The sequence below is a fragment of the Molothrus aeneus genome, chromosome 18 (assembly GCF_037042795.1).
Source record: "Molothrus aeneus isolate 106 chromosome 18, BPBGC_Maene_1.0, whole genome shotgun sequence".
NCBI classification, from domain to species: Eukaryota; Metazoa; Chordata; class Aves; order Passeriformes; family Icteridae; genus Molothrus; species Molothrus aeneus.
The window spans coordinates 4,066,554-4,188,449 of record NC_089663.1 but is presented as its reverse complement, the minus strand read 5'-3'; the positions used below and the strand labels follow the sequence as shown (position 1 = coordinate 4,188,449).

At 51.7% G+C, this 121,896-nt stretch overlaps 3 protein-coding genes and 2 long non-coding RNA genes across 9 annotated transcripts; all 5 read left to right on the top strand.

Annotated features, from left to right (window-relative positions):
- The first annotated feature begins 979 nt into the window (after positions 1-979).
- On the top strand, positions 980-19,703 carry SUDS3 (SDS3 homolog, SIN3A corepressor complex component). The gene is made up of 12 exons (XM_066562338.1): positions 980-1,166; positions 2,608-2,677; positions 3,577-3,632; positions 3,925-3,996; positions 5,536-5,555; positions 6,102-6,258; positions 8,451-8,546; positions 10,266-10,327; positions 11,213-11,234; positions 11,876-11,981; positions 16,125-16,209; positions 17,826-19,703. The coding sequence occupies exons 1-12, from the start codon at positions 1,007-1,009 to the stop codon at positions 17,922-17,924; spliced, it is 1,005 nt and encodes a 334-aa protein (XP_066418435.1). The 5' UTR covers positions 980-1,006; the 3' UTR covers positions 17,925-19,703.
- Positions 19,704-30,903: 11,200 nt separating this feature from the next.
- LOC136564493 (uncharacterized) lies at positions 30,904-33,433 on the top strand. The gene is made up of 3 exons (XR_010784722.1): positions 30,904-31,580; positions 32,288-32,399; positions 33,330-33,433. It is a non-coding gene; the product is annotated as an uncharacterized lncRNA (long non-coding RNA).
- A 140-nt stretch (positions 33,434-33,573) lies between these two features.
- LOC136564492 (uncharacterized) lies at positions 33,574-56,503 on the top strand. 4 transcript variants are annotated; one of them, XR_010784719.1, is made up of 5 exons: positions 33,574-33,706; positions 54,257-54,424; positions 54,988-55,146; positions 55,296-55,639; positions 55,856-56,503. It is a non-coding gene; the product is annotated as an uncharacterized lncRNA (long non-coding RNA). The 4 variants fall into 4 exon arrangements; XR_010784720.1 differs by adding an exon at positions 54,772-54,854 and having other exon boundaries at positions 55,296-56,503; XR_010784718.1 differs by having other exon boundaries at positions 55,296-56,503.
- Positions 56,504-68,123: 11,620 nt separating this feature from the next.
- Positions 68,124-114,464, top strand: SRRM4 (serine/arginine repetitive matrix 4). Of its 2 annotated transcripts, none has more exons than XM_066561991.1 (13): positions 68,124-68,296; positions 86,993-87,136; positions 89,397-89,477; positions 90,483-90,554; positions 91,869-91,895; positions 92,362-92,412; positions 95,021-95,113; positions 96,106-96,262; positions 104,529-104,866; positions 106,385-106,591; positions 106,825-106,935; positions 107,959-108,105; positions 108,689-114,464. In XM_066561991.1, exons 1-13 carry the CDS (start codon positions 68,166-68,168, stop codon positions 108,927-108,929), a joined length of 1,800 nt encoding a protein of 599 aa, XP_066418088.1. In that variant the 5' UTR covers positions 68,124-68,165; the 3' UTR covers positions 108,930-114,464. The 2 variants fall into 2 exon arrangements, with proteins under 2 accessions (XP_066418088.1, XP_066418087.1); XM_066561990.1 differs by having other exon boundaries at positions 96,100-96,262.
- A 2,386-nt stretch (positions 114,465-116,850) lies between these two features.
- On the top strand, positions 116,851-120,355 carry HSPB8 (heat shock protein family B (small) member 8). The gene is made up of 3 exons (XM_066562217.1): positions 116,851-117,678; positions 118,728-118,791; positions 119,619-120,355. Exons 1-3 carry the CDS (start codon positions 117,300-117,302, stop codon positions 119,776-119,778), a joined length of 603 nt encoding a protein of 200 aa, XP_066418314.1. The 5' UTR covers positions 116,851-117,299; the 3' UTR covers positions 119,779-120,355.
- The last annotated feature ends 1,541 nt before the right edge of the window (positions 120,356-121,896 follow it).

Below are 121,896 nucleotides of genomic sequence, written 5' to 3'. Positions count from 1 at the left end.
TGTTTGTAGTGCCTCAGTGAGTCAATAAGCTGTGCACGTGAGGAATGCACCTCGCAGCTGAAGGTGAGCGATTAGTGTGGCTGTGCTGGAGGTGATGAGATTAATTAGTCGTTCCCAGGCAAATTAGAGCTGCAGAAATAAGATACATGAGATATTTAGTTTGAAATACCACTGTGAGGCATTTTCAGAGGGGAGTGGGATCCTGCATACGACTCTGACCACAGGACATGTGTCTTGATCTTTAATTTTGTAGCAGTGCCCAGTCAGGAGAATAACCAGTACCTGGCAGATGTGAGGCACGTGTCCTACAAAAGCTGCTGTTCGCTGGCACGAGGCACCTGATTCACCCGCGTGAGATCACAGGGCTCTCTGTGGCGGGGCTCTGCCAGGAGGAACACGGAAGTAATTTCTCTATTAAAATATAATAAAATTCGAAAGAGTACGAGTGTCCTAATGAGTCCGTCTCCACTGAGGCAAGGTCCTGCTGTGTGTCTGTATCACAGAATGGGCCGGGTTGGAAGGGATCACAGTGGGATCATCTGCTCCAGCAGGGTCATCTCCCAGCACAAGGCACAGGATTGTGTCCAGGCGGTTCTGGAATATCCCCAGAGAGGGACACTCCACACCCTCTTTGGTCTGTGTTCTGCTGCTCGATCAGTGCACAGTGAAGAAGCTCTTCCTCATCTCTAGGTGGAACTTCCTGTGCATGTTTCTGCCCGTTGCTCTTGTTCTATCTCTTGTCACCTCTGAGCGGAGGCCGGTCCACGAACACGAACGCAGGTGGCCAGAAACCGCTGAGGAGTTAACCCCCACGCCAGCACAGCCCAACCCCGTGCCACGCACCGGGCGGGGCCGGGACTCGAACGCGTAACCCTCGGACCCGCAGGGCCCGCGCTGGCCGGGCGGGGGCGCGGCGGCCCCGGCGCCGCCCGGAAGCGGAAGCGCGGCCGCGGTTCCCGCCGCGGTTGCCGAGCGGCGGCCGCTCCGTCCCGTCCCGCCCGCGGCCATGAGCGCGGCCGGGCTCGTGTCCGCGCCGCCCGCAGCCCCGCCGGGGCCGCCCGCCCCCGCCATGGCCCCCGCGCCCGACTACTACGAGGAGGAGGAGCTGGAGAGCGCCGAGGAGGAGGACGGCGAGCGGAGCGCCCGGGCCCGCGACTCCGACGAGGGTGTGTGGGGAGGGGGCGGGTCGGTGCCCGGGGCCGGGGGGATGGAGCGGGGGCTCTCCTGGGGGTGTGAGGGGAGCGCTCCGCTCCGCACGGTGTTTGGAGAAGGGCTGCGGGCTTCAGGGGTTCGGGCGGCGAGAGCAGCCGAGGGAAACACGGAGCTGTCAGGGGGCAGCGGCTCCCCGCGGAACAGTAAACCAGAGAAGCCGCTGGACAGGCGGAGTTGTGGCTTCCCAGGGGAGCAGGGGACAGTGGGACATGGGGAGCGCTGAGCAGGGACTGAGTGCGACAGCAGAGGGAAAACAGCGGAGAAATCTGGTGTATGGGTTCTGACTCCGTGGTGTGAACGGGGAAGGACAGAAGTGTAGCAGTGCAGGAGGATGTGACAGCGCAAGAACCAGAGAGCGAGGGAGAAGAGCAAATTAAAAAGCCAGGGTAGCCAGGAGTGCAGAGGGCATGAAACGACAGACAAGGGAGGTGTAGAGGAGTCTTGGGCAGTGCCTGTTACTGGCAGCAGAGCCCCCTATCCCTTCTGGCCTGGTTAAAGATGGGATAACATTAAACATGCAGAGGAAGACAGGGTCAGTGGGGCCTCTCCCAACAGAGTATGGAAATCCTTTGTGGTGGCTCAGACATTGAAGTACATTTCTTGTAGTTAAAATCTTCTTGGTTTATTTTTGGTGCTTTAAATTTTATCTTACGTTTAAACTGTTTGTATTTTAAGAAAAATCTGAGAAAGGTTTGATTTAAGGGGCTGGGCTCCCCTGCCATGTGTAGGGAATTAGCTGTGGTTCAGGTGTCTCAGCTCTACCCTGTAAAGTCTGGAGGCACTTGCCCCTTTTTGGCAAGGTAATGGATTCTTGGCTCCCCACATGTTACAAATAAAAGCCTGAAAAGTCTTAGCATCAAGCTGGCAATCCCACAGTGATTTACTTTATTTACAGTTTATACTATTTATAAAGTGCAGCTATGTTTATGGCAGTGCTGGTATCTGAATATTGCAGTACCAAGTGAAGGATAGGTGAGAAGTTCAGGTCCCAGGCAGTAACTGCTCTCTTTGGTGAGAGCTTTGTGGTCAACCTGAGCAGCACTGAGTGGGTGGAACTCCAGTTACAGGTCTGTGAAACGTCTTTCAGGTCTTTAGGCTGTTTGTGTCTCACCTGTGTGTGAGTATTAATGTAGAGCCCCTCATCTTAAATGAGAAGAAATTCCCAGGCTGAGGTTGAAGCTGTTCATGCAAAACTCACAGTTGTAGGAACATGAGATGTTTCATTTCCCTCCTGAATTCATCTCTCAGGTTGTCTTTGATGCTGAATTGCCTGAGGTTTGGGGATTTCTTTTTTGCTTGCCTGTTTCCTTGTTTTTAAATAATTTACTACTGAGCTTGGTTTTTCTTTTTTAAATACTTTTTCAATTTAAACAAGTTGTTTTTTGCCTTGTTTAGACACTGAGGATGCCAGTGAAACAGACCTGGCAAAGCATGAGGAGGAGGACTTTGTAGAAATGAAAGAACAGTAAGTAACCCATTCCAAATACAAATAAGGTGATGTTCTATTGATTTGTGGGTTTAGGGGTATTTATTGCCTAAAACTTGGCAAAATTTTGGGCCAAGACTGGGAGTTTTAAGTGCTTACCCCAGTGAAACAGCTCATGAGTCCATACACTTGTATTTCTGCTCTCCCCAGTTACTTTCTCTGTTCTGTAGAAATTCAAGGAATTAAGGGCTACTGCTGTTTTAGGCAAAGAAATAATCATGAGTTCTGAGATCAGCTGCAAACGGATCCTGCTGCAGATAAATCCTTCAAATAAAATAAAGGTTCTGCTTTAGATAAGCTAAGGAAAAGTAAAATGCTTTTCCAAATGCCTTAAACAATAGAATTCTAGTCCTGAACCAGAAATGGACCTTTGGGAGACTTGAAACAGTCTGCCCATGCTGTGTAGGAGATTTGCAGTATTTTGAGTTCTTGCTTACTGGCAGAGACCTGTTTTTATACAGGTCAGGAAGATTTGGCCAGTGTTAAACCACAGATGTGTGGTAAAAGAAATGCAAGTTTGCAGCAGCACCAGGAATAGACTTCAGTGGGTTTTTAAAATAATGTGGGGAGCTAGTACACAGCTAATAAAACTTGATACAGTACAAGAATGATTCTGCTGTAAAACTTCTGATGTTTGTAGATCTAAATGTCATTTTAGGTTACAACAGCAACAAAAAACCCCCTATTTTATCCAAATTTTAAACCCATTCTTAAGACAGAATGAGAACCTTTCATGGGAATAAAATTCTTTAAGTTTGCAGTTCATTTGTTTCCTGAAGTTCTGAGAAGTTTTTGATTCCGTGTAAACATGAAACCTCAAGAGAATGTGGAATAAGCGATGTGTGCTTGGTGTTTAAAGTTTCCTGCTGTGCTTGCAGGATGTATCAGGACAAACTGGCATCTCTGAAGAGGCAGTTACAGCAGCTGCAGGAAGGTAAGCTTAGAAGAGTGGCTTTGGGTTTTATTTTCAGCACTTTTCAAATGTCATAGAAGGATGGGAGCAGCATCTTTCACTGCGTGTTGGTTCTCAGCTGTGCTGCAGAGTTGAAAATGTCAGCTGCTTCCCATCCACTTGGAGTTAAGCCTCTCTGCTAAAACACTTCTTAAAAGGAGTAATCCACTTTTTACAAAAGCAGGGAACGTGCTTTGAATGGTGTCTGACTCCTTAAGGATATTTAATGCTTGTGAAAAAAATACAATGGGAATCTACAATTTATTTCCACTAGGTACTCTTCAGGAATATCAGAAAAGGATGAAGAAGTTGGACCAGCAGTACAAAGAAAGGATAAGAAATGCAGGTAAGTGGAATTTCTCTCTAAGACACTGCAAATAACTTAAATGTGTGTTTTGTGTAACACTGAAGTAAAAAAGAGGTAATTCTCTCCTAAAAAGAAAAGGACCTTGCTGGAGCAGAGGGATCTTTGGGTACACTGCAGGGTTTTCTGAAGTCCACCAAACATGACAGGATTTGCCTTGATGATTTTCTTCCCTGATCACCATTGTTTGCTGCCTGATAAACAGTTTTAGCCTTCATTTGTGTGAAGCAGCACAAGTAGAAAGATGATTCCATTTTTGTCTCACCCACACTGTCCCACTTTGGTTTGTTTGGCGGCCCCAGCTGAAGCCTTTGGCTGCCCTGTCTCCTTCACTTTGCAGGAGTGGGAATTAGGAGCACAGGCTTTCCCCAGGATCTGTCTCTGAACAATGAGCCCAGGGGATTTGCTGCTGGAACTGTTGTTCTGCATGGCTGTGGCATGGAATGGGCTGCCTGGACTTTGGGTACTGCTCTGTTTGAAGGAGCAAAGTTAATTTTTAAAGTGCCCAGTGCTTGTCCTTCTGGGTGTTTTGTTATGTTGCTGCAGAGGAATGGCTTGGGAATCAGATCCAGCTGCTTGCCCTCTCTCTTTCATCTTCCCTTTTCAGTAGTTCTTACCTTGGATATTGAATCAGGGCCTTTAAAAAAGGCATTGTGTGGATATAGGAAATGCAGCTGCTCCAGTTCTGTATTTCTGAAAGTGCCTGGGAAAGGTAAAGGATTTGCTAGAGGAACTGAAGTGGTTTGAGCAACTTCTTGTTAACAGGAACCTGTCTCCTGAGATGAATTTTACTAATGATTTAGGTTGAAAAATATCTCCAAAAAGACCTTTCATATGCACTAGAGCTGCATCCTGACAAGCCTGGGCTGTTCTGATAAAATTAAGCCCCAGTGCAAACTGGTATTTCTGGCTGGCCATGAGCAGTGCTGCAGAGGCAGAGTTCTTCCACAGGAGGGCAGGTGGTGATCACTTGGAATTTTATGAGTAAAAAATCCAGCTGCCTTGTACTACAGGAATAAAGCTCTTTTATGTTTGTCCTTGCCAAGCTGTGGTTTATTAAACCAACAGTTTCCATTTACCTGCATTTGATTATCTACATAATGCTGCTTTCATGCTTTGCAAATAGAAAGTTTGATTTTATTACAGAAAGTTTGATTTTTATTGCAGCATTCTTATATTTGGTGTATATCTATTACTGGTTTTTAATTTTTTTTTTTTAAATAATAGAGTAGTACAGTGTTGCTACTACAGCATGAACTGAACTCAATAGTGTGGAACAGTGGAAGCTTTTTGAGGTGACAGTCTGTAAAAAACCTCTAGTAACAGTGTATTTTTGTGAAACTTTTTCATAGTCACTTTATTTTCAGCATAAAGCTGTGAAGTCAGAGTAGAGATTGGATAGGTACATGAATTATTTGCTTCACTGCCTGTCTTGGCTGCAATATTCAATGGCTTAAAATGTTAAGGAAGTAATTTTGTGCAGCTTTGAAGGTAATAAATTAAGTCTTTCTTGTGTTTCAGAACTGTTCCTGCAGCTGGAAGTAAGTACTCTTAATTTATCAAAAATATGCATTAATTAGATGGAAGAGGCATAAACCTTGTTTCATCAGCCAGTATTTGGGCTTGTTTTCCCAGAAGGCTTAAAGAAATTTTCTACCTCTGGCTGCCTTGTTGCACTTGAGATGTAGTAGAGCTTACTGCTGGTATTACCTCAAGTAACTTCTGCACTTTGTTTTTAAAGTATAATTACATATTTGCTGTTGGGCTCTTGTATCTGGATGTGCATTGGGCTGGTCAAAAAGGGGTGTTTAAGGTGATGAGTGCTGTTTATAAATCAGCAGAGCTCTCTGCTAGGGACTTGATTTGTTGTGCAACATCAAAATGTCTTTTTACAAATCATTCTTTTACCAATATAATAGCACTAAGTGGTATTGGGATGTTTTTCTGTAGATTTTGAATATTGATAATCTTTAGAACTTGGACCAGTTGTGAACTGAAAAGCTGGTCAATAAAGTATTTGAAAAGCTGTTGTGATATCATTAACTGAGTCCTTAATTAACCTCCTTGCTCCTTGGGTTTTGCATTAGACAGATCAGGTGGAGAAAAATTATGTGAAGGAAAAAAAAGCAGCAGCAAAGGAGTTTGAAGATAAGAAAATTGAGCTTAAGGAAAATCTGATAGCAGAGTTGGAAGAGAAGAAGAAGATGATTGAGAATGAAAAGCTAACCATGGAATTAACAGGAGGTAAACAACATAAGCACCTGTCATTTGTGTTATCCACTCTGCTCCTGCTTAGGAAAAGAGCTGTGAAGATGTCAGTGCTGGTGTACACAGCTGGTGGGAAATGCCAAGGGGTGCAGAGCACGAATTGATGGCCTTTGAATGGAGAAAGCAGCTCAAAATTCAGTGAATTGTTAACAGGGGAATCAAGCAGTGCCAGTGGAGCAGCAGAGGGGATGATGGCCTTGCTGATAAGGGAGAGAGGTTGCTTTGGTTCCCTGATGTAGCAATAAAGCTATCGAGATATGTCACAATACTGACTGAACCAGTGATGCCAGTTTGTAAAGCTGTGTCCTTTCCTTGCTGCAGGAGTGGGTGGTCAAGCAGTTGAAGAAAGCCAAATAATAAAGTTGAAACCTGCTGCTTAAAGCCAGAAAACAAAGATTTGTGGGTTACATTTGTGTCCAAGCTCTAGAAAATTTATACTAAATGGACAGACTTTTTTTTTGAGACAGTTGGTACCCCTGTTGTCATCTTGTTGCAGGGGTTCCATGCTGTTGTCTCCTTATCACAAAAGTTTCACACCTTTTGGTGTTTCTCATGGGCAGCTCCTCATAGCACTGACTCTTTCTTCTTCACAAAGCAGCCACTGACCCCAGTTCCCCTCTCAAGCACCCACCCCACTCTTTTATAGCATCTTCTTCTCATTGCTTACAGCTGTGGCCTGGTAAAGCTTGTTCCTAATCTTTGATAATTGGCCCAGCTGCAGCTCCTCAGGGGTAAGATTACTTTCTTTTGTCATCTTATATTCTATCCCCCTACACCCCTGGTGCCTTGCAGTGCTCTGTGGTAATGAACACAGGGGGGCTAAGTTGGGGTTGATTATTCCTGCAGAATTCTGTTGCTGTGGTACTGAACCAAAAATCTGGTTTGATGTTCTTTGGGAGCAGTTCCCTCACTTCATGGAATGATAATGTGGTTTGTTTGCTGAGTCCTGTCCATGAGTTATACCCTTCCTATATTTCTTGCATAATATCTACAGGTTTTATATTAACTAATAATGTAGTTAATATTCAGAAGTGAGAATTAAACCTTGTTTTGGTGTATTAAATGGTGCTCTTGGCTTAATATAAACTCTTGGGGCTGATGTGGACTGGAAAGCATCTTGAGTTGTGCTGTTTCCCTGGTAACTTTTTATTTATTTATGAAATCTGATCTCATGGTCATCCTTGTTCACCCTTGAGATGAGGAGAGAAGGAATTTGGTGTATTTGGCACATGCAGAGCTGCTCAAGGTTTTTGTGTCTAGTGGAATCCAAAGGAGCTTCCCAGATGGAAGTGCTTCCCAGGGGGTGATGCAAGGGTGCTTAGAGATGAGCCAGTAAATCTCAGCACAGAGAAAGGGAGGTGAGATGATGTGTTTGGCATTTATGGTGTGGTCTCTTGGCTGCCAGTTCAACATATCTTGATGAATTAAGGAATGAGTTGTGAGAGTTTAGTGCAGTTGTTCAGTAAAGGTTATCCTGTAGGCACTTGGACAAACCTAAGTTCAGATAATTACTTAGTGATGAGACTGGTGTTGAAGTTTTTAACAGACTTTCTTCTTTTTCCCCAGTGCATATGCTGCAATTTACTTCCTGTCAACTGCTGCTCTGTGTGTTATTAATTAGGCTCATTTCATTAATCATTCTTAGGTAATCTGAATTTAAATACTGTTTGTTTGAAATCACTCCAGCAGACTTGTATCAGTCTTCAATGCAGAAATTTTTTCTAATCTTTTGACAAAGCTGTTTTTCTGCCTTGAAGATGAGACAGCAATTGATTTGTAGCTGATGTTTTACATGCTATTAATGATCTGAGTTGGGCTGGGAAAGAACTCCATGAGCTTGGCCTTTTAAATCTGTTCCCAAGCAGATAGGCTGAGCATGAAAGGAACTTGAATTCTTGTAGCATCATTGTGCTGCTTATCAGTACCTGGAGCAGCTGTAACCATGGCATTGCAGCACTGGCACTGAACAGTGACCTGATGGGAGAGAACTTGGGTTCACTGTCAGCACTTCCATGCTGGGAGCTAGCACACAAACATACCAAAAAAAAAAATCCAATTTGCTGAATGAAAGAGGGAAGATTATTTTCTCTGTGCTTTGTGTAGAAAGCTGCTGCTTCTTACTCCTTTCTCTCTGGTCTTATCAGCTCTCCAACTTCATTTCTCTGCAGATTCAATGGAAGTGAAGCCCATTATGACAAGGAAACTGAGACGGAGACCAAATGATCCAGTTCCCATCCCAGACAAGAGGAGGAAACCTGCCCCTGATATCCTTTCCTGGAGTCACTGCTGGCTTTGCAGCCCCTGTGCTACCCACACCTTGGTTGTTTTGTACAGCAAAGAAAAGGAAATGAAATGCCAGGATCAGATTTTAACCTGGGAAAGAAATACAATTGTCATGTGTAATGTGTGCTAAAGCAATACCAGCAGTTATACAATTCTATGTATGTATAAATACATATATATATATATATATATATATATATATATATATATATATATATGTTAGAGATCCTTTGGTATCCTAATTTAATCCTTACAGTATCATGAGATAAATTATTCTCACTGACAAAAAAAAAAAGTTGAATTCTACAGGCAATTTATTTCACAAAAGAAAAACTTTAGGAGAACGTTAGATATAGATATATATGCTGAGATAATTGATTCCATAGATAGTAAATGGCTTTTTACATGAGCCAGAGCTTTTCTCATTTCAAGACGTGACAAAGCATTTACCAGAAAGATCATATTTGTCATATCCAAATAGTTTTTCCATTTCTGATAAAAGCTTCAGATCTCTAATCCAGAGATGCATAGCAAAAGCAAAGATGCTAGATTTGTTCTTTGAATAAGAAAATATGAAGATTCATCTTATTTTCATGTATCACAAGAGACAGAAAAACATGTCTGTGTAATCCTTAGGATCTGCCTTGCTGCATGTCTCAAAATTAAAATGTTCCTTGGCTTCTGGAAATATGTTTTTAGCTCCTCTGTGATGATAGGCACTTTTTCTATTTGTGTATTAAATTCACCTGGAGAGGAAGGCAAGGATATTTGCTTTGCAGGGGTTTCTCATTAGATTCTAAACCTGTATTTCTTAGATTAAAAAAACTTATCTGAGTGACTCTCATTTTCTGAAGGCAATATCAAACCTTGAACTTTTGGAGTTCATGCAGGATGGTCATGAGCATCTCCAGTTTCAATTAACCTCCTTCTGGTTGGAGATTCTGTTCACTCTTTCAGGAAAAAAAAAAGTCATTTATTAGTGCCCCTATCTCATCCAAAATAAATGAGTTTCATAGTGAACATGACCTGCTAATTGAGCATGATACAGCAACCACACAGTAAAAATCTCTGCCTTTGCTCACTGGGAGAGGATTAAAGTCCATCAAAACCAAAATCCTTGAAATGCAGCCCAGCAATTGTTAACTTTAGTGTAATACTTTGAATACTTTTGGCTAAACACTTGTTATGAAGAAACAAAAGTACAGCAGAGCTCTTAATAAGACTGTAATACACTAATTTCTATTTTCAGAGGTTTTGGGTTTGTTTTCAGGTGCATTGTAGGCTCTTACTTATCCCCAATCACACAAAGTTTTATTTAACTAGGTTTAGGTGGGATTTAGCTTCACTGTAGAAAACCTGAAGTGAGTCTTGTTTCAGCTCACAGATTCTTTTCCACAGAAATAAAAGATGAAAACCACTGAAAATGCTGGTGCTTGATGCTTCCATGAAGTAAATGTCAGTGCACTAAAGGCTTTTCATTGATGGTTGTGTCCGAATAAATTAAAATGATTTTGCACTCTGCTGCTAAGATGGTGGGGATGGACTTGTATTAATTCCTCTGACATAAAAAACAGCTCAAGTAAGACATTTATTAAAATCCTGGAAACCTTTTGCCTTACATTTACTCGAGTGAAATATCATTGACCTTTAATTTTTAGCCTTGCTTGTCAAGAGCTTATGGAAACCTTAATTCTGGATACCTCAGCTAAATTATTTGTTGACTGATGAGCAAATAATGGAGGACCTAAGAACGCTGAATAAGGTAGGGATTGTTGCTTGACTGTATTTCTTCATTTTCAAGAGAAGGCAAATGCTTTTTCCTGAAGAGAACAGAGCTCTCTTTAATGTTCATTTTTGAGATGTGGCACTATTTCATCCCTGTAGGCTTTCTGAAGTAGCACAAGAAAAGATTTAGCAAGATGGTATCTCCTCTTTTTTTATTGAGGTTTAATTAACCTAATTTAAATGACTGTCACCTAAAAATGTTACCTTTTGTGGGAACCAAGGGATGAGCTATGTTAAGGAGTTTCTTCCTCATGGCTGAGCAGATGTCACTGCATTTTTTGGGAGATCACAGGCTGCCTTTGGTTTAAGCCTTAGTGTGGGGTAGGATTTTGTCATTAATTTTGTTTCTCCCTGCTGTCACAGGATTTCAGCAAGCTGGATAGAGGGCAGTGTGCATGTTTAGAGCTTTTCTGGGTTTGATTAACATATTGTTTTCTTGCTGAACACTTGAAGGCTTATCTAATTTCTTAGAATATAAGCTGCTCATTAAGGCATTTTGAGGATGCTAGTGGAACATTGGTTTTGTGCCAGCTGTTGAGGTTTCTCTAATGATTTAGCTCCTGTATTTTGTGTACCCTGAGAAATGTTGTATCACATTCAAAAATAGTGTGTTAGATGGGTTTGACTCACTGAAGTGGGTTGGCTGAATGCTCTCAAGTTGTTTTTTTGGCCTTTAGGATCATTATACTGATTATCTGCACCTTTGGCTGTTTAGAGCACACTGGTTATGTGTTATGCCACTTAACAGAGCATTTAAAATAGAAATATTCAGAGTGTGGAAAGTAAGATACCTGAAGTTATCAGTGCAGCTTCTGTGGCTCCTGTCAGATCTCTAACACTGCTTTTTTCTCTTCCCATGTAGCTTAAATCACCCAAGAGACCAGGTGAGTTACAGATGCAGTGGAACTGGTTCATGGGGGGCTGCTCTGAGCAGAGGATGGTACTGCGGATGTTTGGCTGTGCAATTGCTGTTCTTTGTGTGGTGCTGATGTTTGTCAGGGATGGGAGGGGGGCATGAGCATCTTTGGTGGCTGAAACATTTGGGCATGGGACAATCCAACTGGGAAAAGAGGTTTTCCATGATATTCAGGTGCATCTGGGCACCTTGTCTGATTGTCAGCTCCACTGAGGGATTGACCACTTGTGGTTTTATGTCTCCAGCTCTCTAGATTGCCCAACACTTTGTTTCAAGACAGAGTGGGACTAACTTCCCTCAGTAATTTTAACCATATTTAACTAATTAACTGTGGATTCTAACTAAAACAAAATCAAGGACATACTGTCCATCCCTTACCCATGAATGTTTTTTCACATGCTTTATTTCAGTGAATATTTTAATTCGAGGCAGAGGTCAAGTTACTCATCACAATATATAATATTTCCCTGATGGATATTTGAGTTTGCAGTTTTCTCTGCTTGCTATTTCTGCACACACAACCTTATTAACTGCAGTTTTGCAGTCAGATGTGCTGCTGTGAGATGGGCACGTGCTGATCTTTAACCAGAATGTCTCTGCTGTCCCCAGCCTCCCCCTCCTCTCCTGAGCACCTCCCAGCTACACCAGCAGAGTCTCCAGCACAGAGATTTGAAGCTCGGATAGAAGATGGCAAACTCTACTATGACAAGAGATGGTGAGACCTGGGGAGTTTTTGTTTCCATCAGTCTGTTCTGTGTTGTGTAGTGAGGTGGCAGAGGCTGCAGAGAGAAATGGCTTTGAGCAAAGAATTGGTGGACAAAATGCTTTAGGGCAGAGGTTTGCTGTTCCCTCCACAAGCTCATCATGGGCCCAGTAAAGCAGAGGGGATGGATGATGGAATGTTCACACCCTGCAGGCTTTCAGAGATAACTGGTGCCTCCAATAAAAGGAGACTTGAATCTTTTCCATGGCCCACTGTGGCACTTAGGAAGTCAAACCTAATAAGAGATAGGAGAGGCAGCAGCAGCCACAGTGGGATGTGACTGAAGCTGCCCAGTTTGGACACAGCCACTCCATGATTTGCTGTCAGCAACACTCCCATTTCTGAGCTTCACATTTCTGCCCAGCATTCCACAAGGTGGCAGAAGAAATGTCATCCACCAGCTGCTCAGGATGAAAGATGCTTCTAATAAATCCAAATAACCTTTAAAGATCAAACCCACCTGGGAGAGGCAACTTCAGAATTGCTGATTGGATTTATCTCTGTTGAGTTTTATGGCCATGCAGCTGTACAAGCTTCACAAAACACAAGGAAAATATTAAATTCTGCAGAGGAAACTTACATCTTACACTTAATCCATGAGACTTGCAAACCTGGATAATCTAGGGGGCAATATTAAACTTGGGCAGAAAACAATTTGCTTTCAAAAAGTCATCTGCTCATTTGTAGCCTACTTCAGTGTTCTGGTGGCTCAAAACAAGTGATGAGGCTGTAATTTTATCATAGAAGTACGTGTGAAGCTGGGTTTTTTTACACAGCAATCCTCTTGGCTATTTGGTCAGTTTTTCTTTCTGCCTGAAGTTTAATTGAGGGTTCAGTGTACACAGCTCTCATAAAAGCTGCTCCCTCAGTTTAAACATTCATGAAGTGTAAAGCAGATAGGAGCTGAACAGGCTACTTGTTCCACAGATTCATCAAGGTTTTTAGAGGGTTTTTTTGCTTTTATAATTTTTTGGTGTGTGTAAAGTGACTGTCCCCAGGATATATTTGGATGAATAAACTCTTCTTAGAATGTTGAAGCATATGGAGTACTTGAAAAGTGTTCATGAGTAAAAAAAGAAAGGAAAAAAAAAGGCATCTGAAGTAATCTGTTAGTAAAGCTCAAAACTTCTCATTAAATTTAAACCTGGAAGAGCTTCAGTGAGCCCAGAACCTCAGCAAAGCACCAGCTCTCTCTGAAGGGTATCTGGCTGTGGCATAAAGCACTTAACAGATATTTTCACCTTGCTGAATTCACTTGTCATGGGGGTCTTGCTGTCAGGGATTCCAGCTGTTGTCTTTCCTGGCTGCCTTTTTTTTAATGCTGTTTTAAGATGAGTATCTTATATTTTTTGTTGTAATAATCCTGCTTAGATTTTTTTTTGATTGATAATAAGTAACAGTACTTGTGCAAAGTAGCTGGTGCTTTAATAGAATGAAGTAACTGAGTTGGTAGTGGGAGGGTAATTCTTCCTAAGGTGCATAAAGAATGCTGGCATGCACAGAAATCCTAAACCTGACAGCCCAGGAATGACTTCCCCTGTTTCCTGATGCAGCCCTGCATGACAATGACCTGAAAACAGGGAATGTTTAATGCCAGTAATGAACCCCCTGAAGTCTTGCAGAGACATTTCAGACATCTCCAGAGTGGAGTGTTTCAGGTGAATGTGGAATTAGACTCAGTTTTTTAATGCTCAGAGCTCTGTGCTCCCCATCAAATCCTAAACCACAGTTCACTGTACAGCAGCCATCTTTTTGCTCTTAGCTTTGCTGCATACAATAATGCTGAGAGATTTCTTTCAATCTTCTGATGGAGTTGCAGTTGGAAATCTTGGCCTTTCAGTAAAATATTTTATAGCAGGAAATAGAATTATTTCTGCTTGCCTCCTTGGTGTGTTTTACCTGCTGCAACAGTGAGAGTTGTTTGGCTCTGCTTTCTTGAAAGCCAACTTAAACCCCATTGCATTTTTCATCTGAGGTAATTTCCTCAATCCTGTCCCTCTGTGGATCTATAAATTTGGCAGAAGGGTGAGACATGACCAGGGAACTGATGCCCCAGGGTGCTGTGCCTCCAGCTGCCCTGTCTCTGTGAGTGTGAGACAGGTGAGACAGCTCTTCAGGGAAACACCGCTGACTTGGCTCTTTGCATTTTCTGGGCACAATTAGCATTAATTTACTGATGGAGAATCATTCATGGGGTGAAATCCAAGGGCTGAATGAAGTCTCTGACACGTGTGTCAACAGCTTTGGAATTCACTGGTAATCAGAAATTCAAAGTGGGGGAAATATTTCCTTGTCTGTGTGGGCACAGCTAACACTTGAGAGCTGTTGTTTGCCCTGGCTTCTCCTGCACTCCTGCTGATTGTATCAAGATCAAAACTCTTACTTAAGTACTCACAGCATGGCATGGTAGGGCACTGCTGGACTGAGATTCTTGTCTCATCTTAGTGAGGCCTGGGGTTTGCAGCAGCTTATTGAGTTCCTCTGTATCATTTAATGACATCTGAGCTTCCTAAACTGAGATTTTTTTTTTGTTGCTTTGCATTGCCCTGGAACCCACTGACATTGTTTCTGTCAAAATGAGGGAGAAAGACACCTGTGTCCAAGCATTGTTTTAAAGGTTGCAGGATTTGGGGATTTTTTTATTCCCTAATCACCCCCATGGGTAATGAGTATGTTTGGAAGGCTCAAAGCTGACACTCATTCCAGCTACTGGCAAGCACTAAAAGATCTTAAAACAGCATAAAAATAAGGCAGCCAGGAAAAACAACAGCTGGAATTCCTGACAGCAAGACCCCCATGACAAGTGAATTCAGCAAGGTGAAAATATCTGTTAAGTGCTTTATGCCACAGCCAGATACCCTTCAGAGAGAGCTGGTGCTTTGCTGAGGTTCTGGGCTCACTGAAGCTCTTCCAGGTTTAAATTTAATGGGAAGTTCTGAGTGCAGAATTTTCCAGTAGGAAGAGATTGTGGAATAAACCATTGGAAGACTTCCACATGTACAATATGGTTATTGTAGAAATAACTGTAAAGTTTCAATAAATCCATGTATTTTGCAAATGGCAGTCAGGCTGCAAGGGGTTGCACTGGGTGGCTACTGAGGGAATATCTGTGCAGGGATTCTGCAGCTTGGACTGCCCAGATAAAAATCATGATTAGGAGAAAGGTGGAAATACAGTCATGCTTTTATAGCTGTAAAGTATTTTGCTGTTTGCTTGATTAAGATGATTTCCTTGCAAATCACCTGTTCCAGTGTAATTAGTTCTGCCTATGGAGGAGAATGAGGCAGAATGAACAGAAAGTGGGGGTTTGAGGCTGGCACACTGCAGCACTTGGAGAAATGTGAGCTGTAAAGAGGGGAGTCCACAGAATCAAATTCAGAGTTAGGAATTTCAAAATCTCTGTTTTATACACAACGCATTAAGAACAATATAGAGCTTAAAAATATGATCTAAAATGGGATGAAATGGATATGTTTAGTTATGGACTCCTTATGGCAGATATTTACAGCTCATTACAGAGTCAGGTACCCATTAGTTACCATTTTGGGTATCTTCACACAATAGGACAGCATTAGAAATTTGAAGTCTCATTAAACAATGCACAGGCTGCACTGATTGAGGGTAATTCACTTTTGGTGGTGCTCTGGTAATTCTGTATTAGGGAACAACTTGAGTGAGTATCTGTGATTTGCTCTGTTATATTTTGTCAGGCAAAATAAGGAGTTGCCTTCTGAAATCCATCCTGAGTCTGAAATGGGAAAGGCTGCTTGGATTAACCCTTGAAGGCTGGGTGTGTTGTCAGTCACTGTTCCCCTGGCCTGGGGCTGGGGCTCTGCCTCTCCCCCTTGCAGTTGGGAAATCTGTTTTCAGTACCCTTCAGTGCAGAGTTGAATGTGAGTTAAGACTCTCCTGCATTTCAAAATACCATTAATGCAGGATATGTGTGTGTGTGATCAGATCACCACTGTCCTGCAAAGCTGGAGAAAGTGCTGTGGAAAGAAAGGCAGACTTCAAATTTACTCTGTCCAGCTTTATCAATAGTGGATTCATGCATTTCCTTTTTTATTTTTCCTTTTTTTTTTTTTCATTTTGCAGGTACCACAAGAGCCAAGCTATTTACCTGGAATCTAAGGAGAACACGAAGATCAGCTGTGTGATCAGTTCTGTGGGAGCCAACGAGGTTGTGGCTGCTTTTGTTTATTTAGCAGAGGGGGGAGAGACATGGGTTTAGTAAGGGCTGAAGATAAGATACCTGTCTGGGGTGTAAAGAAAGCTGAAGTCAAGATAAAACTGATTTGAGAAATCTCTTTTGAGATAGGAAGAGACTTGCTTTGTTTCTGAAGGATAATCCTGTGTTTTGCAAGCTCCTGCAGCAGTTGGGCAAAGGGAGCACTTTGGTTTTTGCTTGCAGATTCCAGACACTTCAGGGAAAGAAATAATAGATTTGAGTGCACTTCTCCTTAATCAGCCAATAAAGGAACTTTAATTTGTTGTGGCAGCTAAGGGAAAACACTTTATTTTCCTCAGAATGAGTTGCATGTGGGATCTGTTTGTGCCACAGCTGTTCCCTTGCAGTGGCAGTTGTGGCACTCAGTTCTTAGATAAAAGCAGTGGTAGTGTGCTTATGGGTGCATTAAAATTTGTTAAAAGTTATTATTGTAATTTAGCAAAAGTAATGTATCATTCCATCCTACTGTGGTAGAATATAAAATTGTACATGTTTGTTTCCTACAGTTGCTCAAAGTTTATGGATTTTTGAATTATTTTGGCAAGCAAAACATGCCAAATCCTTGGAAATGTTGCAGTTGGGAGATGATTATCAATGAACGTTGATTTTAATTTCTCTGGAGAAATAATTGAAGTAGAAATCCAGGCAAATACTAAATTCATTTTGTATTAAGGGGTCCTGTTAATAGAGTCAATTTATATCTAAAATAATAGAGTTAAATCAATTTACTTGTCAGGCCTGTAACTAATATATGAAGAAAAAAAAGTTTTGGGTAAATCACAGGCCAACAGAGCTTTATAATCCTTTGCATTAGGAAATATTGGACTTCCCTCCTAAAATACTGCAGTACTAAGGAGTGGATAATTCTTACTCAGTGTATTTATTTAAGTATGTTGAAATGCATTAGAAGGATATAATGCAGAGGAAATTGCTCAGACTTGATTTTTAAAGTACAGGTTTTTAGATCGAAACACCTTGAAGGTGATTTCAAAAACTCTCTGGAGTGGCTGCCTTGGTGGCAGCAATTTGTCTTGTGGCACGTGGTGTGAATCCTTCCGTGCAGGTGTTAAAAGAGGCCCTTTTATCTCCAGACACAATTTCTGTGGTACATTGTGGGGAATGCTTCATGGAACAGAATCAGAATAAGCTTTTCATTTGACTAATCGTTACTTGTCTGGGCAAATCCCAGGATAGATAATTTTATCATCTGTGGATCTAGAGAGACTTAGTCTTGATTAGGCAAAGCTCAGTGCCACGGCTCTGTTGTGAGCTGTGGCAGGAGGAACCTGCTTTCCTGATGGTGCTTGAAAGAGTCATTTTTCTCGAGGACTGTTTTGAGCAGGAAGTTAAGGAGGTGAAGTTCGACACCTTATTTCATTTTCTACTCAGGTTGCCTCCCATGGGGAGGGAGAGGGGATTAACCTCATTGATCTGTGCCCCCTGGGGGGCTCAGCTCCGACACTAAGACACGGAGTTAATTTGTCTGTTTGCTGCTTGCTGTGAGTTTTCCCTTTTTCTCCCCTAATTCATCTCCTTGTCCCATTCTTTTTGCCCTTGCTCTCCTGCAGATCTGGGTGAGGAAAACCAGCGACAGCACCAAGATGAGGATCTACCTGGGGCAGCTGCAGCGGGGCGTGTTCGTGATCCGCCGGCGCTCGGCCACCTGACTCTGCTCTGCCCTGGCCTGGTTTCTGTCACATCACCAAACCTCTGCCAGGGGCTCACAGGCTGCTCACTCCTCCCAGCAGCAGGGAACAGTCCTGACCTCTGATGAAACACTTTGTGGCTGGCCACATAATCCCCAGTAGTCCTTAAACCTTTAGTGATGCCCAAGCACTGCCCTGGACTGTTTCTGGATTTTGCATCAAGCTTCTGTACGCTCTCTTTGTATTTTGGGTGACTGTTTGAGAAGACTTGGCATCATCCTCCTTTTTGTTGTTGTTTTGTGGTGCACAGATGGGACCCATGTGTCAAAAACATCATCATCATGTTTCTGTTGGGAGTCAGACCAGTGGAAGAAGCTTTGCTTGTCGAGACCTGAGGTTATTTGTGCTTTTTGGCCTTGTTTTCCTGCAAGGCTCAGGATTTTGGGCAAAAGATGAATCCTGCCAGATTTCAGCTGCAGCTGAGAGATGCCTCCAGAATACCTGGTGCACAACATCAGCTTTATTGGATGGACTGTTGAAAGACTTGAGACTTTTTTAGGATGGTGTGAACAGCTCAGAAACTGCAGAAATACAGTGATTTTAATGTAGCTCAGAGTCACGCGTGGTTAGTCAGAAGCTTCCGTTTCTCTTCACATTAAAAAACATTCAATGAACAAGCAGAGTATGTCTGTTTGCTGATATAATTAGCTGGGATAGGTGGATGACTAAATTAAAGGACTAATTACCTGGATTTTGCAGATAGCAAGGCTGTATGAACTCTGTGTGTGTCTATAACCACTCAGAGATGTAAAGATGCAAACGATCAATTTCACTTTTTCCACTGATGCTCAGAATCACAGGCTATGGTGGGATCCTGCTGACAGGAGATCTGTAGTATCCTCCCAAGGATCCTGGTACAGAGTAGTTAGTGGCCTTGTCATGCTGCTGGAACCTTCATTCCCTGAGATGTTCTGCAAGGAGCTCCTTTTGAAGGCTGTTTTAATTGCTGGAGGTAACACTGGGTTTCTACACTTGGCCTCCTGCAGCACAAATGAAAATGCCCAAATAATGACATTAAGGTGCTCCCTAGGTGTTTAAAGATCTGCCTCTGGCATCCCTTTATTGTTCCCAGTCCTTTGCTGATGGCTGGAAGCACCAATGCCATGTATCTGCCTTGGCAGGAGCCACATGGTGCCCTGGCAGTGCTGTCACACCTCCACCTTCTGTGCAGAACAAATCAGTGCTCCTTTTGATTACTAGTCAAAAAGTTGTAAATTCTGTCTATCTCAATTTCTCTCACTTTGAGGCATCTTCTGGTTTTGCTTTTGAGCTGCCTTCCTGTTAACACCCATCCAGCCCAGCCTTTCTTTGGTGTGTGGATCAATGGAGTCCCGGGAAGGGAGTTGCAAGGGCTGTGCCCATTCCTTTCCTGCAGTTGGGTGGCAGTCACATCCCAAAAACTGCTGCCTGCACATGGGTCTGGAGTGGAGTGTGATGGCTCCTGATGTGACTGAGCCACCTGACTTGATTTTTGCTGAGTTTTGAGGATCTGGAGCTCTGGCAAGGCAGGAGAGGGTGTTTCCCACCCTTGACAATGTGCCATCCCTGCTGCAGCTTAGGCAGCCAAATGCAGCAGGCTGGATTTTGTCAAGTTAACAGCTTACTTAATATAACTTAACATTCCCTGCACGTGTCACAGGTTTTTGATAAGGTGATGATGTACCAGACAGGATTTGTCACTGAGTCTTTAAATGAACATCATTCTAATAATAAAAAGTGCTGAGGAAGTAGCAGGATTTATTTCCTGTCTCTATCACTTTATCAATACAGATATTTGTGGGAATTGCTGGTAACTTGTGCTCAGTGTTGGGGAGGTGCTTTGCCAGCAGCACCATCTGCTGCTGTGGTGTTCCCTGTTCTGGGGGAATTTTTGGAGTTGACAGAAGTGTGAGATGTTGGTGTGTGTGGGACAGGAGAGGGGCTCCATGAACCCATGGTCAATCAGGGCACAGCCTCCAGGAGGGATGTGAGAGGTTTGTACAACTTCCTTCTGTCAGAATTCCTTGCCAGTTTCCCCAATGCCTCTGACTCAGCCTTTGAACTGGTAATTTCTGCTTCTGGCAGCCCTGAGTAGGGGTTGTACTGCTGTAAATGGCTCAAAATTAACTGCTACACGGAAGGAATTTTGTTTATAGGCTGCTTCATCCTCAGTTTCTTAATGAAATGAAAGTCTGCCTTGGCTCTGTCGATCACCATAAAGAGTAGCTGTGTCTGCAGAGTACATGAATATTGTATCCTGGATTTTTTATCCTGGCAGGCTGTTCTGTAATGGCCTGAGCCATTTGTGAGGCTGGAAGTGATAAAGTGCACTGCCTTGCTGTGCACTCAGGGAAGCAAGTGCTTTTTTTTTTTTTTTAATCCTAAAAGGATGCACAAGTAGTTCTGTGGTGAGGATGAGGCATGTGGAGATCAAGAGTGGAGACATCAGCTGTAGAACTGAAGATTTCCTGCCACCGGTTGGAAAAATAGAGACAAGTTACTCAAGGAGATGGACAAGGTCTTGCTTGAATTCTAGGAGAAAATTGGCTTTTCTGTCTGCTCTTTGCCTGCTTATCATCAGTCTTGAAGGATCCCAACCCTCTGAACAGAAACAGCTTTGCTGCAGGTATGAAACAATTTAATCCTTGTTATGAACAGCATTCAAAGCAAATTCAGGAAATGACTTTAACTCATTGTTACAGTAATTTTAAAGAAAGGTGAACCTTCTGCCAAAAATAGACTTTTATTGAGGGTTAAATTGCAGTTGGCTGAGTCATATTAAGCTTTTCTGGTTTTTATTGCCTTGAGAAATGGACTGTGATGTTGATATGTGCAAAATAAAAAAGACATTTCCCCCCCAGCCATTAGATGTTCCAATGGAAGGAGGCCAGATCAGGGAGTCAACTTCCAGGGGTTTTTTGACATCATTCTCAACAGAAAGGTTTCCAAAGAGGCTTTTTCCAAGGACAAATGCTAATATACAAAATTGGCTTTTTAGTTTATGTGCTCTGCCTGGAATTTTGTAAAGAGACAAAGGGATTTAATGACAGAAGCACTAATTGTTTGCCTTGTTTTTTGTAAATTTCTGGGGAACTTAAAGAAAATAAAGGCTAAAAGAGCAAGGAATAGCTTTGTGGATAACTGAGGTTCTTCCTCCTTTAGAAAAAAGGAAAAGCAGCATTTGTGTTCTTGTTCCACAGAAGCAAACACTGAAATATTCAGAAATTCTGAATGGGTGTCTCAGGTTTGCTGTTACTATTTTTAGTTTGTCCAATCCTAAAGCTAAGAATTTAATACACAGTGAAGTATTTAGAAAACACAAAAATGCATGTTTCTATTTTTCTATGATTTATTGAAAACCTGTTGTCACTGAAACCTCAAATTTCAAATAGTTAAAGAATTCCACTATTGTAATGTTTTGCTGAATGTGAGAAACTCCATTAATATTTGACATCAGCTCAAACTTAGGGGATGCCAAAACATCTTGTAATACTTAAGTGCCTATCACTTTACAGTGGAGTAATTCTGTTTATTTAGATTCCTCCTTTTTAAGCAAGACTGCCTTTCTGTAAAATATTGATTTCAATTTTTAAATAGGCATGAAGAACAGCTTGGGTTTATGAAAACCAAAACCCTCTCCCCAAAATATTTGGGAGGGTTTTTTTTTTCCTCCAATGTGATGCTAATAAATAAGCAGAATGGGGAGAGTGCCTCAAAGAAGCCTTGGGACCAACATTAAAATAACATTTAGGTGACAACAGAAATGCTAAATATTCTCCATGGTGTATATCTAAACAGGATGGGTGTCTCACCTCCCCTCACATAATTAAAATGCTGAACAGCAGCACAGGAAGAGTTATTTAAGCCTTTGGTTCTAAAATAGCAATGCTCTGAGCAAAGCCAGGCATTTGTAGGGCTTTGGAACCGAGAGCTGTAACCCACAGGAAGCAGCTGCTGATTTATTCCATCAATCTCACATTTGAAAGCTATCAGTTCTCTGGATGCCTCAGGTAGCTTTGTCATTTTTCATTTAGTTCTAATTTGCATCCCCATGTTCTGCCCTGAATCCTGAGAGGGGAGGAAAAAAAGGCAGAATAATGATGAAATGTACATTTTTCATTTCACTTTATTAAGGCTCCTTATTTTTATTGAATTTAGGATTCTTTGGAGGGTGGTCACTGCCTGCAGATCTCTGCAGGTTTAATGGCCAGCCCAGGTCATGACAGCTAACAAGCTTTAACAAAAAATAACTACAAATGCAAATCCAGGGGGAAAATTGGTATCTTCAGTCAAGGTTTCTGCTTGGTGGTTTCAATCCTGTTTGGAATTGGTGACTGAAGGGTTTTTAAGTGAACAGTCTGGTGCCACTGGCTCACATAGGTTTGGAGGACAGGCTCAGGACACATGGATGTCTGCTTCCATCATTAAATGAGGAGGTAAGTCAAGTTGTTTGTTTGTTTTGGGCTTTTACCTTTTTTTTTCCCAGAGTGTTTGATAAATGATTGATTTCTGTCACACAGTTGAAGGCAGCTGCTGATCATGTCAAGTTCCTGTTAACACTGAAAAATTACTCATTCTGGAGAAGAAATAGCCTTTTGCCCCTGATGTAAAATTTACAAACACTTCCTAATGGCCACAGGAATATCTTTTTTTCTGATGTGATTAGAGAAGAAACATTCCAAACCTCACACATCATGAGGCATCACATAATGGGGAAGGCTCTGAATACTGATGGTGCTAAATCATGTAAAGCAGTTGCAGAAAATGAGTGGAAAAGCAGAAGACAAAGATTCTGTTGGAAAGGATTTCTGGGGTCGTAAAAATCTCATCCATTGAGATTGGAAATTGCTAAAACAATTGGTTCAAGGCTGTGTGGAAAACTGAGACACGAAGGAGAGTTTGACCTGGAAGCTGGGGTGCTCAGTCTGTAATGGGATCTCAGCATTAGAATATTGATTAGGTCTCATTTTGGACCAAGCCTGGAGTTTTGCAGTCCAGGAAAGGGAAATAAAACATGGCAGGGTTGTTACCAGCCCTGCCTCAGCCTCTTGGTCTCCTTCTTCCCTGAGAGAATTCAGAACTATGGATTTGTTTCCTCTTTCAGTGAAATAACAGTTTTGGGAAGAGCTTTGAAAGTCTGGGTGAAATACAGAAATACAGTGTCTCTCCCCTGAAGATGATAAACCTTTCTCTGTTCCAAGGAAGGGACAATTGGTGGCAATCCAGTGAGAGGCTCTGCCACAGCAGGGCTTTGCTCCAGGAGGATTTAATCTGAGTAGACAGAGGTGCTTCTCTGCCATGTCCAGGTGCTATGAAGGGGGTATTTAGCAGATATTTTGGGCTGCAAAGCTACAGTGTTGGTGCTCTCATACCTGGGCTGCCTGGGTGGTGTCTGGGCAAGGCAGGTGGGGCGTGGAAGGCAGATCCTGGACTGTCCTTGGAGGGAATCATGGAATCACAGAATGGTTTGGGTTGGAAGAGACCTTAAAGATCATCTTCCAACTCCTGCCATGGGCAGGGACACCTTCCACTGTCTCAGGGTGCTTCAAGCCCCAATGTCCCACCTGGCTTTGGACACTGCCAGGGCTTCCCTGGGAATCTGTGCCAGGGCCTGCCCAGTGCAGCGAGGAATCTCTGGAGCAGTGAGCAGGGCTGAGCACCTCTCAGTGCTGATCTGGCTTTCTCAGAGAAATCTGAAGGTTTTGTGTGCTCTGAAATCCCATGAGGGATGCAGCAGGATGTGCTGGGCTGGCTCCTGCCAGCCTCTGCTCCCCCAGTGCCGATTCCCTGGGGGAATCTCATCCATGTGCCTTGAAATGGATGTGAACAGCCTCAAACACTGGCTGTGGCCTTCCTGAGGCCTGCAGTGCCTCTTTATCTTGTCACCCAAGCAAAGGTATCAATAACCCCCACAGAGAGCATCCATCCTGCCTGGCAGGTGCTCCATCTCGATTATGCCTCAGCTCTGCTCGATCTGTCATGTTCCTGGCCTGAATGACAGAGCAGGAAGGTGCTGCTGGTGGGAGCATTTCCTGCCTCCCTAATGGGGCTGTAATTAATGGCTGCAGCCAGCCAGCCGAGCAGAGGCACCAGGCCTCTCCTTCAGCACCCAACCATGCCGTGTTACACACCCTGCTCCATGGTGGTGCTGCAGATTCAGGTAAATTCTGAGGCATTGCTACGTTTAATTAATGTGTCATAGTCAACCTTTTCACTGTTTCTGCAGCCTTTTATTGCCAAGTACCTGGCCTCGGTGGATGTGGTGTCTCAGATGAAGGGGAATGTGCTGCAGGGCCAGGCAGGCTCTGGGTACATGGCATGTCACTGACCCGGAGGTGTCCCAGCCTTCCTCCCTGCCTGTCACTTGTTCCCTCAGCGAGCTGAGTGTGCTGCAAAGGGGCTGCAGGGACAATCTCAAAAATGGGACTGTTCAAGGGGCTGCTTTGGCTTTCACCCTGCTTCCCCCACCGTCTCCTTTGGGAGCAGACATGTCCCGAGGTCCTGCTGGAAGGCAGGCCGTGAGGGCGAGCTTTGCTGCCTGGGAGTTTAACCCAGCCATCATCACCATCATCAGAGCACATGGAGAGCCTCGCTGCCCATCGAAAATTGGGATTTTTACCATCTGTGGTTTTGGGATCTCCCCCCTGGCATGGCCTGGCTGACGTGTCCCTCAGTGCCCCAGCCAGAGCTCGGGTCCCCCGGGTCGCTGTTACAGATGAAATTCGGCAGCCATTAACTGGCTTAATGAGCCTCGCAAATGGCTTTGGGGCGGAGCACAGGCTCCTGCTCGGCCTTCCTGCCCCTGTTCCCGTCTGCTCACACGGCTCGGCTGACGGTGGGGTGGGACTCCAGCACCGGGATCTCATTTTGGGACAGCAGATCACCATAGCTCAGCCCTGTGGTGGCGTTTGGGGACAGAGGGGGTGAGCAGCCACAGCTCTGTGTGCATTAGTGACAAGGTTCCCTGAGCGCTGAGACTCTGCAGGGCTCCGATCCACACCTGGCTCGGGTGTCCCATCCCCTCCATCCCCTCAGGTGTTCCCATCCTCCACCCCCGAGCCAAACTCCTCCCGCGTTTCCAGCTTCACACCGACCCGCTCTTGACGTTTATAAACAAACTCTCCCATGTTCATCCACTTAAAAGCAACTGAATCCCTTCTATAGGAGCACTTTTCTCCTCTTTCCTGTTGCTGTGGCAATCGCCGCTGCTGCTGAGCAGGGCGGGCGGGAGGAGCCAGCCGAGCATCCATCCTCCTTTCCTGCTGGGGCTCTGCTGCCTGTTTCGCCGCTGATTTTACCCCCGTAGTGGTTTTGAAATACGAATCTCAAAGGTTTCTACAGAGAGAAGTAAATGAGAACAAACACGATGACTCATTTGGGGAGGCTGAGGCACTGGAGAGCAGTGATCAGCCAAAGGCTGAGAGCTGGCTCTGGATCTCAGCTGGAAATTACATTCTCCTTCCTCAACTTAGCTTTTGCTCTGGGCTTGAGGGCAACTTAACCTTCCTTAAGGCTTTGAGTAGGGTTTTGGCTATGTCAGAGCTTCACCCACACCTCTGAGCGCGTCATCTCTTGGGTGTCACACTCTTGGCCCTTCTCCCTGCAGCTGGGCAGGCCAAGGCTCCCTCTGGAGCAGGTCACTGGCTGATTTCTGGATCACCAGCTACATTTGGTAGTTGAGTGTGAGAAGCTGGTCGCACAAACCAGTGGACGAGAGCACGTTTTCCTTGGCAGTTGGTGCAGATCAGGGGATGTTCTGTTAATCACATCCACCCCAGAGCAAGTGCTGGCAGATGGCAGCTCCCTGGGGATAATTAATCATTTGTTTGTCCAGGATGTGGAGTGTGGAATGGCAATGTCCATACAGATTCTAGGTGAAGCTCAGAGAGGACCCGTGGCCCTTGGAAAGGAGGATCTCCCTCTCCAAGGTGGAACTCATTAGCTAAAGGCAATAAATCCACCCTGAAGGGATCAAGGGCTTTCTCCCTGCCACCTTTGGCTCCCTCAGGGCATCGAGCAGCTAAAGCATTGCAAAAGGAGAGGAAGAGAAACTGCATGACATCTGTGGCTTTGATCTGTTGTGGAAGATTTCTCCCCTCAGCTCGGGGGGAGAGAGGACTATATTCAAAAACCAAAAAGCAAATGCTTGTAGGTCAGGTCTGTAAGGAGCAACACCCTCAGTTGAATTTCCTCCTGGGGAATGAGCAGCAGCAGAGTGACAAAGCTCTGCTGGCCACTGTCACTGGGCAGCTGAGCATCCTCTGCCATGGGCTCTGCCAGGGAGACACGTGGCACAGGTGCCATTTGCAGACAGCATCACTCCCAGCAGACAGGAAGGAGGGGAGAGGTCAGGCAACCTCCCTGTCGTGTTTGTTTTGCTTTGTTTTGTTTTTTGTAAGGCTTTCCTCTGGATAGCTTCTCCAAATCCTCCTGTCCAAAGGCAGCTGGCTCAGCAGGGAGGTGGGAGCACAGGCAGGATGGGGATGATCAATGAGGGGAACCTTCTCCCTCCCTCTGAACTCTGAGGCCTCTGTGTGCAATTTAAAGTGGGGAAAGAAAGACATCTGTACCGAGGATTTGTCAGGCTTGTTCCTGGCAGATAAGCTGGTTTTACCGAGTGGCTTGACATGTAATTCCACACAGTGTGTAGATGTTTGTCTTATGTTTACCTAGAGGAAGAGATTTTCTATCAATCCTGAAAAAATTAACCTTGTGTAACGGTGCATATCCTCGGTGAAAAAGAGCGTGAGGATCTGTCAAAATGTCAGGCTTGTCTGGAATGAGGGTCCTGTAGAAGACAAGTGGCATTAATGTCTTTGAAGATGTTTCATTTAGGAGTAATGGAGTCCCCAGGCTTTTGGGGGCCCCTATAATTGAACTGAAGAGGTTATAAAGCCTAGAAGGGAAATGCTGGACAGGCAGAGACACTCTCAGAGGGAGAGGGTCAGATAGGTTATTTCTACTGTAAAACAGCAGCAGAAGGAGGTGAAGAATTGTTCCTAAATTATACTCCTCTGCCTGGATCATTTTAGGGAAGTCAGTAAGACTTGGAGGCTTGCTCCTAAGGGGGAAAAGGGCTTGGGGTGAGTTTTAGTTTAATGGTGCTCATGGAAGGAAACACAACCCCCCTCTAGTCTCTGAACCATCAGGAAGGTTTGCAGGACCACAATTAGTAATTAGAAATTATAAAAAAAAAAAAAAGAAAAAAAAAGTCAGGAAACTTCTTGAAGCTTCCACATCTGTAGTGCTGCAAGTCAGCACACAGTGTCTCCTCTCTGAGGAAAATCCTGTGTTTAGAAAGTGCCTCCTTTCAGGGCCTGAAAATGGATCCTTTACAATGTGTATTTTTCCTACCAGGGACAGAGTGTTTGGATGGAGCTGTGTTTTCTGCCTCAGACACTGAGCAGAGTGTTCCTCTTGACAACTTCATGTTGGCTTTAAAATGCTTTTTGAAATAATGCCCTTTCTCTTCTGAAGGCTCTCCAGCTCTTACAAAAGTGGAGAAATTACCCTGTTTGTGAGGAAACAGGCACAGAGCTGTGCTGCAAACTGCTTTTTGCTGTTTGTCCCAACTTGCAAATAAACCAAATAAAACAACACCTGTTAATTGCCTGTCTTTACAAAATCCACTTATTTCATAAGCACTGAGGGGGGGGACTAGGAGGGTGGGTCTGCATTGCTCACATTGAGGTTTGACCTTGTAAATCCAGGTTTCTTGCTGGAGACCTGCTGCTGGTGTCGGCAACCAGCAGCGTTTAGAGTTTGCTGTTTCATGGGAGGGACTTTCTGTTGTGGGAGATGTTGTTTTGGCCTTGGACACCTCCTCTTAACAAGCTCCTTCTCCAGAAAAGCTTTGAAACCCGCCTGAGGTTCTGCATTGGCTCTGAATAAAAGGTGTTGTGCGTCTGAAGTGCCCGGCCCAAGGGCTCTCCAGCAATCCAAACAGCCAGCACACAAAGCCATTCAAGCTCAAGTGCCTGGCCATGATTACCTGGAGACAGTTTGCAGCTGAGGCCCGCAGGAACCGGCTTTGTCTGAAAAACCACCCGCGGCAGGTGGGAAAAGTCCAGGTAGGTCTTGTTGATTCATCAGGGTGGGTGGTTTAGTCCTTCAGCCAAGGTGAGTGGGAACAAGCACAAATGAGATCAGGCAGGCGGCAGGGAGATGGTTTAAAGAGGATTCTGTGCTTTCCCCCTCTGCTGAGGCACTGGAATTTCCAGCTCGCATGACTAAATGGCCCTGGTGTCTTGTATCCTGAAAGCAGATACACGGCCTGGAGGAGCCAGACCTGACCTGCTCGGGTCCATTTGCAGAGTGAAACCCCAGAAGTGCAACTCGTGTGCTGCCTCGGAGCTCCTCCATCTCCTGGCACCTCTTCCATGAGGAACACGGAGCTTTTATTTTTTTATTCTTCTTATTATTATTTTTATTTTAAAATTTTACCTCTTGGTACCACACCAGCTGGAGCAGCTCCTTCCAGGGTGGGGAGTCTCCTGTGCACGCTCTGCTGAGCCAGAAACTGCTTGGAGTTGAACATGCACTTCTTCCCTCCTGTGGTTTAGAAAGCTGTATCTACGTTTTTAGGGATTTTTTTCCCCTCCAACTTATTGAGGTATGAAGGGAAGATTATGGCACTTGATGATTTAATCAACATAATCTCTAGATAAAACATGCTTATGTTATACTACTGGGAGATATTAATTTATGCTGGTTTGCTTCTCAAAAGGTAAATTAAATCATTAGTTTTTAGACTGGATTAGTTGCACATGTGCCCTGCCTCTTAAAAAGGCAGTTTAGGAGTTCTTAAAAGCTTCTTGGCTCGGCATTTCTCAGGAGTCATGGAATCCCTTCAGTGCAGGTGCCATGAAAAGTGGAACTGTGGTGCAGCACCTAAAGGTGGGATACGGGACCTGCTCCTGCCCCATGCCCCCTTCTTGCCCAGGAGTGGCGTTTGACCAGCTGGTTCATTCAGAGAGAAGGCTTTCCCCAGCTCCGGAAACCAGAGTTGCTCCTTTGAGGCAGCCTGTGCCTTGAGCTGGTTCAGTGTGTGCTGGACCAGACCTGCCTGGAGCAGTGTCCACATCCATCTCTCCCTTGAGGGAGCACCGGGACGCCCAGGGGGTGTCACCCATCCACCAGGCTGGGTGGGCTTGGAGCAAGCTGCTCTGCTGGAAGGTGTCCCTGCAGGGAGAGGAGCTTTATGGTCCCTCCCTACCCAAACCGTTCTGGGATTCTGTGTTGGTGTCCTTTGGGTGACCTTGGGAATTCAGGCAGCACCTCTGAACTGCCTGAAAATTCCCCCCAAATGTATCTCTGAAGCTCCATGAGGGCAGAGCAAGAATTAAGAGCAGGAGATACTCACCGAGGTGGCTGGAAGGTGTCACAGCTCTTCCACACAGGCAGGGAAACTGAGGCACAGTGTGCCTCTCCTCACAGAGGGCAGCAGCAGCGTGCAGCGGTGAAATCTGGGTGCCTGATGCCAGAGCCATTGGATTTGGAGCAGATGTGCTGAGCTGAGCCAGTCTGTTCCCCTTGGGAGTGGCCGGGGTGGAGGTGCCCCGACACTGGCTCCCCCAGACCCAGGGGGAGGAGAGCTGCCAGAGGCCCTCACAGCAATTTCAGGGCTATTAAGGATGTGCTAATGAGCTTCCTGCATCGTTTCCAGCACTCCACTCTGCCAGCTCTGCCCATGCATTAACACCTCCATCCCGGGAGGACAGCAAACACTCCGCTGGAGCTGTAACTCCATTTATCATTGATCTGGGCATCAGCAGGGCTGCTGCAGCTGCAGGGGCCGAGGAGAGCACTTTTCTCAGCCCTCCATCAACACAGAGAGCAGGCGCTCAAGGCACCTCAAAGGAGCAATTGCTGTTTCCCCAGATCTGGGCAAAACCTGACAGAATTAATGAGCTGGTGCAATGCTGCTGTGGGTGAAGGGAGAGGCAGAGAGGGCTGCTGCAGGATGCTCGCAGCCATCCCTGGGCTCTCTGCTGCAGGGTGCTTGTCACTGTCATATTTCCTGAAAAATCCCTTCACCAGGATTTCTTCTCCTGGGAAGATGAGAAGTCTCAGCTTCTCCATGTTTTGCTGCTCTGGAGATTGTTTATCCAAACATGTGAATTGTTTTTAATTAATGACCAATTACCATCAGCTGTGTTGGACTCTGAGGGGTCGGTCAGTCACGAGTTTTTCATTATCATTCTTGTTAAGCCTTCTGATGGATCCTTCTCTTTCTTTAGTATAGTTTTAGTATAGTATTAATATCATATCATAATAAATCTGCCTTCTGAGAATATGGAGTCAGATTCTCATCTCTCACCTCACCCTGGGGACCTCACAAACACCACAGGTGTCTCAGCCATCCCTGGGTGTGGTCTTTGTTGGGGTCCCCAGGATGAGGGAAGAGATTAACCTGACTTCATGTTCTCAGAAGACATATTATCATATCATATCATATCATATCATATCATTGAAAGGATAGAGACAGAAGGCTTAACAAGAATGATAACACAAACTCATGACTCCCTCTTCCAGAGTCCCAACACAGCTGGATGTGTTTGGTCATTAAGTTAAAACAATTCACATGAAACCAGGAGAAGCAATCAGATAATGATTGTTTTCATTTCTCTCTGAGGCTTCTCAGCTTCTCAGGGGAAGAATCCTGGGCAAAGAAGATTTTGCAGAAAACATGACAGTGACACCTGGGCTCTGTGCTGTGTGGGATGGTCTCCATGCTCCCAGGAAAGGCCACATCCATCTGCTGTGCCTTTGCTGTGCCTTCCTGGTGCTGTTTCCCTGGTACAGTCAGTCCTTGGGGCTGGCTCTGCACGGCATCTCTGGGATGGTTGGTGGGATCTTCCCCCGCTCTGCCTCTCTGCATCCTGGGGCCATCTGCTCTGCCTGGGGTGGGTGTGCTGGGGGCTGCCAGGATTGCTGTTCCCTGTGGGACAGAGGCAGAGCTGGGGGAAGGAAACTTCTGTGTCTCCACGGAGGTCGGACAGGGATGAATTCACGAGGTTGTACTTCACGTGAAGAGGGGGAAGCAGGTGTGGAGCTGCCCAGAAGCTTTTCCTGCTGTAGCTCTTCCAATTGCACTGCTGGATGTGGGTGCCTGAGCAAAGAGCACAGAGAGCCCTTTTTGCTTCACGACTGCATTTCTTCCATTTGAATATCGAGAGGCATTTTTTCTGCTTGGCTATTTAGAGGTGAGTGTCTCCTCCTGTGCATGGTGCTTTTGCACCTGATTTACTGTGTGGAATTAAATGTTAACCGGGGGGCTGATCCAGTCTGCTTTGAGCAGGACACCTCCTGGAGCTCCAGAGGCATTTCAGGAATGAAATCAGCTAATGGAACCTTTTCTCACCCTATAGGTGTGTGTGATGTTGTGTTCAGTGTCACTGTCACATTTTCTGAAAAATCTCTTTGCCCAGGATTTTCTCCTAGGAAGCTGAGCAGCCTCACAGAAAAAGGAAAACAATATTATCTCATTTGCTTCTCCTGTGTTTTGCTGCTTTGGAATGTAGTTGGAGATTGTTTATCCAACATGTGAATTGTTTGACTTCATGACCAATCACAGTCAGGCTGGGTCAGGACTCTGGAAGGAGTCACGAGTTTTCCTTTAGCATCTTTTAGCCTTCTGTAAGTATCCTTTCTCTATTCTTTATATAGTTTTAGTATAGCATAATGTAATATCATATATCATATCATATCATGAAATAATAAATTAGCCTTCTAAAAACATGGAGTCAAATTCATCATTCCTTCCTTCCAACGACAGGGGTCTCAGGAAATACCCCAGTTCAGCTCCTCTCCAGCCCCCTGGCCACAGGCACCCTTGAGAAGCATCCCTGGGGCTGAGCTCTTGCCCCTCAGTTCCTGTGTGACTCTGTGTGTGTGCAGCTCCTCAGGGGCTGAGCTCTGGGGCTGTGCCTCTCCCCTGGGTGATGCCTGGGCAGGGAAAGCCCCACACAAGGTGGAGATCACCTCCCTGCTGCCATGTGGGAGGCTGTCTTACCAGGAGAGGAGATGGAAAGGTGCCCAGCTGATACTTGTCACTTCTGACTGCAGGCAGCACGGATGTGTCACCGGCAGAGCAAAAGGAGAACAATGTTATTTTTGGCTGGATCAGGCTGTGTTCTCTCTCCAAGTTCCACAGGCTGACACGAGGTGCTGCTGAACACTCAGTCTGGTTTATCTTTGCCACGGTGAACAAGGGGGAAAAGCACTTTTTTTAATTTTAAAGAAAGTATTTGTAGCCTTTCATGCTGGCAGAGCCTTGGCAATGAATCTGGTGTGCAAGGTATATTTTGACTTGGTTTAATGTCTCTCCTGCATCTCCCATGCAGCCATCCAGGACTTGTCCTGCAGCCACAGAGGATCCAGGTCAGTGCTGGGGAGCAGGGACTGTGTTGCCACAGGGATCTCCACACTGCAGTCCTTGCTCTGCAGCCAAAGCAGGTGGGTTTGGAAGGACGGGAGAGGTGGGAATCCCTGGCTCCCAGGAAGGAGCAGCAGTGGGAGAGGGAGGATCCCACTGCTGCTGAGCCATCCTGCACTGCCTAACACAGAGAGATCAAACCCAAGACAGCGGGATTATTTATTGAGGTGTTTGTTTGAAGTTGAATGGACAGGAATCACATCTCCAAACTGTAAAGAATGAGCTTTTTAGCCTCTTTCCTTTCCACAAAACAGCAGCAACATCTCGGCAGGGATGTCAGGGCGAATCTGTTTCACTGACAACAAGATTGTTCTGTCTAGACGGGGAAGCGCCGCCAAACCGAGGGAGGCTGCGGAATAATTTAAAGCCAAAATTCTTTACAGACATTAAATTTAAAAATAAAAGCTGGCTTGACACACACGATGCTTGATGGATAGCTGGTGTGAGGGTGGGATGGCAGTTGGCTCTGACACAGAGTGTGGTGGCAGGGATTGGCAGGTGTCCCTCAGGGTGACCCAGTGCCTCTTGACCTGCCACCTTTTCTGGATCATTTCCACCAGAATTAGTCCATGGAGGCCTCTGAGTGGCCTTTGGAGCTCAGTGCAGGGATTCTCTGCCACGTCTTGAATTCTGTAGCTCTGAGGCTGCCCAGCCCCCCCTGCCCCCTCAGTGCCACCTCCTGAGTGGCACCAGGGAATGATGGAGCAGAAAGGTCTGGGTGGGTGGGAGATGAGCCTGGCACTCTCTGTCTGCCTGGAGGAGCTGGCAGCCAGGGCTGTCTGAGGCTCAGGGCTGTGGTGGTGAGGCTGCAGCCCAGCCAGAATAAGGAATTTCCTTTCTTCTGGCAGAAAAATAAAGATGAAATATTAAAAGCATGGCTTAAAGGCTGCTGTATATACATATATATATATATATATATATATAAAAATATTTTTTTCCTTTCTGCTCAGCAGTGCTTTGGTGCTGCTCAGAGACAGCAGCCAGTCAGAGCAGGAGGGATGCCAGACTTCAGAAGAGAGCAGGGAGTGGGGCCGAAGCAAGGGAGAAAGAGGAGGATTGTCTCAGGTGGGTTGATTTCAGAGCTCAGGGTGAATGCTGACCACTCCAACTCCACCACAGCCTTCAGGACTTCAGTTTCCTGTTCAGCATCAGGAAACAAAACCTGCTTTTTTGTCTGTCTCTACAAGTGAGGGCAGTGCCCTCTGAAGCAGGAGGACACCTCCATGTGGGCCACTGTCCTTGGATGAGGGAGGATGGGAGGAGAAGAGGGCCAAGGCATTCCTGGAGAAGTCCTGCAGGCTCCCAGCTTGCCATTTGTGCCATCCTGGTGAGTTCAAGGGTCCCTGACAGGTGTCTGACGTGGTGTGAGGTTTATGTGAGGTTTCTCCAGGGCCAGGCTATTCCATTTGCTTCTGCTGGTGCCCTTGGGATCCAGGCAGCCAGGCACCCTGGCAGCACGTGCTGTGTCCTGCTCTCAGGAGATTGGGAGGCTTTCCAGCAATCCCAGCTGCTGGGTGGGCAGCAGGAGCCAGCAGCATCCCACAGTCTGGGACTGCAGGAGGAGGCTGCAGGGAGGGAAAGGGTTGGGTTGGACTTGATGCTCTTCCAACCCAGTCATTCTGTGTATTCAGTCCAGGTGGGGTTGGGCTCTTTCTCCAGGCAGCACTGACAGAACTAGAGGGCACAGCTGCACCAAGGGAAATATAGGTCCTGTATATCCTAAATATAGGATATTAGGAAAAAGTTTTTAAAGAAAGGGTGATAAAGTTCTGGAATGGTCTGCCCAGGGAGGTGGTGGTGTTTAAAACAAGGTTGGATGTGGCACTGGGTGCCAGGGTTTTGTTGAGGTGTTGGGGCAGGGTTGGACTCCATGATCTTGAAGGTCTCTTCCAACCTGGTCATTCTGTGAATTCTGTGAGGGCTGAGGGCTGTTGTGTGCTGAGGGAGGAGCTGGAGGGATCCAGCTCAGGGTGTTTAAAGCTGTTCCTTCCTTGTTTCTCCTGCTCTGTGTCCGCAGGTCTTGATGCTCAGGGATGTGGGAAAGGGAAGATGCAGGGAGTGGGCTTGGAGCAGGGTTAACTTTCCACCTCTGCAGGCACTGCCAGCCAGGGCTGTTTAACTGCTGATCAAGGATGTGCCCAAAGGAAGCAGGCTGGGGACACAGTCACTTGCTGGAGCCCACAAACTGGGAGGAGCTGTGAAACACAGCCTGACCTCCACTCCAGCTCCAGCTGCTGCCTGGCCTCAGCCCTTGGCTCCTGTGTGCCTCTGGCAGGGCAGGGTGGGGACAGGCAGCAGAAGGGGGCCCTGATGTCCCTTTTCTCCCACAGCCTCGAGCGTTCCCCTGCCTCCTGCTGCCTGTAAAACACCCTGTGATTAATTACACCACTCTGTAGCTGCCGAAAATTTATTTAGAGTGTTGTGTTTGCTGCTGCTGCCACTTACACAATGGCAAATGTGCCGTGGCTGCTAATGGGTCACTGAAGGGGATCAGACCATTGGAGCTGCTCTGGGAGCAGGGCAGGCAGAGAGAACACTGCCAGGAAGGTGAGACAGATCTGTTCCAGTAGAATGGTGCTTGCAGGAAATTGCTTGCTTCTCTGATAGCATCCAACTACTTTAATAAATCATTTTTTCCACTAGTTTGTTTAGCTTAAGCTTTCTCCTCCCTGCATCCTAAAAATTAGACTAATAGGACGTTTTTTATCTCTGAGAGGTTTGGAAATTATTTTCCTTCAAGGATTTCACTCTCCTTGGAGTGCTCAGAAAAAGAGGGGCTGAGGGAGTTGTCAGCTGGAGAAAAGAGCCTCAGAAAGAGCCTCCCTAAAAATGCTACCAAAGGCATGCAGAAATCAGCCCAAGCTGAACCAGCTGATGGCCCTGCTGTTGAATTTTAATGTTTCTGTGGGGCTGGTTTGTGTGAACTGAAGCAGGCTGTGTTTATTCTATAGAACTCTGTGGGTATCTTGCACTGCATGTCACTCCCTCGGTGCACTGAGAGCAATTCAGCTCGAGGAACCATCACCGCCACCACTGTTATCTTTATTGCCAGTCCTGCCTGATAAGTCTGCTCCCTCCAGGATGGCTGAGCCCAGTGAGTAGCCCAGACCCGTGTCTGTGTGTTCAGGAGAAAGCAAAGCTCGTGCTCAGGAGCTGCTTGCTGAGATCCCAACAGCAGGAGCTTCAAACAACCCCAAGGGCTGCTTTAAAAACATGGAATTTGCAGAGCTCTGCACAAGCAGTCCCTGGGTTTTTCCAGCACATTGGGATTCAGGTGGTTCTCAGCTTGGAGGGGCAGAAATGTGCTGTAATTTTGTGGGTCCTGCTGTCCTTTCTGACATTACACTGCAAATTCGTGGCAAAACTCAGCATGGAGTCAGTGACTTGTGCTGGGCTTGGGCTTTCTGACCCAGGGTTGCTTTCTGAGCTGTGTCCCACGTGGGAGGTGTCTGGGGTTTGGTGTCCTGCAGGGCAGGGCAGAGCTGCACAGGGTGAAGCTGGGCTGGCAGCCTTGGTGCACAGATCCTTGTCCATGGTGGCAATGTCCCTGCATCTCAGATGGCTGTGGGAGCCAGGAGCCTTTGTCTCACCCATGCCAGCTTCTGGCTGCCTGCTGGCATGGCAAACAGCCATTCCCCTCCCTCCTGCTGAGCTGCTGGTGCCACTTGTCCTCTCCATTTCAGCTTGCTCAGGGACTGGGACTTTCTCCCAGCTCTGGGAACTGCTGGAGGGGGGATCACAGCTGGCTCCTCGTGGAGTCCCAACAGCTCCCAGGGCACCAGCAGCTCCCAGGTTTCTATCTGCTGTGTCTGGTGGCACTCCTGAGCTGTCCAGAACCACCCAGGTGCTGTGGATGCAGCCTTGGCTGGGAAAGGGAGGGCTCCTGGCTCCGAGCATCTGAGGAGAAACAGTTCCGGTGTTCACAACAAGTCAGTCATGGCTTCACCTGCTGTGTTGGCTCTTGCTGAGGGGTGGAAACACTTGGAGGAGGTCCCCCTTTGTCCCTCTCTCTGGGCAGAAGGGGCTTGGGGAGCCTGGCAGGGCTCTCTGGTGGTGTCCCCAAGCTCCTGGCCCTGGGATCTGTTGCCATCCTGGTGCTGCAGGGAGGGGCTGTCCCTGCCCAGCAGGGCTCTGGCAGCAGTGGGTGCTGGAGGGGCACAGGGCAGGCACTGCCAGGCTCTGAGCAGGCACTGGGGAAGGCAGAGAGCTCCTCCCAGCTCCCTTCTGAGGCCATGGGATGTGGGAGAGAAAGTGACTTTTAGAGAAATAAAGGAGACTTCCTTTTGGGTCAAGTGCTCTGGAAGGGAACGATTTTGAGATGAAAGGCTTTTTGCTCTGGTAATACAGACTCACATTGCCTAGAGGGAAGTCTGCCTTATGCCAGGCTGCTTTTCCCTCTGGGGGCATTGAGATTGCAATTGAAGATGAATTTTCAACATACAAAAGAGAAGAAGAAAGCTGAGAGAAGACTTTAAAACATATCAGGGGTTCTCGTGGTCTGTTTTAATTTGTCAGCTTGTCTCTCTCGCTTGTAACATCCCTGTTGGGGGCAGGGATTGTTCCTCCTCTTCCCTTTGTGACTTGCTCCTTCCCTCTGGCATCTTCATCAATCCCAGGCTCTGTTTTAATATTTTTCTTTTTTTTCTTTTTTTTTTTTTTCCTTTTTTGCACCCATGGCTGGTTGACAGAGCAGCAGGAGCTCCTGTGTGCTGCCCTGGGTGATCCCCGGGCTGGAAGAGATCAGAGAATCACAGAATGGTTGGGGTTGGAAGGATCCTTAAAGGCCATTTAGCTCCAACCCCCTGCTATAGGCAGGAATGTCAGCCACTGGACCACGGTCTTGGTTAGCAGGGGGTGAGGAGAGAGCAGCCCTCAGCCTTGGGAGCAGCCAGGTGAAACCCCCTGAAAGGCCTGGCATGGACCCTTTCACTGTCAGTTTATGATCTGAAGGGTCTCTTTTGAAAGCATGGTACATTTGGCTTTGGTAAGGCTATGGGAAGCCTCAGAGTGTTTAATTTCTCTGCTTTCTGCTGGTTTCTCCCCCCCTGCCCTGCAGGGATGAGGCACACGCTGGGCTCTGCTGCTGCTTAGTGTGAAGTGCTGTAAAACCCCAGCATTGATTTCTCAATCAAAGGTGTCTGTTTGCTCCTCGGTCTGTCCTTTAATGCCTGAAAATCCATTTTTCACTCCCCAACAGTTTGCTGTAAGGTTTTTAAATCAACTGTTGTGCTTCAGAGCTCTGGGAAGAGAATGGATTCAGTCGAGTTGGCTCACCAGTGAGTTTTGAACCAGACAGAAAACAGCCAGAGGCTGTCGGGGCTCTCCAGTCTCAGGTGAGACCTTTCCCTGTGCATCACTGTGGTTGGTACAGGCCAACATTGTTCTCCTTGTTCAGCTTTCTCTCTTTGGAAAGCTGTGGGTCTCCCTCCTGCCCCAACAGTGACCCTGGCTCAGCAGCTCTGTGCTCCCCAGGCTCTGGGGATTGTAGGCTGAAGTTTCAGGTTGTCCTGAAAACAGATGCCAGAAAAACCTCCAGACTTTTATATGATACTAAAAAGGAACAGCATGTTCCCACCTGTGCTTCCCATATTTTCTTGGCAGTCACAGCATTTGCTCACTGTTCCCAGAACTGTTCCCACAGCTCTCCAGGGGCTGCACAGCTGCCCCAAGCCCTGCTGAAATGCAGCTGCTTTTGGGGAGGAGCAGAGTGGCTTGGGGCAGCAGGGAATGCTGCTGGCCTGGGCTGTGCTGCTGCAGGAATTGCAGCTGGAGACTGAGCTGGGACAGCTGCAGCAGCTCCTGCCTTGGCCTCTGCCCCTCCAGCAGCTCTCCTGGATTACAGTAATGTAGTAAAGGTGTTTAACCCCATCTTCCCCCTTGCTACAGGAGGGAAAATGCCATGGAAAATCTTTTCCAAAGGTGGGAGTGGGATTGCTCTGCAGCCTGGGAGGTGCTGGTGGAGGCAGGAGGGAAGGGGAAGGCTGGTGAAATGCAGGTGATTCCTGGTGCTAATTGTATGCAGCAGATTTATCTGGAAGGAGCTGAAGGATGTGCATCAAGGATGTCTCAGCTATTCAAGTGAGAAATCAAATTAAACTTTGCATCAAACAGAGGAGCTGCTCTGTGCTGGGAGTTGTGTCGGATCCATTAAGGTTTTCCTGTGCCAGGGCCCCAGAGGTTGGTGGAGAGGAAAACCAGTGCAGGGGCTGTGTTTGCTGCTCACCTGGATGTGTTAATGATGTGGGCAGCAGGAAAGGGGATCAGTGCTTTAACCTTCAGGACAGCTGTGTGTGTGTGTGGGGAGGGGGACAGTGGCTGCACAGCAGTGCCTGTTCTGTGTGCCCAGCAGGCACTGGGGGATCCTCAGGGCTCAGCCCCAGGGAGCTGGAGCTCTGGAAAACACTTATCCCAGTTCTTATCCCAGTTCTCTTCTCCTGATCTCCCAGCAATAGGCTGGGACATAGAGCCCCTTGGGAACCCTGGGGTGTCTGGGAGGCAGCTGGGAGAAATCTGAAGAAAAGCAAAACCATCAGCACCACACAGAAGCGTGGCCCTGCCTTGCCTCTCATCAGGCACAGGTGCACATGTGCTGCAGGCAAGGGGCAGATCTGGGCAGCACATTGCTCCCTGCACAGGGACAGACTGCTCAGAGGCTGGGTGGAGCAGACTGGGCATGGCAGAGGTGGCAGCCCAGAGGAAGCTGCCAGCCTGGTGCCAGGGGAATCGTCTGCTGGGAATCCGTGCAGGATTTTGGCTGCAAAATTATTTCCCCACACAGCACCAGAGGCTCTGAGTGCTCCCAGGTAACCAAAGCTCATCCAGCTCTCACCATGGTGATGGTGGGATGCACCAAAGAGCTGTCAGGAGGAGGAGAGGAACACTGAGCTTCCTCAAGTGCTGAGTGCCAGAGGGTTCTCTGCCTCATGTACAAAGGCCCAGCTTGGCAGCTGCTCTCTGGTTTGGTCTCTCTTCATCCCTGGTGCTCTGCTTTGGAAGCTCTAGCTTGGTATTTTAAAGCCATTTGCAGCACTGCTGCTCTGCTGCCAGGAGTAAAATTGGTCTGACCTGGGATGTACAGACACATCCTGGTGCTGGAGCACAAAAACCCCCTGACAGGCAGGGCTGAAGCTCCTTGGGTGTCCTGCCTACTGCTGGGGCTGGATTAGGGCTCTCCAGCCAAGTAAATATCTTCCCTTCTTCCTTTTCTGTCATCTTACAAGGATTTTCAGGAATTTAAGATGCTAAACCCCAATTAGGCAGCACTTATTAATTTCCGAGCTGTAATTTATTTACAGAGTGCTGCCGTTTGCAGCAGCGAGCGCCGGTAATTGCTGCAGTTTGCTTTCCAGGCTGGGAGCTGAGAGCCTTGAGAAGCCTCAGTGTGGCAGCCAGGGCTGGCTCTGGGTGCACCCTGCCTCCCAGAGATGTTGGATTTTGGCCTTTTCTGACCCAGAGATGGGGCAACTTAGAGGTGTTTTAAAAACTTTTATTCCATTTTCAGTCTCATGAGAAGGGTGGGACAATACAGATGTTAGAATTCACACCATCACAATCAGAAGCCAACTATCTCCTAATTACAAAACATTATAGGTGTTTCTTGGCCTATCAGCTTTAGCCACGCCATGCTGTAGATGCCTTAAAGCTAATCATCTAAAATTACCCCTTGTGGGTCCCACTACAATACAATTTTCACAGTTCTATTTCTCTAAAGTATCCAGTCTTATTAGCTGGGCCATCCTTTGAAACTTGTTTCTAGTTCCATTTCTCTCTCAGCAATGTCTGTCCTATTCCATGGCATTTCTAAGTCAGCATTTCTTATCTCAAAGTTTGCATACAGATGCACACTGCATGAGCCTTCTGTCAGGCTTTGCGAATTCTCTACAAATTCATTTCCCACATTTCTCCCTCTCTCTTGAATGGAAAAAACTTTTTTGATGGGATACAAGGAGCTGAGGAAGGAGCTGATTCTCACCCAGACAGCCCAGCTTTTGCTGAAGGCGGTCCTGTCCTGGGGCATGGGGACAGGCCAGGGGCAGCAGTGCCATCCTCTCCTCTTGGCAATGCCTTTGCTGTCTCAGTGGTTCCCTTTCATTTGTCCTGGAAGGATATGGGTGTCCTCATCCTGCTCCAGAGCTCCTGCAAGGCTGGACCAAGCACCTGACTGTGGGTGTGAGGGCAGAGCTGAGGGAAATCAGTGAGGCCAAAGCAGTGAGACCCCACACGCTTGTGCTTGAGGCCACCAGCAGCAGGGATGGATCTGTGCAGCGTGATGGCTCCAGGCTGTGCCCTCCCCTTCTCTCCCTGGCACAGCCTGCTGCTCAGAGCTGCAGAGGTGCTGAATCCGAGCTCTGCTGACGTGTGACCAATTCCTCTAGGGCTGGCTGAGCTGTTTTCCTGGGGCACTGGCTCCTCCAGGATGAGCTGGAGGATTTTTCATCCAATTTTGTCTCCATTTTGTCTCCGCTGCGGCTGGGTTGAGAGAGGGGAGCAGCCCCCTGTGGTTTGGGGGTGGAGAAGCTCTCCCTGCTCCAGCCACTGGGTTGTCTTGCCATCTACACCAGCAACACCTTCAGGAGTCTCCCTGATGGCTCTTTAGGGAAATAAGCTGGAGGTTCATCAAAGTGCCAAACCACTGCCTTCACCTTGTTGTGCTTCCCAAGGACCCCTGGAAAGTGGGGGAACAGAGCTGCTCCCCTTCCCCTCCCAAGGGATGGGATCTGCTGGGGCTGAGTGTGTTTGTGTAGGACTGTGAGGTCCTGGTTTTGGTTTGGCACCAGAGGCACTGCCAAAACTCCAGTGTTTCCTGCAGCCTTTGACAAATGACTGCAAAATATTCTGGTTTTATCTTGTAGCAGCCTCCTGAGAGGCTCCTCCTCAGCCCTGCTGAGCTTGCCAAGGAAGCAGTTGTACTGAGCCACCATCTCCAGTTGATCCATAGTTCCTGTTTGTGGGCACAGGAAGTGTTCCAGGCTCCCAGGAGGAGGTAGGGATGGGAGCCTGGATGGATTGGCCATCTGGAATGCTGCTGGGCCATTTGGTACGGAGGATCTTGGAGGAAGAGCCTCTGGTGCTGCAGTGAGCTCTGTGCTGTTGGGATAATTTCTGGGAGCTTGTGCAGGCAAGTACTGGCTTCTGAAATGCCTGAAAACAGTGAGTTTGGACCACTGCCTGCTGCTGGGATGATCCTCTTTAATATCCCTGTCCAAGTATCCATGGAGAAATGTGACCTCCTTCTTCCTAGGCTGAGCATACCAGGATGCTGCCAGAGGGTTCCTGGGTTTGTTTCTTGATCCTCACCTCTTCCTCAAGCACTTGGTGATGCCCCATGATGTGTGAGGAGGGGCTGCAGGGAGCCTCTCTTCTCTTTCCATGGCTGACCTGCAGAGCAGGAATCTGGCCCTGGAGCATCCCCTGCCCTTTGTAGGGCTTGAGTTCAGCAGTCCCCAAACTTAAAATGCAAATTAAATGGAAATTTGAAGGGCAAAGGGGCTGCTGACTCCTTCACTGCTGGGCTCTGCTCCTGCAGAAGTGTTCCTTGTGTTCCCCTTCCCCGGCTGGCCTGGGCGAGGCCCTGGCAGGATAAAGGAAGGCAATTTCCTCAGCTCCTGCTGAGATTTTACGTGTTTCTGTTAAGGCAGAGAAGAGGAAGGAGCACCCCAAGCGTCCTGGAGCTGTGGCACTGTGGAATTGTGCAGCACTCAGCCAGACTGAATGATCATTTACACCGCTCTTTCCCAGCTAACAGAATAAATAACACAGCTGGTGAGCAGCAGCAGAGAACCTCTTGGTGTGACAGCTCCAAGGGAAGCCAGACCCTTTTCCTCCAGCCCTGTGCTGTGACCCAGGGCAGTTCCCAGCCAGCCCAGCTGGGTGTTTGTCACCAGCAGCGGGGTGGAAGGGAACAGCCAGTGCCCTGACACGGCTCTGAGCTGCTTGTGGAAGGAACGTCTATTTCAAGGAGTCAGAGCCTTTCTAACCTACCTTCCTTTGAAAGGAAAAAAGCCCACCTAAATATATCCTCCCAGAATTAGAGCTTTTAGCCTGCCTGCCTCCTGCAGCCCATTGTCCGGAGCACCAAGAGCTGTTTCCCTGGAAATGGCAGTGCAGGCTAATTGCTGTTTGAAGCCTTTCCTCCCACGGAGCAGAGCTCAGCCTGGAATGCCATTCCCTTCCCTGACAGCTCTCTGGCAGAACAGGCTTCCCAACCTATTTCTCCCTGGTTTTCTCCCTGGACAAGCAAGATTTCATCAGAAATGTTTCCCTGCAGAAGCCACCCGAGGGTGTGTGAGCAAAGAGGGAGCTGCTGGGGACACACCTGGGGACTGACAGCTCCAGGGGAGCTCAGGGGACCCTCAGCAGTGGGATGAACCTGGAGCCTTCCCTACAGGTGAGTCAAGGCAAAAAAGAAATGTGAATAGGAGGAAAAGCACATCTGATGTATGTGGTTTTTTCACTTAAGCTCATGAAGAAGAGCAGGCTGTCAGAAGGCAGGACAGGCATTGCAGTGACAGCTTCTTATTTAATATAATTGCTACACCTCAGAAGAAAAAGAAAAACAAAAAGCCTTCTCATGAGCTAAGATGATTTTTCCCTCAAGAAATCCTCGAGGTGGGGTGTTAGCATTGAACTCTGCAGAGGAGAGCCCTGCTCCCAGTGAGCCCCTGGGGCTGGGAAGGCACTGGGTGGGAAGGGAGGATGCTGGGGAGGAACGTGGCCCAGCAGTGCCCTCTTTGGGCACAGCACTGCAGGGTGTGCGCCTACATCTCTCCTTCATCGCCTGGGACACAGCAGGACTTTGCTCCTTGTGCAGCACGGCCGGGCTGGAGATGCTCACACACAGCAGGAGTTTGCTGCTTTGGCATACCTGGGCCTGCTCACTTCCCCAAATCTTGCTGCTCTTGGTTTCCTTGTGGTGTTCCTGCTCATGACAGGAGGGTTGGAAGCAGATGATCCTTAAGGTCCGTTCCCAGCCAATCCATCCTGTGTTTCTGTGAGCTCCTGGCAGCTGTTTGTGTCTCCCTGAAATGCTCCTTCCTCTGAACTCCTTCCACTCATGCTTGTGCCCCTTCCCTGCTGCTGTGCTTGGCCTGTTCTGCTCCCTCAGGTGTCCCCAGCTCAGCCATCCTCTCCCACAGCTCTGCTGGCCAGCACAGCTGGTTCCCAAGCTGGGAAGCTTCCCCTGGAGCAGAACCTCCCCTGTCACACTCTGCCCACGTGCCCTGTGGCTGTGGGGGCTCTGTGTTTGTCCCCCTTCCCCAGAGCAGTGGGAAGGGCGCATGCTGTGCAGGGAAGGAGGAGCTGGGAGGTGGCACCAGGGTCCCTGTGACTCAGGGATTGCCATGAGCTGTGCACAGGCTTTTCCAGTGGTCCTGGGGAGGAGCTGCATCCTCTCTGCCTTCCCAGGAGGGCTCAGAGCAGGCTGCTGCACACCTTCCCTCCCCTCTGAAGGGTGGGGAGAATTTACTGAGGTTATTCACGTGGCTTTTGTAGTGTTTAGTCTGACAAGAAGACTGCTTGGCTGTTTGGCTGTTGTTTGCTCCTGTTTGTGCTCCACAAGCATCACTGAGGCTCTTGCTGCCCTCCACAACCCCTTTGCCAAACTGCTGCAGGGACAGAGTGAGCTTTGCCCTGGCAGAAAGGAGCCCCTGGCACTGGGTCCTTTCCCTCAGTTCCTCTTGGCTGTGCCCAGCACAAGTGGTGTTTGTTGGCCGGGCTCCCTCCCTGCACTGCTGCCTGCCTCGTGCTTGTCCCTGAGAGGAACCAGCAGCACGTGATGGTTTGGAGACAAATCGGGCTCCCAGGTGTCAGGGCAGAGGTGAAGGATCTGGAAATCTGAGCTTCACCTGCCTGCAACTCATTCTGGGCTTTGCTGGAGCGAGCTGTGGTGCCCAATTCCCTTTGCCATGGAACAGAGAGGTGGGAACAAACCTTGGCAAATCAGCTCTGCTCTTCTGGGGAAGCAGCACAGGCTGGGAAAACGCTGGGCATGGCTCACCAGCTGCACCCACGGGGCTGGCAGTGGGAGCTGGGGCTGGCTGAGCCGGGCTGCAGGGCTGGGAGGTGCCATGGCTGTCCTGGAGCTGTCCCTGTCCCCCATGTCCTTGGGTGAGCGAGGGGCTGGCAGGTTCAAACCCCAGCTCTGGCACTGCTGAGTGCTTGAGCAGCTGCCAGCTCCGAGCTGCCAGGGGCTGATCTGTCACCAGTGACTGTGGCCAGCCCTGGGGACAGGGTGGCTCGTGGTCCCTTGGGGAGGGGGCAGCCTGTCCTTGCTCCCTGCCCCACAGCAGTGCCCAGCCTGCTCACCCTGCTCACTTGGTGTGCTTGTGGAGGGTGAAGTCACAGATATTTCTGGGCAGAGATAGGATCTCCGGCCAGCTCTCCTTTAATAAGATCCCGGGCACTGGAGGTGCCCCATTCCCTTATCTCCCCTCTGCAGATGTACAGGGCCCCCCTCTCCCTCCAGACTGGGAGGAAGCAGCTGAATCACTGCCACAGTCCCTTCTCTACCCCTAAATAAAAGGGGAGGTTGGATGGATGGCAAAGGAAGGCATGAACACAGCACTGCCCCAGTTTTCTGTGGCTCCCAGGGCTTCCTGGAAGCTGCCTGCTGGAAAGGGAATGTCCCTAACCAGGGAAGTGAGAGCCAGAGCATGTCTCCTGGCCAGAGTGGCCACCGTGAGCCAAAAATGTGGAAAAAATAGGTAGAAAAAGGGAATGGGCATCACTTCATCTATTACAGAGCCTGGAAAATGCAGAAGTTGGGAAGGGAAGGGAACAATGGGATGGGAAACTTCAGTGGAATCACTCGCAGTGAGGAGGAGGAATTGATTTTTAGCATATGAAAAATGAAAGGGGGAAAGAAAAAAGCTCTCAGCAATGCTGTTGAACTTGGAAAAGCTGAGTGTGTGGTGTTCTCTGTGGAGAAGGGATGATGCCTTCAGCTCATTTGACAGTGACCCTGTGGGAATCTGTCCCCATTCCTGCCATGGCCCAGGGCAGCAGAGTTTGGGAGTGTGGGGGGCTCAGGGCAGGCAGGGCCCCCAGCTCCTGCCCGGGGCTGGAGAGGAGCAAGGAGTGAGGAGCAGCTCTCTGGATGAGCCCTGAGCCCTGCTCTGGGGCTGGGCTCCTGGGAAGAGCTCGATGGAGGTTTAGTGTGAGGTTATGCAATGATTGACCTGACAGGAGCGGGTGTGACTGAGCCAGCTCAGCTCCCAGCTGGGTCAGGCTGTGGTGCTGATACCATCAGGGCTTAGAAATGGAGTTTTCTTTGATCAGAAAGTCTTTAACGTGGCACCTTGCTGTGGAAATTGGTCTGGGAGAAGCTCTGTGCTTCCCCAGGCCCATCCCCACTCCCCAGGCCAGGCTGAGCTGTTGGAACAACTTGCAGGGCCATTTGGGGTCTGTCCACTGGTGTCAGGCAGTGCCACCAGAGGAGCCCCTTGTGCCCAGGTCCCTCGGTGCAGACCTACCCCTCCCTGCTGTTGGAATTCCCTGTTGCCATGGTGACTCCTCAGGTGTGATGCTCTGGGTGCTGTCTCCCTGCCAGGTCCTGCATGCCCAGCAGAGCTGTGTGTGCACCTCAGGGTGTCCACATGCTTGTCCCAGCCTGCAGAGGTGCTCCATAATCCCCTTGGAGCATGACTGGGATCTCTCCTGAGCTGGGGAAGGGTTTACTTGGAAGGTCTGATCAGAAGGTTCAGGAGAGGCCAGCAGGGCTCACCCCACTGTGAGAGCTCCTCAGCTAAACTCAGCCCTGAGTCACTCGTGAGTCAGCAATTCGGGGGCAGGGAATCTTAATTTCTCTTTTCTTCCCCTTTTTTCTTTCCCCTTTTTAACAATGATGCCTACCCAAGGTAGGCTCCAGATTGGATGGAATTTGTTCCTAACCCAGCACGTTGCCTGCCTGCAGTCCTCTCCCCTGGAGCGTCCCTGAGCCACCCCAGGAGAGTGAGCTCCATCCTGTGATGCCTGCCATGGCCAGGGCCTGTCTGCAGCTCAGCAGCCTCCCTGCCCATCATTAGTGGCCCAAGATGTGGAAAGCTCTGCCTGGCCAGCGAGGGCTCATGCTGGCAAAGCTCTGTCCCAGGCTGTGGGCAAGCAGAGCATCCCTGGAGCTGCTTGGAAACACAGTGAGGGAAGATCCACCCAGATGCTCTTATCCCAGCATGGTGCACCAGTACTGCAGCACTGCCAGCAGCAGCAGAATGCTCTGAGAAAACCACGTGAGGGTTAAAACAAGGAACACCAGGAGATGCAGATGTGCTGAGCCTCCAGACCAGTCTGAGTCAGAGCCTGAGACAAGAGATGCAGGACTACAGGGGGCTCTTCAAAATGCAGTTTATCGTATCCAAGATGTTACAGCAGTCCAGGGTCATGGGTGACAGAGCTACAGCTGTCAGCCACAGCTACAGGCAAGCCTGAAGACATTTTAATTTTGGTTACAATGCATTATATACTTTTCTTCACTGTGCATCTTAATGCATAACAACCAATCAGTACCTTTACTATTACCTACAGCCTATCATAACTACTATCATTACCACATTATGGTCATTACTAATCACATGAGTTAGTATGGTACAGTTTAAACTTAAAGTTGTTTTTCAGTTTTCTTGCAGTGCAATATTCTTAGACCTTTTTTCTACTTGCCACATCGACACATCTTGTTTGCCTGGGGTAGCTTTCTGCTTGGTAAAAACATCTTTTTGTTTGTGGTCAGCTTATCCTTTGCTTTAAGTCATAAAATCTCTTTCCAACTCGACATAAGCCTGGCTTTCTTAGCTGTCCAGTAAGGCTGGCTGAGCAATCCTCAATTTACACATATCAAATATATATCAAAACTTGCTTCCATCTCTGTTTTGTTCTCAGGTTCTACATTCAGAGATCTTTCTGCCAAGCATACATATCTGTGAGACTTTCCTGTCAAACTTTCATCCTTTCCAACCAGTCTGTCCCTGTGCCACGTGTGCCACCAGCCAGCCCTTCCCAGAGGAGCTGCCTGGGGGCTGAGATGGAGCAGAGCTCTGTGCTGAACACCCTTTCCCAGGCTGGAGCAGCCTGGCCAGGCAGCTTCTCACAGTCCCCAGAAGTAAATCCTGGGAGCAGAGTCCCCACTGTCGGCTGTATTAATTTGTGTGAGATCCCACTGAGTGTGTTTTGCATAATTTGTTTCCCAGAATGAAGTGTTTTACAAGTGCAGCGTTTAATCACCTTGCAAAAAGGGGACGAAAAACCATCCCGGTGCCTGGGGCTGGGAAGTGGCTGGAGAGGAATCTGGAGGAGGGACCATGAGCTCACCCCAGCGTGTGAGCTGGGCTGCAGAGCCCAGAGGAGCGGGTGTGTGCTGGCAGAGAGCCTGGGGCTGGACAGGAGAGCTGGAAACACCAGACATGGAGATACCTGCAAGGAGCCAAGCCCCAGCATCCTGCCCAGGGGCTGGATCTGCTCCCCAGCCTGCCGTGCCTGCCCTGACTGGAGGAGGAGGAGATGTGGGTGCTGTGCACCCCAAGCCTCTGCAAGCCAGCCCCATTGCAGCTCCTGACACACAGCTCTTCCCAGGGGCCTTGGCACTCCTCCACCTCTGTTCTGGGTAGAGACACCCCAAAAGTTGGCAACTCAAGTATCTTCCCAGCTGAGTGTGTGCGTTTCTGGCAACAAGGGCAATCCAAGCAAGGCTGACAACACCTGAGCCAGGAAACTACTTCTGGTTCCTGCACAGAACCTGGACCTTCTTCGAGGCAGAGGTACCTCTATTTTGGTTAAGGATTGCTGGCCAGCGTCCTTCTTTTTGGCCCTGGGGATAAATCAGGATAAATCACTGGCTTGGTGGACCATGTAGGGCACAGTGAGCAATGGGTGCTCCTGCTCTGCTCTGGGGATGGCAGTGGGTGTTGGCCTGAGGGCCTGATGCTCTTACTGTCATTTTTTTTTATTCACAGCAGGTGAAGGATGAAAAATCAAAATAATGGCCAAGAATCCAGTATCCACTTGCCTTCTCTTGCCCATGGCAGAGCAATAAATCCAGTTAAGGCATTGCAGCGGGCGAGCACAAGGTTACCCAGCCCAGAGCCGAGGCTGATGCTGCCCAGCAGCCTCAAGGTGCGCTCTCCTCCTGTCCCCACCTGCCTTTGATGCGCTGCTGGTGGCGATCGCCTCAGCCGGGCTGGCAGAGCAGCAGGAGCCTGCCCGTGACTAATGAGCTGTTTGTGCTGCTGCCCGGGCCCGGTGGGGCTCTGAGAGCCGTGCTGATAAACCGAGTGCCCACTCCTGCTGCGGGCATGGCCCCCGTGCCCTCCTATCCAAAGGAGCTCTGCTGCGAGCGCTGCTCCTCCTCTTCCATGGCCAAACAGCTGGCTGAGGGCCCCGGTCCTGCTGAGGGCTGGTCCTGCTGAGGGCTGGTCCTGCTGAGGGCCCCGGTCCTGCTGAGGGCCCCGGTGCTGCTGAGGGCTGGTCCTGCTGGCCAATACCACAAGCAAGCCTTCGCCTTAAGTCATGAAAACAACTAAATTACAAAAGGCTATCACACCACATCCATTTTCCAGCTAGCGTGGCAGAGCTTGGAAAATGCAAAAGGCTTAAGTCCTTTAACTCAGAGGTTCGGATCCTCTCCCTAGCTTAAATCATCTCCCATGACTAACTACCCTCTCTTAATCAACCTTAATCAACCTTATCATAGGCCTCTCCTATGCCCTCCCAGTCTTAATTGCAGGAGGCTGAGGGCCAGTCCTGCTGAGGGCTGATCCTGCCAAGGGCCGGTCCTGCTGAGGGCCCTGGTCCTGCTGAGGGCCCTGGTCCTGCTGAGGGCCCTGGTCCTGCTGAGGGCTCTGGTCCTGCTGAGGGCTCTGGTCCTGCTGAGGGCTCTGGTCCTGCTGAGGGCTGATCCTGCCACGGGCCAGTCCTGTTGAGGGCCCTGGTCCTGCTGAGGGCTGATCCTGCTGAGGGCTGATCCTGCCAAGGGCCGGTCCTGCTGAGGGCCCTGGTCCTGCTGAGGGCCCTGGTCCTGCTGAGGGCTGGTCTTGCTGCTCGGCAGTGTAAGGTGGGGATGACAGAGTGTGGGTGGTCCTGAGCATGGCCATAGGCTCCAGGAGCCTTCTCGCCACCCCTGTGCTGTGGACATGACAGCCTGGTCAGAGTGGGAAAATGAGCTAAGTTTTCCCAGAATCGGCCTGGAAGAATTTAGGGAGTTGGAGATAAACAATGATGTCCAATTATTAAAAACAACCTGCAGTTGTTGTTTTTCTAATGTCTGTTTTCTTGTTATTGTTTATAAATGAGCATCTTGTTAATTAGCCCATCAGGTGTGAAATGCATTGATTAAATGACCAATCAAGTCCACCTGTATTGGACCAGTGTAATAAAAGAAGTGGTTCAAAGTAAAGACTTGTGCTTATGCTACTCAGCCTTCTGATTGTCTTTTTGTCATTTCTTACTAAACAGTGACCCTGGTGTGGCTGTCAGCTTCACGGAGAGGCTCTGAGCTTTGAGCTTGGGCTCTGGGAGATGCTGCAGGAGCAGCACCATCCCTTAGGGAGACACATACCCCTCCCTTGGCTGTGAGAAGAGAATGAGCAGCAGGGAAGGATGGATTTTGTTGGTGCTGCTGAACAGGAAAGGGAAGGAGCCTTGGGAGCAGGACCTCCTGTCCCTCAGCCACGTGTGGGGTGATGCCATCCTGGCAGGAGATCTGCAGGGCTGGGTTGGAGCAGCACAAACAGTGCAGAGTGGATGGGTGCCTGCCTCTGCCCCGTTATTTATTGTGCCATAAATCCGAGGCAAGGAGCAGCAGTGAGCGCTGTGAAGGGTTTCACACATGTCACATGTGTTTGTGTAATGGAGCAGATGCTCCTCTGAGCCCAGGGGCTCTGTGAGCAGCGGCTGCTGATGGATGGGGCAGCATTCAGCTGCCTGTGCAGCAACATGGACCTGCTTCCACATGAGCCGGGACAGCAGGGACCCTCCAGGAGCAGTGTCCCACCTGTGAGGGCACCTTCTGTGAGGGTGCTTTGTGGCTGATGCCATCCCAGAGAGGCAGGGACCACTGAGGGGTTTTCTTGAGGAGCTGCTGTTGATTTTGTGTGTGTGCTCATCTGACAGCCCCTGAGCCCCTCGGATGGTCCTGGCCATGTGTGACAGCAGAGCTGTCACCAGTGCTGACAGGAGAGGTTCCTGCATGGAGCTGTTCCTGTAGGACGTGCAGCCAGCTGGGGGAGGCTGGGGTGGCACCTCTGCAGGGGGACAGGCCAGCACACAAACCCCCAGGATGTGCAGGGATGAGTCTGATGTGTGTGGCCCACTCGTGGGTGAGAGGCTGAGCAGGCACTGACAAGCTGGACATCAAACCTGGGTCAGCCAGGAGACATAAATCCTGGTATTTGGGATTAGTGCAGGTAATTTGTTTTAAAGACAGACAAATCCCTTTCCTGGAGGTGCCTGCCTGTCACGGGAGACGTTCCTTGTCTCCAGAGGAGTTACTCCAGCTGAACAGCTTCTGCTCTTTCAAGGGCAATGGACTCTGGAGTTGCTAATCACTGGGCTGGGGGATTTTTTCCCCTAACACTTGTTGGTGATTGCTTCCTCCTCCTCCCTTTTGTGTTTCTGCAACACCCCAGGCTTGGGAAGAACCATCTGCTGATTTGATTAATGGCCCTCTTCTGAAAAAGCAACGGAGACAAATGTCCTCCTGAACATGGCAGAGAGAAATGGAGAAACAGGCTGGCTAATTTTCAGCCATTATTTTGGAACCCAAACTCCTTCCCAGTATCAATTTAGCTATTATTTCGAAAACTAATTAATTTTCACTCAGGCAGCTCCAAGAGACCTCAGTTTAGATAATTAAGAGCCCATAGATTATGAAAATTCCTGCTTTTGGATCCCACTGCACTGCTTGCCTTCAACAACACTCCCACCATCGTCCTGCTTACCAACTCCTTTCATCAATCCCTCTCTTTTTTTTTTGACAATTAAGAGTAAATAATTAGCTATGATGGATTTTGCTGCTTTCTTGCAGCTCCATTCCCTTTGTTTTTTTGGTTTTTTTAGTCCTTAAATGTTCTTCAACCAGGCAAATTTTGAGGTGGTTTTGCAGCTAATTACAGCCAAGCAGAGCAAATTGCTGCTGCTGCCTGGAAGAGCTGGGGAAAGGTTGGATTTGGCTTACAGAAAAGTTGGGAGATAAGGTATGAGAAAGTAGATCCTAGAAAGTTAGCGATGGGATATTTTTTCTCTCTTTTTCAGTGTTGCATGATGTAACCTGAATTTAAAACATGAATTGCTGGGCTGGTGCTGGGCTGACCTCCCCTGCTGGCCTCTTGCTGTCACAGCTCTGATCCTCTGGGACACCCAGTCCCTGGGAGATTTATCTCACCTTTCCAGAGTCAGAGTGATCTATTTCCCAGGCATTTCCCGGGAAGCGAGCCACAGGGAGAGGGCTTTGGGTGTGGGAAGGGCAGAGAGGTGCTGGTGCAGCGAGGCTGTGGGGTGGGGATGCTTCTCCCACACCGGCCGGGGTTTATCTCTCCAGACCGCGGGTTTAACAAGGCCCTGCCTAGGGAGGATCTCTAACAATTTCATTTCCAGCGAGCTGTGAATTAGGAGACAGCCTGCACAACAATGCGGAGCAGGAACAGGCTCGTCAGCTAATTACTGTCCCCGTGTCCCCGCAGTGCCACCGCTGCTGCCCCCGACTGCTGCCTGTCCTGGCCGCATTCCGCTGCTGGCTCAGGCACAGCTCTTGCCTGGCTCTCAGCGGCAGCTCCTGCTCTCTCTGCCTCCCCCACCTCCCGCAAGTTTATTAATGAAAACCTTATCTGTCTGCGCAGATAATGCCGGGAATAATTAGTACTCAGTGAGCTCTGTCGGGCTCCTCGGCTCTGCCACCCCCTGCCCTCACCTCCTTCCTATTTGCAGTTTCCCAGGTGCTTGGTTAGTGATGGGGATGTTTTGGTTTGGGTTTTTTGTTGGTTTTTTTTTTTGGTGGGGGAAGGAGGGGTTTAGATCTTCCTCACTCTGTGCAGTTTTCAGTCTTCTTGGCTGCATCCACAATCCCCATTTAAAATCTGTGACAGTGGGATTGGTGTCTGTGCTCTCCGCCCAGTGCACCCTGAAGCAAAAGCAGCCCCGTGGCGGCTTGATCCTTAAAGTCCTTTCCAGCCCATCCCATGATTCTGTGGAAACCATCTGAGTTTTCCTTGCTCAGGGCACACCTGGTGCATGTGGGGAGCTGCAGCCAGGGATTCTGGAAGGGCTCAGCCCCCAGAGACCCGGAGGGCTCACAGCTGCCCCCGGGTCCCATCCCTGCAGGGGAGCAAGGGACAGCCCCACCTCTGCATCAGGGACCTGTCCCAGCTCTGCTCCAGCTTTTTTTTTTTTTTTATTATTGTGTTTATATTCGTTGTTTCTTGGCTCAAATCTTTCAGCCTGATAAAGGATGACAGCGCTTCTTGAGTGCCTGGGATGGCATAAATAATTCTGGTGCTGAGAGCGAGATTTACAGTGATATAAATGTCAGGAGTGAGCCCACTTTGTATTAATGGCCTTATTAGTTATGTTGCTGTAAAATACTGATACTCCAGTTGTTAAGCAGCCATGGCTTTGCTCTGCAGCATTAATTCAATAAATTGGGCCTTTTTTGATATAAATCTTAGAGTCTGCTGTGCCCCATTAGAAAATCCTTCATGACGTGTGGGAGATCTTGAAATGGCTTTGGCTGAGGCACACCTGGGAATAAAAAAAGCTGCTTGGTGTGCAAGTGTGAGGTGAAGACACTGAATCCTGTGCTTGGGTCACAGCTCAGCATCTCCTGTGGGCTGGGGATGTGGCACAGGCTGTCACACAAACACCTCAGGGGCAGCCCCTGGAGGTCTGGGGGTTTCCAGCTACCAGCTCCGTGTCCAGCTGTGTCCCCAGAGGCCAGGGCTGGGTGTCACCTGTCACCCAAAGCTTGACTTGGCTGCAACCCCCAGCTCTGGCTCACCCAGGCACCGAGAGCAGGTCCCTGGAGGAGAGAGGAAAGGAGAGGAAGGGCTGGGAGGGTGGCACTGGAGGGAGGAGACGCCCCTAGCACTGCTCTCATCGCTCTTTGTGCCCTCCCTGCCGTGTCCCTGTCACCGCCTCTGCTCCGCTCGCTGCTGTCACCTCCTGCGTTAATCCGGAGGTGAGCTGGCAGCCGGGACACCTCTCCTCGCCTGACCCCAGTCCCGGGCTGTCCCTCCCTCCTCCCTGCCCCGGCCGGGCTGCCAGCCTCCTCCGTGGGACAGGTGCCACTGCTGTCCCCATCTGTCCCTTCTCTGGAGCCGCCGCTCCTGCCAAGGCTCTTTTGTAACTCTGCAAACTTTCCACCAGCGAGAGGCGCAAGGAGGGGGGAAAGCACCACGATAATTGAAAATAAATGATGCATTCTATGAAAGAAATGTTCTGGTGCAGCCAGCTTGCTGCAGACGGGGTAGTTATTTATTTATTTATTTATTTATTTATTTATTTATTTATTTAGTTGGTTAGTTAGTTAGTTAGTTAGTTAGTTAGTTAGTTAGTTAGTTAGTTAGTTAGTTAGTTAGTTAGTTAGTTATTCTTCCTAGAGGTCAGAGGTGCCTGGGAAAAGGGGGTTTGGTAGGAAAGGAATGGCACTCCCAGGCTGGTGGGGATTGGATTTCCAGTTGTGGTTTGGGCTGTGGCCTGCAGTGGTGGCCTCTGGGAGTGGGATGTGAGCCTCAGGTGGGAGTCCAGAGCAGGAAAAGCATGGTTCTGAGCCGTGCAGAGCTGCCTGGGCACAGTGCCCACATCAGGATGAGGCAATGGCAATCCTTTCTCCTCCTGCCACTGCTTGCATGTGAGCATTTCCCAGCTCTGACACAGTGTTCCTGTATTTCATGTCCATCCTCAGGCCATGGCCATGCCTCTGCTGAGCCTCCTGCCCCTGCAGCAGCTCTGACCCACCAGAAGCTTTCTCCAACCCACTGGTGGGAATTTGGGGTGGCCCTCAGTGACCAGAACTCTGCTGCTGCCCTGCCCAGGGTTAACACAGGTGAAGCAAACAGCCCCTCTGCCCCAGGTGAGTTTGCTTTGAAATGCTCCTCTGGTGAGGATTGACTCTTGACAAAGCTGTTTGTTATGGGAAGAGGCTGCATTTTCCTGGGAGATGTTGGACTTAACCAGGAACATGAAACTTTCTCCTGCCTTGGATCCTGCACATCACTGCTGACCATTTCGTAGTTCTCATGCCTTGGTAAGACTTATCCTGGATTATTATTTAGCTGCTAATTAATCTGGAGAGCGATGTAAAGGCTTTGAACTGCTGTTTGAAGATTTGAGTGGATGGTTTTTGCTCTTGTCAAGGAAGGAGGGATTTGGAGGTGAGATCCCAGCTCTGAATGACATTAAGTTGCTCTGCCCTGACAGGTGGGAACAGCTCCTGACTCCCTCCTGCCAGCACCTGTAGGGGCCCTGCAAGACAAATCCCCTTGGGAATCAGGAGCACAAAGGTGCTTGAGGAGGGATGGCAGCCAGGGTGACACTGCCTGGGGATGGGACACTCCCTGTCCAAGAGTCAGTCACCAACAGGAGCCTCCGGGAGAGGTCTGGAGTTACCAGCCCAGCCCATTTCTTCTCCCACAGGCATTTTCCCTGCTATCTCTTGGTGCTGAAGGACAGCTCAGACGTCTCCTTAATCACTGCTGATGACGGAGCTGTGGCACTCAGGTCCGGCTGGCTGCTGCTTTCCCAGCCAGGGATGTGTTGCCAATGCTGCTCCCTGAAAACTCCAGCTGAAAACAGGTAAAAATTGTGTCCCCCTCGGAGTTGTAGCCTGTGGAAGATGCTCCTACTCTGTTCTAGCCTCTCATTCCTGCCCATGGTGCACACGGTGAGTTGTGCCCTTGCAAACCTGCATCTTTTTACATTTTTCTTTTCTCTGTGCTTGTCAGGATCAAGGGCAGCTCCATGGTGGGCTGATCTGCTGCTGCATTGATCTGGCAAAGGCTGGGGGTGAAAACCCCACAGCCTCCAGACGAGGCCATAGAGCTTTTAGGATGCAGTTTTCCTGAATCTGTCCATCACAAAGCAAACAAACACCCCCAACCTGGAGGCAGCTGGCTCGGGTGAGCATCGATCGCTGGCTGCTGGGTGAGACCCACCAGAACCCCACCGGTGTCAGGAGGCAGCTCCAGCCCTCCCAGCTTCCAATCACAGGGCTGGGAAGGAAAGCCAGCCTGCTCAGGAATCAATCGTTTGACATCTGCTGTCAGCCTTCTGACACCCAGCCCCGCCGGTGAGGACCCCAGCAGGAAGCCTGGTGGATCTCAGCTTGTTTTGGTCTTAATCTGACCTGGTTTTGTGATAATGTCATCATCCATCACTGCCCGGGCTTGTGGGGAGGGGAGGTTAAACTCCTCCCTCACACTCCACTGCTCCCCTGCCACTGCTTTATCTCTGCAGAAGCTGCATTCGAGTGCAATTCACTTTGTTATTAATTTCTTTTACACAGAGGCTTTTCAAGTGCCCGGCAGCGGGGCTGGTGTCAGGAGAGGCTGCACAGCCTGGCAGCTGCAGTGCTGGAGTGGTTTGAACAGCCAGCTCCTCCAAGGGCAGCAGGCAGAGAGCTGAGAGCCTGCTGGGGCAGCCCTCCTGCCTGCATGGTGAAACTGCCCCGTGGAGATGGCTCTGGACTGCAGCAATTCTTCCTCAGCAGCTGCGGGGCTGGACCAGGATGGGATTGCATCACCCTGGCACCCATGGAGATCTGCTGCCCCAGGGACAGTCCAGCTCAGTGGCAGGGGCACATCAGGGCTGGGTGGCCGTGGCCCGTGGGTGTCCCTTCAGCAGGTGACGTGTCTCAGTGAGCCCAGTGCTGGAGAAGTGGCTGCAGGGCTGCTCTGGCCCTTTCCCAGCTGCACGGATCCCCTGCCTGCCATCCCCAGGGAATCCACCCACACAGGGCTGCACTCCCAGCTGCAGAAAAGCTGCTGGAGGACCAGCAGCCTGTGTCCCCCTGTCCCCCCTGTCAGCCCACCCTGCCATGGCTTGTGCTGCTCTGGGGACTGGTGTGCTGGGACCCTTCCCGTGGGTTTGATGTACGTTTAATCTGGTAGTGAAACTATGTTGCAAAATGTAATAAATCAGACGTTTAATCAAATCCAGCCAGCCAGCACTGATGGAAACTTGGTGGCGGAAGAAAATATTGCATTTGTGTTTGTTTATCTCCCCCTGTGCTCCTGGGGCCATGTCCTGAGTCTGGTGGAGAGCTCCCCGTGCTTGGTGGCACCGGGGGGCACAGCCTGGATGTGGGGCCACTGCAGTGGGGTCACTGCCAGCCACTGGCTCCCAGCCCACCAGCTCCCAGCAGTGGGATCTTCCTCCTGCCACTGCCCTCCACAGCCCCTTTCTCTTCAGAACAGGGTCTCACAGGGTACCCCCATTCCAGGAGCTGGTGTGGGGCTCAAGCCCTCCATCCCACGTTTCCTATCACCCCTGATGGCACCAGGATCCGGTCTTAGGGTATCTCCCCGTCTTGTCTGCCTAAATCTTGGGCATCACATGGGAAGGTTGAGCATCTCCCCTGGGTGGGAACAGCCCTGCCCAGGGTGGGAGTGAGGATAAAACCACCAGGTTTCTCTGGCTCTGAATTGGGTACAAAACATCCCAATATGCAGCCAGTTGACGCGGCTGGGGATGAGGAAAGACTCCGCATTTTCCCTGTGCATCACAGCCCTGGGAACGCAGCGGATCCCGGAGCTGCGGAGCCAGCTGCTCCCGGCGCCGCGGCTCCGCTGCCGCCTCTCTCCAGATGGCTTTTCTTAATGAAGCCTCTCCCAGAAATAGCTGCGCACTCGCTCTGCAAATAGCTCCTCTCCTGGGCAGGGGAGGCAGCGCGCTCGGAGCAGCGTCCTCTGTGTCCCTTCCACCCTCCGGCGTGCCTGACTCTGACTGCAATTCCCCTGCGGCCCCTCTGCCTCCGGGGAAACGGGGATGTGCTGGACCCTGCCTTTGAGGAGCGGGCAGGCTGCTCGCTGAGCCTCGGGCATCCCACAGCACCCAGGGACGGATGGCTGGTGGCCTCCAGGGCAGGGCAGGTGGCCCTGGGGACACAGCACATGGCCTCTGTGCCCCTGGCCAGGCACCACCACCCGCGGCTGCTGCGCTGCCTTACGGCCCTTTTCATGTGCTTATTGTGCCATGGGGGGGAATACAATCTTCTCTGTAGGTTTAACCGATTTATTAATAGTCTGTGATGTCAGTTATAGCTCATCCATAAATCTGATCTTAAGAATTTATGGGGCAAATATTCCAGCGCCGTATTAAAGACACAATTCATAAATGCCTCTAAGTACCAGCTCGGAGGCAGCAGGAGAGACTTATCCTGGGGGAGGGAAAGGCGGTGAGCTCAGCCCACCACCCAGAGCCTCCACAGTCTTTGAGAAGAAAATTATGTGAGGGACTGTCCCCTCCAGCCGGGAGGTGCCTGTATCCCCCGAGGGTCCCATCCCTGCAGGCTCCCGGGGACCCCAGAATGTGCCACCACCCGTGCCCAGCCCCGGGTGATGGTATTTACCCCTGAAGTGTAATTGCTAATCAGCTACAGGCAATCAATCCCCGCTGCCGCCGCTGGGGAGGGGCTGCTTCCCTGCTGAAGGTGACTCCTGCGGGAATTCAGATTTAAAAATAAAGGCGATAGTCATCAGCAGTTCATTAAATTGGCATCAGGCTCATTTGCACTCAATGAGGGGATGAGGCAGAGGTGGCTCTGCCGCCTCCCCTGCCCTCCCTCTGGGCTGTCCGCCGGGACAAGGCTCCTGGGAGCCCTCTCTGATTTATTCCTGCTGTCCCGGTGTTGCTGCAGTCATGAGTCAGGAGATCGGTGCATTTAGGTGCAGACCACCATGATCCCCCATTAAAAGCTCTGTCACCCCCCAGCCTGCACGGAGGGGGTCACGGTGCCACCCCGGTCCGGGGACACGCGGCATTCCCGGCCCTCCCGCCCCTCAGGGATGTGCCCGGGGAGGCCTCTCCAGGTCAGGAGGTGACATCCGATTGTCCCTTCGTGCTGGCTGCAGAGCTGGGAGCGCAGGTGCGGGGGAGCAGGCCTGGAGGGCACGGGGTGCCGTGGGGCAGGAGGGATGCGGGCAGCGAGGGATCCTTAGCACCATTCGTGCCGAGGATGCTCGAGGGTGGGCTGAGATCCCGGAGCCGGTGGGGGCTGCGGGGCCTTTGTGGACCCACAGCCCACCGTTCCCAAAGATGGACCATTTCCAGCAGGGTTTCCCTTCCCTGAGAGCGGGCACAGGCAGAAGGGTGATGCCTCTCCAGCTGCCCCGTGTCCTCCATCAGCTGCCAGGGCCCAAACTGGCTGTGAAATCATCCCACAGCATCGCTCCCTGCTGCACACCTGAGCCTGGGGTTCATGTTTCCTCTTCATGAGCCCTGCAGGATGCAGCCCTTGTGTTCTCATGGAATGCCAGCATGAGCAGAGCTGCTGTTTGCCTGTCACTCTTGGCGGTTCTTCTCAGAGAAGGAAAGTGAGTGAGGCAGAGCAGCTTTGGTAGTGGTGTTGATTCACGGCTCGTAATTTAATTAAGAGAGAAACGAGATCAAAAGGGGACGGTGTTAAAAAAATAAATCAGGTGAAGGGAGTGGAGTTCCTTCCTTTAATTAGAGCGTGGATTTGTAACGGAGAGAGACTCAATCACAAAGGAAAGAAAAGGTGTCAAGTGGAGAGGCACCTTCCCTGGGTTAATTACTGCTAACGGGGCGGGGATGGTTGGGCTGCGTGCTGGTGAGCTGGACCTCCCCAGTGATGCCCACGGTGCCTGGGGGTGCAGCCCAGGATCCTCGGGGTGCTGGGCAGTGAAATGGGGGGGAGAGCTGAGAACTGTGGGGGCGAACAGCTCCCGGCCAGGCACGGCTCGGGGCAGCGGTGGCCAGGGCTGTCCTGGTTTTGGGGACCACGGGCTGTGCCACCGGCAGCGCCGGCAGGGACAGGGGCCGGGCTGGCAGCAGCCCGATTTGTGCAATAATTAATTCTCCTTTGATCATCTGCTGTGTAAATCATCAGTGGCCAGGAGTTAATCATGCATATGAAATGAATCCTTCTCCTGCCTTAATGAGCGCTGAATCGTGACCGGCATCTGTTTACTCCTGACACTTTCATCTCTTTGACAGTCTGAACAATCAGTTGTTTCCAATAATCTCCTTTTTATTCTATTAAATATATATATATATATATATATATATATATACGTCTGAGAGCTATATATATATATACACGTCTGAGAGCAGGCAGCCTTTTACTTCATACTCTTGCTCTCACCTTTGTCCCCCTAATCTTTGTTTTTTATTTTTGTTTTTTTAGTGTCAGGTAAGGATTTATTTCTGGGAGCAGTGCAGGGGCTCTGCAGGCACCCAGCTCCTCGCTGTCCCACCGAGGATGATGCTGGTGGCAGGACTCCTTCCTCCCCAGCTCTTCGAGGCCGGGCTGGGCACAGTTAACAGCAAACAGAAGCCAGTTTGAGCGTTTCCACCCCCATCTACCTGGAACGAACCGCAATCAATCCACCGGTTGCGCCGCCAACGCAGTGTTGTAATTGGATTAATTAGAGCGGAGCTGGCGGCCGCACTGGGGAGGTTTGGCCTGGCTGCAGCTTCCAGAGCTGGGATCTGTGGGATCGATCCATGGGATCCGAGCCTGCTGGGCGCTGGACCGGCAGCACGGGGGATGCCGAGCATCACTGGCCGCGAGTGATGGAGCTGCCTGAGGCTCAGGAACGACCTGCCCGCTAATTGGAGCTGATGAGGCGTGGCCTGGTTAATGGGGCTTGTCAGAGGCAGCAGGAGCAGAGGGGTTGTGGGTGGCTCTGCTGTCACCCACCCCGCGTGGGTGTTAAGGCACGGGGGCACAGATTCGCCTTCCCCGCCAGCCCTGGCTGTCTGAGGGGCAGTGGGTGCTGCTCCCTCTGCCCCAGGGGTTGGGGAGAGGCACCGAGGAGATGAAAGGGCAGCGTGAGTCCTGCAGCAAGGCTTAGCAGGACAGCCCTGGCGATGCTGGGCCCTGCCGTGCTGCTCCTGTGCCAAGCCTGCCCATCTGCCTGGGGGAGAGGTGGGGCACAGATCTGCAGGGACACGGTGCCCCTAGGCACCAGGAGCATCCCTAAAGGCTGTGGGAGGATGCAGCCCCGCTCTCCCTGAGCTGAATTGGGTCTAACCTGGCTCAGCTGGAAACCGGTGGCCACAGGGGATTTACAGCAATTGCCTAAATCAACTGGAAAAGCCCTTGGGAAAGCAGCAGTTCCTGTGCCGGGGGCTGCAGGAGCCCTGAGCTGGCTGCTGGTGCTTTTGAAACCCTCGGAGCAATCCTCACTGGGCAGGGCCACCCTCAGCTACTCAGGGCAGTAAAAAGCACCCCCAAACTGCTGAGAACAGGCTCTGCACCCTAAACCATGCAGGATGTGGGGCTCCATCCCTGCTGAGGGGAGCCAGGACCCAGCAGTGCAGCCACCAGCTCAGGATACTACCGAGGTGATATCAGCAGGCACGACACAGCCTCTAGGTATTCTATTCCTTCCTTTACCCAAAATGAAATGCTCTTTTCATTCTCCAGAAAAATCAGATTTTTGTTGTGGTTTTTTTTTTGTTTTATTTTGGTTTGGGTTTTTTTTTTTTTTCCTGAGGTGAATCAGCCTCCCCAGGAGGCAGCTGGGGTGAGGTGTGGGATGCAGCCTGAGCATTCACCAGGTAATTGGGGGCTAAGGAGATGTCCCAGGAAGGACACCAGGGCTACTGCAAGGGGGAGTGGGGCTCTCTGGCCAAGCAGGAAGGGTTTGCTACAGCCCTGGGCTCATCCAAGCTCCCAACAACAGGGAAGAGGACCTTTCCAAGATCCAGGCACATCCAGATACCCCCAAAAGCTCTGGAACACTTGCCCCACCCTGGCTGGAAGATCCCACTGTCCTCAGGGATCTGCTGTGACCTTTGGGTGAGCTCCAGGAGCTGTCAGATCTTGACCCAGCCTGCAAAGCAGCCTGAATGGTGACAGCAAGGTCAGCAAGATTTGGGGCCCCTGGACACGTCCCTTGTCACATCAGTTCCTGCAGTTACTTGGCTGTAATTTAGCCTGGTTTAATTGTGCTTAAATTAGCCACAAATGGAACAGCACTGCAGCTGCTCTCAAAAAATATATAAAATTACAGCACACTAAAACATTTTCACGTTTCATTAGTGCATCTTAATGGGAAGTGTCTGCTCCCCAAACTCTCTGTTTACCCTCCAGAGCAGTAAAAGTTTACACATTAGCAGTTGTGCTGCCCATTAACACTGCAAAATGCTCTGTGTGTTTTACAGGGGCAGTGCTGCTCCCCACACCGGTGGGAAGCCTAAAATTTAGGGTTCTCCTGAGGCACCTCTGCATGGGTGGGAGGGAGCTGAGCAAGGAGCACCCTGAATGCCAGCTGGGAGCAATCCCACCCACAGGAGAAGCACCAGAGCCCCTTTCCCAGAATGGGGCTGCCTGTCCCCCTGGCTTTATCAGAGCTCCAGCTTTCTCCCAAGCAGGGTAATGCCTCCAATCCAAAATAGGGAGCTTTTTCAGTGGAAGCAGCATTTTAGCAGAAGCCTATTTAACGCTTAGGCTGACGCCCTCGAGTGCTTTATTTTAAAGCCTTTTTGTTCTTCTCCATTATCAGTAATAGTCTATAAAAGCCAAAATGCAGCACTTTGCTCCCTCTTGCTCCATCCCCCTGTGGTGTGGGCAGCCCTGCGTGGCAGGGGCTGAGGAGGCTCCTCTGTCCACTGCTCCCACTGACCCAGCACAATCATCCAGAGAGGGAAAAATCCAGGGAAAACACTCAGTCAGAGGTGATTGCATGGGGTCAAACCACTTGTCCCATGAGTGTTCCCCAGGCAGATTTGGTTAAATACCTTTGGTCTTCCTGGGGGCTCATGAAATGAGTTTTAAGATCTGAATCCCAAGTGAAATGGTGGGGATTTTGCCCCTTGTCTCTCTCCCACCTTACCCAGATCTCAGCTTCCCCAGGGAGATGGGCTTTTGTGCAAGGGGTGGTCAAGGAAGGGTGAGCTCGAGCAGTCTGGGAAATTCATATATTCTCCTGCCCCTGACTTGGTTCAGTGCAGGGAGGTGCTGGAGAAGGGAAGCAGGAGCTGGGCTGAGCCAGGAATGGAAACATCTCAGTGCTGGCTTGGAGGAGGGTGCACATCCTGAGTCTGACCCCTTCCACCGTCCCCAAGCCAGAGGCCAAAGCCCACTGCCTCCCCGCTCTGCATCCCGAACTTGTGCTGAGCATCCCCAACCTGCCCCCTCCAGCCAGACCCGAGCTGCTGAGCCTGGGACCCGGCCGAGCTGCCAGTGATTCCTGCAACATCCAGCGGTGCTGTCCGTGTGACTGGAGGCTGCCAATTGCCAGTGGGGAGGGCACAGAGAGCCGAGCAGCCTCCCCAGCTCCAGGGGGATCATCCTCGGGGCCCCGGCACCCTCTGCCCGTGCTCGGGAGCTGCCTGTGCCCCCTGCAGCCCAGCGAGGAGCCCTGCAAGGCCGAGCCCCGTCCCTTCTGCTCGGACACGTGTGGCTGCGGGCTCTGTCCCCTCGGTCCCCCCGTGCCAGCCCTGTCTGGCCCTGGGCGGTGGCGCTCGGGGAGCAGCGGCGCTGCGCAGCTTTGCCGCAGGCTCCCCGGGGCCACTGCCACTCAGAGGGGAGAAATCATATTTTCAGCTCCAAGCCTCCATCCCCTTTTTCCAGTCTGGAGCTTTTTTAGAGCCACGGGGAAGAAAAGGACACGGCCTGGCTTCCCCGCCTCCCTCTGCTCCTGCTCTTTCATTCCGTTCTTCCCGGCGGCTGCCAATGGCTTTGCCTGGGAGCGCTCACAGCGCCTGTCCCTGCGCCCTTTTTTCTCCTTCTGCCTAAATATCCGGGCCCGGCGGCTTCATGGGTAAGCAGGGAGGGAAAAAGGCTTTTGTTAGAGCATATGTGTGGGCAGGTGAGCTGCAGAGCCCCCTCCTGCCCACAGAGAAGCCGGCTGCTTCCACGGAGGCCAGCACAGAAAGCCAGGGTGGGACACACCTGGGCCTGGGGAGGGGGACACAGGCTTGGCAGGTCCCTGATGTCCACCTGGAGGTGATGGAGAGGCATCCAGTGTCCATCTGGAGATGATGGAGAGGTATCCTGAGATCCAGGGGCTGGCTGGGGGTGTCCCACCCTGTGCTGGTCCTTCTCCCATCGTGGCTTTTCACACTGAAACCCCACAGGTTTCCCCCTTCCCTGCCAGGCACAGTGGAGCCAGTGCTGACGGAGGGGATGTGGGCATCCCCATCCTTCACCAACCCAAACAAGGGGAGCACAGGTCCTCACCCCAGTATCAGCCCCAGGAGCCCTGTCACACCAGATGCAGCATCCTGAAGCTCCCGAGCTGGGCACTGATGGATGGCCCTTGTGGGCAGTGGATGCACCCACAGCCTTGGCACTCTGCAGGAAAAGCTGCAGCTCCACTTCCCACTGCCTGGAGAAACTTGGGCAGGGTGATGGAGGGAGGGGACAGGGTGCTCGCTGCCACCATCCTGTGCCCAAGAGGCCAGAACAGCCTTGCAGCTGCTCCAGGGCCATGGGCTCCCCTGGGTTTTCAGTGGGTGGAAGGACAAAAAAAAAAAATAAAAAACAAACCAAAAGACACCTCTAGCGAGCACCTTGACCTTGGGTGCACCTGGATGTGGGGATGGGCAGAGTGGGACACTTGGGTGCTGGGCTCTGCCCTGAGGGGTCAGCCAGGAGCCTTGCAAGGAAAAAGGCCATAAAATAGGTATTTACCCCTAGAAAGGTGGTGAATTCCCTCTTGCAACAGTTTGATTCTCCTAAATGCGTTTACCAGGCTAAAGGTGCTCCAGCAGCAGCATCCTGCCCCCATCTGAGGGTTGTTCCCAGCTTGGCACACAGTGCACATTGTCCTGTGGCTGTTGCTGCTTCTTCACCCTGCAGGCGACTCCCTACTCACTCCTTTCTTGGGAAAACCAGCTTGGATCCAGCCCTACTGGGGTCCATGGCCAAACCAGTTCAGTGTCCATCCACATCTCCCACAGCTTCCAAAGCAGAGCATCACCCCTTCTTCTTCTCCTCCTTCTTCTTCTCCTCCTCCTCCCTGTCCAAAGCAGGCTCCCTGTCTTGCAGGATCCCCCTCCTGCCAGGCAGGGCAGAGCCAAGGCAATAATTGGTAGGTGCTTCTGGAGTGCCACGAGCAGAGGGCACTCACAGCCTTTGTTTATTGACTCTTGATGTAATGAATACTTCCAGAGATAATTACTGACTTTCTGCCCTCCCAGTAAATCTGTTTGGGGAATGGGTGGAGTGGTACCATGCCAATGGCACGGGGAGGTGGGAATGGGGTAGACTGAGCAAAACCAGGCTCTGGCTCTTCCCACTGGGTACAAGCCAAATAAGAAGAAAAACCAAACCAAAACAACGCTCGACATTTATAGAAAAATATTTATGTAGCTCCAGGACAAGCCCAGCTTTCTTCTCCCTACTAGGGGGAACAGATTAAAACTTAATCCTAGCTAAACACATTTTCTCCTTTCCCTCCCTTGGGGTACCTCCTGCACAGACACAGCTTCTTCCTGCTGATCCCTGCTTCCCTTGGGCTTGTCCTCCTCAGCAGCAGCCCAGTGGGCGTTCACCAGAGCAGGGACCCCTCTCTTCTCTCCATACCCTCAAAATCAAAGCCTGTGTGTGGGAGGGGGTGAGGGCACAGGGCCCTTTAAATGTGGAAGAGGGAAAAGCAGGAGAAGACATGGCTGGAGTTCCTCTGTCCCTGAGCCAGGTGGGTCCCTCTCACTTTTCCCAGGGGTTTGGATGCTGAGGGGAGGTTTGGGAGGTCAGGAGGGTTCTGGGTGTTTAACTGTGAGGTACAGTGGATTGTAGAGCTGCAGAGCCAGGTGTGGCAAGCAGGGCTGGGGGCCAGCAGCCTTGGGGAGAGCCTGGTCTGCAGCACCCTGTGCACAGGGGGGAAGCCCTTTGTGTCACTCAAAGAAACCCCAAATAATGAGAGAAGAGCTCTTTAAAGAAGACAGTTTTTATATTATATTTTATTAATAGGTCCTGATTAAGAGGAAAAAGTGCAATTATCCTTTTAGGCCCCAGTTTCCCTGTTCCCATCCCAGGACTCACTCGCTCTGCTACAGTTTATAGCAAACATTTGAACCTGGCAGAGCCCCACGTTACTGCTGCAGCTGTAAATAATCCAGGCTGGCATTTATGGCACTCCCATGGGTGACTAACTGAGGGCTCTGTGCTGCTGGCACGCAGAGCTCCCACAGGGCAGGCAGCACCTGCGGGGACTCCAGGGATGCTGTGGCCATGCCCACCCCCATGGGACCAGTCCCACAGCCCCCAGAGGGACACCAGCCCCAGTTCCATGGGTTAACAGACACACCAGATGCACACAGCATCCTTTCTGCCTGTGATATAGTGCTTTTCCTGGGTATCTTGTAATGCTTTCTCAGGCTGTTTATTTATGAGACAATTTATTACTGCGCAGTTATTCTATAGCAGGGGAGTCTATTCCTGGGAGCCTCCGTTAACCAAGCCAATTGCTTAATTGGCTCGCTGATGTCTCCACAAGGTGTGCCAGGAGAGAGGCTCTTGTAATGATGGCAGCCTTCCTCCTGCCCACACACCACCCGTGCTGCTAATTTAATAGTGCAAACATTTATTATTCCTTTTATTTGGGACTTAATGTTAGGGTGATTCGATGGAGCGCTGGTGGAAGGGGTGAAATGCCCCGGAGTGCAGCTGGGGGTTGGTTGGGCTCATCCTGCAAAGCCCAGGGGATGGTGATGCCTTGCAGGGTGTGTGGATAATGAGGCACCAGAGGAGGGTTGGGGCTGACAGTGCCAGTGGGGCTCCTGCCTGACCCTCACCCCACGTTTGGGTCACTCACCAACAAATCAGAGCAAGACTGGGGAGTGTGTGTACTTAACACCTGATCTCTATTTATTGACTTTAATGTGCTCTGAAGGGGAAACCGGTTCCTAATGAACAGCCTGTGTTCTGTGGGAATGACTGGAAGGGCCAGAGGAAAGCCAGGCTTGGATTTGCTCGGGTGGGGAGTCCCTGTCTGTGCCCAGCTGCAGAGAGGAGCGCTGGGCCCTGGGGCTGCTGTGTGTGCCCTCCCCAGCCGTGCTTTCACAGCCTGGCAGCTCTAGCCTCTCAAACCCTTTCTCCTGCTCCTTCTGCCCTTTCCTGCCTGCGGCTGTCCCTGGAGGATCCCTGCTCTGACATCTGCCCACGGCATGTGCAGCGTGCCCTGGGCTGGAGCAGCAGCTCCGAGCCGGCCTTTCCCTTGGGCGCTTTCCCGGGGGGAGCAGCCTCCCAGCCAGCATCTCTGCGCCGTGCCTGAGCGCTGTCCTTCCCTGTGGGGCTTTTAGGCATTGTTTGGCAGAGCTGACAGTGTTTCTATAAGCCCTGCTGGATGCGTGCCCGCTCTCGCTGCTGCCCTTCCCCAGCATCCCCGTCCAGCCGCCCGTGCCCGCGGCACAAAGCCCGGCCCGCGTGTGCCGCCGGTGCCGCTGCGGGGACACCGCTGCTGACCCCGGCTCCCGGCGGCGCACACGGGGCAGGGAACGAGGAGTTGGCAAACAACGCCGCCAGAACGAGCCTTCTGCTGGTGTTGTGTTTGTTGCAAAGAAGCGATTAAGTTTCCCCATGATTTTCCTTCTTCTCCGGCTCCCACCGCCTATTGTTCCCGACTCCATTATCCCCCCGCCGCTTACATAAGCGCATCGTGCGGGTTTCTGAGGCACAATAGAGACAGTCTCATTCATCCAAGGTCACCAGCTTTTACTTGCGCTTCAAAGCATGTGGTAGAAGAAGCGTTTTCTCCTAAAGACGTTTTTATTGTACTCAGCGCAGAGGCTGAGGGAAATCGCAGCGCTGCACTTGCACCGCCCCAGCTCTTCCCTCCCCACGCGTCCGGTCCTGGCGGGTCAAATCCTGCCTGGAAGGAGAGGAATTGTTTTCTGTGCTGCTTGGGACCCCACTGTGGGATTCCCAGCCTGCCACTGCACTGGGGCCGAGGAACTGCATGCTCCATCCCTGCCCCTTCCCAGTTAAATGGGAAGGGAGGTGGAGAGGGGTGGAAAAGCGGTTGTATTTCGAATTCTCTGTCTCATATGGGTCTCGGTATGGACGAGTTACAGAGCGGTCTCTACGGCCTCCTGCTGCTTTCTCCCTCAGCTCCAGGCTCTCCCTTTCTTTACTTGTGTCTGGTCGGGACTGGGCAAACACGGAGGCTGCTGGCAGCCTCTGCGGGGGCCGGGGACTCGCTGTGCCCTGGAGGCTCTGTGCCCCACAGAGGGCAAAGTGCAGCGGTGATCCCGCAGCGAGCTGGAAGCGGCCTCTCGGCTGGGGAAGGAAATGATGGGGACGGCGCACGCACGGTCCTGGGGGCTCCGAGGGGGCGGAAGCCCCTTCAGCTTCACCCAGGCGGGGTGAGCGCTGTGCGGGGGAGCGGACACGACCCCAGCGGGTCGCGGGTGCCCCGGCGCCGCCCCCTCCCCGGGCTGGGCTCCGCCGCTCCGGGCGCAGCTGCGGCGAGGGCGGTACCGGGGAGGAGACGGCGGCGGGCCCGGCCCCTGTGCCCGCCCCGCCGGCACAAAACGAGAGGCGGGGGCGGCCGGGGCCGCACTCCCCGCAGCGGGCCGGGCTGCGGGCCGGGCCGGGCGGAGCGGAGCGGAGCGGGGCGGGGCGGGGGATGTAGCGCTCAGCACCGCGGACAGCGGCGGGGCTGGCCCTGAGTCTCGGGGCCATGGCCGGCGTGCAGCAGGGCGAGAAGCAGCTCTTCGAGAAGTTCTGGAGAGGCACCTTCAAAGCCGTGGCCACGCCGCGACCCGAGAGCATCATCGTGGCCAGTATCACCGCCCGCAAGCCGCTGCCCAGGTAAGGCTACCGGGGCAAGGGAGGGGGTCTGGGAGGTTCCACATCCCTCTCCACCTCTAGTCCTCTTCCCACCATAAGGGGAGTCCTGAGTGTGTCTCCCTGCCACCGGCAGCAGTTCGTGGCTGGAGGAGCCGGGGTACGCTCCCCATGCCTGAGGCTGGGGGTGCTGGCTGGCTGAGCCCCCTCCTTGGGCAGGTGCTGTGCTCCAGAGCTGAGCAGGTTTGGGAAACTTTGGAGCCTGGGAGCAGGGCGAGGGTCTGCAAAGCTCTAGCTGGGCTACAAAAAGGGGGCAGTGCTGGGAGGCATCAGCTGGAAAGTGTGACCAGCTCCATCCCCGCTGTGCAGAGCCCTGGGCTGTGTGTCCTGCTGGTGGCCTTGTCTCTGTGTCAGCCCTTCACCTTCAACCCTTGGGAAGGTGAAGCCTGGGGAGGGAAACAGCCCCCTGGGGCTGGACCCTGCCTTGTCACTGTGGGGAGGCTGGTGACCCCCAGGGACACACAGTGCAAGCAGCCTGGTCACTGCTATGGACAGGGACAGCTCTGGGGATGGTGTCCCCCACGTCCCACAGCCAAGCAGCCTTGACTTTGCTCACCCAGTACCTGTTCTGTCCTCCTGCCCCAGGAAAGTCGATGCCCCCATGTTTGCCAGAGGCTGAGCAAAGAGGCAGAGAAACCTGTGAAAAGAGGCGAGGGGGCTGCAGGTACCCCTGAGCCTCTCTGCCAGGCTGTCACACAGGCAAAGGTCCGTGTGGCTTCCTCACAGCCATGCACACTCTAATTTAGACCAGCTTTATTTTGTTGATTGTCTCAGTATTTGTTAATATATCCTAAAATTTGTGCTGCTTTTATAAACAAAGGACTTTTTTGCTGGCTCTCCTCTCTCTTTGCTCTGTTTTTCCTCTGCTGGTTTCTGCCCAGCTGGTGTGGGGAACCAGCCAAAGTTCGTGGAGGTGCTGTGTCTGTAGGGGAGAGGGGCTCGGTCTGCAGAGGCTGGGTGCTGGGGGCTCAGCCTGTACTAGGGAGGAGAGAGATCCTTTGGAACGAGCCATTTCGGATGCTTCCCGTGCCAGTGGAGGCTGTGAGCCACAGCAGCAGTGGGGATGGGGGTCCCTTCTGCTCCTGCAGCCCAGCTGCTGAGTGTGAATTTTTCCAATCTCTCTGATTTCCATTAATCTTGGTAGGAAAATGGGAAAAGCATGGGTTCAGCTTCCAATTGAGAAGAGCAACTCCTGTTTCCACAGGCAGTGTTTGCAGGGCTTCAGCCTTTGTGGCAGAGAGGAGCCTCTGTGTTTTTCTCCATCCCTGCATCGGGTATGGTCGGCACCTGAAGGGCTGAGGGCTGGCTCATACACACACTCCTGCCTGGAGGTTCCTGAGTGAGCTTAAATATCTTGCAGTTGGAGGTGTAATAAGGCAACAAATTCAGGTTTTGGGGAAATACAGCCAGCCTGGGTGCCAGGAATAATGCCTGGCTCTATCTAACCAGCAGTTTGGATGGCACAGACATCGTGGTGGGACTGAGCACCGCTGCTCGGGGTATTTGCAGATCCATTAAAAAGTTCCCAAATGTGAGCACTGCTCTGTGCTGTTGGTAGTGACAGCTCCGGTGGCAGTGAAACAGTGCAGGAGCTCTTGGCACAGAGCAAAGCAGCCCCGCTTTGCTGTGGTTTGTGCTGGGCACCAGCTCGGCTTTGCTGTGGTTTGTGGTGGGCACGGCAGATCCAGGTGCCCACGCCGGGCTGTGCTCTGCTGCCGGGTCAGTGCAGCCCGGCTCCTTTTGTCTCCTGGTGGCATGTCCTGCCGGGCCCGGGGCTGTTCTAGGGGTGTGGCAGCTGCACGGAGCGGGGCCAGCCCGGCGGGGCTTGCCCGGGCTCCGCGGGGCACTCACTGTGCTCGCCCTGCCCGGGCACGGAGGGGCTCTGCCGCTCCAGGGGCTGCCACCAAAGCTGCAGGGACAGAGATGCTGCAGTTCCCAGCTCTTCTCATCGGTGCTGCCGGCTCGGCTTGCATCCCACGGGGCTCTGCCAGGAGCCCGAGCTGCTGTCTGGGCAGGATCACACCTCTGAGTGCCAGATCTCACACCCCCAGGGGCTTTGCAGCGGGTCCTTTGGCTGCACAGTGATGTCCCCAAGCTGGCCCTAGGCTCGTGGTCCAGCAATAGCCAGAGCCAGGCTCCTGCTCTCTCTCCATGGAGAGAACAGACCCAGGGCTTGCAGCAGCTCCTGTTGTAGTGGTCTCTGTGCCTGGCTCCACTCTGGGTTTGTTTTTCGGGAAGGTTTCGCTGCGCCACTGCTTGGACCAGCCTCTCTTCCCTGACGATACTCCCGACTAATTTAAGAGCAAATGACTGTGGTGCCAGAGAGGAGATGGGGAAACCAGTTAGCCAAATGAAATATTAAGATGACCATCTGGATTCCTGTTTTCTCCCACACTTGACAGCTGGTCCCCTGCAAACACCCTGCCCTGGATCCGGCCCCGTGCTTCCCACAGCAGTGGAGATGCTGCCATGGTTTCTAGGCCAGCACTGCCCACCTCCCATCAGTTTTCCTGGCTGGGCTTGTGCCCTTTGTGGAGTGTCAGGGGGCTGCACCATGGGGGTCCTGCCAGGGGCCCTCCACAGTGTCCATAGCCCAAAGCATCCTGCAGGGTGCCCTGGGAATGGCTAAGAGCCCAATCCTGCACTCTTGTGGGGCAGCAATGGGGTTACCTGCACAGAAAGTGATGCTTTTTCCCCTTGCCCCATCCCTCACCACTCCCTTCCTGCTGCTTCTGCAGGTAAAGCCTCTTCCATCTAAATTCCCATCAAGCTGTCTTGGAGGTTGGGAGGGTTAAAGCTTTGCTAAACCCACGGTTCATCCTGGAACAAAAGAGTACATTAATACCTTCCCTCTGCTGGGGCTGGGGGGGCATGAAATCCAGCCCCCCAGACAGCTTTGTGCCCAGAGCAGAGCTCTGCCACAGTAAATGGATTATTGACCAGTTTGCAGAGTGAAAGGAAAAACTGAGGTGATGGGGAAAGGGGCTTTTCCAATTAACCTTTGCCCACACAGGGCCTGGTGGGGCTTTGCTGTGCAGCTGAGGGTGAGGGACTGCGTGATGAGGGGAGGCTGGGGCTGACCCAGAGCTTGCCTTTGCAGGGGAATTGCTCCAGCATGTGCAAAATCCCAGTGTGGCATTTGAGGGGGTTTTGTGCCCAGTGTGGAGAGGGATGGGGTCAAGGACAGGGATGACCTACCCTGCCCTGAGCCCCTCTGCCAAACCAGGGTGCTCTCAGTCTCTCCCACTGGGCCCTGAGGATGGGGCTTTGGCTCTGGTGAACTGAAAATGCTTTTAAAATCTGCTGTGTTAAGGTGCCACCAGTGTGGGGATGAGTATGAACACCATGCTGTGGCCCCAGCCCCAGAGCAGGAGCTGCTTCCCTCCTTCTGGGCTGGGCTTTTGTCTGCATCTCTTCCTGGCCGTGACCCGGGGCACAGTGCAGGGCTGGGAGCCCTGTCCCACTTGGAAGCCTGACTTCTCCAGCACTGCTGAGAATTCCATCAGCACCAGTGCCGGGACCTGGGGGCATCCAGGCAGGAGATGCTCCAGGCTGTCCCAGGAACTGGAGCTGGTGGGAGTGTGGGGGCTTGTGGGACGATTCTGTGGGTGGTTTAGTTCTCTGCTGCCACACTGCCAGCCACGGCACTGTTGTCATGAGCTGCCCTGTCTCTGCCCTGTCCCCAGAAACTCAGCCAAAATCCACTTTTGGGCACTCTGGGGCCGGGCCTGCAGGCGCTGGTGTCAGCTCCTGGGGCAGCTGGTGATGCCGAGTGAGCGCTGGGGAGGGAGAGGAGGCTCCTGCATCCCTCCCTGCCAGATGGTCTAAGTGGGTCACATCAGGGCAGCGCTGGGGATTTGTGCTTTAACCCTTAATCCCCCGGGATGCGCCGTGCACGGAGGGGGAGGGATGTGCTGCTGAGGTGGGATTAAGCCGTAGTTTGCCATCGCGGGTGATCTTGGAAAGGAGTCTGGGACAAGGGCGCCGTGTCCTGGGTGCCGGGGACAAAGGTGCCGTGTCCTGCCCGCTGCACTGGGACACGGCAGGAGCAGCCACGGCACCGCAGTGTCGGAGGTCTCGGTATCCTCCGAGGATGCACAAAGCAGCTGCGGATCTCCTGTGGCCTCTGCAGCGACTTTTGGCCATCCCAACCTCTGGCTCCCTTTGGCGGCCGCGGTTCCCCAGCGGGCCGGCAGCCCCTCGGCAGGGCTGTGGGGTGTGCTGCCGGGGAGGGAGCCCCGCTGGCAGCCCTGCCGTGCCGCTGCCCCCCAGTCCCGTTAATCTCCCCCTGGCTGGCCGGGCATCTGTTCCGCGGGGCCGCCTGGCTGCCATCTGCTGCTCCATCCAGCGAGCCCCAGTGCTAATGAGCCCGTGGCCCCGGCCCAAGGAGGGGGGAGAGGGGCTTGAAAAGAAAAGCGAGGAGGAGAAGAAAAGCCCCTTCCTCGGAGGGGCTGTCAATAGCGAGGCTTTTGTCTGCCCCTGCCCTCCGGCTCCAGCTGGACGGCGCTGGGAGCAGGGAGAGCTAATTAGGCAGCTCGGAACTGCCGGGGGGCTGGGGGCGGCTGAGTGAGGGGAAGAGCTGGGAATGCCCGCAGGACCCTCTCCCTGCTGCTCGCAGAGCCTTCATCATCCTCATCCTCCTCCTTTCCATCTGCCTCTGCTCTGGACTGGTGCTGGGCACTGTGACCCTGCTGGCCTCTCTGCTGGGAAGCGCTGTGATTTTGGGGACAGGTAATTTCTGACCTGTAAAAGTCCCCTTGAGAGCTTTGCTGAGCTCTGCTTGGGGGCCAAGCCATGGCTCCTGCTCCCACACTCACCAGCAAGAACACGGGCATTACTTGGCCCTGCTGCTGAGAGTGAAGGGCCACAGCAGCTGCTGAGGAAACACAGGATGAGGGTCTCCCTAAATCCAGGATTTGCTGCTGCTCCACCTCTGGCCAAGGGGGAGCCTGTGGTGTCCACACTGTGCCAGAGAAGCACCGTATCCGATCTCTTTAGATGAGGGATGAAATCAGGTGGAAGGAAGCAAAAGGGAGGACAATTCCACTGGCTGGCTGGAGGATGGGTTTGTAGAAATATTTGATTTCACCCTTGATCAAACCCACTGGAGACATTGGCCTGGCTGCCAGGCAGTTCCCTGCCTGCAGATGTTGGGGGTGCTGGGTTTGTGAGGGGAGCACTGGTGGGGTCTGTGCTGACCATGGGGTCCCCTCCCTGCCTCAGCAGCATCCCAGCACTCATGTGAGGCTGTTTCATGGAGTGTGAAAAACCAGGCCAGGGTGCAGGATAACAGTTTAGGGTCTTGCAGGGCTGGAGTTCATCCTCACCTGGCTCAGGTAGCAGCACCAGCTCCAGCCAGTCCCCATCCCTGCTTTTATTCCATCCCTGGAGAGGCAAGACAGGCAGGAGAGCAGGACATTTGAGCCCCATGCACGTGTTCACACCCCTCCCACAAAGTCCTGCTAATGAATATTTAGAGCTGTGAGGCCTTAAATAATAAATAGCAGTGATGACCTTGATGACAGGGATTGCTAAGGAGCTTCTGCCCAGCGCCAGGTCCTGTGGCTGCTCGTGTCTCCTTGCTGTCACCATCCTGCCCCCATCACCTGGGACCGCCTGTCCTGCTGCAGCTTGACCCCAGAAAGAGCCTCTGTGCTGTGTCAGGGGTCCCTTCTCTCACCAGGCTCCCTGGGCTTGGGAGATTTCCCTGGGAGATTTCCCTGGCCTTCTCTGCTCAGCCCCATTCCTACCCCTTCCCACATCTTCATGGCTGGTGACTGTACCTTTCCGTACCCCCATTTCTCTATAAGTTGGACTTATCAAAGACAACCCCCATGCCAATGAAATGAAATAATTTCATGCATGACCACCCTTTCTTTTCCTTTTTTTTTTTTTCTTTTCTTTTTCTACCTGTGGGCACTGAAACCTCTTCATCACTGACCCAGGTCAGAAAATCCCACCAGTGTTTCAGTGCAGAGGGTGCCAGGGATTTTGCCACAGCCCCTGCTCTAGCATGAGCCCCCAGAGGCTCTTTGTTGTTCTGAGACTGGGTCTGCTGTGACCCACAGTTCTTCCCTGTGACCCACACACAGCTCCCACCCCCTTGGGTCCTCCTCTGGCCCCAAATCCCTGGTGGTGCCATCAGCTGGAAAACAGGCCTGGGTTTGATGCCTGGATTGGCATTCCCAGCAAAGGGCAGGGAGAAAGGGAGCCAGCTTGTGTTTGCAGCCTTGCTTGCTGATTTCATAGGTGTCTGCACAGAGGCACAGAGGTTGTGATGCCTGAAATCCGGTGGCAGTGGTGGGTCCCAGCAGCACAGCATCCCAAACAGGCTTTGGTGTGTGCCAGGGATGCGCGGGCTGGACCAGCAGCCCTGGCAGCGTGGCCAGGCACAGTGCCCACGGCTGTGCCACCATCTCCTGGCAAAGGCCACACGCCCCTCAGCGGAACACCGGGTGCTGCAGAACTGGCTTCTCCAGCAGGCACTGGAGCTGAAAGCGCTGACAAACACGGGCAGTTTAAAAATAGCCGTTTCTTTCGCACGCGGCGGGAACGCTTTCCCTGCCAACGCAGCAGGGACTGCAGGAAGGGCTTACAAAAAATAATGCAAGTGGCAAAATAAACTCTATTAAAAACTGTGCTGGTGTTTGAGGCGGGCTGAAATGAGTCTCTGGTCTGGAGGCAGCGAGGCTGGGGCTCCACTGATGACCCATTTAACTCTGCATGTTTAATTTATGAATTGTCATTAATGGAAGAAGAAGCAGCTGATGCCCAGCCCCAGCTGGGGCATCTCCGTGTTCACCCCTGGGTGGGCAGAGGAGACACTGTGGGCAGGGTCCTGCTGCCTGTGGGGCTGCTCTGCTCTCTCCTCCATGGGCCAGGGGAGGCTGTCACTTGCTGGCATGGGCTGTGGGGGCTTTCTGCTGCTGGGTTCCAGGGCTGGGGTCAGGTGCCCGTCTCACAGCCCACAGGGTGGCTGAAATGCTCTGAGACCCACAGGAAACAATGAGAAAATGGGTTTGCACTGCCACTAACATCAAATTCCAGCAGGAACTTGATGGCACTTTGGCAATGGGCTGGTTGTATTGGATTTATCTCTGTGCCCACGTGTGTTGGAGGGTGACTGGCACAGAGTGGGGCAGGAGGCTGGGATTTGAGCTACATTACCGTCAGGATGAAGAATTAGCTTCTGCCCAGCAAGAGAAATATTTTTGCATTAAGAGAGATTTCACAGTTAAAGAGCTCCTGCTGTATTAATCTGTGGGTCAGCTGGAGCTGCCCTACAATCCCCTGCCCACCAAAGCTGTGCAAGTGTAACACCACTCTGTAAGAGCATGTAAATATAACAGAAGTCATTCTCCACAGCTCCATCAGCTGCAGCCAGCAGAGCAACCCTGCTCTTCCAGGGCATGGACATGGCTGTGGCCCAGAGGGTGCAGGAGGCAGTTTGGGATTTGGGCAGATCTGCTCCTGAGGCTGGTGCTTTGACTCAGAGAACTTATTTCCCATAAAGCATTTGCCCTCTTCAAACCCCCCTGCTCTGATCAGAGCCTGGTCAGGATTGTTATGATGAGGACAAGCAAGACAACTGGCTTCAGCACTTCTTTGAAGGGATGGGCTTTTTATTCTCCAGAAAATTCCAAGACTGGCAACTTACAGAAAATAAAACCCCAAAGCAACAAAACTTGTCATGTGTCACCTGCCCTTCCCTGTGTGGGACAGCCTCCATGGTTATCCCTCACCTCCACCCCATCCCTGCCTTTGTCTGCCCATCAGCCACACCTGGGCAGGGTTAGAGGGTGATGGTGCAGGGCCAGCAGAGCAGAGGGGCAGGAGGATAATGCCATGGAGAGGGAGGTGCAGGGGGTCTGGGTGGGCACCACCCGTGGAGGAGGAACAAAGGGAGCCTTGGTGTAACCCCTGAAGTGGGAGCTTTGCAGCCTGACCTGCTGGGGAGCAGTGGGACCCACGGGCTGTGGGCCTGGCTGTGCCCTGTGTCTCCTCAGCTTGGTCTCCTGGTGACCTCCTCTGGCCCCTGGGAGTCCCTGTGTGGGGCTGAGCTCTGCAAGCCACAGGGTGTGTGGGCTGCATCTCACCTGGGATCCCTGGACATCCCCAAATGAAGGCATTCAGTTCTGTCTGGTGGCTGGAGAAGTTGTTGGTGTGGCTTTAGACCAGCCCTTGTGCTCTCCCAAACACTTCCCACGTGTGGGTCAGCAGCCAGGGAAGGTGAAGGGGTATCTTTTGGAGGGGTTTTGGATGTTTTGGTGATTCCAGGCTGCCAGGGTCCCTGTCTCTATCCCTGCCCTCACTGTGAGTGTGGAGCATCTCTGTACCTGCAGGACCAGAGCCAAAGGCACAACGCTGGCAGCACGTGCCAGTGGAAGGTTTAGCTCCTGCTATGTGCTGCCTTGTGGCAGTATTTACTCCCCTATTGCCTCAGGAGTTCACCACAAGTGCTTTTTTCCACCCAGAGCCCCAATTTCCCTGTCCCCCCAAGAGGGCTCAGATGCCCAAAGGCCCTGGGCACAGGAGCTGTGCCATGGGGATGGGTGGGTTAATTTTGCAGTGGAGGCTTGTGGTCCAAAGTGCTGGCTGGCTGCTCTCTGGGCTGTGAATGCCACCCAGGGCACATCCATCCCTGATTAATGGGATCTAAAAAGCAGGATCCTAGGGACCTGTGGCTCCCTCCCCACTGCTGGCTGCCACAGCCTCATTGGCTCCCTAAGCCTGCATTGCTCCAGGCTTGTCCTGCATAGAGCAGAGAACAGGGGTCTCACCGTGCCTGCCCATGGTGGAAAAGCAGGCAGTGGAGCCCCTGGACACAGCCTGCGCCCTGCCTGCAGAGCTGGCACTGGGGCTCAGCCAGTGCCCTGCTCCCCGTGCTCACCCTCCCCAGCACTTTGGTATTGATTTGACCTGAACTCCCTTTAATGTGCTGTGATTTCTTTCAATTAGGCTTTGAGCGAGGTCTGCGCCACGTTCAATAGAACTGGACCAGTGCCTGGACTAGCACTGCCCGGAGGGAGATGCTTGCAGATGCTCCCCCATCCCCAGCAAGAGCATCCCCCCATGCCCTATTTTCCCCATGTCCCATGAGGATAATCCCACTGTTCAAGGTTGCTCCTTGTCCCCTGTCCCCTCTGCATTTCCTGGCCCTTTGCATCCACTGGACTGGTGGCTTTGCCAAAGGGCAGATTCAGGGTGATTCCTGCTGTGTGCAGGAGCAGCCCCACTGCAAACAGGAGCTGAACCAACCCTGAGCACTCATTTTCACCTGCCCAGCAAAGCTTTTCCCATTCTCCTTGGTGGCTCTCATCTCCTCAGGGCTGCACTCAGCCAAGGCAGGGCTTGGGTCACATTGTTTGCCGCAAACTGATGGGCAGGGTGCTTGTTTCCAGAGATTGTGTGGAGCAGAAATCCCTGCCCTTCATCTCCAGCTGCAATTACCAAAGCCAAGTCGATGCAGTTGATGGTAATAGGATGGTAACACTGTCTGAATTTGTATTTAATGCTGATTCCAAGGGTCTATAATCTTCATCAGCACCACATGACTTTTTATAGAACAGAAAAATGTGAGAGCGGTTAATGAGCTGTAATTCTGGAGAGCTTCTGCCTTGATTGGGACTAATTATTTTCTTTATAAAAATAATTAACCATCCACACAACCTATAGAGTGAAAGGCATGTGGCATTAATTAAACCATGCAGTATTTTCACTGCACCTTTATCTCCCATTTCCCAGCACATCCCAAACAGACGCCAGGCTGGGCACAAGCTGGCATCGTGTGAGGGCTTGTGCTGGGCACAGAGGGCAGGCCCTGGGTGAGGGGGCTGCCCCAGATCCCAAATCCACAGCCTCTTGGCCCTGCATGTACTGTGAAAGGCCTCGTTTGGGTAGGGAAGGCTGGTTTGAGGGGTAAGGTGATGGTGCTCACACGTGGGGTACAGAGGGGACACTGGGGGTGCCAGTGGGGGACCCTGGCAGGACACAGAGCTCTGTGCTGTGTGCTCTCATTTTCTGTGGGGCATTGGGATATCCCAAAATTGAGGTGGTGGCTTTGTACAGGCCAGACCTTTGTTCTCCAGCCCTCTGGGATCCCGGGATGAGTCCCAAGTGAATGTGCCCCAGCACCGGGGCTGTGCGTGCTTAGACACACACTTACATAATACATAATTGTTAACAAAACTAATTCCCTTATTTTCCTGGAGGTATTCTGAGAACTAATGAATATATTTGCATAATCTTGATTTTGTTTATGAATAATTCTGGATTATCCAAATGTGAATAACACCAGGGCTTTGCCACTCTAGATTGCCTTTCAGCTGAGGATAGCAAAGCATTTTACAAATATTAGTTCAGCCTCACAAATCCCAGCAAGCAATAAAATTATTATTACACCCAATTAAAGATGGATGGGATGGAAACTGAAATGATTCTCTGCAGCCCGTCCTGGCAGGGTCTGCCACAGGGACTCACCTGCCTCTTCCAAATCTTCCCCCTAGGAAGCAGCAAGTGGACAAATATCTCCCCTTTTCTTTTTTGGGATGATTTAAAACAGTGGCCAGAGTTGCAGGGTGGTGTGGATGGTTGGGGACCTGAGAGCAGACAGGAAGTTTCTTTCTGGCTCTGACTCCCACATGGCACTGAGCACCCCACTGCCCTGTGTGTGGCAGGGATGGCACAGCTATACCAACCTTTTCCACCTTGGAGCACAGTGGGAGGAGAAAAGGCCCTGTCTTCCCTTCCAGAAACTCTCCTTTACTCAAAACCTCTCACCAGTCCTTCCTGGGCAGGCAGGTGAGTATAGCATATCTGTAACACTGAGGTGTTTCCCACAGGACCAAGGGGTGTTACAGGGAAAGAGGATTGGAGTCAAGCAAACACTCCCACCCATGATGCTGCAGTTCAGGAGCTTCCCAGCTCAGCTGTCACTGCACACACAGGGAGGGAAAGGCCCTTTTTGGCCATAAAAAACCCCTGTCAGTAAGTGAGGGTGGGAGTTTAGAGTCCACTTTCCACATCCCCTGCTGGGCTGGGATTGTTGCAGGCTCTTTGCTCAGCAGCAGAAATCTGTTGGTTAATTCCTTTCCACGGGAGCTAATTCCTGCCCACGCTTCTCTGTGTGGGGACATCTGCTCCTCACGGTGTCATGGAGCCCTCCTGGCCCCACAGTGGCCCTGGCAGTGCAGCCCTGTACATCACAGGGGCCTGGGTGTTCAGGAGACAAGTCCCAAGGAGAAGGGTGGCCAGGGAACCCCTCCTCACCAGACCCTGCCCAGGTGATGCCATGGCTGGGGACACCCATTTGGCACCCAAGTTGGGGACATCCATTTGGCTGCACTCCTGAGTCTGTCCTGGGAGATTTGAGCAATTTTTAATGTTGGAGTCATTTCAAGCTGAGCCCTTGGGAATCTCTGTTCCCTAGGGAGCACCATGCCTGTGTTCTGGCACATGGGGTGGCTCAGGCTTTATGAACAGCATCTGGTGACCTGGGTGTCCCTGTCCCCAGCCTGGGTGGATGGATGGGGCAGCAGAGAGACTCAGCCAGGCATTTCCAGGGCAGCTCTGCAGGCAGGTGGCAGCTGCATGAACAGATTTTGTTCTTGGAGTTACCTGAGTGTTGGGACCTCCAGTGTGTTCTCCCCTTTTCCAGTGACAATTCAACGGAAGAAAATTAAGGGAGAAGAGGAAAAACTATATGTGAGTGGCAAAGAAAGCATTGCTGCTCCAAGTGGATCTTCTCCAGCCACCTCCTTGCTGCTTTCTAAGTGCCTAATTACTAATTTATTTTTAAAGTGATCTCTCAGTGCTCCCAGGAGCTTTGGGTAACTGTGTGCTTACCATTCCCTATTTGATTAAAATTTAACGAGTTGTTATTGGCAAACTCACTATTTCACTGCTGTTTGCCATGCCAAATAGCACAGGGTTTGGACAATGGGGAGAGCAGGCACATCTGATGGTCCCAGGAGCAGAGGCTGGCACTGTGCAGCCCCTTGGGTGTGAAGGTGCTCTCCAGCCTGACTATATTGCAGGTAATGCCAAAGCACTTCTTTTCTAGGACATCCATGAGTGTTTTTTTTTTTTTTTTTTTTGTGAAACCCTTCCTAAAGCATTAAGCATCATCCTCAGCTTCTGACTCCCCGTGCTGTGTTGAGAAATGCCCAACCACAGCTGCTGGGCTCCCTCCAAGCCCCTTGGTCCTGACCTTTGCCCAGCTTGGTTTTGCCATGTGCTGCTTGTGGGCGTTTAATGGGAAACGTGAGCTCAGATCCAGACTTTTCCTAATCCCAAGCTCTGCAAGGGCTGTTCCAGGCTGCCCCCATGCCTGGCTGTCAGCTCACCCCTGCTGCAGGCTGCCTGGGGGTGATGGCAAGGAGAGGAGCCGGGAGTGCTGTTTGGGGCCAGCTGCGAGGAGAGTGGCTGTGGGGTTATGGTGTGGTTTAGCATAAGCTCTCAGCCTCAGGCCTCTGGGTCACCCAGGAGCCAGGTGACCCCCAAAACATGGATCAGGGACATGCCAGATCGCTGTGCCATGGGGCAGCACGTCAGCACTTCCATCTGCATTTGCGGGCGCCCAAAACAACCAAAACTCCTCTCGTCGTGTTTCCTGATGGAGGAGAAAACTGGCTGCTGTACAGGCATGGGAACGCGCAGGATGTTTGTCTAAGGAGGAGGATTTGAGGACAGGAAAGGCACAGGATTGTCCCCCTGAGAGCCAGGCTGGCCCGGCAGTGTGCAGGTGCTGACGGGCAGGAAGCTCCGCAGGGACCCCGAGCCGAGCCGGCAGCGTGGGAGGCACAAGATGCCGCAGGAACCGTTCGAGATGGGGCAGCAGGCCAGGTTTTCTTTAGAAACAATGTGACCATGTGCCATATTCCTCAGGTTTCTCGCTGTTACCGCTGGCAGGCAGTCAGCAGAGCCATCCTGGTCGCTGACAGCGAGGGAAAGGGACAGCGAGCCCTGCAAGGAAGGGGGACAGGGATGGGGCTCCTGGTGCCCCTAGGGAGGAGGGGACCGAGCCGTGGGGAGCAGGGAGAGGCTGTGCTCACCCTCCTGCCCGAGAATGCCTAAGAAGGCGATTCACGGAGGCATGGCTTTCCCCGTGGAGCTTCCCCTCTGCAGGGATTGTCCATCCCCTGCTGCACAGCAGGAGCCGCTGCCAGCTGGTGCCCGGGACGGAGCCCTCCCCGTGGGCTGCCACCTCTCAGCATCCCCCGGAGCATCTGGCACCGATCCTGCGCCGCCAGCGGGGCCTCTTCCAGCAGGGAAGCTCCTCTGTTCTGATCCAACCATGCATAGTAAATCAACTGCTGCAAAAGAAAGAGCCAAGCTGCTTTTTTGGCCCGGGATGTGCTGAGAGCGGTCGTTAAACCTTTCTGGAGTGCAAGAAGGAAAAGGAACCGCATCCAGGCTTGTGCCAGGACACAGGGTTCCCAGGAGCAGGAGGGGGAGGCGAGTCACAAGTGGCAAAAATCTTATGAAAAATGTATAGTACAGAATTGTGTTTCTCTTGTGCGTTTGAACTGCCTCAAGAAACCCACGTGTCTTTCTGCAGCTGGTGCCTCTGCTGATACACAGAAAAAAATAGCAGGGAGAAGATTAAAATTGAACTGGCTTGGAGTCTGTGTAATCAAGGAAAATATCTCGGTGATTTGCTATTATAATTTTCAATAACAAACTGCAGGGCTCCTGCTGCACTAATAATAGCGGGTTGAATGAGGTGGGCAAAGAACCTGCCTTGGCTGTTTGTGTGTGTGTGTGAGTGCTTGTGGGAAGCACTCACAATATTCCCCATCTCCTAATTTTGAAGAGGTATTTTTAGTGCGTATTTCAAAGAGCTTTACATAAACACATCTGCTGGAGTTTTTGCTGGGAAATGTCTTTACAACAGTCTTTTCTGTCCCCTCCCTCTTGGGGGACAAGGGAATGGTCTGACCATTTTCTTTTTCAATCAGATAAGCAAAGCCAGAGAGCAAGAGAGAAAATCACAGGCTCATTTTGCCGGTGCCAAAAAGCTTCTCAGCCCAAAGGGTGGATTTTAGAAACACTTTGAGCAGCTCAGATCACCCTCACTAGAGCCCAGGGCAGAAGCACACATGATGTGGCTGTGGCAGAGAGTGCAGGGATGTGGGAGAGCAGGGATCCTGACCCACCACTGCCCTCTCTTGCACGGTCAAAACCTCCAGGTGAGGAAAGGAGAGGAAAGATGGGATATTCTGTCACCTGTCCATGCACTTTCTGCATGTTACTCAAGAGAAGTGGCAAGAACATCCCTGGTGCAAGCAGCTGCAGGCATAGGAGTTTCTCCAGCCTCCCCTCAGGATGCCATATCCTGATATTCCCAGTTCCAGGCAAGGCGTCCATCCTTCATCATTTAATGCCAGTGAAACATTCACAGCTTTTAGGCTCATCAGAGATGCTTTAGCCTATTTTCTTTGTGGAGTTTGGTTGGCTGAAGCTGCTCCTGCCTTTTCACTGAGGGGTGTAAAGATGATGGGAACATGAAGCCAGCTAGGGCTGAAGCAGGGAATGTAGTAAAGTTTCTGTATTGGCTGTCCCAAATCCTCTGACCTTGGAAGTGCTGCCAGTGCAGGTCTGCCAAGTGCACTCAGTGCCCAGGGCCTCTGAAGTGCTTTGCATCCAGCACCCAACCCAGCTGCATGTGCAAAGGAAAATAAAGGATAAAAAAATCCCTAAAAACTGCTTGGTTAGCATGGTCCAGCCCCAGTTTGCTTACACTGCTGCTTGCAGGGCAGCTGGGAAGGACACAGGGGCTGCACAAGGCCACCGATGGCTGGAACTGCTGGGGTCCATCCCGTGGAGGTGAGGGACAACACAATTGAGTGGGGAGATGGTCTGGTGCCACAGTCTGGCAGCTGAAAGGTCACTAGGGAGAAAATTTTCCTGCTTTTGTCTCCTCTTGAGACGAGTTACTGCAGGGAAAGGCTGACTGATGGAAGGTTTGTGGCAGGAGGCAGCTGCAGGGCCAGGGGAGCTGGGCTGGGACACGGGAGCCTGTGGGCAGGGGATGGCAGCACCCAGGGAATGTCAAGTGCACAGCAAACCCCCCTGAGTGCTGTCACTGAGGGCCGGGGGGCACGGGTGTCGCTGGGCTCAGCTCCCCGAGCAGCCTGTGTCACCAAGTGCCACATGTCATGGCCTGATGAGATGGCATTTGGCCGTGGCAGGCAGCATGGCAGCCCAGGATGGAGGGATGGACATGGTCTGGGAGTTTGCTCCCTGAGGCAGCAAATGCTTTGTGCCTTTGTCCTGTCCTCTGTGGGCAGTGCCAGGATCTGTCCATGGGCAAGGGCAGTCATTAACTGGTCTCCACGGTATCCCCACACACTGGGGGTGACATCCCTTCCCCAGGCAAGGGAGGCAGAGTGGGTTGGCCTCAGGGCACTGCCAGCAGCAAAGAGCCACCCATCCCTTCTCCTCCATGTGGCCATGGTGGTTTATGGTGGTTTCATCCACCTTCAAATAAGGGATGTTGAGTTCCTTCCCACCAGTGACCTTTCCTGCATCATTGGTATTGGGGGAGGCAATAGATCGTGACCCTCTGCTGCCAGCACATTCTGTTAGAGAGGGAATACATGTGAGAGCCCAAATCTGACACCACAGTGTGAAGGTGGGCAACCTGGGCTGTGAGAGGCTTGTGCTGGTGCAGAGTTGAGGGCACTGTGTGCCTGCTGCTTCTCTTCCAGCCACTGCAACGTTGGCAAAATTTGCCATGAGCCCAAAAACCCCTCCTGGACCAGAGCCTGCTGGGATGGGAAGGGACAGGATGAGCCAGCTGTGGTGGGTGGTTGCACAGGACATGTTCTGCACTGAGTGGGTGGCAGGCAGCCCACAGGTGCCCTGCTGTGGGGGGTCTCCCATCAGGAGCAGCTGTGCTGCTTCTGGACAGGTCTGATGGACAGGCTGGGTTCCTGCACAGGAGAAAGAAAGGGAAGAGAAAAATGAGTGCAAGAGATCAAATTGCCAAGTGGAAATGGAGAAGTTTGGAAGGCAGGTGGGATGGGTGGGCAGCTGCCTTGTCCTGGTCTGCCTGCCCATGGCCAGGAGTGAGTGCATCCTTAGGGACAAACATGCAACCAAACAGTGGGGAGAGAGGCTTGTGCCTCACGAGGAGTGCTGGAGCAGTGCTGCCCCCCAGCAGGGCACCCTCCTGCCTCCTCTGGCACAGCCCCGGGCTGAGTGAGCCCCGTGCGCCCAGCAGCATCTGCTGAGCATCCCCGCTGCTCTCCCTGGGCCAGCTCCAGCAAAAACACCCACAGAGGCTTCTTCTTTTCTGCTGCAGGCACAAACAGCAGGGAAGGTGTGATAATCCCTCCTTTGAGGCCACAGAGATCATTCACACCAAACTGCATCACTTTTATATCAGTCATGAAAGACACGAAAGACAATAAGAAAAGAAAATGTTTTATATATATATATTCAATCAATGTCTATGGAGCTCCACGCCAGGGGATTACCAGCCAGTTTAAAGCATTAGTGACTCTCAGCATCCATCAGAGGAGAGCATTTGGTTGAATGGAAGCCAACCTTTGATGGAATTGGAGAATAATTATTTCCATCAATAATTACTTCCAAGCCCAGAAGAAATGGCTCCTGGCATGTTGCAGGACAGGAGTCCTTGATTGCCTCGAGGCCAATATGTTTTGACCCCAGGACCTGGAAATCCCATTAGAGGCTGGGTGACAAGGATGTCACCTGCTGTGCCCGGGTCCTGGCAGTGGTGTTCCAGCTTGCTGCCAGCCTGGGGAGGATCCCCCCTGCCTCTGCTGCTGGAGTGCATCCAGCTCAGACTTTGCACAGGTCATTAATTTGGGGACGTTTTTAATGGATCCTAATGATTGAGCCTCAGAAGGCTGTTCTTAAAAGGGGTTTGGAAAAGGCCACAAGCCAATTAGCTGGCACACAGAAAATGATTAACCATGTAGCTTCCTGGATGGTAAAAAATAATGGAGATGTTGGGAAGCGACTGGGGGATTTATTACAGACTTTTTAAAGCCAGAGGGATTATTCACCCTCCTGCATGGTCTGGGCCAGAAACATTTCACCCAGCTTCCCCCCGCTGATCCCTGACCCTTTTATTTGGCTGTGAGCACCCTTAAATGTTAAGGCATTACAAAATGGGCTTCAAGGAGGAGCTGGCTATTAGAGAAAGTGGATGCTTGTAGAGAGAGAAAAAACAGGTGGGAAGAGAGGGCTGACCCTTCTGCAGGTGCTCCTGTGCCAACTCCAACCCCAAGGAGTGTTATTCATGGCTGAGGCAGGCAGCAGGATGTTCCCTGGGGCATGCAAGGCTCTGGCCATGCCTAACTGGGGCTTTTTTAATGTACCATTGCCCTTTAACCACCCTCTTGTCCCCACTTAACACCCAGATGTGCAGCACACACCTGGCCCTGGCCCTTGTTCCTGTCTCCACAGCCCATGTGGGATGGCTGTGGTGGTCTCTGCAGCCAAAGCATCTTTCACTGTGGCTGCAGGGCTGGCAGGGGGACATCCCAGCCTCCCCCTGCTCTGGTGGGATCCACATGGCCTAAGGGCTCCAGAGTGTTGCTTTCCAAGGAGAGGAGCTAGGCCTGGTGACAGACACAGCCATGGGACAGCAGAGCTGACCCTAAAGTGGCACCCACAGCCCAGTCCTGGGATCAGCTTTAAAATGGTAATGGGAAGAAATGGGGACACTTTTAGTGCCAGCTGAGCCCAGCCTACCCTGGGTACCACCCCACAGGCTGGCTGGGCCTGGACATGCCCACATTTGCTTTATCTATTCCATAATGCTCTGGATGACACTAAACCCCAGCGTTTTCAGCACCCCTGCTGGGTATGGTTTATGGCTTTTCATTAATCTTTTCATTCTTTGAAATAAATATCTGCGGGGCCTAGAAACCTATTTACTTTCCTCCTGAGTGTCTGCACGCAGACTTGTTTGGGTTTGTTTTCTCCATTCAGTAGCTTCTTTTCTCCATTTCAGCTTGCACAAGCCCCAGTGTTTCTTAGAAACCACTCTCTCCAGGCTTTGCCTGCCTTTGCTCTGCTCCTTGCCAGCTCCAAGGGCTCTTGCAGGCACTCAGCTGGCCCAGGTGGTTCCCCTTAACTCTGCTGGGCTGGCCCAGGTTCTCAAGGTTGAGCTGTCAGCAGGACCAGGTGTGTTCATAAGCCCAGCACTTTATTTTGCTGCCAGTTAAGTATGAGAGGCAAGGTGCTTTTGAGGCATTAGCAGGTTGGGAAAACTACATTTGAAATGGGAAAGGGTTTTGTGTTTTTTTTCCTGTCAGAGTGCAAAATCTGTGCTTTCTCTGCAGAGCTGGTGATCTAAACCCCACAGTTCAGGCAAAGATGTCCTGACTGGCTCCTGGTTTTTGTTCCCATTGGATTGGATCTGGCCCTATGCTGTCCAGCTGCATGATGCTCGTGGCATCTCTGCCTGAACAAGGAGCAGAGCATGCCTGGGCTGGGGTGCAGCTTGGCTCGGGAACGGGGCATTCCAGAGCCCTCTGGGAGCACTGAGAGCAACCCGCAGCTCTCCTTCACAGCTGCACAGCTCCCACCTGCAAAAAGGAAAGGAGATTCCCCAGGACGTGGGAATGACCCCAGCTGAAGGCACAGCTCCTGATGGCTCTTTGTCACCTCTTTCCCTGGCAGTGGGACGCTCAGCTGCCTGCCGTACCCTGCGGAGGACAGACGGCCCGAGAAGCTGAGCAGCTGCGTGGTCAGGGAGCCTGCCAGCACCAATGGCTGTGCCAAGGCAAGGGACAGACGGGACCATGGCCACCGCAGGTCACGAAGGTACGAGCCAGGGCTGTCAGCAGGGCCACCCTGGGACAGGGGAGGTGGCGGGGGGGGACAGATGGGACCATGGCCACCGCAGGTCACGCAGATGTGAGCCAGGGCTGTCAGCAAGGCCACCCTGGGACACGGGGGTGACAGGGGAGGTGTCTGTGGGTGTTTACTCAGCCCCTCTGGGGTCTGTGAGAGCTGGGGGTGGCTCCAATGGCTCAGTGTGTGTGCACAGAAAATGTGTGCAATGGCACGAAATGCCTGTTTGAGTTTGCAGGGACAAAGCTGCAGTTCGTTTCTACTCCAGGGCTTGCTCCTACAGCCTCCGTCAGAGTCTTCCAAGACCTGCCAGCACTCCTCTGCCTACCAGGTCTGCTGGGAATCGCCCTCAGCAATTCCCCTCTCCCCATGCTAGATCAGCTCAGCAGCACTGCCTTCATTAGGACACAGCCTTGTTATCAGCTTGTCGTTAGTCCCCGACCACTTGAGAGGAGAAAAATGAATGAAACGTTGTAAATGAAGCAGCTGGGGTCTCTGAGCCCTGCCTGCTCAACCGTCTCTGGGATTAAAGCCTCTCTGCTCAGTTAAAGATGCTGGAAAGAAAGAGCAAGAAAGCACATTTCATATCTTCAGATTTCAGGCCAACCAGAACAATAATCTAAAGCACACTTTTAATTAGACTTTGATTATTATCACGGAGGAACAATTGAAGTCAGATCAGTGCATGGGAGAAAGCTGCCACATCAAAGACAAAAGACTTTATCTGGGGAGAGGGAGAAGGGCTCTGCAGAAAGCGCCTGGGGCTGCATGGCCAGATGTTGCTCTCCTGTGGCTGTGGCAGTGCCCAGCCGTGTCCCTGGGTGTCTTTGGGCAGGTGTCCGAGCTCAGTGACAACGAGACATCCTGGAAAATGCATGATTTCTGTCTGCATTGAGGTGGAAGGGCCACCAAGGTGTGCCACATCCTCTCATGGTGCTGCTGCTGATCCGTGAAATCCTTGGGAGGAGGATGTGGGTGCTCCATGGGGCCGTGCCGTGCTTGCACACTGGATTTACTGCACCAGAAGCACTCAGTATTCACAGCTCACAACTGAAGCATTAGCCTGCAGTTTCATTTTGCAGAGCTTTTATTTTTTTTCCCAAAGTGTATTAAAAGCACTAAGCAATTGAGTTTTTATGATAGTGTAATTTCAGTGGTAATTCAAGCCCTGGATGATCAAGTGTTGAGGGGTGGTGGAGTCTGAGTGTCCCCCCCCCCCCCCCCAAAGTGTCGTTTGCTCTGCATTAGTACTTTCATTAGCAATAATGTTTGTTCTTGCTGCAGAAAACTGCTCAATTTCTAGCCTGTTTTGTAGTGAAGATCTCACAGCATTCTCCAGCCGTGGGGCTACTTCCACCCATCCCTTGCTCCTGGCTGTTCCCAGGGGCAGGATGAGAAGTGGGGAAACTGAGGTGCAAACCCAGCACCCTCAGTGATTTTTCAGAGGCCCTGGGGAGCTTGCTGTGCCCCCACAAACCTTGGTCCTGGATCCATTTGGGGGTTCAGAGGGACCGGTGGATCTGTTTGGAGATGCACATGGCTGATTTGGGCTGATTTAGGGATGCCACCAGCTGCCTTTGTCTTTACTAGCATTTGCTTTAGTTAATGAGTAGCCACAGAGTATCTGTCATTTTTTTCAGCCCAATGCTCTGAATTAATTAACCACGGTATTTGCTTTTCATTGAAACATAACACGATTCAGCATCATATGTTTAAAGAAGAAATTAATTTGCAGGAGGGTTTATTTTCAAGGTTTAACAACTGTATAAGAGATGCATATCTCCTTCAATTACCATAGTGTCTCAATAAATATATATATATTTCTAATCAATTGCTACTTAACACATGTCAAGTCTTTATTATAGTTAGATGCATCTGGTTGCAATAATTACTGTATGCAAATTAAATGCCAATTAATTATTTAAAGCATATTTACAAAGAGCAACAAAACCTATAAATCTGTTTTGGAGTCGTTAACCTCAGCAAACATGTTTTAAATAATCAGCATTGCTGTGGTGGAGCTGTCTTGTTATATCTCTATTAGACAGTTTGTTTAAACTGTGACTAAATAATTTGTTAGAGGGTAATGAGGCAGCACCCACACCCTTGGCCCACCATGAACGCTGACCTTGCTGCCCTCTGTCCCTGAGGTGGTGATGCCAGAGAGTCCCATGTGAGCCCATTCAGGGTTTATTTTTAATGCTTATTGGGTCTTGTCCCTCATCCTCAGCCCTTCGTGCGATGGGGAGCGGCCGCTGCCAGCTCGGGGGAAGAAGAAGAAAAAGAAATCTGGCCGCAAGAAGAGAAGGAGGTGAGGAAGCCATGGCAGCGTGAGAGGACAGGCAGGGCAACCCTTGGCTGGGTGTGAGGGAGGAGGGTCATGAGGGAGCCATGGTGGCATGAGGGGACAGGCAGGGCAACCCTTGGCTGGGTGTGAGGGGAGAGGGTCATGAGGGCGCCATGGCGGTGTGAGGGGACAGGCAGGGACAGCCCTTGGCTGGGTGTGAGGGGAGAGGGTCATGAGGGCGCCATGGCGGTGTGAGGGGACAGGCAGGGACAGCCCTTGGCTGGGTGTGAGGGGAGAGGGTCATGAGGGCGCCATGGCGGTGTGAGGGGACAGGCAGGGACAGCCCTTGGCTGGGTGTGAGGGGAGAGGGTCATGAGGGCGCCATGGCGGTGTGAGGGGACAGGCAGGGACAGCCCTTGGCTGGGTGTGAGGGGAGAGGGTCATGAGGGCGCCATGGCGGTGTGAGGGGACAGGCAGGGACAGCCCTTGGCTGGGTGTGAGGGAAGGAGGGTCATGAGGGAGCCATGGTAGCATGGGGGGACAGACAGGACAGTCCTTGGCTGAGTGTGAGGGAGGAACATCATGAGGGAGCCATGGTGGCGTGAGGGGCCAGGCAAGGCAGCTCTTGGCTGGGTATGAGGGAGCCATGGTGGTGTGAGGGACAGGAAGGGCAACCGTTGGCTGGGTGTGAAGGGAGAGGTTCATGAGGGAGCCATGGCAGTGTGAGGGGACAGGCAGGGCAGCCCTTGGCTGAGTATGAGGGAAAAGGGTCAGTGTAAGATGGAGGAGTGAGGGCCTGGGGGTTCCACAGCCTAGGAAGGTGCCGCCATCTTCTCGCCCTCCCCTCAGGGCAGCAGCGCTGGGTTGAGGCTCATCCCTGGGTCCATCTCTGGGCTCATCCTGCTCCTACCAGGATTCCCCAGCCACTCTCTGCCCTGGAGATGCCACTGGTGGTGGGGTGAGTGTTGGGGTGGCTGGCACAGCTGTGAGCAGCCCTGTGGTCCCTAATGCCCCTTTGCCTTCCCTCAGGTCTCCCTCCTACAGCCCGTCACCTGTGAAGAAGAAGAAGAAGAAAAGTTCCAAGAAGCGAAAAAGAAACAGGTATTTTTTTCCTTGAAAATGTAATTCCCGTCTGGCACTGGCTGTTGGGTGTTTGGAGAAGGGGTGGAAGGCGCTGCTGCCTGGGCAGCTGTTGGTCCCAGTGGGCAGAGAGCTATGATGCTCTGGGCAGCCAAGGGGAGGCATAGCCCGAGTCCCACTGGACTAGGAGGGTGTGGAATGGGGTGTCCACCCAATGCAAACAGGGAAATGTGAACCAGGGGACACAGAGGTGGACAAGCCACATCACTGAGAGGTCTGTGGAGCCTCAGCCTGCTGTCCTTGCTGTCCTATTCACGTGTGTCCATCCTCTGGAATGCCAGTGGGATCAGTGCTCAGGGTTTGTGCTGGTCCCCATCCCTTCCTCCCCAGCCCTCCCCAGGCTGCAGAGAGTGTCAGGACCAGAAAAAGGTTCAGATCAACTCCCCACACCCACATCCCAGTCTCCTCTCCCAGCCCCAGTGACTATTTCCACCTTCCCCTTCTGAAGTCCATTTTTAATTCAAAGAGCATGATTAAATTTTAAAATTGCAAATATTTCACTGTTTTCTCTCAGCTGTTAAACCAATATTTGACGAGAACAGTGGATTCCATCTCCCTAAGAAGGTTCATGTATTTATAATATATTGAACCAAAGAGAGAAGCTACCATAAGTGAATAACAGGGTGAAAAGTTGAGCTTGAATCTCCAAAGAGCAAGAGAGAAGGAGAGACAAAGATATAGAAACTTCTCTAAAAGACTTTCTTCCCAAGGAGGAATTCTTATGCTCTTTTGTGGATGCCATCTTCTGATGGAAGTCCAGGGTCAGAGATTCGGGCTTTGAACCTTTGGTAATCATTTAGGTGTCTCCTATGTCATCCCAATGGTGCTCCAGAAGGCAAGACAGGGCCACGGTGCTGGTTTGGCTGTGAGACTGCTCTGGAGTTACACAGAGAGGATTTTTCCCTTGACTGCTATTTGGTCTTTCATACAGAAAACCAGGCAATGGACCCACCTCTACATGCAGTGCAAAACTGGAGGCAGTAGCAGAGAAAAAGGACCCACCAGAGATAGGGGATGTATCTGATCTCTCTAAAGACTTGTTATCCTGAGGACCATGTTCTCAATTCCTTGTAGGGTGTGCTGGTTCCTTCTGCCACAGCAGCATTTCTCAGCTGCTCCCTCACCAGCTGCCTAAAGGAGAGGCAGGACCATTCTGCCCAGGTGCTGCATGAGGTCTTTTCTCAGTGCTCAGTCTGAGCCTAAATACATTGTCTTGGACTCAAATTTCCAATTTTGTGAGACCCTGCATTCAATGTACGTATTTGTGTCTTGCAGGTTGTCGTCAAAGAAGAGAAGGCACAGGTAAGAGTTGAGCAAGTGTGGGTGGTCCCTTAGAAATAAGAGTTTAATGGTCTCTTCAAGGTTGATGTTCACTGATTGGGGGCAGAAGACATTTCTTCTGTGTTTCCTTGTGGAATCCCCTTGGGTCCCCCCTCATTCCATGTGGTTTTGGGTTCAGTGGCTCCCCAGCTGTGGACTGGAAGAGCTCTTCTGGTTCCAGTGTGTGTGTATACATTATCAAGAAGTACTCATTTTCTCTATGGAAAAAGGCAAAGTCACCAAGTTGGCTGATCCCTTTGAGGGTTTTGGCCCAGCCCATGAAGCAGATTTGTCAGCAGGCACTCAGACCCCCTGTGCTGTGACAACCATGAATCCCTTTCATTTTTACTGCATGCTCTTGGGCAACTGAGCTGTAACATTGATGTGTGATTGTGCAGCTTTTTATCGGAACAGAAATCTCCGAATTAATTAGCCATTTCTTATTTAGTTCTTCAAGCCCCAAAAGTAAGAGAAAGGAAGAAAGAAAACACAAAAAACAGTAAGTAGTGGTTCATGGAGTTCTCTGCCCTGCCTGCACAGTGTGGGGCTAGGAAGTGCTTGATGTGGTGGGGCCCCTGGCGCTAACACCTGCGGCACAGCTCTGAGCATTTCTCAGGATAATTTTGAAGCTAAAACCAGCAATTCTGGTTTTGCTGGAATGGAAAAGGGCTTGTAGAGGCTGGAGATCTTTCCTCTGCCTTTCTTTTGTGACACCTCTTTCTGTACTTTGTGCATTGTGCATGGATGTGCAGAGTCTTGTCCACCCAGTCCAGAGAGAAGGCTCCAGCTTTTCTGGTGGGGGCAGCATGAGAGGCTGAACGCTGACCTGCCAAAAGGGCAGGCTGGCACACCCTTACTTGGAAGGGCCTCAGCAACTCCTGGTTTGCTGCTCTAGGAGGTTGCATTAGGACCTACCCATGAGATACAATGCAGCCAAGGATCTGAATGGGGTCAAGGGGAGGAGAAGGGATTGCTTGGAGGGGATGGAGTTTGCAAAAATCTGGTGTTGAGGTTCAGCCCTGGAGTGCTAGCAGAGCACAATCTTTGTCCTGTGGGGCACATAACTGAGGGGCAAGGTATAAAATGAGGTTCCTCAGGACTGGAAGGACTGGAAGCTGCCTCTGTTTTTCCTTTCTTTGTCTTCTGGGAACTGCAACTTGTGGCTTCTGACCTGCTTTCAGAGCAAGGTAACAGTCCTGGGGCTGAACCTTGGGCACTGAGCCCCTGGTCAGCTTTTCTGGGCCTTGTGATACTGCCTGCACAGGCCATCTCCATTGTATGCAGAAAGACAGTCTCCTTTTCACTAAGATTTCTGCACATTAAATGGCACAATTTCAGCTCAGTTTCCTCTCAAGCTGGGCTGCCCTGCACCTAGAAACCTTGGTGGTAAAAGGAGAGGCTTCCTAGGTAATCTGTAAAAGGGGGCATCTCCCCAGCCTCACACAGCAGTGCCCTAAAAGTGCAGTTAAAGCCAGGATCCATGTCCTGCTGGTGTGCCCTGACCTCAGGGAGCCAGAGGTGCTGGAATTGCTCTTTAGGGATAAACCAGCCAAGGCATTTTAGCTTCATTTTTCTGCTGGCAAATCAGAGCTCAGCCACTCCCAGTTTCTGCAAATCTTTTGCTCCCAGGCGTGGATCAGATGGATCCCATGAGGATTTTTGTATAATCACACTGCTTTGACTTATCTTTGCATCGAGCAACTGGTTATCTAAAACACACAGGACCAGCTTTCCCTTCTGCAGGAAGGGAAGACAAATTGGAAGGTCTGGTGCAGGGGGTGAAGGGCAAACACAGGGATTTTCACACAAATCCACCATATGAGTGAAAGATGTTCAGTGTTGCTGATTTCAGCTGTATGGAAATAAGAAAGGAGGATCCTGAAATGTGAAGTTTAAGTAAAACAGAATCATTGGGTGTGAAAAGCATCAAAGAAAACAGCCAAGCAGAGTTGAAGGAATTGCCCTGGAGGTTGCCCTTTTGTCTTAAAGGAGATGCTGTTCTCAAGCAATTATTTGCTGAGTTTTTATACCAGCAAGTTGCTAAATGCTGTCCAAGCAGGTTGTGTTTGTGCTGTCAGTGCTTGTGTAGTGTGGCCATGAAGTCAGGCTGTTCCCACCAGCTCACCCCACAGTTAGCTTTGCCTGCTGGCACAGCCATGCCAGCCTGAGCAGATGGAAACACTTCCAGACCTAAATTAACTGCTGTGGTGAACAAAGATGGGAGGGACGGGGCACAGACAGTGGCAGCTAGCCTGTCACCCTGCTCTCTGCACCCAGGACTTCAGCTGTTGGCATGGACAACTACAGCCCTTAGGTAACAGGGCCAGGTAATCCATGAGAAACAGCCTGGTGGTGCAAAGGAACTGCAGCAGGGCACTGGCCCTCTGTGCCCTACACACAGTTTGTTGAGGACTGTCCTCAGGCCCTGTCAGAAAAGGCAGCATCCGTGACTGGGCACCTGTCAGAAGCCAGGGAAATGGTCCTGTCTCTCAAGCAGGAACTGTGCACGAGGCAGGCTGTGCTTGGAGAGCTGCCCACAGCACTGGCTAAATGCTCCCACCTGGAGAGGGTAGGGAAGGCTGAGTGAACTCTATCACTTGGAGCTTGTCCTTCTGTACCTGCTCTTTAACAAGGAGCCAACACTAGGGCGAGGGCTGGAGCTTTGTGATGGCTTGCACACAAAGATGGTGCTTCCCCCAAGGCTCAGCCACAGGAAGGTCTTGGGCAGCTGCCTGGCTGTTACAGGGTAAGCTGCAGGATGAAAGGCAAGCACATGGCTCTTTAAAGTGTTGAAAGGATTGGTGCTGGCTACTGTACTTCCACAGGCTTGTCCACAAATCTTCCCCCAGCATGCTACAGAGCCAACCTAATAGCTTGTGTGTAAAATGCTAGCAGAGATCTCAGGAAGATGTCACTGCAGCGATGAAGGGATGGAGAATTTCTCATGCCTTGATGTTCTGTGCCATGTTTCACACACCCATCTCTTCGCTTTGAAAGGCATACCTCCCTCCTGATTTGAACATTATCGACCTCAGCCTTCAGCTGCTGGCTCTTGCATCCCCTCCCTTGCTAACCTAATGCTGCTTTTCTTTCTCTGCTTCTTAAAGCTCTCGTGGGCGCACCCGGAAATCCCATCGGCATCGCCGCTGCCACTCTCGCTCAGAGAGCTCCGACTCCCACTCCCCCAGCTGCCGGAGCAGGTAACAACACTGCTCCCGAGCTCAGCGTCCTCAGCACTGCCTGCTGGGCTCAAAGATGTGGCTGCCACAGCCTGTGTGACCCGCAGGCTCTCTGTGCACAGCCACTTCCCATTCTGGCAGCAGCAGTGTCACACACTGGGGGCTGAGCTGTTTCTGGTCTCGGCCATGGAAGGGTTTTGCCTCAAGAAGCAGTGGCTGCAGCTTTTTGATCTGACAGTCACTTCTAATCCCCATGGCTGATGCTCAGCCCATGACAGCTGATTCCAGTCTAGTGTCCCTTCCCCAGCCCAAGGGTTTTGTACTGCTGATGTCCCAGGAAACCCTTAAACATGGTCTTAGCAATGGAAATATATTTGCCCATGGCAATCTGTAGTCATTGTCTTTGACCTGATTAAAATCTCTCCTCTGGATGACAGATGCGTCCTGGGGCCGGCTAAAGTGGATGCTGGCGCTAGACCCAGCATTGCTGCAATAGCAAGTCATTTATACACATAATAATTTCATTTTTCATGTTCTCTGAAAGCACTTGAACAGCCCACCCCCACTCTCCTACTTCACTCCTCCTAAGTACTGGGAATTTTCTTATGAAAAGCTGAGGATCAGTGGGGGGAGGAATGCAATCAGTAATTGGAGGGGTGCTCATGCAAGAGCAGAGTGTGTTTTCTCTTGGAGGTGTGTCACCATAGGAACATTCTATGGTGCAGGAAGGTCATGGCTTGCCTCGAGCCACCATAAAATCATGCATTGGAGCTGAAATTTGAGGTTAAGGTCCAAAACCTGAATGCAAAATTATTATTTTTCTTTTAAAGTAGAAAAGCAAAACATCACTTTTCTCTCCCTCATGACTCCACAGAGCAGTCATGTGGAAGGACATTCTCCCATACCCAGAGTCCTAGCACAGACCTGCCAGGGGTTGGTGTGGAGCTGGGAAAGGGCACTACTGCAATCCTAAGGAATAACATTTTGGCTGTTCCTGTCTCCTGGAGGCACAGAGCCAGGTCTCGGGAGGAAGGGCGTAAAACACGGCGAAGACGCTCCTGGCACCACTCAAAGATCACAGCAAAGAGAAGCTCCTCTGCAGAGGTTCAGGCCAGTCAAAAAGCCAGCCAAACCCTCCCACTCTACAGCTTCCTGTCTTCTAAGGAAGTAGTAAGTATTACACACTGTCCCTCTTTGCTTGAACTAGCCAGAGGAATCTGGGCAAGAACTCTGATATGAAATTTTTATAACTCAATTATAGTGATGTTAGACGAACTTGGTTAAACTGTATTATTAATTCATGGTGCTGTTTTCCAATGTATGTAAAGTCATTCCTTCCTTCAGCACTTTCACACCAAGGGCGGGGCTGGAGAGGGGGAAAACTTGAAAAGTCTTTAGACTATGAATAATGAATTGAGGACATTTAACCAAAAAAAAAAAAAAAAAAGTGGCCTCCAGAAACGATATTTTAAAGGGAAGAGTTTGTTATGCAGTCTTTGCTCAGCTGGATGTGAACTTACTTCACTGGTCTTTACATCCAAAAGTTTAGTCCTTCAGGCTTGAAAAGGGTATCAAACATATACAGAAGGAACATTTACATTTAATGAGCTGGTGATTATTGGCATGGGATGTTTTCTGACTATCAGGATCCTTCTAAGATCACTATTTCTCTGGACTGACAAGCCCAGGGGCCAAATTTGGAAGTTATGAGCAGCCCTCATTGATGCTAATGGGAACTGCATGTGCATCTGAGGGTAAAATCAGGCTCAGTGCCTTGGGATGTTTTTCCATATATACAGAAAGAGATGATATAATACATGAATTGAGGGAGCAAGAGATGGAGAGAAATATTAGATAGAGATTGATATCAGTCTTCCTTTTCTGTGGCATGCTTCCCCTTTGTTCCTGGCAGCAGTAAAGCAGAGGTGTGATGCCCTGACTGTGGTGTTGGTATCAGATAGGCACTCTGGAGAGAGAAATTGCTACATAGGACTGGAGGTAGTGCAGGATCTGATAGTCACACGTGTGGATGGCTAATGCTAGAGGTGTTTTGACTACAGAGTCCTCCAAGCCCCAAAGTTGTTTTCTCCTTTAGGCCCAGTCATCAGTTGGAAATAGCTCAGCCACACGCAGGAGCTACATCAGATAGGAGAGAGATGGTGCCAGCAAGAGGAGAGACTCTACCCACTCACCCACACAGACAGCGTGCCGATCAAAATACCCAGGGATTGTACGTGGGTACAGACAGGCACAAGCTGTCTCTCAACATTATAGATATGCATATTTGCTCTCGTTATAGAGCGTGTGGGGCCATGTGAGTCACTGCTTGTAAAGCCTTATAAGGCAGTCTGGAGAGCAGAACCTCACACCACACGCTGGTGTGTGCACGCACACGCAGAGGAAGAAAAACAAGGTATGAGGCTCGTTGTCATGAACTGGGGGTGTTGCTGAGTCCAGAGCTCCTCCCCCCCCAAAAAAAAAACCAGCCAAAGACTGCATCATGTCACCAGGGTGTTGTTGAGTTCAAGCAGTGTATTTTTCATAAATGCTTTTGAGCCTAAGCCTAGTTTTTAATTAGTGCTAGGTTTCCTCTCTCGGAAGCCAGGCTTCCTAAGTCCTGTGAGGCCAACTGCCAGCTGTTCTGTTTCCTGAGAAAGAGTAAACTCTAATTTAAAATTTTAAAAGCTTTAAAATGAGCTAAACTCAAGCATCCTGCACTTGTTTTTCCATTTGCTTCACTTGAGGTAAATGAGTGAAGCAAATGGAAAAGCTGCAGGGAAGGAAAGACAAGAGCTTGATAGTTCCAGATGCAGGGAGTGGATGCAAAGTAAAAGTCATCAGGGTACTCCTGTGTTCTTTCTAGTAAGGGTTAATAACTTAGGCAAATATTTTAATGACTAAGAGGCATAATGACTCATGAAAGCCACTACTGTCCTCCTGTCCCCAAAAGAAGTACATTCTCTTGGGACACCATTCAAGAGCACATTTAAGACTTGTTCAAATTGAAGCCCCTGGTTAAGAGCTGCCCCTGAAATTTTGCTGAATAAGGTCATTAAATATCATGTACTCAAAACTGGCAAGAGAAAAATGGAATGGGAACCTTTAGTCTCATTTATTAATGACTATACACAACCCTTTGAAGCCTTTCCTTTTCATGAGTTAAATGGTTGTTCTATGAATAAGCTTCGTTCTGTCAGACTTTGAGAGCAGCCTGAAATGAAAATGTGCTCTTGCAGAATATGTTGATCATACATTAAAAAAAAAAGAAAAAGCTGGAGAATAAAAGATTTTGTGAAAAAAAATCAGAATTAGGATTCAAAAATGCCATGTTTCAGTCCTCTGTGAGAGTTGGTATGTTACACTCCCTATCCTTCCATCTGGCATGGGCTTCCAAACCAAACCATCCTTACCTGGGGAGATGTGCTGTCTCATCTCCATAGAAAAGGGGCTGTCCACGAGGATCAGTGAAAAATACCCAGAGATACAGGGAAATATGAGATAATGCTATAGCACTTCCAAAGCAAAGGTTTTGCTTTTCACGATGTTTTTTATTCTACATTATTTTGCTTCTGAAAATTTGAAGTGCTTTGTGGTAAATTCTGCTATGCTCCCCACCCTATTTGTCTTCATTCCTTTGTAATGAAACGGCCACAATTTCTAACTAGGTCTGCCTGGAACTGCTGGGGGATAAAGCACACAAAACAATGCCCGGCCTGTGCACCTACCTTGCTGCTTCTTTCCCTCTTTGTGCAAAAGCTGATGCACCCACACATGCATGTACACATGCAGAAACACCTCAAAGTTCCCTGCTACTTTTCTTTATGGCAGTGAATTTCCAAGCTTCTCCCTCTCCTTCTCCTTTAACCCCGTGCAGCAGCAAGAGGCACCTGTGGAGAGCAGGACTGTGAGCCTGTGCCTCAGCAGGCACAGAGAAGCTGTGGGTAATGTGCAGCATTTATTTCCGTACAGAATGCCCCTGCCCAGCTGCAGGCACTTTATTCCACACCGACACAGATGGATGACTGTGCCACTGTGCTTTCCTTTAGCAGTGCAATATAAATACCTGCAGGGCACGGATCTAATTGCCTTTGTTGTTGCTGATGAAGATAACTGCACCGTGCATACACTTTCCTTGCCAGCTCCTTTGCTTTCACTGTAACTCATTTGTGATGCCACAAATTATCACAGGCTTGAGCCAGATTTCCAGTGAAGCTCAGTGGGGTACAGCTGGTCCAAGTGATGCTGTTTGTCTTTGTGCTCGTGTCTGCAGGAAAGTAGAATGGGGAAATGCTGTGCAGGGACTGGGATAGAGTGTGCTGGAAGGCTGAGGAAACCTTATGGCAGCTTGCTGCTGCTGTTTTCTAGCCTGGGCTTTGGCTTACATAGGAAAAACTATTCTTTTGAGTGCTAGGCAGCAAGTTTTTGACAGCAGACAGGGCCCTTCAAGAGCAGAAAGGCAAAACCTATAAATATGGAAGTTGTACTCTTTTTTCTTTTCCTGTTTTCCTCTCCCAGCTGGGGCACTGAGGTTACCCCTGGTTATTGTGTGATAAATCCACAGCTCAGTGCTGGGAGCAGCAGCTGGAGGGAAAGGATCATTGCCTGTATCCATTGAAGGGCTGGGCTGTGCACCAGGTACCAAAAAGAGGTGGTGGAAGACAAACCCTTGCTCCAAAGCAGTGCCAGCCTGCCTCAAGCTGAGGTGAGGATGCAATGCCAGCACCCCAGCAGGCTAAAAAGATCCTTGAAAAGAAACAAACCTTTGTTTGGCATTCTCTGGAGTTTACCCCAGCAATGTATTGGTGAGCCAGGCTGCTCAGCAGTGTCACCACCCAGCCCCAAATAACCCAAGCTCAGGGCTTGCAGGGACAGCTGTGTCATTGCCTCCCTGCTCTGGGACTCAGCCCTTGTGGTACAGAAAGCCTCACCCTGAACTCCCCCATGCAGCCAAAAAAAGGGGGATCTTCCCACTCAGTGTTCCTTGAGTCAGGGACTCATAACTGTGCAAAAATACTGAATTCCTACAGAACTTCTGGTTTTTGTACTCAGTCAGAAATTGGCGTTTCAGCTGAGGTAGGCTCTCAGCAGAGGTGAGGCCGTGTGCCCCGGGCTCTGGCAGGTGGAGGAGCCCCAGGGCAGGCGCAGAGCCCCAGCAGGTGCTGGCCCCGTGCCGGCGGCTCTGGCAGATGTCGGCCGGGGTCACTGACACAAGTGTTTTACTCCTTTCATTAGCACAGTGCCTAGAAAAAGAGAGAAAAGCAGACGTTATGGCCCTCTGAAAGAGAAATTAACTCTGCTTTGAAGTGAGTTGCAAAACAAGAGAAAAAAGGCCCACAGATGAAATCCTGCAGCTCTGAGTGAGGCTGTGCCACGCTGCTGTCCCCACATGCCTGAGACAACTTGGAGCATTGTCATCTCTCGCCCCGGGGCTGTTTGTGGCACAGTAAATGGAGCTGTTCAGTTTAATTGGAAGAAGAGCAGTGATTGTATTTTGGTAACCTATTAGGCTGCGCTGCCTCTTGGTCTGGGATTGCACTTGGAATTACAGTCTGGAATATGAGTGAGTGCCTCATTTCTACTCCCCCCTCATCTTGATTAAATAATGATTTGAAACAAAAAAAAATCCAATAAATACATATCTTGGGTTCCCTTGAGGGCAGCAGTATGATCCCTGCTGAAAGCTGGATGAAACAAAGTTCACTGAGATTATTCGATTACTTATTAGGGGTTGTGTGTGGGGGGAAATCCAAATGTTCACATAGAGAGAATTAGATTTGTAACAGAGCAGGCTCTTTGAAGCCACCCTAGAAAAGTAAAAAGCCATTAGAATTCAGAATCACACAGAATGGTGTGATTCAGTTGAGCTCTGTGCAGTGTTTTTAGATGTGGTACTCTGTTTCCATCCTGGGTGACTGGCAAGACTTCCAGTAAAATGGGACCACGAGCAAAGCCAAGATCATCCAGTGGGGAATATGGGGAATTGGTCTGAGCAGGCAGGCAAGCTGAGCACCCTGAGACTTGTCCTGGCTCTTGCTGCAGGGCAGAACCTCCCCCAGAGCCTGCAGGAAGCCACTGGTTACAGCCTGGTGCCCCAGGGTGGTGGGGCTGAGAAGCTGCTGTGTCCCCCATGTCCCCCCTGGCACCTCCCTTGCCCCATGCAGACCCTCCAGCCCTCACCCAGTCAGCTCCATATTTCACTGATATCTACACTGCCTCTTCCCAGAGAGTTCCTGCCACAGATGTTCAACTACAGAGGAGCTTGTTGATCCTCCCGGTCATTTGACAGATTTTGTGATATGCTGACAACAGTTGCTGCTTTGAAGGTAGATGTCAGCCAAGGCAGAGCAGAAGCAAGGATGCCAGGTCCTGGAGTCAATCTGAAAAGCTGGTTTAGAAATGCCAAGAAACTGCTGCATTTCTTGGCAGTAGTAATAGTCTTTCAGTTTAAACTGGGAAGGAACAGAAGGAATGTATTTCTGTGTGTGATGCTGGGGTCAGTGTCCCTTGGAGCAGCCCTGTGCCCACTCCATGCACATCCTACCCCTACAGCCAGGAAGTACCTCACATGCTGATTTTATGCCTGCAAGTGAAAGGTGATAAAAAGCTGGTTGTCTCTGGGTTAGGATTCAGCTTAAATGTGAACCAAAACCCATCTTTAAAAAAAAATATCTGGTAATGTATTTGAAAGTGCAATCCTGTATCTTCTGGAATGTGGCTGGCGAGAGTGCAGTGGTCCATAGCACAGAGGTCAGATCTCTTGGGGCTCTGGATGTGGCACCAGGGTTTCAGCAAGAGCTGGTGAAAAGCAGAACTGGCTATTTGGCTCCCTTGGGCTCCTGTGACATTCCAGTTTCTGCTGGAGTAAGCAAGGACCAGTAGAGAATTGCTGGAGCTGAGAAGAAGCAAGGAGCAATTCCAGATGCTGAAATGAGGATTTGCAATGTGTGTCTCCACTCATTCCTAGCTGGGAGCATTTGGGAGGTGTTTCTGCTCTGTCCAGGGCTTCTGCATTGAACATGCAAGTTGGCTAATGAAGAAGGATCACTTAATTTCCCATGTTTGCTGCTGGGGCTTCTGATTTCTCTGAGCTGGGACTGAGCATCAGTTAGAAGTTAGTGTGAGGTGGAGATGGGGAACTCCATTATGGATTTGCTGGGATGAACCAATCCCTTATCCCAGAAGCAGTAAAGCTTCTCTCCCTGGCAACACAGAAAGTACTTGGAGATCCTCCAGCTCCAGGTGTTTTCAGAGCAGCAGAGTGCTGTGGGCAGCCATCCTTGTGCAGACTGTGCTGAGAGCTGCTGTGGGTGTTGGTAGCTCTGCTCTGGTTTCAGTCACTGCTGGTTCAGCACCTGTGTCCGAGTCAGCTGTCCCTGTCCCAGTTAGCACCTTGAACTGGGTCGGGAGCAGCCCTCCCTGGGGACACAGATTGAATGCCACAGGCAGCAGCGTGGATATGGAGGCACCATCTGATAGGATGAAGGAGATCCATGTGAAACATGACACAGGCTGAGTCTGCAGCCCCTCTGAGGATGAAAAAGTCATCCAATCCAGAGCTAAACTTTCCAAAGGGACTGGCCCTGTGCCTGCTGTGTGACAGCTGATCCAGGTCTCCTCTGCTGCCTGAGATAGCACCAACATTGCAATGTGGTTTTTTGGCTCAGAAGGCCCCAGATTGGTGAGGGCATGGCCCAGGTCCCTGGTGTGGAGAGCATGGCATAGATGAGGGCATTGTGTGCCCCAGAGCGTGGCATGAGGGCATGTGCACATGTTTGAGGGAGCACAGCTTGCTGGGAACATGTTTGGAGGACTGTCCTGAGTGGGGGGAGCCAAACCTCTGTGTCCACACTCTAAGAACCCTGCACCAAACCTGAGGAGAGTGGAAGCTCTGAGTGAAAGAGGAGGAGGCCACATGAGGGTGTAGATGTGTGCACTGGGCCCTAATTCTCACCCCATCGCAAGGGCAGATGTTAGCACTAGCACAGCCTCACTCCCAGTGCTGCCACATGCCTGAGCTGGCTCAGGTACATGCCAGTGCAGTTAGAACTGAACTATAAAATACTGAAATGATGTAAATCCCCTTGGTGGTGCTCAGGGTCCCAGAGAATAGCCCTGCCCAGGTCAGTCTGTGTGAGTTTGGGGTCCTTGCTTGCCTTGTTGTGCTCAGCAGCCCAGCCAGGGTGTGGCTGGACCCCCTTGCAGAGGCTGGCAGGAGCAGGGCTGCTGTCCCCTTCCCCACAGTTTCTGACACACAGTGGGGATACTTCTCCTCCTCCGTTCTTTTGCTTCTTCCCTCACTGAGTTCCCTTTGTCATTTCCATACAGCTCAGGGGGATTCAGTGCAAGCTGCAGCTCTCAGCACAAGCCATCAGCCTCCAGGAACCGGCTGGACAGGCTAATTTAAAGCAGAAGGAAACAAAAATGAATAATAAGGGAGACAGTCGAGCAGACAAAAAGCAGTCATGACATTTGCATAGAGGAGGCAGCAAACAGTTGGCAGTGTGGATTGAAGAGAGGGTTTATGTTTTTTTCATGTAATTTGAGACTCTAATGATGGACTTATGTTGCCCGCTCTTCCTTTTTTCTTACACCTTACCTACTAAAGGAGGAGTTCTTGATGGGTAAGTGGATGCTATCCGCAAGACACCAGGGAATTTATTAGAGGTCACTTGAGCGCATTAGCTATATCTTCTTCAGGGGGTAAAAAGCACACAAAGAAGTATCTGTATACCTTTTATTTCCAAAGGGATTTTTCTTTTTTCCCCTCACCCTCTTTTTTCTTTTATTTTTTTCTTTTTTTTTTTAAATTTCAAAGTGATAAGCTTGTTTATTTGCCAGTTTTTGCTTTGTACTGAAGCCCTTAATTTGATTTGATTTTTTTTGTTGCTTATTTTAGTGACATTGGTTCAGCCACTTTATTAAGGAAGCTTAAAAAAATTCACTCACCTAAGTTTTTGTTCCATTTTTGTTTTCTTTGCAAGGATTATGTAGGTTTTTTATAAGTATATACCCCCTTTATTTTCCTCCCCTTTTTAAGGTTAAATAAGGGCTTTGTCCTCTGTTACATTTTTTATTTAGTTAGTTATTTTAATTCTTTGGTTGCCCACTTACTTTGTTGAACTCTTTTGTTTAACATGAACCGCATGCTGATACTCTTTGCATGATCTCTAAATCTTCCCGTTATTATAGCAGGGGGAAAATAAGTTTCTTCTTACTGTGGATTTCTTTTAGGGATATGTGCTTTTGTTTTCTTCTCCTTTCTTCTTTTTTTCTTTCTTTCTTACTTTCTTTCTTTTCTTTCCTTTCCTTTTGTTTCAGTGCATCATGATGGTAAAATTTCTGGGTTTATTTAAAAAAAAAAAAAAAGCAAAGTAAAACCAAAAACAACCCCCCAAAAAACCATTCAAACAATGCCAAATGGCTTTTTTGCTTTCAGATCTCTCAGTCAGGGTCTTCTGCTGACCTCTTTACCAAAACAGACAGCCCGCCTGGCAACCTAGCCAGCCAGAATGGAGAGTATCATGAATATGACTCAGGAAACGATACTTCCTCCCCTCCCTCCACTCAAACGAGCTCATCCAGGTCAAAGGACAGCCAGGAGAAAAGAAGTCTAGTCCATGATGGCTTTGGCCATGCCTTCTCGTCCGGGAAGCCCAAACTGGCCAACAGCGATAACAGCTCTGATTCAGGAAATTCCTTCACCAGTTGCTTTTCCCAGACCAAGGGAACAGCTTTGGAAAATCTGTCTCCAGATGCCCAGGGACAAGACCGAAGGTCAGTGATTGCCAGTAGCTGCTGGTACGTTGTTGCTCTGTGTCTCCTGCCTGCTCCAGTTGCCGTGGAGAGCTGGCAGGGAGCTTTCTGTGCTCTGGAGGCAGGCAGGTACCAACCAGACCCACGGTCTTGCCAGCCTGGAGTCCCAGAACTCAGCAAGGGCCAGTACTGTAGCCTGAGAAGGAAGATAAACCCAGCCATCACATCCCTGGACACTGCTTGTGGCAGTGCTTTGGCATTGCTGTGGCTCCTTCAGGGTTTGGGCCTGCGTCAGGCCGTGGTCACAGCACATCCCTGCTCACCTGGGCATGGCCATGTCAAAAAAAAGTCTCTGTCCTTTCTGGGCACAATCTGAAAGGAGCATCTGGGGGTTGCCATGCTAATTCTCCCTCTCTGCCTACTGTGGGGAAGGGAAGCGGGGCTTGTTTCCACTAAGATCACTATGGGCTGTTCTTTCACCTGTCCAATGAGCCAGATCCAGCATGCCCCTTCCTCTTCCCAGCTCATCCAGCACAGCTCCAGGGTGACAAGCTAGCATCTCCTGCCAGTGGGGAGCACAGGGAGGGGCAAGGACTTGGCTGGCTGCAGGATAACACAGCAGCAGCTCTGCACTGGGGCCACAGGGCATCCAACCACCACCCAGTGCCACAGGTCATCTTCAGGAGAGGGGAGTAGCTGCCAGCCTCCATCACCGCCTCCCATTCCTAGGTTTTTGCCAGGGGATGTTGGGAATGAGGGCACTGAATCGTGGTGGCTGGTACCCAGGGCTGTGCTCAGGCTGTGGTTGTAGGGAGCTCTTCCAGCTCAGGCCCTTGGGTCTTAAAGGCTGAAAGAGCCAGGACATGCTTTGGAGCACTGAATGTGACAGGAGGGAGCCAGGGTAATGGGTTTTAGTAAGAACAAGCCTCATTTTTCAGTCAGAGGGTAAAATTTTAGGTCTGTCTGTACTTTCCACATGGTGACTCCAGTGGGGTAACTCTGCCTTCACATGGGTGGAGCTGGGATTGCAGCTGGCCCCAGTTCATTCCAGAGCACTTCTGGAAGAGGAGGAATTGATGCAGCTGTCCAAAGGCAACAGGACATGCCTGCTCAGTGCCCACTCACGCTGCTCCACAGCCAGGCTGGAGCACAGCCCTTGCCCTGCCATGCTCTGCCTTTCCCCTGCTCCAGCACTTTTTACTTCGCTCCCTGCCCAGCACCAGCACTGCTCGCTGGCCCCACCAGGCTCTGCCAGCCTGACACCTCTGCTGTGCTGGGCATGGGGCAGATGAGCTGCTGCTTGTGCCACAGTGCTCTTCCACACCTCTTGTCCCTGGCAGAGCCCGGAGGGTGAGCTCTCGTATTCTGACACACACACATGGGGGTCTTCTGCAACAGCAGCCTGGGGAGCTGAGAGGTCCTTTTTACCTCCAGATAGGGAATGGAAGGATGGGAATATTTATTTGCTGGAGCATGCTGCTCCCCTCAGCCAGGGGGTTCAGCCACAGCTTTAAAAAGTGTCCAAATGTCTGTTCACAGAGCGTGCCTCCCCTCATGTCTGGGCTCCTCAGAGGAGAAGAAGCGAATCCGGCTCCCCTCGGCGGCGCGCAGCTCCCCGCACAGGCCCGGCTCCCGCAGCGCCTCCTGCAGCAGCACGGGCCGCTCCTCCCCCGCCTCCAGCCGCTCCTCGCACCGCAGGGCCTCGCCCAGCTCCTCCCGAAGCAGGTCCTGCTCCTCGGGAAGGAGGTAAGGCCAGCTGGAACGGTGTCTCTGTGACCCGGGGCAGTGGCCAGCTCTTGCCAGACAGCAGGCTCCTTGCAGGGGGAGGTGTAAGAGTTTGGGATCCACAACTGGCCACGCAGAGCTGGGCTGAGACCCTGGGGAATGGGACATCTCTTCCCCCTCATCATTTGGAGTGGTCTGGTGTAGCCTCACCCTCCAGCATCTTTAACTCTTTTGTGTTTCCTTCCTGTCTCCAGGTCTTCCTCACGTTCCCCCAGCTATTCCTCCAAATCCTGCAAAAAAAGTCCTGGGAGTAGAAGCTCAAGGCCTCGCCGGAGCCCCAGTTACTCCCGCTACAGCCGTAGCAGGTACAGCCGTCCACTTGTGGCATCTGCTGTCCACTCATATGGTCCCTGCTGCCTCGCACTTTCCCTGCCTCGATCACTGTCATGCTGCTGTGAGAGGTGGGCAGAGCCCGAGGCTCCAGCTGGGTCTGCCCACACAGCCAGCAGGCCTGTCAGACAGGGATCTGATTGCAGCAGGGAAAGACACTCTACTTTTTAGAGTCACAGCTCTTACAAAGAGTTGTCAGGCTCGTGGAAGTGCCCCTGCTCTGAGGGCAGATGCCAGGTACCCTGAGGCTGATACTCACAGCCTTGCAGAGAGAAACACAGTCCAGGCACCTCTACTCCCTCCACAGACCATAGGAAACAGTCTCACAGTTCAACCCTAGAGATGCCTTTGGCAGGTTTTCCTGGTAGCACCTGTGCTGCTGTGAACATTTTGCAGCCTCAAAATCGTACATTGCCAGGGTCGATTCTTGCAGGCTTTGACAATCCCCGTGCTGGTGAGGAGAACACTTCCTGCATGCAGGGATCAGGCAGGCCCTTGACCTGTAGCGTGTTGCTTTGCAGATGGCACTGAGCAGGGTGTATGAAACCAGCCATGCTGCACAGAAGGGCCTGTGCTGACGTGTATGGGAATTTAACAAAAGAGAAAACCATAGCAACACCGGCACTCCTTCTGGCAAGGCTTGCGGAGCCCTGCAGGGCTACCAGGCCCTCAGCTCATGTGGGGCCTGCTGGCAGGGCTGCTCCTGCCAGCTCCAGCAAGAGCTAAATACACACTGCACCCACTGACACAGGTCCCTGGAAGCCATCTTAGCTTGGCAGTGCAAAGCCACTGGAAGACACTGCTGGATGCAATTAGTGGAGCCAGTCTCTGTCCAGCTGTGTGAGCTCTCAGAGGTGACACCACCAGAGCGCTTAGAGTTGTCCCTTTTGGAGCTGAGCATCCTCTGCCCATCTGTGCCTCCGTAGGTCGTTGTCTGTCCATCCCTGACCCCCCCCCCAAGCCCCTGCAGTGACAATCCCCCTGCCGTGCCTCCGCAGGGACCGCGAGCGGGAGCACAAGTACAGCTCCAGCGAGAAGGAGTCGCACCGGGAGCGGCAGCGGCAGCGGCGGCGCCGCTCCTACTCCCCCCTGAGGAAACGCCGGAGAGACTCTCCCAGCCACCTCGAAGCTCGGCGCATCACAAGGCAAGGGGATGCTGTCCCGTCCTGTGGAGGCAGGCTCAGCTGGCACCCCCCGGGGGGATGAGGGCTGTCCCTGGGTCCCAGCCCTTGCCAGAGGAGGTTTCTCCAGGAGACCGGGTTCCCTGAGCCTGATCAGCAGGCCCTTCCACCTCTCCTCTAGAGCTTGGGCATTTCCAGCTGGAGGCAGAGGGAGGATGGAGAGGGTCTCAATTTACAGTAGCTGAAGGAAAAAAGAAGATTAAGTAAGATTAAGAGCAGGGACTCAGGTGCCAAGAGCATTCCCTCACAGGTTTTTATTTCACCCTGCCCGGTGGCAGATGTCCCACAATGGAAAGAGTCAACTATTGACTCTTCCCTTCATGCAGAGGGCTCTTTGGGACATCATCAAGTAGAGCCCAGCAGACTTAGTGCCTGAGATTTCCCCAGGGCTGTGGGGGTGGGTGGTTTGAATCCCAAGGCCCGTGAGCTAGCTGATCTCTTTTTCCTTTTAAACAAACACAATCACATTGCCCAGAGTGAACAGTGCTTTTTGGAGATCTTGGCAGTAAGTGTGTCCTTGGTAACCCGCATCTCTCTGTCCCCACAGTGCCCGCAAACGCCCCATCCCCTACTACCGTCCCAGCCCCTCCTCGTCCAGCAGCGCCGGCAGCTATTCCTCCTGGTACAGCAGCTTCAGCCGCTCCCCGAGCCGCAGCCGCAGCTACTCCAGCTACCGGACGAGCCGGAGCCGAAGCTGGAGCAGCAGCCGGAGCTCGGGCCCCAGGAGCAGCCGCAGCAGGAGCAGGAGCTATGACTCAGGAGCCAGCTCCGACAGCCTGCGTCGTTAGGGAGTGCCACTGCTGGCTGACACCGGGTGCCGGCGTCACCGCCACATTCCTGGCATTCTCCGCTTCCTTCCCACCTACCTGGCCATCGATAGCAATCATCCCCGATACTGACGCGGTGGCATTGCCGGGTCCCCCTTCCCCGGTTGGGAGTAAGAGCCCAGGAGCGCCTGGTGCAGCCCCTCCTCCCCAGCGCGGAGCGGGTGGGTCAGTCCCAGCTCCCCAGGCCAGGCTGGAAGAAGGGTCGGTGCTTTAGAGAGGGTCTGTCAGCACAGACCTGCTCCATCCTCCCCGATGCTCCATCTCCCCATTGCTACTGCTCTCCAAAGCACTACCAGCGGGTCCAAAGGAAAGAACTCTGCTCCTTGCTCTTCTGACAAACCAGGAACCAACAAATTAACTTCTGCTGGAGAGACAGACCCAGCTGGGGAGGAGTTTGCTGGAAAACTTGGGTGACGGCTGGGGGGATGGCTGTCTCCACCAAGGCAAATACCAGGTCCTTTGGGCTCTCCTCTAGAGCTGCTGCCCACTCTGCAGAGAAAATATTTATTTTTTGCCAGTCAGCCAGTCCCTGCTATAAATAGAAGGCTAGAAATCCCTCCTGATGTACTTCCTGGGGAAAAAAAAAGACTTTTTGCTCTTTCTCCTGCCCTTTCCTACCAGGTAGCAGCACCTTTTGCAGGGTTGTTTTATCCCCCCAGCACTGAATTGCTTGCAAACCACCTGCTGAGGTCTGAAGCAGACCTGGGGCTGGTGGGGTACAATGCAGAGGGGAGGTGGTGCCATGCTGTGCTCCAAGGGCCAGGCCATGCAGGGAAGACAGGGGCTGTGGGCTTCCCCTCTTGGAGGAAGCCTCAGGCTGGGTTTAGGTTCTTCTTCAGGGAGCATTGCCCTTGGAGTGCATTGCTGGTGGGACCAGAGTGAGGAGCAGAGATAGCAGTTGTGGGGTGCAGTCAGAACACACAGGATTAAAAGGGCATTGCAAGAGCCAGGGGACCCCATTCCCCTTCCTCAAAACACGCAGGAATTTGAGGCAGGATTCCAGGCAATCATTCCTCCTTGAGCCCCTCTGGCTGCCCCGGGGCAGGATCAGCAGCACAGCTGCAGGGCCAGTGCCAGGCTGCAGCAGGATGCACTGGTGCCCCAGTTTGTTACTGGGAGGCTGGAGCAGTGCAGGGGGACAGGAAGGCCCCCCACTAATTGCCTGTTTTGCCAGGGAGCCACAGGCTGCTCTGGGCCCTGGGGTTTTGTCTCCCTGCCAGCCCAGCTGCCTGTGCAATTACTGTGTTTTGCCGGGTAACAAAGGCTTCTCCCAGCACAGGCTGAGCTGGTGCTGAGGAGTTTATTTCTCTTACAACACCTGGGTGCTTAGAGACGCTAATTTGGGCTTAAGACTTCCCTCCCTCCCTTTTTCCATCCCCTCCCCTTCCATCCTGCATGATTATTAACGAGTTTGGGCTTAATGAGTCAAGGAGGTGTGTGTTGTTTAAGTGTTACAGAAAAGGCCTGAGTGCAGCCACCATCTGCAGGAGGAGAGGGGCTAGAAAGGAATGCAACCCACCCCCCATCTACAGAATTACCTATAGGCCCCTGGCAGCTGGAAGAGGGACAAAGCAGCAAGGGGAGGAAGGCTGAGTGCCACGAGCTGCTGTGGTGGAACTGGATGATTGCCTCAGCAAGCCTATAAATCTGTTATCTGTTGGAAAGTACAGCAGCACAGGCAAGGATTCCATCTGGGTGGTACAGGAAGAAGTTTTATGTCAGGGACTCTTTCCCAGGATCTTTCCTGGTGCTGGTTCCCCTTGTCCTGTGCCTTCAATGGCTAAAGCTCCCCCTTTTCCCAGACCCTCATCCCTCACCTTGCTTGCTGCAGGCAATGTGAGGATGAGGGGGCTGAGGCAGAGAGCTGGGCACTGGTACGGTTGGTGGCTTAGCGAGGATGGGTCCATCCTCTGGAATGACCCTTTCTAGGATACAGAGAGAAGTGCTCCTGGCAGGGCTGAGCAAATGCTCCAGGGATCAAAGACAGGATGCCACTGCCTTCCCTCCTGTGCTGGCCCCAGCAGTGGCCCCTTGGCCACCTTCTGCAGCGAGCTCCCTCTCAAAAGGGCTGAAAACCTCATGCTTCTTCCCCAAAGAGTCTCTCCCAGTTAGATGCTGAAATGCCCCATCCTTCCGCTCCCTAGGAAGATCCAAAGGCAGTGATGGGATCCCAGACCTCCCCAGCTCTCCCAGTGTTTCAGGAGCACCTCCTGCCCCCTGGCACCCCGTAACGCACACGAGGAGCTGCAGCAAGGAAGCAGCGAGCCCGAAGATCCAAAACCGGAAAGGAAAGAGGGGCTGTGTGCAACTGGTGTAAATACCAAACTCACACTGACTGGAGTCCTCGTGGCTGGGGACAGAGGATGGAAGCACCACACCAGGGTTGGCAGCATCCACCCCGTGTGGGTCAGGAGATGACCCCAAGGGTTGTGTGGGGCAGCTCCTGCCCTCGTCCAGCTGATCCCTCCATCAAGGACTGCCTCTGCCTGTACAGTCCGTGGCAGCTAAATGCTCCTGGGGTTTTCCCAAGCAGACTTGCATTGGAGTAAACCTCTCTAAATTATTTATTTATTTATTTATTTATTTAATATTATTATTCTATTTTTAATTGTATGTCAGAATGGACCAGTATTTATTTATTCTAAATTTTTTTTTCCTAACGTTTAAGTTATTTTTGGATCTGTTTGTTTGTTCAAATGTATCCACGCCGCCGGTCTCGTGTAAAGGTTTACAGCTGTGGCCCCTCTCAGTGAGGTGGCCGGAGGAGTGACAGTCCCTCCTGTTGCCACCGTGTCCCTGTGCGCTCTCACGGGACGGACGAAGGGACGCAGGGCAGAGCTGCGCGTTTTCCCCTTGGAATCTCGGGTTTCTCATTAGATTTGAGCAGGAATGCGATGGGTGTGACTACAGAAACGGGTCTAGGACGTGTCGGAGGTGACAGCGAGGGTCTGCCGGCCGGCCGAGCCGGGGCGTTGGCAGTGCCACCAGCGAAGTGTCGCCTGCGCGGGCCCGGCCGGGAGCCAGCTGGCCCCGCGCTGTTTGCCTTGGCTCAGCCCGAAACCCGCCTGCTCCGCGCAGCCACCGCCGCCTTCCCGGGGAGGACGCCGTCGCCAGGACTCCCCTGCCGTGTTTATCCCTGCGCGCTGACCCACCCATGGGAAAACAAAAGAGATGAGACTGTGAGAAAGCGATCCCCGCGGAAGGTCCTTGCAAAATCCAGCCTCTGGTGACGGATCTGATCAAGGCTCTGTGTGTATGTGTGTATGTGCACATGTGCATATACACGTGAGTTTCCCTCGGTGTTATTTATTTTTTAACTTATTTAATATTTTTAGTACAAGCTTTAGTACACCCTTCCTGTTAGTGGACAGATGGGGTTTCTGTGGGTTTGTGTGAAGCTGTGAGTTTTTCTGTCTCTGTGCCTTTTGCCAGTGCTTTTTAAAATTTTTTTAAGTTGTTTCTCTCATTCACTGCTTTTATGGATTTTTGCTCTGCATCCAGCATCTCAGATTGCTGCAGGTGCTGTCTGCAAAGAGCAGGTTCACCTGGAGGAAAGGCAGCTTGGTCATTTTGGTGTTGGTGAACTGCTGCTGTGGTCAGGCACACAAGGGGTGTTCAGGGCTGGCCACAACACCAGGATAATATCTGGGCTGGTTTTTGGGAGCCCTGTCCCACACTCAAAGGCTCTTTCCCTTTTGAATGATTTTGAATCATCCCACAAGCACCCCTGCTGCCTTTCCCTGGCAGAGCCCATGTCACAGCACCCACTCCCAAATGTCCCTTTGACCCTGGAGCCATCAACTCTCCCCATTCACTGGACCTGCCTTGGCTCTGGGTTTGTCCCCCCTGTCCCAACTCCATGCTCCAGAAAATCCAACACCATTTTTGCAGGTTTGCTGGGAAGCAAAGGATAAGGGATGTTTCAAATCACTGTTCTTCTGTTCTTTCTTCATTGGTTGCAGCACCTGGCTGAGCTTTGCTTTATGTTAAATGCAATTTTCTCAATGTTTTTGTTGTTTTGGGGACTGAATTTATACCAAACTTGTCAGCAACAGCCAATCACTGTTATTTTGCTATGCATTGTACATATATTGAACAGGCTGAGAGGACTTGGCCTCTATTTAATATTTATTTCTTCTATTTATTGAGCATTACTTTAAAAAAAAGCTATTTGGGTGATGCTGTTGGGTCCATGAAGGCAGGAGCCCTTGAAGTGGTGCCAGATATGTTGGAGAGAGGAAGGTAAATTTGGCTCATTTGGACCTCACCACCAGTATTTAGAGAGGAGCCTCATTGTGATGGAGATGGGCAAGGCAGGGGAAAACTCTCCATCTCCTTGAAGCAGCTTCTGTTGACAAATGGCATCCCCCTGGAAAGGAGTGGGGAATTCAGAGGTGACAGGCCAGCTCTGGTGGAGGAATAACCCTGCTCTTCCTCTGCCACATGGCATAGGGCTGCCATCACCCAAAATCCCTGGAGTTCTCTGATCTCCCACTGCTCATCCCCTCTTCCCTCTGGAGGTTGGGGACACTTGACACCCATGGATCAGTGATCAGGAAGGGAATAGGATGGAAGTGACTGGCCATCCACCAGGAAGGAAGGATGCCCACCCTGCCCCATCCTGAGACCCTCGTGCTGTGTCCTGCTTTGCCCCTTTCCCCAGGCTTTGTGCCAGTAGCTTTTCCCTGATGTGAGCTCAGTAGCTAGCAGGGCTGGGAGGCCTCCCCTGTGTGTCCAACATGAGCAGAGCTTGCTGCAGGCATCCTCCCCCAGCTTTGAGAAGAGCTAAAATGAGATGTGCTAAAAATCCCACCCTGCCCTAGCATTGCTCCACCAAGGCTGCAGCCACTGCTGTGCTCACCCAGGGGAGGTGTTTGTGCTCCTGGGGCAGAGCTGCCTGTGCTGCTGCAGTGTGGACATAGCTCCAGTGCCAGCCAGTGAGTGCCAGTGCTGGGCTGACCCCACAGAGCTGGCCCAGAGCTGCTGGGTGCTCAGCCTCGGGCTCTTGGGGTATTTGAGAAAGGGGCAGGTTCAGGTGCCTAAGGGAAGACTTTGCCCTTTAGTGTCCAGTGGGGTTTTATTACCTCTTCATCAGAGAATAAATAATTCTCATGACTTTGCTGCTACCTGGCAGTTTGCACATGACTGGGAGGGTCTCCAAAGCAACAGTGTCATGGTCAAGCACCCCAGCTTTTGGGTTATTGCCTAGAGAACAACAGCTCACCAGCCCAGGGCAGCTCTCCACCTTTGAAACCCAGGGATGAGCAGAAGATGTAGAACAAAAGCCCAGATGTGAGAAAAGCCACAAGGGAAATGGTGCCTCTGTTCTCTGCCTGTTGGTTGATTCCACCCCCACCGACACCGGCACATCTGTTTGAGTTCACTGTAAAGCTCCCCTTGCTCTCCATCCACATGTGTTCTGTATCCTTTAGTCTTCCTGGGTGTTTGAGTTGTTAGCCTGGTTAGAAAAAGGTTCCAATAAAGGATTGGACAGTATTTCCTTTGCATCATGTTCCTTTTGCATACAAGTGCGTGTGGTGGGATATTTCGGGTTGTTTCAGCTGCTCTGCAGGGAAGGGCATGTGCCTCCCCTCCCAGCTGCTGAGGACTGGCTCCTCAGGGCACTGGCTGAAGCAAAAAAAAGATGTGGGCTAGTATTTCTGGCAGCTCTGCTTTCCTCCTGGGCCAGGCTCCTGCTGCCCTTTGCCAGGCCCTTTGGATCCCCCCACCCTGTTCAGGCACTGGGAGCCCAAGCCAGAAATGCGTCCATCTGTCCCTGGAGGTGACACTGGGCTCACCAGTGCTCTCCTCAGAGCTGTGCCCTTCCCTTCCTGCACAGCCCTTGCTCCAAGCCCTGCACAGAGTTCCCGTGCCACAGGGTCCTGCCATTGTCACCTTCTGGGCAGGAGCCAGGAGCAATGGGGACTCTCCAGCACCCTGGAAGTCCCCCAGGGGAGCAGCAGCACTGGGCCATGTCCCTGTGCTCCTCAACAGGGCTCAGATGGGCACCCAGGAAAGGTCTGGGCGTGGCACAGGTGGGTCATGGGGACACGGGGCAGCATCCCCAGGTCACTCAGAGGAGAAGGGGGGCTGCAGGGGCACTTCAAGCTTCCCAGAGCTGATGTGGCAGGGTGGCTCGGGGTGGGAGGCAGTCGGGAGGATTGGAATGACAACAGGAGCTAAATTGGGATGGCCCAGAGAGGGTGACAGCAGGCGGGAGGAGGGGAGGAGGGGACGTGTGACTAATGGGGATGAACAAGGCGACAGAAAGAATTCCTGGCCGGGGAGGGAGGATGGCCTGGAGCTATGTGGGAAATGTGGGATGGGGGATGTTATGAGGCTCCTGGAAACACGGCAGGATCGTGGAACTGCCTGAAACCTCCTCAGGGCTTGTCCCTCTCACACGTGCGCTGCTGTTTGCCCAAGGGGGTGGCAGGGCTGGGGGCTGGGGCGATCCTGCTCCCCAGCCAAGCTGAGATGTGCCCAGCTGAGCTCAGGCTGTGTGTGGCAGTGACCCCCAGGACTGTCCCAGTACTGTCACCCATGGGCACCAGGAGTCCCCAGCCAGGCAGAGGCAGCCGGGCAGGACAAGGGAATGGAGGGGGATGCTCAGTTCCTCCACCTGCAGCTGCCTCCCCACCCCAGGAGTACTCAGCTGGCACCTGGGACCTCCTCGGGCACCTCCAGGCATCCCTTTGGACCCCAGGGAGATCCCTGTGATGCCCAGGTGTCCCCATGCTCGGGGGGCAGCCCTGCCCTGGCCAAGGAGAGGCAGCTCCCCGTCCCCAGCGTGATTAATGCCATGGAGCCACCAGCGGCTCCATCCCTGCACGGCCTGTGCTGCATTAAAGCTTCCTGCTGCAATTACTTCCACAGAGTCCATTAGAAAAATTGCAGATGCTGGAGAGAAGGAGCATGATGCAGAGCCAGGATGCGGCATGAGGAAGTGGCTCCGTCGCCAACGTCACCCTCATCGATCACATCGCATCCTCCAGCACAGCCCGCTGCCCACCGGAGCCGTGCCCGGACCGCCTCCACGGGGACCCCGTCCGTGCCAGTCGTTCCCCCGCCTGTGGCCGGGCTCCGGCCGTGTCTCCCGGTGGATGCTGGCTGGGAGCTGCCCCTCCAGTGCTGCTGCCGCGCCCCTTCCCACAGCTCGCAGCCCGCTCCCGCCGCTGCCCTGTAATTACGGGCCCGGCCGCGGCTGTGATTAACGCCTCGCCCTGCCCGCACCGCGATTGCGGCAGGGCCGGGGCATGCGGCGGGGCCAGGAGGAGGAAGAGGAGGAGGAGGAGAAGGAGGCAGGTGCTGAGCAGCGCTGCTGCTGCCCGGGGTCCATCTCCTTCCTGCAGTTTGGGGATGCTTCTCCGGACCCAGCTGGTGAAGATGGCCAGAGAAGCATCCTGGAGAGGCTCATCCTGTGCCCCTGTCCCAAACACTCCCCACACACCCAGCCGTGGGGTCCCAGTGCCGGGGGTGCCAGCAGTGACCCATTTCCCGGCACGGCGGTGCCCTGGGGACACGCGGCTGTACAGTGAGGGGAGCAGCCTGCTCAGCCCCACCGCGGTATTTTTAACAGGTGACAGCGGGGTGAAAGCAGCCAGCCCTGAGTGAGCTTGGGGGCTATTTTGGGCGGGCGGAGCAGCAGGAGGGGGCGGCAGGGGCTGGGGCAGCTGCCGAAGCGCCGTGGCCCCGTGGCAGCCGGGATCCTCAGCAGAGGTCAGCTGCCACTGCCCAAATTCTCCTCGGCTGTTTCATCCTCTCCAAAATACTCGGCTGACAGGGCAGGACTTGCAAAACACACACCCCCCTCCTCCGAAATCCATATAAATAGTACTCGCCCAACGGCTGGAAGGTTAGAGAAGTTTCTGGGCTCCAGGCTCAGGCATTTATTGCAGCTCTCACCCAGGAGCAGCAGGGAAAGTTGCACATAAAGTGCTGGAGAGTGAGAAGTGAGAGAGAAGCTTTTAAATCTCAGGATATTTGGCTTTATTATTTTTTTTTCTCTCCTGACAAGAAGTTTTATTTTCCTCTCCCCAGTCCTGGGATCGCAGCCAGACAGGAAGCGTTTTCTCGCGGCCAGAGAGCTCCCTCCGTCCTTCCTGCGCTCCTCCAGCTCCCGGTGATTCAGCCCGAATTGATTTTCTCCTCGTCCTTCACCTGGTGCCGGGAAGGAGGGACCGTCCCCGCGCACCCGCGTCCCACCCGGGGTGGATGCGTCTCCTCCGGGACAGGCTCCCGGGGGAAGTTTGCAGCCAGGAGCAGCCGCACAGAGGCTGAGGCTCCGTGTGAGAGCCCCGGGGACACGCTCAGACCCCTCCGAAGGAAGCCATGGCCGATAGCCAGATGCCCTTCTCCTGCCATTATCCCGGCAGGCGCAGCCTCCGCGACCCTTTCCGGGAGCCCGGCCTGACCTCTCGCCTGCTGGACGATGACTTCGGCTTGTCGCCCTTCCCCGGGGACCTGACGGCGGACTGGCCCGACTGGGCTCGGCCCCGGCTCACCACCACCTGGCCGGGCCCCCTGCGCGCCGGCCTGGGCCGCACGCCCCCCATGGCCCCCGCCTACGGCGCCCACTTCGGGGGGTACCCCGAGAGCCGCAGCCCCGCGCCCTTCCCCCGCGAGCCCTGGAAGGTGTGTGTCAACGTGCACAGCTTCAAACCCGAGGAGCTGACCGTCAAAACCAAGGATGGCTACGTCGAGGTGTCAGGTGAGAGCCAGGGCACCGGGGAGGTGGCACTGCCAGCTCAAGGAATTGCTGCAAAATGCCAAAATCGCCTTTGTTTTAAGGCGGCGGCAGCAGCCCCGTGCTTGGGAGCTTGAGAGGACTGCAGCAGGGCTTTGGGGCATCTCCAGAGGCAGTTTGGGTGTCACAGGGAGGATCTGGCTCACAAGCCGTGGTGGTTTGCTGCCAAAATGAGAAAGGACACGTGTCCTTTGGGGTAGATCTCCCTGCTTTCTGCCCTGGCTGGCAGCACCCTGAGCCAGCAGCCAAGAGGGGCCCCAGCTCTGCTCGGTTAATTATAGCCAGGGTGAGGTCGGCACGGAGGGAGATTCCCTTTAAAGGGGCCGAGGGAGAGGCTGGGAGGAAAGGAGCAGCTGCTCACAGTCCCCAGCCCAGCCTGGCTCTGAGTTAGCCAGAAACACATCCCTGAAATGTCAATTAATGTCGGGAACAGTGGGTGTGGGGTCCAGCACTTTTGGGGTGCCCACGACTGCCCTCAGTGTCCCATCAGCCTGGCACTGACGTTCCCCATTGTCCCTGGGTCTGCTGGGCTGGGATCACCAGGGAGGGCTGGGGGCTGCCACCTGCACAGCTCTGAGTGTTTGTTTGGAACTCACTGCAGCACAGGGGGAAAGACACAGGTCAGGGGGGTCCAGGCACCTCAGGCTGATGCTCCAGGTACAGGGACCCCCAGCCTGACAGAGGGGTGCAAAGCAGCCCGTTCTGGGGAGTGAGGCCAAGGGGGATGCTGCCACCTACAATGGTTTTATTATTTGTTTATTTTCTTAAGTCCCAGCTCTTGGCAGCCTCTGAGACCCCTATTTTCCACTGGAAATGTGGCTGTGCTGTGTCTAGCATCTCCTTCCCCACATGGAGAGGCTTCCTGAGCCCTCCGCAGAGAAAGAGTTTGCACTGGGGCAGGGAAACAGCTGCTCGGAAAACTCTCCTGTTGGGTTCAGTTGTTGTTGTTGTTTGTTGGGGAAAAAATAATCTCCTGCTGAGGTGCTGATGTGGGGTGTTGGCCTTCCCTGCAGGCAAACACGAGGAGCAGCAGGTGGAAGGAGGGATCGTCTCCAAGAACTTCACCAAGAAAATCCAGTAGGTACCGGCTGGTCCAGCCGAGCTCTGCCAGTCCCACACATGCAGGGACTGTTTCCACCCCAAAATCTGCCCTTCTGCAGCACCTGCCTGGCCGGGCCGGGCCACAGAGTGATTTCCCAAGGGAAGGGAAGGAGGACGAGGCCTTTTTTGAGGCGCTCTGTCAGTCTCTGCCCGCCCGGGGCTGCGGACAGGAGGGGAGCGGGGAGGAGGCGAGCCCGGGGAGCAGCGGGGCACGGCGGGCGGGCTCCATCGCGGCACATCCCCGCATCTCCATGATGTCAGTGCGATCGCTATCGCGGTGACTCAGCCGCGGCTCGCTTTGGCAACAACAACCGCAAAGGCGAGCCCCGACCGATGTGGGGGGCAGGTCCCAGCCGCGGGGCTCGCACGGGGTTAACAGCGAAAAGCATCAAAGCCCAGGGCATGGGAAGGGTTTCCTCGGCTGGCAGCGGCTCCGCTTTGCTTTTCCACCCTGGGGGAGCGCTGTGCGTCCCGAACTCCCACGGGAAGGCTGGGCCGAGCCCCGCTCGCTCCTGCCGGGCGCTCGGGCTCCTTTTACGGGCAAGGCTGGCCGGGATTTACTCCTGCCCCGCGCGGCGCTGACATCCCGTCAAACACATCTGCCGGGGAGATTAAACAGAGCTCCCACGGGGGCCAGGCCGGCCAGGAGCCCGCTCGAAATATCCCCCGCACATTCCCAGGCGCTCCAGTAATAACAGAGGCTTTGCCGGGGCTGCTGCCTCGGCACCGCTGGGGCTCCAAGGGTCGGGATCCACCGGGGATGCAGCATCCTAACCCATCCTGTCCTTCCTGCCCCCCTGCAGGCTGCCCTACGAGGTGGATCCCATCACGGTGTTCGCCTCCTTGTCCCCGGAGGGGCTGCTGATCATCGAGGCGCCCCAGATCCCCCCTTACCAGCAGTACGGCGAGGGCAGCAGCGGCAGCGAGATCCCCGTCGAGAGCCAGGAGGCCACCTGCACCTGAGCCGGCACCCCCGGCACCCCCGTCCCTTTGTCCCCTTCCCCCGCTCCCCGGTCCCTGCGGCGCGGCGTCCTGACAGCCTCGGGCAAGGATGACGGGTGCCGCTCGCTCGCAGGGATGGCAGCACCCGCCACCCCCGCCGAGAGCCGGGGCACGCACCGGGTGCCAGGCCACCGCCCCCGAGGGCTTCTGGCACTCTGAGGTGCCGCTAGAGATGTTGTCCTCACGGGGCCAAGCAGAAAGGATGCTCCTCCTTATGGTCATTATTTGTTCCGAGTCGCTCGGATGGGATATTTATAACAATAGCAAAAAAAAAGGGCCTGTTTTTTTCTTTATAATTGACATGGAAACCTGTAGCTCTGTGTCTTTCCTCCTCCATGAGTTGGTGTTTTGTTTTTTTTTAAACTACATCTCTGCGAAGGACACGCGTCTGGCGGCGTGGCCTCCATCCTGAGAAACGGTCTGCGTGCTTTGAACGTTGGTTTGGGGTTTTGGTGTTGGTTTTTTTTTCCTTATTTCCAAAGAGAATTTGTGCTTTTACTTGTCAGACCTGAGGAATAAAACCCAGTTGATGTTCTTAGCCTCTGCTTGTCTCGGCTGAGCCGTTGGGGCGGATGCAGGGCTGCGGGAGGGTGCTGGGGACGAGGGGAATGTCACCATGTGCCACCTCCCAGCTTGGCACAGGTCATCCCCATGAAGGCAAGGACAAGAGAGATGTGTGGGATGCCTGCAGCAATGGGGGAATTCCAAGTCCCAGCTAACAATGGGGCCTGGCAAGGACCATGGGCTCATCCCGGCCTCAGCCCCTCAGGGGGTTGAAAATGTTCTTCCTGCTTGGGGATGCTAAACCAGGCTGTGAGTTGGGAAAGTTGGGTTTGCCTCATCCCCACTTCCATCCCTCCATGCCAGCTCCCCACCTGTAGCTCCACAGGGAAGCACTTCCCAGTGGAATGGCAAATGGTGTCTGCTGGGTTCTGGGCACAGCCTTAAAACTATTCCTGGGGGCAAAGCCCCATTTGCTAACCCACTGCAGTGCCTGGGCTTAGCAAAGCCCAGCTGCCGATGGGAGGCAGGAAATTTTCCATCAATCTGTGCAGCACCTGGGCCAGGCACCCAGTTTTCCATGTCACCAGGAGCTCAGAGTTAAAAATACAGCCTCACATGTTTGCTCTGGCTCCTCTGGGAGGTGGTTACCAACAACACCCACCACGTGCTGCAAACCCTGGCCCAGCACCTCGTGCCACCAAGGCACCCACAGGCCAGGTCGTGCAGGGGAGCCTGGGCACTCTCACCCAGCTGTGCAGATTATATTTAACATCCAGCAGCTCTTCCAGAGCTGGGACCCCCCCCTCCCTCAAAATGGTGCAGAGCACAGCCAGCCCCAAGCTCAGCCTCTCTGGCTCTGCCAGGCAGGGCTGTGAGCACAGCAATTTTTATGAATAAAATATAATCCCTGAAATGTGATACCCACACCGGCATGGAACACCAAAAAGTCATGAGTCACTGCTCCAGCCCTTTGTCCTTGTGCCACTTGGAGCTGTCAGGCCCTGTGGGTGACACCTCCTCTCCAGCACAAATTGTCCTTCCTCTTCCTCACCCCTTCAGAGTTATTTTTATCAGACTTTTGAAAAAATATCCCCAGACCCAGCCTCAGTTTTTTCCCCCTTTCCCAGAAGGAGCCCAGGGGTTCCTGGGGACACGCTCAGGCCCAGCACCCTGGCTGGAGGTCCCTGCACCCATATCCTGGCACCATCCTACTCAGGATGGTTCCCTGAGCAGGGCTGCAGGTGCAGGGGATCAGCTGTGACTCCATAGGGAGCTGCCAGGGGGGAATGAGCCACAGCTGAGCCACTCTCCCATCCCAGGGTGTTTGGGGAGGGCCCCAGGCTGATGCAACACCAGTGCTGGGACAAAGGGAGCTCCAGGCTCAGCTTTGGGGCTGCTGCACTCACACAACAGCTCCTGCTTCTTGTTCCTGCTGATCCTGCAGTTTGGGGGTGAGTTTTGTTTTTCTTTAATAGCTTTTTGCTTTATTTGATTCTGCTTTCTGATGAATTCCTTAATAGAGTCTTAAAAAAGCTGTTGTCAGCTGCATTAGCAATAATTTCCTAATGGCTGGGG

What these genes read in the sequence shown, in the direction of transcription:
- SUDS3 (XM_066562338.1), top strand. Translation starts at nt 1,007, where the DNA reads ATGAGCGCGGCCGGGCTCGTGTCCGCGCCGCCCGCAGCCCCGCCGGGG. An exon ending in GGCCCGCGACTCCGACGAGG is followed by an intron (nt 1,167 to 2,607) that starts GTGTGTGGGGAG and finishes TGCCTTGTTTAG; the next exon opens with ACACTGAGGATGCCAGTGAA. An exon ending in TAAATCACCCAAGAGACCAG is followed by an intron (nt 11,235 to 11,875) that starts GTGAGTTACAGA and finishes TGCTGTCCCCAG; the next exon opens with CCTCCCCCTCCTCTCCTGAG.
- HSPB8 (XM_066562217.1), top strand. Translation starts at nt 117,300, where the DNA reads ATGGCCGATAGCCAGATGCCCTTCTCCTGCCATTATCCCGGCAGGCGC. An exon ending in TGGCTACGTCGAGGTGTCAG is followed by an intron (nt 117,679 to 118,727) that starts GTGAGAGCCAGG and finishes CCTTCCCTGCAG; the next exon opens with GCAAACACGAGGAGCAGCAG. An exon ending in AACTTCACCAAGAAAATCCA is followed by an intron (nt 118,792 to 119,618) that starts GTAGGTACCGGC and finishes GCCCCCCTGCAG; the next exon opens with GCTGCCCTACGAGGTGGATC.
- SRRM4 (XM_066561990.1), top strand. Translation starts at nt 68,166, where the DNA reads ATGGCCGGCGTGCAGCAGGGCGAGAAGCAGCTCTTCGAGAAGTTCTGG. An exon ending in AAGAAGCGAAAAAGAAACAG is followed by an intron (nt 90,555 to 91,868) that starts GTATTTTTTTCC and finishes TGTGTCTTGCAG; the next exon opens with GTTGTCGTCAAAGAAGAGAA. An exon ending in TCCTGCTCCTCGGGAAGGAG is followed by an intron (nt 106,592 to 106,824) that starts GTAAGGCCAGCT and finishes TCCTGTCTCCAG; the next exon opens with GTCTTCCTCACGTTCCCCCA.